The sequence below is a fragment of the Symphalangus syndactylus genome, chromosome 8, assembly GCF_028878055.3.
Source record: "Symphalangus syndactylus isolate Jambi chromosome 8, NHGRI_mSymSyn1-v2.1_pri, whole genome shotgun sequence".
Lineage (NCBI taxonomy): Eukaryota > Metazoa > Chordata > Mammalia > Primates > Hylobatidae > Symphalangus > Symphalangus syndactylus.
Genome location: NC_072430.2, coordinates 40,022,183 through 40,149,677, shown reverse-complemented (window position 1 = coordinate 40,149,677; position 127,495 = coordinate 40,022,183). Strand labels below are relative to the sequence as shown.

The following is a 127,495-nucleotide window of genomic DNA, read 5'->3' as shown; positions in this document are numbered from 1 at the left end:
GTGCAGTGGCTCATGCCTGTAATCCCAGCACTTTGGGAGGCTGAGGTGGGCGAATCACGAGGTCAGGAGTTCAAGACCAGCCTAACCAACATGGTGAAACCCCATCTCTACTAAAAATACAAAAATTAGCTGGGTGTTGTGGTGCGAGCCTGTAATCCCAGCTACTCAGGAGGCTGAGGCAAGAGAATCACTTGAATCCGGGAGTTGGAAGCTGCAGCGAGCTGAGATTGTGCCACTGTACTCCAGCCTGGGCAACAAAGCAAGACTTCGTCTCAAAAAAAAAAAAAAAAAAAAAAAAAAAAAGGTTGAGACTTGCCAAGATGGCCAAATAGGAAAAGCTCCAGTCTACAGCTCTCAGCATGAGCGACACAGCAGACAGATGATTTCTGCATTTCCAGCTGAGGTACCAGGTTCATCTCATTGGGGATTGTTGGACAGTGGGTGCAGGACAGTGGGTGCAGTGCACTGAGCGTGAACCAAAGCAGGGCGAGGCATCGCCTCACCCAGGAAGCACAAGGGGTCAGGGAATTCCCTTTCCTAGCCAAGGAAAGGGGTGACAGACAGCACCTGGAAAATCGGGTCACTCCCACCCTAATACTGTGCTTTTCCGATGGTCTTAGCAAACAGCACGCCAGGAGATTATATCCCGTGCCTGGCTCGGAGGGTCCCACGCCCACGGAGCCTTGCTCACTGCTAGCACAGCAGTCTGAGTTCAAACTACAAGCTGGCAGCGAGGCTGGGGGAGGGGCGCCCGCCACTGCTGAGGCTTGAGCAGGTAAACAAAGTGGCCGGGAAGCTCAAACTGGGTGGAGCCCACCGCAGCTCAAGGAGGCCTGCCTGCCTCTGTAGACTCCACCTCTGGGGGCAGGGCATAGCCAAACAAAAGGCAGCAGAAACCTCTGCAGATTTAAATGTCCCTGTCTGACAGCTTGGAAGACAGTAGTGGTTCTCCCAGCACACAGCTTGAGATCTGAGAATGGATAGACTGCCTCCTCAAGTGGGTCCCTGACCCCCGAGTAGCCTAACTGGGAGGCATCCCCCAGTAGGGGCAGATTTACACCTCACACAGCCAGGTACCCCTCTGAGACAAAACTTCCAGAGGAACGATCAGGCAGCAACACTTGCTGTTCACCAGTATTCGCTGTTCTGCAGCCTCCGCTGCTGATACCCAGGCAAACAGGGTCTGGAGTGGACCTCCGGCAAACTCCAACAGACCTGCAGCTGAGGGTCCTGACTGTTAGAAGGAAAACTAACAAACAGAAAGGACATCCAAACCAAAACCCCATCTGTATATTACCATCATCAAAGACCAAAGGTAGATAAAACCACAAAGATGGGGAAAAAACAGAAAAGAAAAACTGAAAATTCTAAAAATCAGAGTGCCTCTCCTCCTCCAAAGGAATGCAGCTCCTCACCAGCAACAGAACAAAGCTGGATGGAGAATGACTTTGATGAGTTGAGAGAAGAAGGCTTCAGACAATCAAACTTCTCTGAGCTAAAGGAGGAAGTTCGAACCCATGGCAAAGAAGTTAAAAACTTTGAAAAAAGATTAGACAAATGGCTAACTAGAATAACCAATGCAGAGAAGTCCTCAAAGGACCTCATGGAGCTGAAAACCATGGCACGAGAACTATGTGACGAATGCACAAGCTTCAGTAGCCGATTCAGTCAACTGGAAGAAAGGATATCAGTGATGGAAGATCAAATGAATGAAATGAAGCGAGAAGAGAAGTTTAGAGAAAAAAGAATAAAAAGAAATGAACAAAGCCTCCAAGAAATTTGGGACTATGTGAAAAGACCAAATCTACGTCTGACTGGTGTACCTGAAAGTGACGGGGAGAATGGAACCAAGTTGGAAAACACTCTGCAGGATATTATCCAGGAGAACTTCCCCAATCTAGCAAGGCAGGCCAACATTCAAATTCAGGAAATACAGAGAACGCCACAAAGATACTCCTCGAGAAGAGCAACTCCAAGACACATAATTGTCAGATTCACCAAAGTTGAAATGAAGGAAAAAATGTTAAGGGCAGCCAGAGAGAAAGGCCGGGTTACCCACAAAGGGAAGCCCATCAGACTAACAGCTGATCTCTCTGCAGAAACTCTATGAGCCAGAAGAGAGCGGGGGCCAATATTCAACACTCTTAAAGAAAAGAATTTTCAACCCAGAATTTCATATCCAGTCAAACTAAGCCTCATAAGTGAAGGAGAAATAAAATACTTTACAGACAAGCAAATGCTGAGAGATTTTGTTACCACCAGGCCTGCCCTAAAAGTTCCTGAAGGAAGCACTAAACATGGAAAGGAACAACCGGTACCAGCCACTGCAAAAACATGCCAAATTGTAAAGACTGTTGAGGCTAGGAAGAAACTGCATCAACTAATGAGCAAAATAACCAGCTAACATCATAATGACAGGATCAAATTCACACATAACAATATTAACCTTAAATGTAAATGGGCTAAATGCTCCAATTAAAAGACACAGACTGGCAAATTGGATAAAGAGTCAAGACCCATCAGTGTGCTGTATTCAGGAAACCCATCTCACGTGCAGAGCCACACATAGGCTCAAAATAAAGGGACGGAGGAAGATCTACCAAGCAACTGGAAAACAAAAAAAGGCAGGGGTTGCAATCTTAGTCTCTGATAAAACAGACTTTAAACCAACAAAGATCAAACGAGACAAAGAAGGCCATTACATAATGGTAAAGGGATCAATTCAACAAGAAGAGCTAACTATCCTAAATATATATGCACCCAGTACAGGAGCACCCAGATTCATAAAGCAAGTCCTTAGAGACCTACAAAGAGATTTAGACTCCCACACAATAATAATGGGAGATTTTCACACCCCACTGTCAACATTAGACAGATCCACGAGACAGAAAGTTAACAAGGATATCCAGGAATTGAACTCAGCTCTGCACCAAGCAGACCTAATAGACATCTACAGAACTCCCCACCCCAAATCAACAGAATATACATTCTTCTCAGCACCACACCACACTTATTCCAAAATTGACCACATAGTTGGAAGTAAAGCACTCCTCGGCAAATGTAAAAGAACAGAAATCATAACAAACTGTCTCTCAGATCACAGTGCAATCAAACTAGAACTCAGGATTAAGAAACTCACTCAAAACTGCTCAACTACATGGAAACTGAACAACCTGCTCCTGAATGACTACTGGATACATAACAAAATGAAGGCAGAAATAAAGCTGTTGTTTGAAACCAATGAGAACAAAGACACAACATACCAGAATCTCTGGGACACATTTAAAGCAGTGTGTAGAGGGAAATTTATAGCACTAAATGCCCACAAGAGAAAGCAGGAAATATCTAAAATTGACACCCTAACATCACAATTAAAAGAAGTAGAGAAGCAAGAGCAAACACATTCAAAAGCTAGCAGAAGGCAAGAAATAACTAAGATCAGAGCAGAACTGAAGGAGATAGAGACACAAAAAAACCTTCAAAAAATCAATGAATCCAGGGGCTGGTTTTTGTAGAAGATCAACAAAATTGATAGACTGCTAGCAAGACTAATAAAGAAGAAAAGAGAGAAGAATCAAATAGATGCAATAAAAAATGATAAAGGGGATATCACCACCGATCCCACAGAAATACAAACTACCATCAGACAATACTATAAACACCTCTATGCAAATAAACTAGAAAATCTAGAAGAAATGGATATATTCCTTGACACATACACCCTCCCAAGACTAAACCAGGAGAAGTTGAATCTCCGAATAGACCAATAACAGTCTCTGAAATTGAGGCAAAAATTAATAGCTTACCAACCAAAAAAAGTCCAGGACCAGATGGATTCACAGCCAAATTCTACCAGAGGTACAAGGAGGAGCTGGTACCATTCCTTCTGAAACTATTCCAATCAATAGAAAAAGAGGGAATCCTCCCTAACTCATTTTATGAGGCCAGCATCATCCTCATACCAAAGCCTGGCAGAGACACAACAAAAAAAGAGAATTTTAGCCAATATCCCTGATGAACATCGATGCAAAAATCCTCAATAAAATACTGGCAAACCGAATCCAGCAACACATCAAAAAGCTTATCCACCATGATCAAGTGGGCTTCATCCCTGGGATGCAAGGCTGGTTCAACATATGCAAATAAATAAAAATAATCCAGCATATAAACAGAACCAATGACAAAAACCACATGATTATCTCAATAGATGCAGAAAAGGCCTTTGACAAAATTCAACAGCCCTTCATGCTAAAAACTCTCAATAAATTAGGTATTGATGGGATGTATCTCAAAATAATAAGAGCTATTTATGACAAACCCACAGCCAATATCATACTGAATGGGCAAAAGCTGGAAGCATTCCCTTTGAAAACTGGCACAAGACAGGGATGCCCTCTCTCACCACTCCTATTCAACATAGTGCTGGAAGTTCTGGCCAGGGCAATCAGGCAGGAGAAGGAAATAAAGGGTATTCAATTAGGAAAAGAGGAAGTCAAATTGTCCCTGTTTGCAGATGACATGATTGTATATCTAGAAAACCCCATTGTCTCAGCCCAAAATCTCCTTAAGCTGATAAGCAACTTCAGCAAAGTCTCAGGATACAAAATCAATGTGTATCAATCACAAGCACTCTTATACACCAATAACAGACAAACAGAGAGCCAAATCATGAGTGAACTCCCATTCACAATTGCTTCAAAGAGAATAAAATACCTAAGAATCCAACTTACAAGGGATGTGAAGGACCTCTTCAAGGAGAGCTACAAACCACTGCTCAATGAAATAAAAGAGGATACAAACAAATGGAAGAACATTCCATGCTCATGGGTAGGAAGAATCAATATCGTGAAAATGGCCATACTGCCCAAGGTAATTTATAGATTCAATGCCATCCCCATCAAGCTACCAATGACTTTCTTCACAGAATTGGAAAAAACTACTTTAAAGTTCATATGGAACCAAAAAAGAGCCTGCATTGCCAAGTCAATCCTAGGCCAAAAGAACAAAGCTGGAGGCATCATGCTACCTGACTTCAAACTATACTACAAGGCCACAGTAACCAAAACAGCACGGTACTGGTACCAAAACAGAGATATAGACCAATGGAACAAAACAGAGCCCTCAGAAATAATGCCGCATATCTACAACCATCTGATCTTTGACAAACCTGACAAAAACAAGAAATGGGGAAAGGATTCCCTATTTCATAAATGGTGCTGGGAAAACTGGCTAGCCATATGTAGAAAGCTGAAACTGGATCCCTTCCTTACACCTTATACAAAAATTAATTCAAGATGGATTAAAGACTTAAACGATAGACCTAAAACCATAAAAAGCCTAGAAGAAAACCTAGGCAATACCATTTAGGGCATAGGCATGGGCAAGGACTTCATGTCTAAAACACCAAAAGCAATGGCAACAAAAGCCAAAATTGACAAATGGGATCTAATTAAACTAAGGAGCTTCTGCACAGCAAAAGAAACTACTATCAGAGTGAACAGGCAACCTACAGCATGGGAGAAAATTTTTGCAATCTACTCATCTGACAAAGGGCTAATATCCAGAATCTACAATGAACTCAAACAAATTTACAAGAAAAAAACAAACAACCCCATCAACAAGTGGGCAAAGGATATGAACAGACACTTTCAAAAGAAGACATTTATGCAGCCAAAAGACACATTAAAAAAATGCTCATCATCACTGGCCATCAGAGAAATGCAAATCAAAACCACAATGAGATACCATCTCATACCAGTTAGAACGGCAATCATTAAAAAGTCAGGAAACAACAGGTGCTGGAGAGGATGTGGAGAAATAGGAGCACTTTTACACTGCTGGTGGGACTGTAATCTAGTTCAACCATTGTGGAAGTCAGTGTGGCAATTCCTCAGGGATCTACAACTAGAAATACCATTTGACCCAGCCATCCCATTACTGGGTATATACCCAAAGGTCTATAAATCATGCTGCTATAAAGACACAAGCACACATATGTTTATTGTGGCACTATTCACAATAGCAAAGACTTGGAACCAACCCAAATGTCCAACTATAATAGACTGGATTAAGAAAATGTGGCACATATACACCATGGAATACTATGCAGCCATAAAAAATGATGAGTTCATGTCCTTTGTAGGGACATGGATGAAACTGGAAACCATCATTCTCAGCAAACTATCGCAAGGACAAAAAACCAAACACCACATGTTCTCACTCATAGGCGGGAATTGAACAATGAGAACACATGGACACAGGAAAGGGAACATCACACACTGGGGCCTGTTGTGGGGTAGGGGAAGTGGGGAGGGATGGCATTAGGAGATATACCTAATGTAAATGACAAGTTAGTGGGTGCAGCACATCAACATGGTACATGTATACATATGTAACAAACCTGCACGTTGTGCACATGTACCCTAAAACTTAAAGTATAATTAAAAAAAAAAAGAAATGCAAGTTCTCAGACCTCACCCAAATCTGCTGAGTAGGAAACTCTCAAGGCAGGGTCCAGCCATCTGTGCTGTAAGGAGCCACCCAGGTTCTTCTGAGGCACACTCAGGTTTGAGAAGACCTGCTTTATCCAACCCAGCAAACACTAACAAGATGCTACTTTAGTCCCGACTCAAGACAATTTGGAACCTGACCATCTTTATTGTCCCTAACCCAGCCTGCCTGTGATGGATGTAAACAGGCCACCCTTCTCTCTCATCTCCAAGGACTACCTCAGTGGTCCCGTCACTTGTTCCCTGACTTTCCCCACAGCAATAAGGGAGTGAACGAGAGTGTTCTGTGAGCTGGACAGAAGAGGAATGTCAAGGTTTCCTCCAGGGGGTTCGCCTAGGGCCTGTTTGCACCTTCAGGTTTGACCCTGTGGAGCTAAGCCCCCCACAAGCTTCATAACTAATGTTCCCAAAGCAGGGAGTATCTGTCCATGACCCCAGGGAGAAGGGATGAGGACAGAGGTAAAAACAATCTCAGGACCCAGCCTCGGATGTTGTTGCTTCGCTCCTCCTGCAGTAGTAGAGTGTTATTTCACTCCTGGCAGATGCAGAATCACAAGCTGATTGTGCACTGGGCTGGAGCACATATGCCACCCATTTGTCTTGCAGCTTGGCTGGGCGCTCTGCCCTGTTCATGGGAAGCCTTCCCTCATTGCTCAATGCCAAGCAGGCTGGATAATCACCCCTCAACGGGGAGAGGATCCACCAGAAACACTGTCTTCCTTTTCCCAGCACAACTGATGGGTAGGAAGGGCACTCTCGTCCCCCCTCACCCCACCCCCACCAAGCCAGCTGGAGCTGGCTGCTGCCTATGTTCTCCTGTGAGCATATCACAGGGGTACATAGAGCCCCGTGGGCAGCACGATGGGGAATGGGCATTCTTGGGAGGCAACAGAGCACAGTAGTGAAGAGAGGAGGCTCAGCAAGGTCTGGGTTCAAGTCCTGCCTCCTCCTCTACTTAGCAGGGTTGTGAACTGGGCATGTTTCTTCCCTCTCCTAACCTTCATTTCCTCCAGAATGGGGATGATAAGGACACCTTTCCTCTAGGGGTGCTATGCAAAGCCCTTAACACAGAGTTAACCCCCAAATGAGTGTCTGTAGTTGGTGGCAGCTGTTGATGATAAAATAGATACCCTAAAAAGCCCCCTGGAAGGAGAGTAGATGAAGGACAGAAAATAGGCATTAAACACAGGCTGAACACAAAGGCCACAAAGGAGCTGGGTACTGAGGAAACTTGCAATGGATGAGAAGCCCCAGCCTGCATTGCAGCCCACTAGCAACTGTATGTAGCTGTAATTTGCTTTGTAAGTTGATGCACTCAACCACAGGACAAACGTGAAGACCAAACTGGAAAATCTAAGTGGACACCCTTTGTCAAATGGAAAAACACTAGATAAATGAGTGTTTTCTTCCCTTTTTTGTTTGCCAAAATCCTTGTCTACAAAATCTTTATAAGCCTAGGTTGAAGACTCTTTCTTACCTAAAACCAGTGGTTCCCAAGTGGGAGTGAGTATCACAATGGGAAAGGTTGCCACTGGCATCTAGTGGGTACAGGGCCTGGATGCCACTAGCCGTCCTACAGTGCACAGGACAGGCCCCACAACAAAGAAGTGTGCAGCTTTAAATATCAACAGTGCTTAAAGCCAAACACAGTTGCCTAGATTAGAACAAATCACTCATTCTGTGCTCCTCAAACACCTTGTTGAAGCCTGGTTTGGAGCATTGGCCTGAGTCTGCCAGGTCTTGTGGTTAGCTGGTGGCCTCCTGGTATCGCAGAAAGGGCACAGCTTCTGAACCACTCACTGGCCATGACAGAGGAACAGTTGTTTAGCTTCTCTCAGGCCATTTCCTCATCTAAAAAATGGAAAATAGAATCCCCATTTGCAGGATTATGGTAAGGATTACATAAATGTAGAGCCCTGGCACATGGTAAGGGTTCAAAAAGTTATTGGGATGTGTCATCTTCGATGCAACCTCAGGGGGCCATAGCAATGTCTTACATATCTGCATCTCCTGCAGCAACTTAGGCTACACCATGCATATAGTGTTTCTGACAACTCAGAAACTGTTGTCGAATTAAAGTGAAGTCTCCCTTGAGAACCAAGCCTCAAGAAATAAACCCAGCCCACCTCATGGACCTATAGACTTGCCTCTTGTAAATGGTTTTGATCTAGTCTTCAGGATGTACCAGCATCTCAGAACTCCCTCTGTTTCTCCCTGTCTCCAAGTCTGGGTCCTATCCATTGAACAGGGAGGATGAGATCAGACTTTGAGTCTTTCGGGGACACCCAGAGCCTTGACCACAGTTTGAGAGCAACTACCACAGCCTGGCCATTCCTGCCTGACTCAATCGCCGATCGCTCCCCCACTATCCAAACACCTGCTGCAGTGCATGGAGAAAAACATTGGGGGAAATACCATGTTTTCTAACAATGGGAGGGATACAAGTCTGGATGAGTGTGATTTGCCTGGAAAAGAGAGTGGCCATCACCCAGTCCTTCAGGTTGAAAAGAGCTTTTCTAAATACACACCCCATCCACAGCCACCCACTGGCACACACAGCTTGGCCACACCCTGAAACAAACATGGGAAGACCTTCTCTCTCCCTTAATGTGGGAAGACCTTCTCTCTCCCTTAATGTGGGAAGACCTTCTCTCTCCCTTAATGTGGAAGACCTTCTCTCTCCCTTTTGCCACTGCATTGCTTTCAAGGGCTTATCCACTACCAGCTTCTTCCCTGCCAGTGGACACATCAGGGAAGGCAGACTGGGCCAGGAATGAGGACAGCCCTGAGTTCAAGTGTAATCCCACCACCAGCTGGCTGTGTAATCCTAAATCCTGTCACTTCTCTGAGCCTCAGTATTTTATCTGTGAAATGAAAGTTAGACAAGAAAATCTTGAAGGGTCTTTCGAGCTGTGCTACTCTGCACTCTTATTTTTTTTTTTTTTTTTTGGAGACAGAGTCTCAGTCGCCCACGCTGGAGTGCAGTCGTGCAATCTCGGCTCACTGCAAGCTCTGCCTCCCGGGTTCACCCATTCTCCTGCCTCAGCCTCCCAAGTAGCTGGGACTACAGGCGCCCGCCACCATGCCCAGCTAATTTTTTGTATTTTTAGTAGAGACGGGGTTTCACTGTGTTAGCTAGGATGGTCTCGATCTCCTGACCTCGTGATCCGCCTGCCTTGGCCTCCCAAAGTGCTGGGATTACAGGCGTGAGCCACTGCGCCCAGCCTACTCTGCACTCTTTCTACCAGCAGTCGTGGCTTTGCTCCCACATGGACCTGCTGAATGAGACGCAGACAAGCCCTGATCCATTCTAAGACCAGCCCTCACTGCTTGTCAAGGCCTGGATCTCCTACTACTGTATAAGGTGGCCCCCAGAGAATGGCAGGGGTGAGATCTCTCTGTTAGAGTTCTTTGGAATGGACACAGTGAGTCCTGGCCCTTCTGAGACCCTGGAGGCCAGGCCAGGCTGCCCAGGAAGTATCAGGCAGAGATCAGATTGCAAAGATACATGGCAACACAGCCACTCTGCCAGCCCACGGGAATCCAGGCCAAGAATAGATAATGCTTATACCAAGCATGCATCATCATCGCTAGGTGTCTTAGAACTAACTGCTTCAGGTGCCACATTGCTCTTAGCTGCTTCTTCCAAATCCCTCAGCAAAAGGAATCGAGGCATAACCATCAACAAAAAGAACTCAACTCCAAATCTGCTCATCTTTCTTATCCCCAAGTCCCGCTTTCCTCCAGGCCCCTAGTACTGTCACTGAGCTCAGGTAACAATTGTCCGGATCATATCTGGAGCTTCACCAGCACGAAGCTTTCTTTCCTATGTGAAGCCAGAACAGAATGCTGCCATCTGCCAGCTGCCCCACGCTCTCGGCTGTGAGGTAGTTGCAGAGTGGTGTAGGGGAAAGAACATGAACTCTGAAGTTATAATCTCAGCTGTGCCACCTTGAACAAATTACAGTCCTTAATGGCTTTGAATCTCAGTTTGCCCACTTGTAAACTGATGTCAGCAATACCTACCCTGCAAGATTGACCTGGGAATTAAATGAAACTCTGCAGGTAAAGCACCTGACCTACACTCGGGGATAATGAAGAGGAGCTATTTTTATAGACTTTCACTCACTTGGCTGAATAACTCAGTTCCAGAAACAAAATGGACAAACAGTTTGAGAAATAAGTGATTTAAAATGAATCCCAAGCCAGAGGTCCTTTTGGCACTTTATCTGAAGTGAATTGGATTCTGTTTGGATTAAGGAAAAACAGACTTGTTCTCTAAGAATTTAGCAGTCAGCCGGGCGCAGTGGCTCACGCTTGTAATCCCAGCACTTTGGGAGGCCGAGGCGGGCGGATCACGAGGTCAGGAGATCGAGACCACGGTGAAACCCCGTCTCTACTAAAAAAATACAAAAAATCAGCCGGGCGTGGTGGCGGGCGCCTGTGGTCCCAGCTACTCAGAGAGGCTGAGGCAGGAGAATGGCGTGAACCCAGGAGGCAGAGCTTGCAGTGAGCCGAGATTGCGCCACTGCACTTCAGACCGCCTGGGCGACAGAGCGAGACTCCGTCTCAAAAAAAAAAAAAAAAAAAAGAATTTAGCAGTCAATTCAGACAGATGCCAAATCCATGAAGAACTCTCTGATTTTGTCATGCGAACCCCAGAGCAGAAGTCAGACCCATGCAGATTCAGGTTTTCAGGTGACCTGAAGCAAATTGTTTCACTGGCCAGACTAGATTTCAGTGGTTCCAAGCCCAGCTACCATTCGCATTACCTGGAGAGCTTTTCTAAACTATGGGTACCAAGCCCCACTCCAAACCAGTTTCATCAGGATTTCTGCAGGGTGCAGACTGAGTATTAAGAATTTTAAGAGCCCCTGGAGTGATCCTAATGTAAGCTCCACTGGACCAGAAGTGCTCCAAGATCCCTCCCAGGTATCCCTGGTGCCTACAACCATGTATGATTCAGAGTTGACGCTTAGTATATGTTTATTGAGTAAATGAATGAAGATTCTCACTCAACTTTTTGCTGTTTTCATGTTCATAATTTATGAGGTAAAAGAAGAAAAGAAAAGGAGTTTAATCCCAAGAAAGAATCACAGAGCAGAACGGTCCAATAGAAATTTCTGCAATGGACCAGGCGCAGTGGCTCACGCCTGTAATCCCAGCACTTTGAGAGGCTGAGGCGGGTGAATCACGAGGTCAGGAGTTCAAGACCAGCCTGGCCAATATGGTAAAATCCTGTCTGTACTAAAAACTACAAAAAATTAGCTGGGCGCAGTGGCAAGTGCCTGTAATCCCAGCTACTGGGGGGGATGAGGCGGGAGAATTGCTTGAACTCAAGCGGCAGGGGTTGCAGTGAGCCGAGATTGCACCACTGCACTCCAGCCTAGGTGACAGAGTGAGACTCCATCTCAAAAAAAAAAAAAAAAGAAAAGAAATTTCTGCAATGATGGACATGTTCTATAATCTGTACTATTCATTACAGTATCTATGAGCCATAATGGCTACTGAGTACTTGAAATACTGCTAGAGTGATTAGAGGAACTGAACTTTTAATTCTATTTAATGTTAATTAAATTCAAATTTAAATAGACACGTATGACTTCTGGCTACCATACTGAACTTCTGGCTACCATTGCAGAAATTTCCTTTCTTTTTTTTTTTTTTTTTTTTTTTGAGATGGAGTCTCAGCCTGTCACCTAGGCTGGAGTGCAGTGGTGCAATCTTGGCTCACTGCAACCCCTGCCGCTTAAGTTCAAGCAATTCTCCCGCCTCAGCCTCCCCAGTAGCTGGGATTACAGGCGCTTGCCACTGCGCCCAGCTAATTTTTTGTAGTTTTTAGTACAGACAGGATTTTACCATATTGGCCAGGCTGGTCTTGAACTCCTGACCTCGTGATTCACCCACCTCAGCCTCCCAAAGTGCTGGGATTACAGGCGTGAGCCATTGCGCCTGGCCCATTGCAGAAATTTCTATTGGACCGCTCTGCTCTGTGATTCTTTCTTGGGATTAAACTCCTTTTCTTCTTTTACCTCATAAATTATGAACATGAAAACAGCAAAAAGTTGAGTCAGAACATCTACCTTTTATAAACACATCTATACCTGTGTGCCTCCATGCCCCTCTTTTACTAACAGCACCCCATTTACCTTTAGGGCAGTCCTTCTCCCCCAACCACCTGTAGTCTTGGCTAATGAAATTGCCCCATCCTCCTCTAGCCAAGGAGTAGGCCAAGGATCCAAGCTAAGTCAACAGACTCTTCTCTCTGGAAATTTCACTCTAGCTTCTGTGTCACAAGAATAGAAAATGTGTCAGAGCAGATTAATATGAGTGTTGATGCCCTAAGACAACATGCGTTCGTTTGCAGACCATTAGTCCAGAGTGTGACAGTAACAAAAGTGACACATGATGTGAGTTAGGCATCATTATCATCATCCTTGTCATCATCAAAGTGACTTGTACGCAGCAGCTCGGATGTGCCTGCTCTTGTACTAGGTATGTAATTTGCCTAGCCTCTCTTATGCATCCTTTTTTCATCTGTAAAATGGAAATCATACTCATCCTAACTCTTCCACGGTTTTTGTGAAGACAGCAAAAGGAATAATTGTCATGAGGGCCGGGCACAGTGGCTCACACCTGTAAGCCCAGCAATTTGGGAGGCCGAGGCAGGCGGATCACTTGAGGTCAGGAGTTGGAGACCAGCCTGGCCAACATGGTGAAACCCCATCTCTACTAAAAATACAAAAATAAGACAGGCATGGTGGCGGGCACCTGTAATTCCAGCTACTCAGGAGACTGAGACAGAGAATCACTTGAACCTGGGAGGCAGAGGCTGCAGTGAGCAGAGATCGAGCCACTGCACTCCAGCCTGGGTGATAGAGGGAGACTGTCTCAGGAAAAAAAAAAAGAAAAAGAAATAATGGTCCTGAAAGCTTTGAGCCAAATAAGGAGTTACCCAAGTGTCTGTTGGAGGAGTTGTCCCCAAGGCATAGGTGTGGGGAGTCATGGGAGGGTTTGATGAAGGACCCAGGATCTGAGACCAATTCACAAGCTGTGCCACACCAGGTAAGTCACTTGTTCTCTCTGGGTTTTTGGCTTAGATAAGACTGGGTTATACACATCTCTTTCCAGTTTCACCATTTTCTAATCTATTTGCAAGCCCCCTTGCCTAATGCATATCCTCTTCCACTTCTATGCGTACATGCCAGAAAATTCTCTAGCCTAGTCCATGCTGACCTTGTACCCAACTCATTTCTTCTTTTCCCAGCTCCCCACCTGACTGGGAAGTTGCTCTGGGTATGCACTCCCACAGGTTCCTGAATAACCTTCTGGCAGAGCACCTTATGGAAATTATGCTTAACTATCTCCTCCACTAGTAGACCATTAAGTCCAACTAGGGCAAAGGCCACGTCCCTTTTGTTCACTACTGCTTCCCCAGTGCCCAGTACAGAGCCATACACATAGAAGATGTCCTATGAGTACTTACTCTTTGAATGAATACCCTACGTCTATTTTATTTGTCATTTCAGAAAACACATGGTATTATCTAATGCTGTGTAACAAGTTAGTCCAAAACTTAGCAGCTTAAAACAGGAATAGTCACTTATCCTCTCTCAATTTCTGTGGGACAGAAAGTCAGACAGGGCACAGCAGGGCTGGTTGTTCTCTGCTCCATGTCTGGGACCTCAACTCTAAGACTCAAAGGCCGAGGGCTGGCAAGATCTGAAGTCTCGGTTCGCCATGATCTGGTGATTGACTCTGGCTGTTGGCTGAGAGCCCAGCAGCAGTTGTCAGCCAGAACACCCTCATGTGGTCTCACCATGTGGCTTGGACTTCTTCACAACATGGTGGCTGGTGTCTTCTGAGGAACCAAGAAGAAGCTGTCTCCTTTTTATGACCTGGTCTTAAGAGTCATACAGCTTCACTTCCATCACATTCTATTCATTAGAAACCAGTCACCAAGTACATCGCACATTCAGGGGGAAAGGAATTACATCCTATCTTTTAAAAAGAATGGTCAAGAGCTTGCAAGCCAATTTTAAAACCAGCACCACTTGGCTAACACCAAAGCAATGTATAGAGTGAAAAACAAGTGTCTGAAGTAAGACTTCTGTTCACATTCTAGCTCTGCCACTTACTAGCTGTGTGAGTTTGGGGAAATTACCCTCTGAGACTTGGTTTATACGATACAGGGTGACAGTTGTTGATCCCTAGTGACTTTTCTATGCTTGGAGTCTTCTTGCCTTAGTGAGTTTAAGAAGATCCAGGCTGAACTAACTTTCTTGGAGTCTTGTGATCCTTCCCATCACTGATAACCCTTGGCTTCTGACCCTGGAGGTAGTAAGAGTTTGCTACGGGAGCACAGGGTACCCAGAAAGTTCAGATACCAGGGACAGCTTTAGCGAACAGATGTGAAACCACTGAGGCCCTGGGGACTCTCTAAGGCCTTTAACCCAGCCCTTGTGTAGTAACCTCAGCTTGTCAAGAAATGCAACGACCCCACAACTAAGGAATCTGAATCTGCCGGCTAAGGCCAAGGAATCTGCATTCTCCCACAAGACTGCGATTCATGCTAACTACAGGTAGAGGAGAGGGGGAGCGTCTTAAAGCACACACTCGGCTGTCTCTTCCTAAAGTTCTTGGCTTCAGCCTAGAGATAGTGCCTTTCCCACCATTTACAACTGTATGGCATGAGGGAGGCGGAGGTTGCGTTCAGTGCCCAACGCTCAGGGGCCACGCACCACAGTCGGTTGTACTTTCACCTTCCTCTAGGCCAGCCGACCCTCCCCAAGCATTGCCTCCCACGCCCACGTCGCGGTCCCACCCTGGTCCGCGGGGTCCGGAGCGTCCAAAGCCCGGTCTAGGCAGATGGTCTAGGGGTGAGCTCTGCGCACCCCATTCCCACCAGTGCAGGCAATCGAATAAAACAGGGTGACTTTTACCCTTTTCGTTTCCAGAGGTAGTGATCCCCCATCTCAATCTCTAGATGTCCTCCTGTAAGAACTGTAAGCGCTGGGAGGGACTCTCTGCGCTCACTCACTGTGACCACCTCGGCTGAGATATGGCGAAACTGAGGCCTACAGAGAGAAGGGAACTGCTGAATGTCCCAAAGCAACACAGGCACTGAATCCGGTCTAGAATCTCAGTCTTCCAGGCCAGTGCTCTCGGTCCTACCGGCTGAGGGAATCTGCAAGGAATCCTTTTCAAGAAATTCCCGACCGCAGGAATTCCTTCTGCGCTAGGAATCTCCATGGAGTTTGCGCTCCCTTTGGCACGTTGAAAACGTCCTCCACAGATTCGCACCGGCTCCGCGGTGCCCTGACAGCTAGGTGAGGAGGGAGCGAATGCCCACCGGCGTCCTTGGGGTACCTTGGGGCAGAGGGACCGCCGCGGGGGGCGGAGGACTGGGCGCGAAGGCGCTGGCCCTTTAAGGGGGGGACGGAGCGCATGCGCGGCGCGGGCCGGAGTCGAGCCCGGTGGGCGGCTGGCGGGCAGGGGACGCGGTCGGCGGCAGCGGGGCCCAGGGGCGGCGGGGCTGCAGCAGCGGCGGCCCCAGCTTCGCCGAGCCGCGATCGGCTGGTGGGCTCCTCGTTGGCGGGCTCCGCGTTGGCTGGCTGCTCCCCAGGCACCAGCGCAGCCCGCGCTCGCCCGGCTTCATCACTCGCCTCCAGCTACATCCGCCGGCCGAGGCTGCGCGAGCCTCCGGGCTTGCGGTCCCCGCCCCGCGGTCCTTCCTCCACCCTCAGCCAGGGCAGCGGCAGCCCGAGCGAACAGCCACGGAGCATCCTCCGCCCGCCCCGGCCGCGCCACCGCCCATGCTGCAGCCAGTCCCAGGCAGCGACCCCGCGGCCGGAGCCCGCCGCTCGGTGACCTCAGCCTGGCCCCTGCGCGCCGCCCGAGCCGGTCCCGCTGAGCCGCGGGCCCCGTGCCCTGCGATGGCTCGGCTGGTGCAGCGCGGCGCCAGGTGCCAGCCGTCCTCCCGCTGAGACGCGCCCGGCTGGGGACCGGCTGGGCCTCGGCGCTCGCAGCCTTCGCCTCCCCGCCGCGCCCGCTCCCTTTCTGGGGACTCCGCTGCTGTTTCTGGGGACGAGGGAACAGGGGGCCCAGACAAAGCCCACTTTGTGCGGGGAGTTGGCCGCGGGCGTGGAATGTGCGCGTCGGCGCGCGCCCCCTCCCCGCGCCCCGCCAGCTGCGAGTCTTGGCTCCCGGACTTGTCTCGTCGCGTCGGAGAAATCGCCCCCCGCAGCGCCGCTCTCCCGCCCGGGGGTCCTGGTTCGGAGCTCGCGCGGCCGGGAGTCGCCTCGGTCTTCCCTGGGGCGCGCGCAGATGTGAGCGTGCGAGAGTTGTGTAGGGGATTTTGTTCCCTCCGAAACTGAGACCGAGGGCGCCCAGTGGGCACCCGTGCCTTGACTCTGTCCTTTCTGCAGCCGCTGGTCCGAGCTGTCTGGCCTCAGTTTCCCTCCGACTTTTCTCCGCTCTGCCAGCCCTCACTGCTGCCAGTCATTGTTCTCGCAGTTAGATGGGGGTGCTTTGTGACGGCTGCCTAGTTGGGGTGTGTTCTCTTTATTCCGTTTTTCAAACAGAGCAAGGCCTCCAAGGCTGACCCCAGACAACCCACCCCCTCGAACCCCACTTCACCTTATTGCACTGATTTTTTTTATCAAGTAGTATTTTATTGTACGGGAGCCACGCCCTGATTTCTTAAAGGCGCCTTGCACTCTGGCCATGTGTTATCTCTGCAGCTGGTGTGTGGGAGGCCTCTTGTGAGCCACTTGTTTTCCCGCCTCCACCACCCCCCTCAAGGATTTAGGGATGCCAGGGGGGAAGAAGGTGGTTGGGGGTGGCAGCAGCGGTGCCGCTCCAACGTCCGCTGCAGCCACCGCCCCCTCTGGGGTCAGGCGTTTGGAGACCAGCGAAGGAGCCTCAGCCCAGAGAGATGAGGAGCCAGAAGAGGAAGGGGAAGAGGACCTGCGAGACGGAGGGGTCCCCTTCTTTGTCAACCGGGGTGGGCTACCTGTGGATGAGGCCACCTGGGAAAGGATGTGGAAACACGTGGCCAAGATCCACCCCGATGGAGAGAAGGTGGCGCAACGGATCCGTGGGGCCACAGACTTGCCCAAGGTGAGACACACGGGTCGGGGGTGATAGCATAGTCCGGGTTTTAGTGACCTTGGGGCTAAGAGTAAAGCCACACTCTCCTCCCACGGGGCAGAGGACCACTGGCTCGGTAAGATCTTTAAAATGCAGAGATACCATACCTGTCCAGGAGAACTTTCTGTCACTGCCATTCTAGGAGGGAGGTTCACATACCTTGTCTCCAGGAGGCCGTCCCCGCTGTCTTTTAAAATGCCCACGTTTTACAGGAGGGGACAGCAGCAGATGGAACTAACAAACACACTAGGATGGCTTGACGTCTCATTTGCTTGGTGACACTTGCCAAGCCAGAGAACTGTGAGCGGACAAATGTAATGAATGACTAAGGAGATGCAGGGCTTCATATGTTGAGAAAATATTTTCGTGCATTATGTCATTGAATTCTCCCAACAGCCTTCTGACGTGAGTACAGTTTGGGTTCCCATTTTACAGATGAGAAAGCTGAAAACTCAAGTAGGAACTCAAGATCCCACAGCCATTAAGTGGCAGAACTGAGATTCAATTTCAGGTCTTCAGGAGAAGGGGTGGGGGGTGTGGTGGAGGGAAGTGTCCAGGTCCTCTTCTCTGTTGGACACTAGATTCAGGGACATTAGAAGAGGTCTTATGGAGAAGCATAAAATGAAATAATTTTTCTGTGTTGGCTGTAACTCCTCCTCCATGAGCTATCCTTCAGTTGTGTCACCAATGAAAGCAGAGGCTGTATCTCATTCATCTTTGTCTTCCCAAAGCCTCCTGTGTGCCTGGCACAGAACAAGCACTTGTGTGTGTGTTTGCTGAATGAAAGGGTATTTGAGAGTTTCTGTGCTGTACGCTGCTATATGGAAATACATGCCTGATATTTAAAGAAAAAAAAAAAACAACATGATCAAGACTAGGAGGCACTTTGCCAAATGCAGAGGCCTGAAATCTCCAAAAAAGAGCCCTTTGGACTGAATTCAGAGACCAGTGCTTAGCCCTGCCTGCCCAGGTCAGAAGGAAGGGGGCTAGGAAGAATGGAAGTTAGTATGAATTAGACATGAGGACAAGTGGCCCGTTTTGTGTTTACCAAGTTATTGGTACAGCTATCAGGAAGTGTCTTCTGGGAAAAAGAGAATCAAAGGTTGAAGGTTAAAATACTGCCTAATGTTTCCAGAGGAAACAAAATGTAGATTGATTTGGAATGGCCGCATAAATGTGCTCTGCACTGACTTACTATTTATTTAGCTAATCCCCTAGAGTTGGATGTTGTTTCCAGTTTTATTCCTAAAATGAATACTATGGTGAACATTCTAAAATGTAAATTTGGGGGTTCATCTCTGATTATTTCCTTGGGAAAAATTCTGAAAGCAAAAGTATTGCATCAAAGGATATTGACATTGGTAGGAGTCACCTGCTTATCTATATGGCCTCTTCCACCTATTCGAGATGTAGTTTTCTTATCAATAAAATGAGGTTGATTGTGGGGAAGAAATGAGAGACTGTGTGTTAAAGTATTTGACAAACTGTAAAGCCCCAAAGCAGTACCTGGTTATTGGATATCAGTTACCTTTTTTTTTTTTTTTTTTCCTTTTTTTGAGACGGAGTCTCACTCTTTCCACCAGGCTGGAGTGCAGTGGCATGATCTTGGCTCACTGCAACCTCCACCTCCCTGGTTCTAGTGATTCTCCTGCCTCAGCCTCCTGACTATCTGGGATTACAGGCACCTGCCACCACACCTGGCTAATTTTTGTATTTTTGGTAGAGATGGGGTTTCAATATTTTGGCCAGGCTGGTCTCAAACTCCAGACCTCAGGTAATCCACCCACCTCAGCCTCCCAAAGTGCTGGGATTACAGGCGTGAGCCACCACTCCTGGCCAGACATCCATCACCTTTACTCATGTGCTTTATCAAGCGGCAAGACTAGGTTTTGCTCAGATCATTTGTCCCGATGAGGCCAGAGTCACACCCTGCTCCCACATGAACAAGTTGGGCAGCTCTCCAGCCATCTTGCTTATGTCTAAATCAGGCCATGAAAGAGTGTGAATGGTTCCCTGCAGAACTGTCACCACTCCTGGGAACTAAAAAAAAAATAGTGAGCTCACTAGTAACTGGTCTGTAATGTCATTTTGTCATCTTCAGTCCTCATGTACAGGAAAGACATGGATGAAGGAAGTCTAGGGGTGGGGACTGTGTTGTGACGGACCCCTAGACTTCCACCGCTAGGGTAGAAGGAATTTTGTGAGCGATTTGGAAAAATTTGAACTTCCCCCTCTTCAAACCACAGATCTCAGATAAATCGCATGAGTCTGCATGAGGTCCCTCCTCTACCTGGGCCCTGAGTAGAAAGGTACCCTTAGAGTCTGAGAGTGCAGTGGAGTCCAGGAGGCCTTGGAGAGAAGCAGCGTGGGTTGGGTGCCAGGGTGCCAGTGGCAGAGAGGGCTGACCCCGCCCTTACCATCTCTAGGGGCCATGCCACTGGAGCTGGCACAGGGGCATTCCCTACAGCGGCCACACCGTGTGGGGCTCAAGAAGTGTTTTGTTGGGACTGTACAATGCTTTAAAAGGCCACTTGAGCCAAAATTTAAAATTGGGAGATTTCTCACATAAAGATCCAGATTTTTGGCATCTTTTCAGAAAATAAGAAGACTTGGAAACACATGGGAATCTGCAGTCCCACGTGGCAGCTGTCAGCTGGGGCTGGGAAGTGAGTCCTACTCCCCCATCTTGCCACTGTCTCCACCATTCACCTACCAGGCCTGCCTGCCCCGTGTATGTTACTTGCCCGGCCCCTGCATGTGGTTGAGTCTGGGACCCCTGCAGGCTGGTGTCATAAAAGGAGAGCACTCTAGAGTCAAAGCTACCATGTTCAAATCCTTAATCTCCCATAACTACTTATATGAGGAAGACAGGCAACCTTCTTATGCCTCAGTTTCCTCAGCTGTGAAATGGAGCTAATAGCAATGCCCATCAAGAGGATATTAGAAGAATTAATGATGCAAAGCATGTGATGCTTCATTAAGTGCCTCTAATAGATACCCAGTAATGAAGCAGGGAGTGAGTGTTCATCGACACCCCACTGGCGCTTTGGAGAAGCAGCCTTTACAGGGATGATGCCAGTATGTTATAGGGCAACAATTTCTAGAAAGATCCCAAATCCAGCAACAGCTTAGGCTCCTTGATAAGAGTCTGTCCTTGATGTTTCAGGCTTCACCCCCTCTAAAAGCTTAGTGGCCACTGACCCCAGACCCAGTTGCTGAAGGTCTTTTATGGTCTTTTATGGCTCAGGCCACAGAGCTCCTGCAGAATGGGAATTTGGACATCTCCTCTAGTTACTTATTATGACTCCAGAGTGCTTTCCTTTGATTTATTTATGAGGCAGAGTCTCGCTTGGTCACCTAGGATGGAATGCAGTGGCACAGTCATGGCTCACAGCAGCCTCTACCTTCTGGACTCAAGTGATCCTCCCACCTCAGCCTCCAGAGTAGCTGGGGCTACCGGTGTGCCCTACCATGCCTGGCTAATTTTTTTATTTTTTGGTTGAGATGGGGTCTCTCTATATTGCCCAGGCTGGTCTCAAACTCCTGGGCTCAAGCCATCCTCCCACCTCAGCCTCCCAAAGTGCTGGGATTACAGGCAGGAGCTACTACACCCAACCTGGACATCTCCTCTAAAAGGGTAACGTTGCCTGGATCAGTATGTGTGGGGCACACTGATAATGATGACAGTGAACACGAATTAAGTCTGTGCTGTGTGCCAGACCCTGCTCTAAGGCCTCGACCTACAGCATCTCATTCCCGCTATAAGGCTGATTTTGTGTTGGTGCCCGCTTTACAAATGAAGTGTCTGAGGCACAGGGGAGGTCAGGAGCTTCACTAAAGTCACGACTAGGCCGGGTGCGGTGTAATCCCAGCACTTTGGGAGGTCGAGGCAGGTGGATCACTTGAGGTCAGGAGTTCAAGACCAGTCTGGCCAACGTGGTGAAACCCCATCTCTACTAAAAATACAAAAATTAGCTGGATGTGGTGGTACATGCCTGTGATCCTAACTATTCCGGAGGCTGAGGCAGGAGAATCACTTGAACCCGGGAGATGAGGGTTTCAGTGAGCCGAAGTTGTGCCACTGCACTCCAGCCTGGGCAACAGGGTGAAACGCTGTCTCAATAAGTAAATAAAGTCACGACTGTAAATGGCAGAGCTGAATATCCATAGTGATGATCTAGTTGGAGACTCAGCCCTATTGCCCTCTAGGCCACACTTTTTGGGCACACACATCCAGCCGCAAGCTCTCCCCACCTCCCCCAGGCCTCATTGTGCTAGACTGAAATAGACCCCTCCAGTGAGAATGTCTCAGTAGAACTCAGGCCTAGGAGTTCCTGGAGCGGGGGGAATCCTTGGCCTTGGCTGTGGAGGAGGAGTGCTCCCTGGGGAGATCTGGTGGCTATACCACTCCCCCTTACCGTGCCCCACTTAAACCCACCGCTCAACAGTGAGGAAGTATTTCCCGACTCCTGTTTCGGAGGTGGGGGTGAGGGGCAAGACCTAAAATGGGCCTGGTCATTTGCATGTACAGAATATTTCTTATTTGTGTTTGAGCGTACGAGTCTATGTGGGTCATGAACATTCAGACAAAAAGGTGTAGGTGCTGTGTGCAGTGCGGTGACATGAGTCAAGGAGCTAGCCTCGGTGATGGTGGCTTTAAGGTCCTGCCTCTGAATCCCCAGGTATTTTCTTGACTCTTCCTTCTCCCAGAGCAGCCAGCTCTTGGGTCCTTTGTCTGAACAGCAGGTGCCAGTGCTTTCGTGGGTACTGCCTGGCCCCGGCCCAGGCCTGGCTCTGGGTGAATGATCCAGTCCTGGGACTGTAGCTCCCTGTTTGCAGCTTCTTGTGGGAGGGTGTACTACAATCTTTATCCCAAGCTCCTCAAGGTCACTGGATCCCCACTTGTGCGTGGGGATGATCTGCCTGCTTCCCTGCCTGGCAGGGGCTGCCACCTGCAGAGATCAGGTGACTGGGTGGATGTGCCATGCTATTTAGAGTAAATTGCTAAGTAATTCCTCTAATTCCTCTTCCACCTCCCCACCCATGTATCCTTGACATGGGGAGGCCAGGCCAGGCCCTGGGGCCCATTTGGCACAGAGTGGCCAGACAGGAAGAAGGGGGAGCCCCCCACCCCGGTTTTATCTTGCTGTTGACTGTAAGTGGTGGTGGCAATTTGGGGAGGGGGAGCAATGTGAAAGGGAAATGGCTCCCTCCAGACAGCGGTGTCAGCAGCTCAGGAGCCAGGGCAGCCAGTGCGGTTGCTAGGGACTCCCCAGACAGGAAGAAGACTGACGGGAGGGAGGGCAAGGAAGTGCAGGCGACGCTGTGGCCCTGGACCAGGGCCCCTTCCCTCCTGCGTCTCCACCCCTTAGAGTGAGGAGGTGTCTGTCAGACACTGTCCCGTGTGCCTGTGCCATCAGCAACACCCCAGACATGAGTGTGCAGTGATAACTGGAGTGTCACTTCCCTCCTTGTCAGAGCCCCAGCCCCTGCGGTCACATTATTTAAAAAGCTGGGCTGGCATCTCCACCACTCAAGAGCCTCCCAAGGAAAGGAGGAAAAGAGCTTCGTCCTTCCCTCCTTACCCAGCCCTACCCCCTTCCCTTCACACGTGCCCCTGAGCACAGACTGTGACTCTCAGCAGCCCCGTTGGGTGGGTGGGCTCAGTGTGGCCTTGGAGGGCCAGGTGGAGGCTTGAGGGCAGGGGATGGGACCTCTCTATGTGGGGAGCCTTATAGCTACTGTGCTGGTGGCCAAGGGGGAGCCCTGAGGGGTGGGCCTTGTCCCAGGAAGTCTGGTTCTTCTACCCAAGGAAGTCTGTTGTGAAACCTCGGAGGACCCTAGCTGATGTATCTCTTGGCCTCCTCTGCCTCACTGACTTGTTGCAGCCAAACTGCCAGATCCAGGTTCCCCTGGCTGGAGAGGGGCCCATACTGGCATAATGGTCTCTTTTCTGGAGACTGGAGGCTGAGAAGCCTGGGGGTCAGCTGTTCCTGACCTTACCCCCAGCAGCCTCCAGGCTCCCAGGCATCGGGAAGCACTGCCTATTCTCTCCTCCGCCATTTCTGGGCTGGGTGCTGGAAAGTGTGTTCTGGGTAGGAAGACTGTCTGGGTACCTGGAAACCTGTACTGATTAGGTGTGGAGCTGGCAGGAAAGAGAAGACTTGGAGGAGGACCTGGGCCCTCTGTGCATGCCCCAGCCACAGAGCTACAGCAAGACCTGTTCCAAAATATGTCCTTCTGGCCTGCTACCGCTGACTGACTCCTTGACAGTTCCAGTTGGCGCTCTGGAAGGCATGGCAAATATGCCCATGATACTGGGTGGGTCCCCTACCAAGGATGCTCACCCCCCTCGGGACCACTCCCAAAGCCTAGGGCACCACCTGAGAAGACAGGACCCCGGATATACCAGCTTTGATCCGGCACTTGAACCAGAGCAAACTTCAAACCTAAAATAACCCCAATATTATATTCCTAAGTCTGGAAACTAATGAATATTTAAAATTTAAAACAGTCAGTGAATTAACCTATGTTTTTCTGAAGTTATTAAAGAAGCATCAAATTGGAACATCAACATACACTCTGAATGAGGAATGCTGTTAAGTCCCAGGAGGGAAGGAATGGCTGGGCTGGGGCCCTGGCAAGAGTCTTCGAATGAGGGGGTGCCAAGAAAGGAAGCTCAAGTGGGAGGGAGGGGAGGCTGTGTCTCCCCAGGGTGGGGCGCCTCTGGGGCCAGTCCTAGGTGTTTGGTGGACTGGAAGCTCCAGGGTGAGCCTCTTCTCGTGACCAGAGCTCTTTCTCTGTCCCCAGATCCCCATACCGAGTGTGCCTACGTTCCAGCCGTCTACACCTGTCCCTGAGCGCTTGGAAGCTGTGCAGCGCTACATCAGGGAGCTGCAGTATCCTCTCTGGTCAAGGGTCATGGCCACCTTCTGGCCGGTGTGGTGGGCCTTGTTTCCGGGCAGAGCTGGAGAGGTATCAGCAGAGCCGCCTCATTCCACAACACCAGGGCAGCCATTCACGTGACATCTCTGTGCTCCCTGGTGCTGTGGGACGCGGCACGTATCCCTCCTGGGTGTCAGAGGAATTTTGTCTGATGAGTGCAGGGCCCACTCTGCACTCTGTGCCAACCCCCTCCCACTCCTGCCATGTGATGGAGTAAAGAGAGGAAAATGGGTCCTGAGTGACTTGCTGGTGGGGTGGCCAAGTCTAGATAGATCTCCTGCTTTGTTGTCCACCCAGCCCTAGCAGAGGGGGAGAGAGGGAGCTGCCTTGGTGCTTTTAAAAGTCTGGTTTTGAATAAAGGGAAAAATGGCAGAGAAAAAGGATTTTCTGCTCCAGAAGGTAACTTCGGGATGCTAGAATTTTCTCCTGGTTCTTCTCCTTTTTCTTCCCTGGCAGTAGGATGGTTGGCCAGCAGGGGAAGAGCTGGGCTCCCTGGGTCCAGATTCCTCTGTGTCCCTGCTCTGGGCCCTCTAGCCCCTGCACCCTGCCCCAGAGCTGTGTGTCCTGGGTCCTCTCTCCCAGGCTTGTGGCTGCAGAGGTCAGAGATGGGAGAGCTAGGCATGGGTCCTGGGTCAGGGGAAGCCAGGCTGATGACTGCAAATCTGGTCCAGCTCCTCACTCTGCCAGTGGGGAAACCGGTCCAGTGAGGCAGGTGGCTGGCTCAGGAGCAAAAGGCTAAGTTGGACCCCCTACCCTAGCCTCCTCTCAGTTCCTGTGGCTTCTCAGCTGGTTGGAAGATGAAGTGCTGTAGGGAGCTGTTCCCAGCCACAGCCTCTTTCTGGCCCTCGCCGAACTGGCCGCCTGCTCCGTGTCTCTTGTCCTAAGAAGAGAAGCCAGGGGAGAACAAGGGAGAAAGCCAAGGAGGGTGAGGGAGAGGGAAAGAGAAGGGGGTGTGAGGCGGGGAGAAGCATTCATGCTGTGCCCCCATCTCCCCTCCAGGAGACTTGGCTCTTGAGCTTCAGGATAGGCAGGGAGAGAGAGTCAACCTCCTTCAGGCCAAGCTAGGAAGCCCTTAACCTGTGCCCACAGGTACAATCACACAGGGACACAGTTCTTTGAAATTAAGAAGAGCAGACCTCTGACAGGGTAAGTATGGGAGGGCCAGTCCTCTGCCCCAGGGCTGGCTTGGAGCCTCTTGAAAGCCCTGTAGTGCACCTGGAGTGGAAGTTTATGGGGCAGTCAGGGACTCTTCCGAAGGAAGTCAGCCTTTGGGGGCAGGTGCCACCCTGGGGCCTTACAGATGTCATAAAGAGGAAAATCCGGCTGAGATGAACAGCCAGGGCTGCCTTGATGGAAAGGAAATCCCGGGTCCATGCTGAGCTAGAGGGTGGGAGAGCCGCCCCCAGCTCTTGCCTTGGCCAGGAGAGGGGGTGGTCCTAGGTGGATCACAGGTGAGCCTCAGATCTTTTGTTTTTTGGTGGGAGGTGGACCTTGCAGGAGAGAGCCCTCCCCCTTCTCTGTTCTGCGGCTGCTGCACTCCCCATTGCTGGTCCCCATTGCTGGTCCCCACTGCAGGGTACTTGCATGGTCACCCCATTTGTCTTACTCCGTGGACTCTTTTCTGGGCATTGAGTAGAAGGCCCAGGGTCTGAGAACAGGGAGCTCCCTGGAGAGAATGTTGCATCTCTCACTTCCCATCCTGCCACCCCGTGTGTAGCCCCCTGCCTGGATTCACTTCCCCTGGAAAGTTTCTGCCCATGAAGCCCTAAGGGCAGAGGAGAGTGAAGAGTGAATGCCACAGCTGGGTCTAGGGGCTCAGCCCAAAGATGCCCACAGGCTTAAGACCCCTGGGCTTTAAAAATTCATGTGAATTGGCCAGGCACAGTGGCTCACACCTGTAATCCCAGCACTTTGGGAGGCCGAGGCGGGCGGATCATGAGGTCAGGAGTTTGAGACCAGCCTGGCCAACATGGTGAAACCCTGTCTCTACTAAAAATACAAAAATTAGCTGGGCGTGGTGGTGGGCGCCTGTAATCCCAGCTACTTGGGAGGCTGAGGCAGGAGAATCGTTTGAACCTGAGAGGTGGAGGTTACAGTGAGCCGAGATCACGCCACTGCACTCCAACCTGGGTAACAGGGCGAGACTCTGTCTCAAAAAAAAAAAAAAAAAAAAAAAAAATTTAATATGAATTTTACATCTTGCCCCACACATAATCTATGTTTGCTTCTTTGTGAAAATGCATTTAAATGGCTTATTGGCAAAATTACTTAATTACACCCTCTCCAAGGCTCTGGGTGGAGTCCACCCTCCCTATCCCCAAAGCTTTGCTCTTGTTGGCCTGTGGCTGCTGTGTGCTGGGGAACCACTCCAGCCTTACTTGGCATAGAGGAGTCTGGGTGCCCTCCTGGGCAAAGCCAGTGACCAGGCTGAATCCCCAGGCTGGGGACACAGGGAGGAACCAGGCCTCAGGGAAAGGCTGTCTTAAAATGGCCTGAATTCCAAGTTCAGGAGCAGATCTGTAGTCAGCAGGCAACTATCTGCCTAAGATCCCACATCCAGGCTCAGGCGGCTGCGGGGAGGCAGTTGCAGTCAATTAACAAGCTCCTGGGAGAAGCCATGGTTGGGTCAGGGGTGTCCACCGTGCTTCAGAAGGGAAGAGATCGATGCTGATGTCCCTCCTCCCCCCACTGCCTCGCAGAAGGCCCCAGCCTGGTGGCTGGAGAGAAGTTGCCCCCAGCTTCTGCTGCCCTCCCCCAGAGCTCTTTGGAGCAAGAGCCAGGCGTGGGAGGTGGAAGTGAAAGGAGGGAAGAGCAGGGAGAGTGGGCCTTCTTCCTATCAGCAGTGGCTGCCTCTTTCCCACCCCCTCAGGCTCCAGACGTCCGTCGGGAGTGTGGAGGGAGGTGCTGGGCCTGAGCTGAGAGCAGCTTAGGGGGCAGCCTCTGTCCTTCTAGCATTTCTAGTCCACCCTGCCCCCTCCTTCTCACATTCCCCTGGAAGGGGCTGGAGGCGCTGTCCTTACTGACCTGCCTCCCTTTCCCACAGGCTGATGGACCTGGCCAAGGAAATGACCAAAGAGGCCCTGCCAATCAAATGCCTGGAAGCCGTGATCCTGGGAATGTATCCTTCCTCGCCTGGAGGGGAGGGGTCCGGGCTTCTCTGGGCCTCAGCTTCCTGCTCTGAAAGTGAGGGTGGGGGAGGCTGAATGGGCTCCAGGGCTCTCCCATATGCAGTCATCTGCTTGTCCCCAAGATGGAGAAGCACCTCACTAAAGTGAAAGAGCCCCCCCTAAAGTGGAAGAACCCCCCAAAATGGAGAAGCCCCAAGGTCCCAGTACCCCACCCCTCAGTTGCTACCTTCCCAGTCTTACTGGGAAGCTCTTTTTTGAGTCACGTGGACACAGGGACCCTGTTTTCTGAACCCCAAATCAGGGCACAGTGTCTCACAAAGGCAGTTGTACCATTTCCAAGAACTAGACAGTCTGGGAGGCACAGTTGGAATGCCCAGATGTTGGCATTTCTAGAACATGTTGATTTCTGGACGAGATATTAAAGCAAAACTGCCCTAAAACCAGAAACAAGGTTTTCCAGTCACACCCCCGCCTCCAACCCAAAGGGCAGAAGTGGGGCCTGTAGCTGAGTCACGAGGGTAGCCCTGGAGACAGACCAGCCACCAGGAGAGGCTGTCCTCCCCAGCCCCACAGTCAACAGCGGGAGAGGAGGAAGTGTTTATGGCTGGTTCTCCATCCTAACTGGTCAGTGCCTGAGCCCTGCCTTTTCTTCTCAGTCATTTTATTATTAAAAATGTCATAAATACACGTGAAACCTAGAACAACATCATGAACTCCCATGCACCCATTACTCAGCTTCACCAACTCAAAGCCAATTCTGTTTCATCTCTTCCACCCTGCCCATATTCTTTACCAGCTTTTAAACATTTTGCCTGCACCCCTGGGGTAGGCAGCCCACTGGGCTCAGTGCTGCAGAGGAGCACAGATTAGGTGGGAGCCAAGAGGGTGACAGGGAGGGGGTCTGATGGAACAGGAGTCCCATCTGAGGGCAGGTCCTAGGAGGACTGTGATCCAGGAGTCCATCCCCACCCCCCACACAGACATGCCTGCCTGAAGTTCACACAAAGAGGCTGCAGGTGCCCTTCTCTTCCCGCAGAGGTCTCGGAGGGAACTCCACTATGGCAGCCATTTGCTAACAGGGCAGGCCCATTTCTGGAGCCTGACATCCCTGCCCTGTTTATAGGGTTCTTTGCTAGGATAAACCTGAGGCCACCCAAGAAATTCAGGCTGCAGGCAGTGCCTCCTTCATGTCTCCATGTTCACTTCTCCCTCAGGGGCCACATACCAAAGTGGAGGCTCCCACCCTCATAGGAGAGAGACGGGTCCCCTTCCCCAGGAGGACACAGAAGTCACTCCAGGCAGGGTCCTATGGTCTCGAAGCTTTTCAGGGGTCACCTGGTGGCTTGTGGGCAGGAAGAAAATGGGAACAGCCCCCATCTGGGTGAGGGGCTCCTTCTCAGTGTCCCCACAGCTCCCTCAGGCACAGCACGCGCCGTGGTTCTCACGTCTTGTCCTCGCCGCACTCTGAACCTCTGCAGGGCCAGGCTGTGCATTTCTCATCGCTGTATCCTTGGTCACTTACAAGGAGTCAGGCTCAGTAAGCATTGGTGGAATGAGGGTAGCGCTGGAGGGACCGTGGCATAATGTCTCAACACAGACCTTGGGGTCAGGTTGACCTGGACTTGAATTGTGGCTGGGCTGCTGACTCACTGTGTGACCCCCAAGCAAGTTCCTTAACACGTCTGAGCCTGGGAGTCCTCCTCTGCAAAGGGGGATAGTGGCAGTGTGTAGAGTTGTTAGGGCAATGGGCCGAGCCGGTGCCGTGAGACACAGCACAGTGCTGGACATGGTGTCTGCTGCACGCTTCTGTCCATTCATCTCCTTCTACCCATCTGTTCAAGAACTTTCACTGAGTAACTGTTGTGTGCCCGGCTTGATGCTGGGCCCTGAAGAACATGACAGACAAGGGCCCTGTGCTTGGGAGGTTTGTATTCTAGTGGAGGAGACAAAATAAGCAAGTAAGGAAAAAGAAGCAGTAAACACTGGTCATGGTGAGAGTGCCGTGGAGGAGGTGGATGGTGGCGCAGGCTCAGCTTCAGCCCTGAGCAGGAGCCAGCTTTGGCAGGCAGGGGAAAGGCCAGTGTGAGAAACTCAGGTGGGAGGCCCCAGGGGCTGGAGAGGCGAGCAGGTGGGGCAGAGGTGTAGGAAGTGGGAGTGGGCCTGGGGCTGGCTGGGGGCACCTCCCAGGCCTCAGGAGTGCACGTGATTGTATTTGAAGGGCGACAGGCAGGGGTGTATGTGGATATGGGGAGAGGACAGGGTGAGGGTAAGAGAAGAGTGAACAGAACTGCCTGCATCTGTGAGGAAATCCATGTGTGAAGGAGAAACAAAACCCAGAAGCCGTGTCTGCGGCCTGTGTGTGCCAAGGTGTGGGATGGAGGATAAGGGAGTGAGGCAGGGGAGGCAAGGCCTCTCTTCCATCCTTGGGCCACTGGGCTCTGGAAAGCCCTGCAGTGTGGCACCAGCCCTGCTTGACTTTTGAGCGGTGGCCACAAATCCCTGGAAGCCCCGTGCCTATTCGAGGTTCCCTTTATTGAGCTCCTGCTGGATACCAGGCTCAATGCTAGATGGCAGGAATACCAGGAGGAGACGCCAGGCGTATGGAGATGAGCAGGAGTGGTGTCTGCACCCCGAGGCTGGCGGTGCGTGGACCCCGTGGCTCCCGGTCCCAGTCCCTCCCGGTGTGCTGGCCCCGTGCTTCTCCCGGCTCTTTCCTTAGCGGGGCACTGGCCAGTTACCTCACCAACAGCATGCCCACCCTGGAGCGCTTCCCCATCAGCTTCAAGACCTACTTCTCAGGGAACTACTTCCGCCACATCGTGCTGGGGGTGAACTTCGCGGGCCGCTACGGTGCGCTGGGCATGAGCCGGCGCGAGGACCTGATGTACAAGCCACCCGCCTTCCGCACGCTCAGCGAGCTTGTGCTGGACTTCGAGGCCGCCTACGGCCGCTGCTGGCACGTGCTCAAGAAGGTGAAGCTGGGCCAGAGCGTGTCACACGACCCGCACAGCGTGGAGCAGATCGAGTGGAAACACTCGGTGCTGGACGTGGAGCGCCTGGGCCGCGATGACTTCCGCAAGGAGCTGGAGCGCCACGCCCGCGACATGCGGCTCAAGGTCTGCCCGCCTTGCACACCCTCGCCCCCTCCCCCGCCCCAGCAGAGGCGATGTGAGGATTGAGAGGACTGGGGTGCTGGGGCCTTGCTTAGTGGTCGTTATCGTTCAGGTGGTCCCCTGGGGTGGGCAGACCAGGACGGCTGCGGAGGGAGGAGGTGGGTGGGCTGGGTTTGGATGGTGGTAGGTGTTGGACACGTGGAGACGGGGGCTTTGCTGTCAAGGTCATGGTGGGGAATCACGGCCTGTCTGGAGGGTGTGGTCGGGTGCTGTGATGGGCAGCCTCCCTACTCCTCCTGTAACGCATGCTGACTCTGCCCCTCAACCCTAGCAACCATTAAAGGACCAGGGGGTGGTCAGAAGAAAGGGAAGTCGACCATGTGGAAGACAATGAGGGCAGTGTTCCTTCTTCCTCTTCCCACCCACACTTGAGCAGGAGGTGATAGGGAGTTGGGCTGGGGGCTGTTGTACCCAAAACAGCTGGGCTGAGCTGTTGAGCCCTAGAGCCTTTCAGCGGGCAGAATTCTGACCTCTGCCTGGGTTCTCCTGGGGCTGCCAGGGCCCCCTGCTGGGTATCCCCATAGCTCAGTCACTGCTGCACTGTGACTGCCCCTCCAGGCAGCCTGGAGCCTCCACCTCAACCACCGACCTCTGCACTCCCAAGTGCACTGCTTCTCTTGACAGCCCTGGGAGGCCAGCAGGCGGTAGGTGGTAGCTCCATTTTCAGGGTTGGAAGCCCAGAGTCTTGCTCGCAGGCAGTGAGAGGCAGATCGGACTGGAGCTCAGCCTCCTGATGGGGTGATGGGGAACCCAGGTGTGTTGCAGGTGCCTGCAGGTGTCCTGGCAGGGGTTTGTAAGAGCTACAGCTGCCCTAGCCATTGCCAGCCCTAGGCCAAGATCTCCTGGGGTGACAGTGCCTTACCCTAGGGCAGAGGCAGGCTGCAGCCAACCCTGCGTTAGACAGGGGCTGCTCTCTTCTACCCCTGAGCTGCCGCTCCCCACTTAGCTCTGGGTCCCCCAGCACCCTGGCTCTTGCTGCTCAGTTTGCTATTGTGTCTTTAAGGCATCAGACTGGATCTAGGCTGAGAGCCAATAGTTACCTAGTGTTTAGAGCTGCAATGGATTCCCAGCCTATTCAGTGCTAAACACTCCCCTGTGTTACTTGCCCCTCTCCAGCACTCCCATGTTTTGAAAACTCAAGTCAAGCTGACAGTGCCATATAAAGGATGACTCTTTTGTTTTTCTCATTTTTTTCTTAAGCACAGCTAAAGCTACCAGACTGACTTCTCAATGGCTGGAGATAACCAGCATCACCCTTGGGGTGAGTGGGATCTCAGCCCCAAGTTCAGCATGGGCTGCTCCCACAACTGGCACGTTTACCTGGCCTTTGTTGGGGACTTTCTGCAATATTATGGTATCTCAGTGATTTCCCCCACTTCCACTCTGCCTTCAAGAGCCCGCAGGGATTGGACAGCCCCATGGAGGAACTCCTGCCCTGGCAGCTTTAGTGCCTGGGAAATAGGTTGGGAAAGATCCAGACAGGGAAGAGCCATGCTTGAGGTTCCCCGGGCCTTCCCCAGGGCAGCCTCCAGGGACCTGTGGCTCCTGGAAGGGGAGGTTGGGCTCCAGGGCAGCCCTGGAGTGATGCTGTTGCTTCCTCCTCTGCACCTAGATTGGCAAAGGGACGGGCCCTCCCTCTCCCACCAAGGACCGGAAGAAGGATGTTTCTTCCCCGCAGCGGGCCCAGTCCAGCCCCCACCGCAGGAACAGCCGCAGTGAAAGACGGTGAGAGAGGGATCATGCCTGGGTGGGTCCAAAGAGGGTTTTTTTCCTTTCCTCTCATCGTGTGGGTCCCTCTTTTTTTGTATCTCTCTCCCACCCTTCTTTTTCACTCCCACCCAAGGGAGGTGACTTGGGATGGTGGGTTTAGAGGTTTGTGTATTGACATTTCCCACAGCAAGGCAGTTCTACTTCCCCAGAGAAACCAAACTCTGCTAGCCCACTAGTCTGAGTGTGGGTTATGTGAGAGAAAAGGTGGAAAGGATGGGGTACCTGCAAGGCAGTGAGCCTCCCAGGAATGCCATGGGGGAGGGCCTGAATATTAGATGGCTTTGAACATAACTTTGCCTCCCACCCAAGAGTCTGGTTTTTGTCTGTATCTAGGTAGCAAGAACAAGCCATTGAAATACCAGCTATCCTCCTCTGATTTCAGCTCCTACACATCACTCTGACTCTTGCTTTAAATATAATTGTCATTCAGGAGCCACCTCTCTGGTATGAATTCAGGGGTGGGGTACTAAGCAGGCCTCTGGCACCAAAATATCCATCATCTGTGACTTTTATCTAAGAGGCTTTTGTAGATGACAGATTACCCTCAGAGAGATTTATACTTTAAGCTGTTACCTACCAACTGCAGCCAGATTAGCCAGCCTCCAGCAGAGAGAAAGCCGGTGAGAGCGAGCCAGGGCTACATTCAGACAGCACAGGCGGGCCAGGTGTACAAAAACACACTTCCATACGCACTGTGCTGTGCGTTGGAGGGCCACTTGGAGAATGTGGTGGGGAAGCCACCAGGCAGCCGCTGCTGGCTCCCCAACTCCATCTCCCTAACAGACCACTCATTGTCCTCCTGCTCTACTCTCTTCCTCCCACAGGCCCTCGGGTGACAAGAAGCCTTCCGAGCCCAAAGCCATGCCAGACCTCAACGGGTACCAGATCCGGGTCTGAGGCGGATGCCAGCACCCCAGGCCCCACCCACTCCTGGGGGCCAGGATCCACCTGCTGGAACCAGCCTCATGCATGGGGAAGGCGGGGCTGGTGACAAGGCAGGGCAAGAGGCTGCAGGAAGAGTGTGTTCCAGCTCAGCCCCCCAAGCTGTTCTCGCTCCCACTGAGCCAAGCCCCCTAACTTTGGGCCTATAGGCCATTAGTATTTTATTTGGAGTTTTTAACTCTACAACTGAAGTTTAAGGTATTTGGGGAAAACTTAGTCCAAATGGATCTGCTGATGGTGAGAAGGCCAGTGCTTAACAGATCCATGTGCCATGGGGCCAGGTGAGGGAAATTGCTGGTTCTGCTGGTGCCTCTGCCCCTGGCTTCTCTCTGGGAGTTGGGTGCATCCTATCAGTGGGAAATTTCCCTGCCTTACCAGGCCTGTGGTGGGGGGTGGGGGTGGGGTGGAGATGTTTCTCCAGTTCTGCCTGCCCTGGCAGAATCTTGACCCAGGGAAAGGGAAGCAGGGTAGGAGTCCTTCTGAGAAAGGTCTGTGTAGCCCATTAACCAGGAGCTTGGCACAGGCCACATCTGCCCCAAGAGCATGAGCTTGTGGCCCAGGAGAGCCTTCAGGTTCTTGAGGCCCCCATGGGCAGTGCTGTGTGGGCAGAGGAGGGGTGATAGGAGAGCCCAGGGAAGGACCTCTGGGCAAAAAGTCCCCAGGCCCTAACTGCGTCTACTTGCTCAGTCCCAGCTCTGCCTGTTGCTCTAGCCCACAGGCTCCCTGCGGAGGGTCTGGGCTTGGTGGAGGACCCAGAATGGCACTGAGGCCAGCATGGCTGCGGGAGTTGAGCAAACCCTGGGTGCCAGTCCAGGAGCTGTGGCTGGACATGGGGTGATGGGGCAGGATGCTTGGGCCTGGATCTCTCCCCTGGCAGTGCCAGGAGCCCTTGCTGGAGAAATCAAGACCAGACTAGGATGCTTGTGCCCCAGGCCTGCCTTCCATCCTTTAACAGCCCATCTTGGCTTGGGGTTGCAATGACGGCTGGGCCAGTCACTTGTGGCAGGGCATCAGGGCCCTGGCAGGGAAGAACCTAGGCACCTGGGGTTGTCCCCAGCCTGCCTGTCAGCATGAGATACCCGGTGGGAAAGTGAGAGGATGCGGAGAGGTTGGCAGAGCCGGGGGTAGGTTCTGGAGGCTCAAGCAACAAGGAGGTGCAGGGAAAGGGTGCAGTGCAGCCACTGAGGAGGGACAGCTGGGAACTGGGGGATGCAAGTGAGAAAGGGATGTGGGGGAGAGTTTAGGATCAGGCTGCTTGAGGAGTAATGGGTTGCCTACAGCAAAGATTAGATGGCTATTTGTCAGGAGGCGGTAGAAAGGATTCGGATTATGGAAGGGTAAATGGATGAGATGACCATCAAGGTTTTGTTTTACTGAGAGGCTGTAAGTCCGCCAGGGGCAGCTGTCAGTAAGGCTGCAGAAGGGCTGGGGGGCTACATAAGGAAGATCAGAACTAGGGTTGTAAACTCAAATGATGAGCAAACAGTGAGAAGGAGGGCTGAAGGGCTGTGTGGGGACTGTGGTTACCTGAAGAGGGCACACCCTGTTAAAGGGGCCGCAGTTGCTCAGCTGTTCTTAATAGTGCCGGCCCTGTGTTACCAGATTGTCTGCTTTGTCAGAGGCCAGAATTCTGACTTTTTATGTGAAATAGGATTTCTAAATGCTGGTGATCACTTCAAAAAAACTTAAAAACCCAATACTGGCAAAAGAGGATGCCAGTTTGCAATCCCTGAAGTAGAGAGAGCTCGTGCTGGGTAGAAGTCCACCAAGATGCTTTGAAGTGGGCTGTAGGAAAGTCCTGTTTCTCAGAGCTGGGCTGGGCTGGGGTAGGATCCTTGCAGCTGAGGAGGAGGAAAAGCCACTGAGTCCCCTCCCAGAGCGGGACAAACCAGAGGCCCTTTGCAGTTGCTGGGTCACCAGCGGGGGTGGCATGGAGTACAGACAGTGTAGCTCTTGGCCTGCCAGGGAGACGGATGGTGCCTTCGAAGCAAAGAAAAGAGGAAGGGAAGGCAGAGCCAGGGATGCCTTTGCTGATGAGAGTGCCTGTCAGGGAAGGCGCCATAGGCTGGCAGCTCTTCAAACCAGCAGTGCTTGACCGAGAGCCAGATCCAGCATGGCCCGGCCAGAGGCACCCTGGGAGGCCAGCTGGTCAGTCCCTTGCCTCCCCAAGTTCCTCCTGGGGTCAATGAGCCCTGGGAGGATGCCTAACCTAACTCCAGCCAGACTAATAGGGTCATGGTGACCCCTGACTCACCATCCCATCTCAGCTTTCAAGGAGTGGGGGTAGTGTGGTCTCCATGGTCCTACTATGCCTAAGAAGAGATGGCTCACCTTGGGAGGTGCCAGGCTGAAACTAGGTCCTTTCTGGGTCTGGATGCTGCCGCTCATGAGCAGGGGCGTGGCCTCAGCCGCCTCTGGGAGCTTCCCGGGAATGACAGGGTTTGAGGGGAGTAGATATGAGAGGGAGCCGCTCCTGGTTCAGGAGTCTTAGGAGGTTCTAACTTGCAGGATCCTTTCCCAGAGCCCTCCATGGAGAAAACAGCAAAATGAAGCCCTTACCTGCTTGCTGTCTGCAAGGGAGGGAGCCGAGCCCCAGCTGATAATCCCCCAGCACTCACCCTTCCTGAGCTGAGACTTCAGGGCTGTGGAGACCAGCACAGGACATAGTGGTGCTTTTTAAATTTATTTTTAACTGTTTCTCATATGTAGCAATCCCTCCTCCCCTCTGGGCGTGTTTACACAGGCTCTGCTCTGGGGGCTGGCCTGGCTGTGAGGTTTCTGGGGAGGCAGAGAGGCAGGGACTTTGGGGCCTTAGTCACACCATCCATGGTATCACCTCATCTCACTTCCTGTGAGGGACAGGGCCTGGCTGGTGTGACCCCAGCTCCCCCCAGTTCAGGACTGTCTTCCAGCTCCTTTGCCCCTGGAGGTGGGGGCTGCTGGCTGAGGAGGGGTCAAGGTGAGTTCCAAGAAAGCTACCTGTGGAAAATGGACCAGGGTTGGGGGGTGATTGCAAAGTCTCCCCAAAGCCTGGCTCCTCATGCTCAGTGCCAGAGGCAGAACACTGGGGAGCCAGGTGTAGACAGCCTTCCTGTCATAACTGCCAGTCCTCTTCCTCCAAGGCCTCTGCACATTCTCATGTTCCCCTTACCCATCATGCCAGCCACCCCTATCCCTCTTCTGGCAGGGCCAAGTTGGGGACAGCAGCAGCCCTCTGGCCTTGGGATGCGAAGATAAAGCAAGCCTAGGGCCAGGGTTTGGGGAGCAGAGAGAGCCAAGAAGTTGACCACGTGTGATTTCCAGCCCTTCCCGCTGGGACTTGACTTCCTGGGTCAAGGAGTCAGTCTCATTCTGGCTGGTGGAGTGCCCAGAGGCCTGTGAATGTGTGCGCCTGCTTTTCCTGCCTGGAATGTTTTCTGGCTCAGCCGCAGCAACATCTGCAGGCCCAGTGTCTGCCCTGTGTCCCTGGGCTCGCTCCAAGTGCAGGGACATACATGCAGGGCCCAACATGATGATGGTGTGAAGGGCAGGAAACAGTCCTCTGAAGGAGTGGGAGGTGGGCAGTCTGCCCCTGCCAGGTACCATCGCCTCCTGCCAGCTTCCCTAGACCAGGCAGGGCTGCCATGGTGCTAGCTGCAAGTCCATCAGTATTGACCGTCTCGCTCCATCTTGGTCCTCCGGAGTCCCAAGTTTCCTTTTTTCATCAAATCTGATGAGAGAAGAAATATGGGTGTGTTTGGCCCACAGGGCCTGGTGGTGATGGACCTCCCCGCTCCCTCAAGCTCTGGATGGCTGCAGTGTTGTACTAGACTTTGTTCAGGCTGTTCCCATCTCAGTATTGCCCCTTCCTTTCACTTTCACACTTCATCTCATTCCTGTTGTCACTTTCCCCTGAAATGAATAAAGTCTCCCCAGCTCCTGCTGTGTGGGCTGGACAGAAACCACAACACGTAAGCCTTGTCTCCTTTCCTTTGGGGCTGGGGCCCGAGCCCTCCCCCAGCCCAGCGGCATTATCCCATTGGCTCTGGGAAGAGCCTGACCTGAGGTGAGCCTGAAGCCAGGGAACAGGAAACCTCCCAGCCCCTGAAGTCATGATTAAACTTCTGGGGTCCCAGACTTTCTCAGCCTGCTGAAGCCACTCAGGCCTTGTTAACCCTGATCTGTAAGCAGCGCTTTCCCCTTCTCTTCACACAGTGGGCCTGGCCTCCAGAGGCTCGAGTTAGCTCCCAGGATGTATTCCAGGACCCTGCTCTTCCGGTCTCAGTCCACGGCAGTCCATCAGGAGCAAAGGAGAAATGGGGCATGTTCTCCTGGGAGATGAGTGTAGCTCAGGAAACCATAGCAACCTTCTCATCACTATTGACATCCAGAACCCATGGTGTGGAAAACACTTCCGGGTCCCATCCGTCACCCCCCATTCTTCCTCTCTCCTGTCCCTCCAGCTCTGGACCTCTTCCCACACTTTCAGACAAGCCCAAACAGTTGAAACCAGACTTGCACAGAAAATATCTTTTAGATTTCACGGCATATTTCACCTATAACCTTTCCTGCCCTTGTCTCTGCTCTCCTTTCATTCAGTTTAAGGGTAAAACCCAGACCTGTGAGAGAGGAAACAATGTATTTCTTACTTTTCATCCCAGCCAGTCCCCACAAAATCATGGCTAGAAGTGTAGCTTCGCACTGCGAAGACCCCCTCATTTTCAGTGGTGTGGTAGTGACCAGGGGGAGGAGGAGGCATGGCAGCGGGAAAAGGTGACCTGCAGGAATCCATAGACATCTGGGACTGTACACCAGTAAATAAAGGCAGTTTTGTTACAGGCTCCTTTAAATCCAGCTAAAGCATTACCCAAAAAAAGCACTTCAAAGTAACCAGAATTTGTGAATACCTTGCATTGCACACCCTTTCATAGATGCAGTGTTGTAATTTTCATTTAAGTCCAGCTAATACGATACCAAGTAAAGGGCCTCAGGCTTCAACACGACAGGTTCATACACAGTGGGGCCCCCTGGCCTGCTCTTGTACAAATGAGGGGCTGGGTAAGTAAGTGCTGGGGTGAGAATCTACATAATGAGTCACGTACGCTCTTTGTGGACACTGGCCATTTTCTTAGAAAGCAGAAGGAAATGTCATTGCAGACTCCTGGAGGATCAGAACCCAACCTGCTTGGGGGTGGAAGGGGTTACCTCATTTCCTGCTGTCCCATTCCTCAGGCTCACAGCATGCACCTGCCTAATTTACGCACGTGACTAACTGGGTTAGACCTTTGGGTCCAGGTGGCCCTTCTCAGAGGCCTGACGATGAAGGGGTTGAAGCTCTGCTGCCCCATTTACCAGGAGCTGGCATTTGGACCACTACCGTGGAGGTAGTGACAGGAAGCAGCCACACCAAGAATCAAGCAGAATGGCCCAGAAGCAGGCTGCCTGTAACCCTTAGTGTCTACCAGCAGGGTGAGGGGACCAGCTGTTGAGGCCTGGCAGAAGATGAGGAGAGGCCACATCAGGTCAGCTGGCAGGTCACCTCTCTGAGCCCAGTCCAAATGACAATGTGCACACAGATATACAAACTTTTTCCAACCCTGAGCCTGAAAGGACTTGGTTGTTGAAAGCACAAAACCTCCAAGAATTTTAAGTGTCGGCTCTGCTCTCCTCTCCACAGCGAGCTGAGGCTTCAGGCCTTAGGGTCATAGGAACTGACTGGGGATAGGACAGAAGTGCAGAGTTCCCTCCACAACCCATGAAGTCCACATTCTCTTGCTTCCAGCAGATCTGCACCCTCACCACCATGCTGCCATCTGGCTGGCCCATACCTGGAACAGTCTTGTCTAGCACATTTGCTCAGGAGTTAGAGGGGATGGACCAGTCATGGGAGCCCAGGGCTGCAGGGCAGCTCCCCCTGGTGGAACCTAGAGGTGGCCCCTCCCACTCCTGGGAGAAGAGAAGCCACACTGTGCATTATGCAGACAGTCAAAACACAACCCTCCAATAGAGGGCGGAATGGGGTTACCAGAGGCTGGGAAAGGCAGGGGAGGAGAACGAAGAGCAGGTGGGTGGTACAAAAATACGGTGAGAAGGACTAAGTTCTAGTATTTGATAGTACAGTAGGGAGACTATAGTTAACAATTTATTGTATATTTCAAAATAGCTAGAAGAATTGGAATGTTCCCAGCACAAGGAAAAGATAAATGCTTGAGGTGATAAATGTCCTTAAATATCCTGACTGGTCATTACACTTTGTATGCATGTATCAAAATATCACATGCAGCCCCAAAATATGTACAACTATCACATGTCAATTTTAAAAAGGAAAAACAAAACAACCAGAACATTCCTCTAGTTAGTAGCTACAGCAGGGCAGGAACTGGAGAGAATAACAAAACAAAAAAAGCAGCAGCCTCCTCACTGGCCATTTCCCTTCTTGGTCTCCAGCTAAAAGGTGCCTCTGAGCTCCCCCAGCCCCAGGCCCCCACCACCAGCCTCTGCCTTCCAAGATAACCTGTCTTGCCTGATCCTGGAAAGGCTTGTGAGAAACTTGGGGTGGTAAGAAATAAACCAAAGGAGATTCTCAAATTCTATCTCTGGGATTTCTGTTTCCTCAGATGTAAAGGTAGAATCTGAACACCACCTAAACTGCCACCACACAGTGCTACTGTCTTTGCTAGCTGACGTGGAAGTACTGTGTAAACTTAACAGAAGTGCTGTGCAGATGCTAACTGACTGTGGCAACTAGGAGGAACCCTCCCTGCCAGGAAGAGGTTCTTGGGGATATACCTCAAAGCTTAGGGCTTTCAAATACTTCCCAGCCAATGGGCCCAACTGTCCAGCCTGGCTGGGGTAACTATCTACTCCCAACTCCTACCAAGAATTCTCTGGAATTCTTAGCACCCTTTTCTTGCCAAAGCCCAAACAAAGCAATTTCAGATCTGAAAATTCTTCACAAGTAGAAGTGATTATTAACTTTAATTTCTATTTCACCAAGGAATGTGAACTGAAATACAGAGAGGTTAAGTAACTTACCTACAGTCACCAATCGAACAGGCCAAGAGGACAAATGATGTTTCTAATTCCTAGCTGAGTTTTTTTTTCTTTTTTCTTTTTTTTTTTTTTTTTTTTGAGATGGAGTTTCGCTCTTGTTGTCCAGGCTGGAGTGCAATGGCACAATCTCGGCTCACCACAACCTCTGCTTCCCAGGTTCAAGCGATTCTCCTGCCTCAGCCTCCAAGTAGCTGGGATTACAGGCATGCGCCATCACGCCCGGCTAACTTTGTATTTTTAGTAGAGACGGGATTTCTTCATGTTGGTCAGGCTGGTCTGGAACTCCCAACCTCAGGTGATCCATCCGTCTCAGCCTCCCAAAGTGCTGGGATTACAGGCGTGAGCCACCGCACCCGGCTGCTAAGTTTTCTTTTTACTAAATCAAGTGAGTGGATCGCAACCCAGGTAGTGCAATGGAAGCAACCAAGTGGCTTTAAATCAATCAGATTCTCAGAGACTGACTCAGAGGGCTGGTGTGGGTTCTGGGAACCTGTTCAGGTAAGACAGAAAACCAGTGGTTTCAGGGCTCCCAGTGGGCATGTGGGCTTGGTTGGTCTTACTGCATAGGGAGGCTGGAGGACAAAAGCACCAGCAGAGTTAGGCCTAGGAAGGAAGAGACATTTTTCCAGCGACAGATGGCACACTGCTCAGCCCTGGCTCCAGAATGCAAAAGAGATCAGAAATAGATGCTCAGCAAGAGGCATGTGCCACCCGCATCATGTCTCATGCAGCTGCCATAGCTTTAACCAGGAAAACACACATCTTATCCCACTTTGCACAGACCCTCCTGAAGTGCAGAAGATACTAGGAGGAGGTATGGGGGGAGCAGATGGAGGAAGAATGAAAAGCAGTCCAAAGAATCATTCTCTCACTTGGGAAGGACAGAAGAAAGCTGTACCCCAGCAGTGTCAAGGCAGGAGGCTTCACACAAGCCCTGTTCCTCCCAGGCCTCACAGCAGTGGGAATTTACCTCAGCTAATAGAGGGAGATCCTACAACACATTTCTCAATCTAGATTCATGTCTTGAGACCCCACCCCAAGATCAAAAGCTCCCTAGTCTCTTCCTCTGCGCACCTCATTCTTCAGGCCCTCTCTCAAGGACCTAATCCCTTCAGGATCCTAATAAAATGACCAACATTGGGGGAAAAAAAGGTAAACCTTTATTTGGAAAAAGAGTTTAAATAACAATTTTAAACCCCATTTCATTTTCAAAACAGAAACAAGAAAGCAAGGAAAAGATAATCTATCAAGCACCTGCCCTCTGCTGTCGTTAGCCATTTTAAAGCTACATTTCCCAGCAGAAGAGAACAGTGATAGGCCCTAGTCCTAGGAACCCACAGGGCACTGTCTTGAGACCCTTTTAGGCAGTGTCCAGGGGACGGACAGACAGAATGAATGGTGGGGTGTAGACAGACCTGGGCTCAGACAGGCACATGCCCAGTACCCAGGAAGCAAAGTTTAAAAATATATACACATAGGAAAATAAATTCCCTAGAACCTAGGCATGGAAAGATTCTAACCATGAATGCAGTAGCACAATTCAAACTGGGTCTTTGGCTTTCAAAAAAAGGAAAGAACCTTAACCCCTGGCTCACTGTCCTGAACTCAAGTCTCTTGACCACTGTCTTCAGTCCCACTTTGGAGGTCGACTGAGGCAAGAGCAAGTCAAATCTACCAGGGCCAGCAGCCACTCTAACTTAGGGAGATGTGTGGAGGGGCTGGCCTAGGATCTCCCAAGGCCACACCCCAGCAATGAAAGATTAAGGCATGCAGGTGACACAGTGCGGACTAAGGAGTCCCCTGAATAAGCCAGCGTACCCTTCTGTTAGGGGAGGGAAAGCAGAGGCAACAAGCAGCTGAGGCCTTACTGGACAGAGCCAATCCGCAAGCACTGCCACTTCAAATTCTTGGACCAGTTTTGTCCAAGGCCACCTTTCTGCTGAGGCAGTTTGGCCTGAGCTAAATACCAGGGTTTTCTAGAAAGGAAATGGAAGGGAAGCGGGAGACAGGAGATAGCAGAAAGTAAAAAGTGGTGGAAGGAGAGGAACAGAAAATTGTTTTTTAGGAGTGGAGAGGAAAGAGAATCAGCTTAGGTCTTCAGTCCCAGCTGAGGCAGCTGCAGAGTCTACCTGCTCCTTCCCCTACTGGAACTCCTACCCTTGCCCCAGTTCTGCAGGCTGCAGAGTCCAGTGAAACAAGAGTTTCCTGAAGACTCTTTCTTGTCCTAATCCTTAAATAGTTTCAAACCTCATACCACTACCCTAGCCCAATGAACCCAACATAAGGGTTCAAACTTCCGCCTCCCTCAGGGAAGCCTGGGGAAAGGGATGGCCCTTGAGAAATTACACCAGGTTTGTGGGGAGCTCTAGGTTGGAGGCACAGGGCCCGCTGGGACAGGTAGTGCATCCCCCAAAATTTGCCACTCCAGGATGTGGGCCCCATTTGTTCCCAGAGCCCAGATGCCGGGCCTGCTCTGGTTGGCAGGATGAATGCCTAATGAAACACAGAGGCTAAAAGGAGAGATGGGGCCATGACCCGCTGCCACCTGCTCATACACAGGTACTTGGGTAGATTCTGAACCTGCCCCTAGGCCTACAGCCCCAATGTGAAAAGTGGACTGGTCAGAGGCAGGCATGGCTGTGCAAAAAGTCTCACCCCAAGAGGACACATACATGATATGCATATCTCAACATGTGCATGCCTGGCAAGAGGGCTGGGCCCAGAGGTCCTGAAGGCAGGGAAAAGGTCAGGTCAGAAGGTACACCAAGAAACGGCCTGAAAGCAAATAACCAATGAAATCAAGAACTCCCACAACCCTGGTAATTAAAAATCAAGGGGGAGCGCTGGATACATGGAAGGAAGGGGGAGCCCCCCTTCTGCCTCTCCCAGGGCCACTGAGTGTGTGGCACAGGATTAGGAAGAGGTTGGGGTGGGGCAAGGACCACAGGCAGAGAATGCGGCCAGGCCTGGAGAAAATCTAACCATGGGAAAAAGGGAACAAGGAGGGGGAAGGGAGGGGATGTAAGTTTCTTGGATCTAAGTTTCTAGAAGCATGGGATTTTTCCACAGTCTCTGATCCAGTGAGCTCTTCCAGAAGAGAAGCTCTCTTCCCCTGGGAGCCCTGTCATGGGGCGGTGACTTCCATCCCGAAGCTGGCCAGCAGGCAGAGGTGGTCTGAAGAGCAGAAGGGGTTGGGTAAGCCATTGGCAGCCCAGAGAATCTCTTCAGAGAGAAGGGAGAGACGACCCAGGAGCTTGAGAGTTCCATCTCGATACAGCCTGTGATCTGGGGCACAAAGCAGAAGCCAATGGGTAAAAGCAGCCACAGCCACACTGCATGGGCAGGCAGTGGCAGAGCCCTTTGGGAACACCTTCTGCAGGCTGCATCCCCTTGGCTGCCCACTGCCCCTCACCTCCTCTTGCAGCATCTGGCTGAGGAGGCCTCGTTTTCTCAGAGATACTCCATAATATCATCAACGAATAAAGACAGGTGAGTTCCGGGGGGACTGGGGCAAGCTGGAGAGCCCACCATTACAAGATCTTTTGATTTTCCAAGAGAAGCTAGAGATCCAGCTTTTCTATATAAAATCTGATTTTTTTTTTTTTTTTAGATGGAGTCTTACTCCGTTGCCCAGGCTGGAGTGCAGTGGCGCAATCTCAGCTCACTGCAACCTCCGACCCCCAGGTTCAAGCGATTCTCCTGCCTCAGCCTCCTGAGTAGCTGGGATTATAGGTACCCACCACCATGACTAGCTAATTTTTTTTTTTTTTTTTGAGACGGAGTTTTACACTTGTTGCCCAGGCTGGAGTGCAGTGGCACGATCTTAGCTCACTGTAACCTCTGCCTCCCGAGTTCAAACGATTCTCCTGCCTCAGCGTCCCAAGTAGCTGGGATTACAGGCACCGTCACCACACCCAGCTAATTTTTTGTATTTTTAGTAGAGACGGGGTTTCATCATGTGACCAGGCTGGTCTCACTCCTGACCTCAAGTGATCCACCCACCTCGGCCTCCCAGAGTGCTGGGATTACCGGTGTGAAGCAGTAATACACGTGCCTGGCCATAACAGTAATACACATGCCTGGCCAAAAAGAAACATTCTTTACACAATACAGGCATGGGGCTGGGAGACTGCTATACTGTGCCCATTGGTATGGGGAGAGGAGACAGAAAATAAGGTCTCTAACCTAACCAAGTCCCCCATTCAGTGGCTGTCATTAAACAAACTCAACCACTTCCTAGATCTCTATTTTTACCTCTAAAATGGGGATTGGGAGTGACTGTCCTACCCTCCTCTCTTTAATGCTGCAAGGGTGAAAAGAGACAAGGCAGGCAAGTGGCCTATGGGGAGAATGATAAGGATGACCAGTGCATGGGAGGTATGAAATCTGCTCCTTTGCTGGTTAAATCCCAGCAGCCCAAGACATGCTACCAAATGCCTGACCTACCATTAGCTGTTCCCAGGGACCTGGGGGTGGAGGAACCCAGGATCCATCAGGCTTACCAGTTCTGTTCCCATTCTCACAGGACTCAGCTGAGAAGAAGATGTAATCTACTGTCATTCCAAGACCCAGTGGCATTGTAGTGACCTCTGGGCGGCCACGCTGGGGCAGGAAGTGGGTATATACTGACGTCAGGTGGAGGCAGTGCTGGATGGTACCTACAGTCCTACAGGGATGAAGGGGGAAATATTAGTCAACAAAAATTACTAAATTTTCCCTAGATCACTTTTTCTGTGAGTTTTATGAAGATTTTTTAAAAGGATGATCTCAAATGACTCAATCTCAGCCAATTCCTTCTCATGCTAAGAAGGGGCTGGCAGTCTTAGCTAAAATTAGCCTAGAAACACACATTTGTATTAAGACTCTCTGACACGCCTTATCCCCCACTTTCTGCTTGTTACCTGGTAAAGTATCCCCAGTGTACCCCTGTCAGGGGCCCAGGCCTCTTCTGTGAGGCTTTACCCTCTGAGGAAAGAGTACATAGCCTTTTCACCTGCAGGAACATGGGTGGGTCACCTCTGGCTTCTGCATACCTACATAACCCTCTATAAGCTTAGCAGATATTAGGGGAAAAAGAGCTTATCAAAAAGTGCTCCCCCAAGTCAACCTCAGGACAACCAATGGGAATCTCTTACACCTAGGCAAGGGCTGGATTGAAAACAGAAGAGAACTGGAGAAGGTTACCTGGAGAAGGCAGGCTCAAGCTCTGATGTGTCTTTCTCAAGGACAGACTCAGCCCAACCCGCAGGTCGCTCTGCAGAGGACCAGAGAGAAAAACGTTTTCTCATCCATAGACAGTGAAGCAGGGTCAGAACCTTTCACCCTAAAATCCCTCTCAGATCCTTGACTGGATTGCTTCAGAAGGATCCAGAAGGAGAAAGGGAGAGAGAAACAGTGAGGAGGAGAAGATGACTATAAACCAAAGTCAAGAACCTCAGAAAGCAGATGTAGGGCATCTAACACAGACATTGTCTTCTGTGGCTCCTCACCTTTGTTTTTCTTTAATTTGCTTTAAAAAAATAATAAATCATATAGTCACATGGTACAAAATCAAAATGTAGCAAAAAATATCAGTGAAGTTTCCCTCTCACTTGCCCTCCTCTGCCACTCAATTCCCCTCTCCAGAAGCCACCAATGTTACCAAATTCCTGGTATATTCCTTCAAAGACTTTCTATTACATACCATCCATTGTGTGTGTCTATGTATGTATGCATACATGTATATATACATACATATTACATATATGTATACATCTATAAGCACACACACACATACATATCATACACACGAATGTTAAAAAAGGAAGATACAAATTACCAATATCAGGAAAGAAAGAAGGGACATTAGTACAGAGCCTGCTAACATTAACAGGATAATAAGGATCAGCAACAACACTGACAAGCCCTTAGCTAGACCAAGAAAACAGAATACTCAAATTACTAAAATCAGAAATGAAAGAGGGGCCATCACCACCAACCATTTAGAAATAAAAAATAACTATAAGTGAATGCTATAAATAACTGTATACCAACAAATTGGATAACTTATATAAAATTGAAAAATTCCTAGAAAGACACAAACTATGCAAAATAACTCAAGAAAAAACTGAAAATCTGAATAGGCCTATAATAAATAAAGAGATTGAGTCTGTAATTTTAAAACATCCCACAAAGAAAACACCAGGCTCAATGGCTTCACTGGTGAATTCCAGCAAACATTTCAAGAGGAATTCATATAAATCCTTCACAAACACCTCCAAAAAAAAGAGGAGACACTTCTCAACTCATTCTATGAGGCATTACTCTGACATCAAAACTGGATAAAATGTCACAACAAAAACTATAGACCAATACCCCTTATGAATACAGATGCAAAATTCCTCAATAAAATATCAGCAAACCAAATCCAGCAAAATATAAAATGATTATACACTATGACCAAATAAGATTTATCCTAGGAATGTAAGCATGGTTTAACATCTGAAAATCACATAATGTGATATGTCACAATAGAATACTTAAGTTTAAAAAAAAGCCACATGATTATCTAAACAGACAGAGGAAAAACATTTGACAAACTCCAACACCCTTTCATGAATTAAAAACACTCAAAAAGCTAGGAATAGAAGAAAACTTTCTCAATCTGATAAAGAGAATCTAAGAGAAACTCACAGCTAATATCATACTTAATGGTGAAAGACTGAAAGCTTTACCCCTAAGATCAGGAACAAGGAAAGGGTGTCTGTTCTCACTACTTCTATTTGACATTGTACCAAAAGTTTTAGTCAGAGAAATTATGAAAGAAAAAGAAATAAAAGGTATCCAGATTGGAGTAGAAGGAATACTATTTCTATTTGCAAGATGACACGATCTTATATAGAGAAAATCCTAAGAAAACCACTAAGAAACTATTAGAACTAATAAATGAGTTCAGCAAGATTGCAGGTACACGATCAATACACAAAAATACTCCTATGCACTAGCAATGAACAATCCAAATATGAAATAAAGAAAATTCCATCTACGATAGCATTAAAAATGAAATAATTAGGAAAAATTTAATAAAAATAGTGTAGGCACACTAAAAATTACAAAACTTGGAAAGAAATTAAAGATCTAAATAAGGAAAACCAGCCCATGTTCATTGGCCATAAGACAATATTGTTAAAATGGCAGTACTTCCCTAGGCAACAGACTGAGTCCCTGTCACAGAAAGGAAAGAAGGAAAGGAAAGGGGAGACAGGAAAGAGGAGAGGGGAAAGAGGAGAGGGGAGAGGAGGGGAGAAGGGAGAGAAAGGCAGGGGAGGGGAGGGGAGGGGAAGGAAGAAGAGGGAGGAAAGGGGAGAGGAGGAGAAAAAGGAGGAGAAAAAAGGAAAGGAAAGGAAAGATTTGCAGATGCCTATCAAAATCCCAACTGGTTGATTTTTTGGGTTTTTTTTTTTTTTGCAGACATGGATATGATGATCCTAAATTTCATATGGGAATGCAAGAGACCCAGAAGACACAAAAATCATCTTAAAAACAACAAAGTCAGAGGACTTACTCGTCCTTATTTCAAAAGTACAGTAATCTATCTTATCTATGGGGGATACATACCAAGACCCCCAGCGGATGCCTGAAACAATGGATACTACCAAACCCTAAATATACTGTTTTTTCCTAAACATACCTATGATAGAGCTGACCTTATAAACTACAGTAAAAGATTAACAATAATAATAAAATGAGACAATTATAACAATATACTGTAATAAAGTATGTGAATGTGGTCTCTCTCTCCCTCAAAGTATGTTAATGTTTTTGAACCTCAGTTGACTAGGGGGTAACTGAAACCAAGGAAGGCAAAATCACTGAGAGGGCGGACTACTATATACAAAACTATAGTAACCAAGACAGTGTGGCTCTGGCATAAGGACAGATACAGACAGGAAGGCAACAGAACTGAGAGTCCAGAAATCCATACATCTATGGTCAATTGATTTTTGACAAGGGGAGAAGTAAATGGAAGGTGACTCGTGGGTGTAAGGTTTCTTTTGTGGGTGATGAAAATGTTCTAAAATTAGATCATGGTGATGGTCACACAACCCTGAATATACTAAAAGCCAATTAATTACACACTTAAAATGGGTGGATTTTATGACATGTGAATTTCATCTCAATAAAGCTGTTCAAAAAAAGGATATGGGAATGTTACGAACAACTTCATGCCAATATATCTGATAATTTAGATGAAATGAAATACCCCTTTAGGCCAGGCGCAGTGGCTCATGCCTGTAATCCCAGCACTTTGGGAGGCTGGGGCGGGCGCATGACAAGGTTAGGAGATCGAGACCATCCTGGCTAATATGGTGAAACCCCGTCTCTACTAAAAATACAAAAAATCAGCCAGGCGTGGTGGTGGGTGCCTGTAATCCCAGCTACTTGGGAGGCTGAGGCAGGAGAATCGCTTGAACATGGGAGGCAGAGGTTGCAGTGAGCCGAGATCGTGCCACTGCACTCCAGCGTGGGCAACAGAGCGAGACTCCACCTCAAAAAAAAAAAAAAAAGAAATGCCCTTTTATTTGCCTTATATTCTTCCTGTTAGATTTATTTCTATATTTTTTCTTTTTGCTGCTCTTACACGGTGTATTTTTTTCATTATATCTTTTAATAAACATGTATTTTTATACAGGAACACTACTAAGTTCTGCACGTTAATTTTGTACCTATCTCCCTTCCAGAATTATCTTAATGCTTAATGCTGCTTATTCTCTTGGATTACCAGTTATAAAACAATATCATCAGCAAGTAATAATTTACTCCCTCCTTTCCATTTTTATACTTCTATTTTGCTATATTTCTATTTTCTACTTCTAATTCTGTTGGCTGGTATCTCCAAACACAGTTAAATTATGATAGTCTTGTCCTTGTCTTGTTCCTAACTTTAACAGGAATGCTATTAGAGTTTTTTTCTTTAATCAAGATGCTGTTTGGAGTTGAAATAAATATATTTCAATGGTGTACGAAATTATCCATTTTTTTCTTAATTTAAGAGGGTTCGTTTTAAAAGAATCTAGAATAGATGTTGAATGTTAACAGATGTCTCTTCAACATCTATGCAGAGGATGGCACAGGTTTCATATATTTTAGATTTCACATATATATAAAATTATATTAATAGATATCTCAATATTGAACTATCCCTATATTTCTAATACACTTCAGTTGGTCTATGGTATATTACCCTTTCAATGTGCTGCTAGATTTTGTTTCCTGATCTTCTATTTAAAATTTTTTGCATCAATATTCATAGGTGGAGAACATTAGAGTCTGTAGTTTTCTCTTTCTGTGTATTTATTGTCAGGTGTCAGTGTCAATATTATACTTGTTTCATAAAAATAACCTGGCCACTTTCTCTCTCTGTGCTTTGTAGCAATTTAAATAATAATGGAAATATATGTTTTTTAAAGGTTTGAGGACATTCCCTATCAATCTGAGCCTGGTGTTTCTGAGGGACTGTATCTCTGAGAACTTTTCCTATTATTTGTCACCCCATGGTCATCAGTCTATTTAGACAATCTCCATGGGAATCAGTTTTAGTAAATTACATTAATATGCCATCCAAATTTTCCATTTCTTTTGCACTTAGTTGAGCAAAAACAACAACAAAAAAACCCTTGTGATTCTTGATTCCGCTGCATCTGGATGCTTGTTCCTGCTCCTCTTTTCCCACTTACATAGGTTAGCTAATGAGCTTCTTTAATCAACAGCTATTTCTCATCCAAGCAACCAACTCTTAAGAGTTTGAGTTCTTCCATTTTTCTGTTTTTAAAATTATTTCCATTTGAATCTTCTTTCCTTTTGCTTTCTTTCAGTTTCTTTCTTTTTTCTAATTTCTTGAATTGGGTGCTTAACTCACTTTCATCCCTTCATATCTATTAATATAATTCTATGATTCTAAATATTCTATGTAATTCTATGAATTTTTCCTTGAATACCATTTTAGCTATAACCAACAAATATAATATTTTCATTATTGTTATTTTCTAGGTATTCTGCAATTTCAGTTTAAATTTTCCTCTTTGATCAAAAAGTTTTTTAAATGTCCAGTTCATAGTATTTTTTTTTCTTTTTTTTTTTTTTTGAGATAGGGTCTCACTCTGTCACTCAGGCAGGGGTGTGATCACAGCTCACTGTATCCTTGACCTTCTGGGCTCAAGCCATCCTTTCACCTTAGCCTCTTGGTAGCTGGGAGTATAGGCATATGCCACTACGCCAGGCTAATTTTTCTATTTTTCCATTTTGTGTAGAGACAGGGTTTTGCCACATTGCACAGGCTTATTTTGAACTCCAAGACTCAGAGAATCACTTGCCTCAGTCTCCCAAAGTTCTGGATTACAGGCATGAGCCACTGTGCCCAACTTTTCACTTTTAACTTATATGTTTATTGCATGTGCTTTATGATCTAACATATGATCAATTCCTAAGAATTTCCTATGAATGCTTAAAATGTCCTCTCTGCTGTCAATGTTCGGTGTTTGATATATATGAATCAGATTTATCATCTGACATGTTACTTAGTTATTCTATATTCTTAGTCATCTTTTATCTACTTGATCTGTTGCAGACTCAGAAAGATCAATTAAGGCCTTCTACCTTTAGTTATTGTCTATTACTCCATGTTACAGCCTACGCTTTCACTTTGTGATTGTTGATGCAATGTTATTTGGAGCATAAACATTTTTAACACTAGTATCTTTGAGTTACATCCTTTATCATTACAATATGCCACACACAACACACAAAATCACAGTGACCTGCAGGATCTTAAACATGATTTCCCTAGACACCATTCTTACCATGCAGCACTGTGAACAAACAGCACTGCTCTGGCAGTTATACAGGACTCAAGGCTTCCACCTACTCTGCTCCAGGTCACATGAGCTGCTCCCTCTACATGAGCTACAGCCTCTTCCTGGGCCCATTCAGCAATAGTAGCAGCCACGCATGCAAGTTCCCCTGCAAGTACTTGGGAAGAGGATCCTCAGTTGTATCACACAACAGCCAGTAGAGAAGCTGGATTTAGGACTTTCCTGCTCTTTTATGATGTTAGCTGTAGGCTTGTTAAAAAACAAACAAGCTAAAAAGAACTTTTCTGCTTAGAAAACTGACCAGATAGGCCAGACACAGTGGCTAACACCTGTAATCCTAGCACTTTGGGAGGCCGAAGCCGGGGGATCACTTGAGGCCAGGATTCAAGACCAGCCTGGCCAACATGGTGAAACCCTATCTTTACTAAGACTACAAAAAATTAGCTGGGTGTGGTGGCACGCACCTGTAATCCCAGCTATTCAGGAGGCTGAGGCAGGAGAATCACTTGAACCCAGGAGACAGAGATTGCAGTGAGCTGAGATCGCGCCAATACACTCCAGCCTGGGTGACAGAGTGAGACTCCATCTCGAAAAAAAAAGAAAACTGACCAGATAGGCTTAGCCTTTGCTGTGTGACTGTGTGACCTTCTGGTCAGTTTGTTAACTAGGAGTTTACAAAAATCGCCCATTAGCAATTGCCTTTTCTGTAATGTGCTAAATTGTGCACATGGTTTGCTCTTACTTGTTAAAAGACTTAAAGCTCCAAGATTCAGTGTAATGTGCCAGTGTCTATGAGAACGAAAACACAGTAATTCCTCTTAATGTCTGCTATGGTCTAAATGTTTGTGTCCCCACAACCAAATTCATATGTTGAAATCCTAACCCCCACGGTGATGAGGTGGCACCTTGGGGGGTGGTTAGGTCATGAGTGTGGAGTCCTCATAGATAGGATTAGTGCCCTTATAAAAGATGCCCCAAAGAGACCCCTTTCCTCTTCCTCTTCTACCATTGAGATGATGCTCATGAACCAGCAAGCAGGCCCTCACCGGACACTAAATTTGCCCGTGCCTTTGTTTTTTTTTTTTTTTAAAGACAGGGTCTCTGCTGCCCAGGCGGGGAGTGCAGTAGGGCAATCATAGCTCACTGTAACTTCAAACTTCTGGGCTCAAGTGATCCTCCCACCTCAGCCTCCTGAATAGCTAAGGCTACAGTCGCATGCCACCATGCCCAGCTAATCTTTTTGAATTTTCTGTAGAGATGGGGTTTTGCTATGTTGCCCAGGCTGGTCTCAAACTCCTGGCCTCAAGTAATCCTTTCACCTCAGCCTTCCAAAGTGCTGGGATTACAGGTGTGAACCACTGTACCCAGCCTCTGCCAGTGCCTTGATCTTCAACTTCCTGGCCTCCAGAACCATGAGAAATAAATGTCTATTGTTTAAAAGCTATCCAGTTTATGGTATCTTGTTACAGCAGCCCAAATGGACTAAGACAATATCTTTAAGAACCATACTGGAAAAAAGAAATCATTCATAATAGAAATGTTGACAATGAGGGAGACTTAAAAATTAAATACCCTTTTTACAAATTATTCCATTACAAAGGGGGTTAGGGGCCGGGCCTGGTGGTTCACACCTGTAATCCCAGCACTTTGGGAGGCCGAGGTAGGCAGAATATTTGAGGCCAGGAGTTCAAGACCAGCCTGGCCAACATGGTGAAACCCCATTTCTACTAAAAATACAAAAACTAGCTGGGCGTGGTGTCACATGCCTGTAATCCCAGCTACTCGGGAGGCTGAGGCATGAGAATTGCCTGAACCCAGGGGCAAAGGTTGCAGTGAGCCAAGACTGTGTCACAGTACTCTAGCCTGAGCGACAGAGCGAGACTCCATCTCAAAAAAAAAAAAAAAAAAAAAACAAAACAAACAAAAAAAATAAAGGGAGTTGGAAATAGTAAGAATCACAATGTATTTTATTATACACATTAGATGGCACAGAATGCTCTAGTACAATGCAATGTCAGCTTATGGGAAAATCAAACCATCACTACCTAGCACTTAATCTTCCTTTGTACTCAGAGGCTCCCCATTCAAGCTAGTGTCACAGTTAAGTTGTCATGTTTTGAAATGCACAGTTGGGTTGGATGATTCTGGTACTGAACTGGAAATATTGTTAGCATATGTAAACAGAGCCTCTAGAAAAATAAACTCACACACTAAGATCTCCTTGTACTCCATTCATAACCTTTTTTTTTTTTTTGAGACACAGTCTTGCTCTGTCACCCAGGCTGGAGTACAGTGGTGCAATCTTGCAATCTCGGCTCACTGCAAGCTCTGCCTCCCTGGTTCACGCCATTCTCCTGCCTCAGCCTCCCGAGTAGCTGGGACTACAGGCGCCCGCCACCACACCTGGCTAATCTTTCCTATTTTTAGTAGAGACGGGGTTTCACCGTGTTAGCCAAGATGGTCTCTATCTCCTGACCTCATGATCCGCCCGCCTCAGCCTCCCAAAGTGCTGGGATTACAGGCGTGAGCCACCGCGCCTGGCCCATTCATGGCCCTTTTAAAATATAGTTGGCTGGGCATGGTGGCTCACTCCTGTAATCCTAGCACTTTTAGAGGTCGAGCCCAGAGGATGGCTTGAGCTCAAGAGTTCGGGACCAGCCTGGGCAAGATTGTGAAACCCAGTCTCTACAAAATACAAAAATTAGCTGGGCATGGTATCATGTGCCTATAGTCCCAGCTACTCGGAAGGTTGAGGTGGGAGGATTACTCGAGCCTAGGAGATCAAGGCTACACAGTGAGCCGTGACTGTACCACTGCACTCCAGCCTGGGTGAAACAGTGAGACTCTGTCATGAAAAACAAACAAACAAAAATTTAGATTTGAGATTCATCAAGAGCCCGTTCAGCCCTGGGTAGGAGCATTGAACAAATAGAAGGGTACATTCAAAGTATGTGGAGAATAAGTATGTTTACCCAAATCTAACCTCAATTTTGAAAACACTGTTATTTTGCACCACTGGTGAACTGGCTATTTTGCCCCTATAGAATGAGTCTTTTCTACCTACAAAGTGATTGTCAGTATATATTTTAAAGGTTCTTGGTTTAATTTTGTTACTATTTATTTTATGTTTCATTCAAGTACATCACTGATTTAAATAACCTATTCTTACTATGAAATTATCTAAGTGAGATCCTGTTACTGTTTTTATAATCCTAAATCACTGAGCTACGGCTCCCCTGGCTGAACCTGACTGACACAGAATTTACTTATCCCAGTTCCTGCTACCTGCTGGTTCACTCAATACAGGGTGGCCATCATTGTTATCACTATTGCTATTGCCATAGCTGTAATAATACTTTCACTTTGCAATTAAAATAAACTGGGCCACTGACACGTTTGTTGCTCTGTGCAAAATGCCAATTCAAGTTAAATTCTTACAAGAAGAAAATAAATTCAGTGTTCATCAGCAGTCCTTTTACTATAGTTTTCCCAGGCATTGCTTGGTTGCCTTCAGTTACTCCTCTAGTAGTTTCTTGAAGAAAGGTTGTTAGTTGAGTATAATATTCTTGAACTATATCTCCTTTCCTAGAAACCTTAATCCACTGTTGTCTAGAGTTGGATGTCAATATTAAGAAGTCTGAAGTCTTCCGGATGCACTGGCTCACACCTGTAATCCCAGCACTTTGGGAGGATGAGGTGGGCAGATCTCCTGAGGTCAGGAGTTTGAGACCAGCCCGGCCAACATGGTGAAACCCCCCATGTCTACTAAAAATACAAAAAAATTAGCTGTGCATGGTGGCGCATGCCCAGAGCCCCAGCTATTGGGGAGGCTGAGGTAGGAGAATTACTCGAACCCAGGAGGCAGACGTTGCAGTGAGGCATGATCACACCACTGCACTCCAGTCTGGATGACAAAGCAAGACTCTGTCTCAAAACAAACAAACAAAAAAAATCTGAGGTCAACCTCATTACCGTCAGGCTTCAAAGTACCTCAATCTTTTAACTGCCCAAAAGATTCTTTCATCTTTGACTTCTAGGAACCTCACTAGAATGTCTTAGTATTAATTTTCCTACATCTTTTTTTTTTTTTTTTTGAGACACAGTCTCACTCTGTCACCCAAGCTGGAGTGCAGTGGTATGAACATGGCTCACTGCAGCCTTGACCTTCTGGGCTCAAGCAATCCTCTTGCCTCAGCCTCCTGTGTAGCTAGGACCACAGGCATGCATCACCATGCCTGGCTAATTTTTTATTTTTTTGTAGAGACAGTGTCTCACTTTGTTGTCCAGGCTGGTCTCAAACTCCTGGGCTCAAGCAATCCTTCTGCCTTGGTCTCCCAAAATGCTGGGACTATAGGTGTGAGCCAGGGTGCTTGGCTCCTGTATCATTTTTTACTGAGACACGTCTTCTCGATCTGAAAATTCACATCTTTTCATTTTGGGAAAATCTTTCTTGGATAATTATCTTTAAATATTTCTGCTGTGTTATATTATAGGCTTTCTTCTTTGGGAACTCCAATTATGTATATGTTAAATCTCCTTTATCTTTCACTACTGTCATTTTCTCTCTAATCCTTTCTAACCTTTAACTTCTCTTTTTTTTTTTATTTGTTTTGTTTGGATTTCCTGGCCTGTCTCTTATCTTGTTTTCGACAGTTATCTATTCCTACTTGTGCTGCATACAGTTTTGTCTTTATTTTTTGTAATGTTTTTATTTTTTATTCCACTTCTTTTCTGAGCTCTGCAGCTTACATTTCATCTTCTGATGTCTTGCCACATGCCTGAACTTATTTTATAAAGGCAGCTATTTTATTTTTGTGCTCTTTGTTTCATAAAGACAATTTCTTGGCCCAGCGCGGTGGCTCATGCCTGTAATCCTAGCACTTTGGGAGGCCAAGGCAGGCAGACTGCCTGAGGTCAGGAGTTCGAGACCAGCCTAGGCAACATAGTGAAACCCCTGTCTCTACTAAAATACAAAAAAAGAAAAAAAAAATTAGCCAGGTGTGGTGGCATGTGCCTGCAGTCCCAGCTACTCGGGAGGCTGAGGCAAGAGAATTGCTTGAACACAGGAGGCAGAGGTTGTAGTGAGCCGAGATGGTGCCACTGCACTCCAGCCTGGTGACAGAGTGAGACTCTGTCTCAAAAAAATAAAAATAAAAATAAAAATAAAAAATAAAGACAATTTCTTTATTCATGAGAAAGTAATCGTAATTTCTATGAGCTCCATGGCAATTATTTTTATCTTTGAAGTTAAACATTCTTTATCTGTCTTTTATGTTTCTGTTCCTTTTTTCTTGCAGTATTTTAGTACAGATTCCATGCTTTTCCTTTTTTGACAACCAGCTTTGAATTAGTTGAGGTTTTTCTGCACCAGCTATTTGTACAAAGTTTATATAAGGGAAGGACTGGTTATTTCAAGTAACGGGAATTTTCTTTTTGACACAGGGTTATGTAGGCATCCTTTTAAATCTTTCTCTCTCCCAAGCCAAAAGAGATAGGCAGCTCTACAAGTATCTCATCTACCCTCTCTACCACTTGAACAGATTGCTTAATGGAAATATGGCTTGATCCTTGATCAGTCCCTTCTGCACCACCTCTTAGGATCAAAACGGGTCCAGAGACTCTCCTCTCATGACCTGTGCTTTCTATTCTTGTTGAAAAAAAAAAAAGGGATTTGGGTTTTATGCTCCACGTGGAAAAAAGTACTCAGCTAGTTCTTTCTGAGATCCACATATCCCCACAGATAAGTCTCTCTATACTTCCTCTAGCACCCCTGCCCGATCTCCAGTGCTTCTTGCAGGCATTCCTTCTGTGTTGTGGTTCTTGGTGTCAGATATCTTCAAATCTCCCAGTTTTGTCTACAATGGAGTTTACATTTCTTTTTTCCATTCTCCTTGTTGCTTTGAAGTGGTTTCAGAGACAAGAAGGGGAGAATGTCAAGTATACTCTGCTACATTCAATCTGAAATTTCTCAGTAGGAACAACTTTTATTACAACCCGAACCACTGTCATCTTATGATTTTCAAAGCCCCATCATATGTAACTTCTCCCCTATATATGCTGTACACATGCTAGTCATTAGCAACTTAAGCCTAAAAACGTTAAATGGCCTACCCAAGCTCTCAAAGCTAGTTACAACCCAGGTGTCTTGATTCCTGTTCCAGTGCTCTTATCACACTGCACATCCATGCAATGGCCACTGAACTCAACTGACCTTCCTTCTAAATATACGTATTACCAGAAGCTAATCTCTAAGAATTATACTTACAAAAGAGCAGGAAACCACATAACTGACAAACATCAGGAATGAGGAAGAAAGAAGACCAAGAAACTGGGATTAGTTCCCGTTACCTGGCTTAGTATCTGTCACTCCTTCCATGAGGACCAGTCCTACTGGTCGCTGACAAGCGATGCTGCAGAAGCGGAAATGTAGCAGGAAGTCTCGGCCATATTTGCGTCTCTCTGTAAACCAGGAAAAGACATATAGTGAAAGAAAGACGATGAAGCCACATGCTGAGACCTCCTTAGTACCAAGCAACTTCCAGCATAGGTACACAGAGGAAGGATTCAGAAGACAAGGAGATTTTCCAATGGCTATGATTTAGAGTTGTCCATTTTATTGGACAGCCATTGGGAGGATAGTGAGAAAGCAGGAATCTGCTAAGAGAAATGAGGGATTACACTTTTTCTTGTCATTGAGACACCAGCTTTCTCCCAAAATGGGCATGAAGACACAGCCAACCAAGAATGTGACATGTGCTCACCTGATGTCTTGGGGTGACAGGTGACATACTGACAGCAATCAGTGATGCCCAGGGAGCTGGGCCACAGTGGGGCCTGCAGCTTCCTCTGGTAAAGCTGATGAGAGAAGTCTTCCTGTCCAGATACCTGGGAGGAAAAAGAAGGGTGGGAATAAGGAAACCAAGACAGAAAAAGGAAATAACAGCCCATGTTTTGGGACATGTGGACAAATACAAACACATACAATCACACACTATGTACATGGTATAAGCAAGCATATAAGTCTCAGGGGCAGATTAAAAATAAGGACCAAATTAAAATCATTACTTTTTCACTGGCAACACTGAAATGTCCATGAAACAGGAGGAGGGGTAAGAGACTGAATCAAGGGGAATCAAATAGTATGAACATGTGGTTCCCTAAATTTTACCTCCGAAAAATCAATACAATTCTCCTCCACAGGGAATATCAACTCTCAGGGGCTTTAAGTTGCAATGGTTAAAGGTTTATCCTCATCTTTGGATCTTCTGGATCAAGGTCTAATATCCTGAACCTATTACTGGGTAACCACAGGGTCAAACCAAATGGGAAAGCACCAAAGCACTTTACCGTATCTACGTCACCATCCTCGGTCAAAGCCAATGAGCAGCCTGGGAACGGACAAAACGTAGTAGGGGAAACATTCGGCAACATCAGTCATCTGCACATCTCCAACGTGTGTAGCAAAAGTCCCTTTATGCCATTTAACAACAACAAGTACTTGAAAGCCAAAAGACACTAGCTAGGTGCTGGGGATAGAGCAGCGATAGACAGAATCCCCTTGCCCTATAAGGGCATAAGTTTTCAATATGTCATCAGAAGTAAAACAGATCTGCAATTCAATGGCCACTTAATAGCTGTGTGACTTACGGCAAGTTAGTTAACTCTCTTGGGTTCAGTATCTCCTACTATAAAATGGGATAGGCCAGGCGCAGTGGCTCACACCTGTAATCCTATCACTTTGGGAGGCTGAGGTAGGTGGATCACCTGAGTTCAGGAGTTCGAGACCAGCCTGGCCAACGTGGCGAAACCCCATCTCTACTAAAAATACAAAAATTAGCCGAGCATGGTGGCACACTCCCAGCTACTTGGGAGGCTGAGGCAGGAGAATCACATGAACCCAGGAGGCAGAGGTTGCAGTGAGCCGAGATCGTGCCATTGCACTCCAGCCTGGGCAACACAGCAAGACTCTGTCTCAAAAAATAAATAAATAAATAAATAAAATGGGATAATAATACCATGTACAATTAAGAATCTTAATAATCACTACCAGTTACTGACTTTGAGCCAGATACTGGAAAACACTTTACACGCATTATTTTATTCAATCCACCCAAAACAACACCTCTGAGGCAGGTCCCATTATATCCCTCATCGTATAGATGAGGCAAATGGGGTTCAAGAAAGTTAAGTAATTTGCTCAAGGTGGCAGAGCATGGATCTGAACTCAGGACTGTCTGGCTTCAAAGCAAGTGCTCTCATTCACTATGCCTAACAGTGCCTGTCATGTGGCAGGCAGTCAGTAAATTCTTTTCCTCGTTCCCTGAGTTCCTTGATTACAGCTCCTTTAGGACAAGATCATGGCTTTCTCTGCACACATCTGGCTCATTTACATAAAATCCCATGTGCGCAACAGTAATTCAATCGTTTTGTGTCCTTCCACCATTGTGCCTTGCCAAAAGTTAGTCAATAAATTGAAACAGTAGGGGCAAAATAGAGGAACAAGGAGATTAAGTGACATAAAGAAATCAGCACAAGCTGATAAAATTATGAGGTGTTTGTCATCAACACTCAACAGTTAGAAGGAATGAGATCCATATGCAAATTGCTGAGTGAAAAAAAACAAGCTACAAATGAAACATACAATAGTGTATCATGTTTATAAAACACACATGGTAGATTACATATGGGCTGTTATAAGCAATGACAGCACAGTATTTGAGGGTAACAGCTCTGCAGCCAGACCACCTGGTTACAAATCCTGGCTCCACCACTAACTACTAGCATAACCTAGGGCAAATTACTTCACTTTTCTGAGCTTTAGTTTCCTTATTTATAAAATGGAAGCCATGATGGAAATTGTGAAAACTAATTAGCTAATGAGTATGAAGTGCTTAAAATAGCACATGGCACACAGTTAAGTGCTTAACAAATGTAAACACTGATTACAATATCATAGGAACATAGATATCACTGTAAATGCAAAGAAAACAAGCTAAAAGACTACCACCAAACTTAGAACAGTCATTATGTGACTCTAAGAGAATAGAATAGGGAATGTGGGTAATAAAACAGGCCTGTGCCTTACTGCATAATGTTTAAGTTCCTCCAAGTATGTACTTATGTATTACTTGTGAATTAAAAATATTAATGATAAAAACTGAAAAAAATTTCAATATGCCAAAGTACTCAAGAATTCTTAACTTCCAGGCTTGGGTACAAGCTATTCGACATAACAAGAAAAAGGAGGAGCAGGCCAGAGCAGGTGTACTGAGGTCCCTGCCACAGAAGAAGCACTGATGCTAACACCTGAATCTCTCTTAGACCATGTTCCCACCCACACCGTGGCCTCTCCCATTTCACCTTCCAGGCTGGCATCCCATGGTACTGGAGCTCTCCATCCCTGATGAAGTTGTAGAGAGGTGAATCAGGGACAGAATTTAGGTCCCCGCACAAGATGATGGGGCAGTGGCTGCCATCTGACAGTCTGGCCACCTTGTCCACTTCCGCCAGGAGAATGGCCATCTGGGCCAGCTTGACATCACCCCGGCGTGGGTTGTAAAGGATATGGGTATTTGCCACACACAGCGGGGCCACCGAGACTTGCCCCAGGCCTTCTGGGACGAGTGGTTGCAGTAGCAACACTAAGCCCACATTATCCCGATTAAGTAGCTCCAAGCCAGGCCGGAAGTACTCCACAGGGCTGGCACAGAGCAGGCGGAATCTGGTAGGCTTGTAGCAGACAGCACAGCCATCGGTTTTACACCCAGTCCTCCTCTTGTAGAAACAGGTAAAGCCTGCAAGGAAAATCCCACCAAAGAGATGGGTCAGAGTCCTTAAAGCCTGAATCCCTTCCAACCAGCACCAACAGTCCCAGTGTATGTCCCTGAGGCATTGTTCCTGCTGCTCAATAAAAGCCTTTGCCACTTCCTTGGTTCAGCAGGTTCCCCCTTACATTGTAACCAGGTGACTGACGGGCTGGAAAAGCAAGGAGGGAAGGGTATGAAGCAATGTAACATGATAGAAAAGAGCACAGAATCTAGTCAGATAAGCTGGATTCCTAGCTCCACATCTACTAGCTTTGTAGCTTTGTGATTCTGAGGAAGTCACACGAATTTTCAGAACTTCAGTTTCCTCATCTGTAAAATGGGAATAATAACAGTCTCACCACATTGGTTACTTCAAGGATCAAATAGCAATGTATGTCACAATTGCTTTAAAACTGCAGAATTCTACCTTCTCAGGCACACATGGAAGGAGCTAGCTCACAGGTGAAACTGAAGGTTTACTAAGACAAAAGGAAAGGATGGGGTCTTCAGGAGAGAGTAGACAAGGCTGTAGAAAGAAAAGCTGGCAAGCATCCCAGGGAGCTGCATTACCCATCATTCGCAGAGAGGGTTCCAGCTGCTCCCAGTAATGATCTTCCTGGACTTCCTGGAGACACAGGATCTGGGAAATTGACAAGAAACCCAATCACTCCAGACTGCTGGAATGTGACCCCCACCCTCTAGGAGCAGGTCCTGAGGCCAGGTGGGAAGCTGCTGGGTCACACTGAAACTTCCCAGAGTCACCAGCAGCAAGAACAGGCCCAGACTTAGGCTGAAGAGATTAGACATGTGCACTGGATTTTCCTGCTCCTTGAATCCCTCAAGCCTCCCTTCCTGCATGAAGGTGCTGGAAAGTGCACACCTAGGGAGATTCTTCTCAGCATCTGCCAACAACTCACTGACACTAGGCAGGCAAGCTCCAGCCCTAGATAGGACTCCAATCATTTGAACAACTATGGGTTGAACTCATCTTCTAAGAGCACTGGGAAACAGCCCAAGTCCAGCAATAATGCAAGATGGCAATTCCCCCTCTTCACTCACATCGGGGTCCCAGTGCTGGAATTCCTGCATGAGGTTCACGAAGCGATAGTTCCAATTGAGGATGTCCGGATGGCAATGTAGATAGAGCTCTGAGCTCTGCTGCATCAGGTCCTGAGCCAGGATGTTATAAGACATCAGAGTGAACTGGAACTGAGGGCCATCTCCTGCCTTCAGGCCCTGAGCATCCGGCTGGGTGGAGAAATCCTCCCATTCTCGCCACAAAATTTCTGCAAAGGGATTGAGAGCATTCCATGGCAAGTACGAGTAATGCAGAGGTGCCGCCATCTCCACTCCTGACTCAGTAATATTATGCCTGAAGTTCCTTTTTCCATCTTCCCTGTCACCCATCCCTCTCTGTGGGGAATTCAGCAGCATTCTATGGACATTCTTCAGATGACATGGTTAGCTCCACAAGGCCAGAGACAATCTTGGCCTGCTCACCACTACATCCCCAGTACCTAGCATCTAATAGATGCTCCATATATGCAAGCTGACACTCTCTCATTTTTGATAAATCCATGAATCTCCGGAGAATCACTCAGATGAGTGTGCTTAACAGTCACCTGAGGTTAAAGACATTTCTAGAGTAACTGCAGCCCTGGGTGTTTTCTGACCCCTAAACCTGGAAGAATCTGTGGGACTAGAAACTATGGTGTTTCCCCATCTCCCCTATGGCATGTGGCAGCATAGTGGATTTCAAATCTATTGACACCAGTCTTCAAATTTTAATGGACTCTCAATATACAACACAAATAAAACTGAGGTGATTGTGACTGAGACAGAGAGTAGAGGCCCTGAGACCTCTCCATCCCTACCCCCAGAAAGCCCTAGGGTTACCACCAGAGAAATGACATTGTGGAGAATCAGAACTAGAGTATGCTTTCAGTTCTTCCCCTACCTGGCTTTATGACTTTAGTCATGTTCTGCTACCTCTCTGCACTGTGATTATTTCACCTTTAAAACCATAGGGCTGGATGAGATGATCTGTAAGGACCCTCTAGATCTGACACGCCAAGATTCTTAGAAAAATAGAATGCAGTGGCAGAGCTCCCTACCATAGAATCTTCTCTTTAGCAATGGCTCTGCCCACACCTGAGACACCGTGCTCCCTTGGCTCACTCAACCAGTTGTCAGACTCACCATGATATGGTATTTCCATTGGGGGAGGCTGCAACTGCCCCAGGCCCTCAAAGGGCCAGATGGGAGCCTCTTCCTGAGGCAAAGGCTCAGGTGCTATGCTCCAGGCCAACACCGCCGGGTCCTCTTCCCACTGCTCTGTGGCCAGGGCACCCACTGGAAGGACAGCACAGTCTGCATACTGGGGGTCTGACTGCATGGGGATAGCTGCCCACATGGGGCCCTCCACCTCCGGCAGTGGCTCCTCTCCTAGCATCTCAGGGAAAGGCTCATCCAGGTTCTCTGCTGCCCGAAGGTCACTCAGCTGCCTGCTGGACCACTTGTCCTCTGAAGCAGCATTCTCTTCTCCAGGATTATCCATCAGAAGTGCCAGGCTGCTCTGGGCTAGTCCTTTATCTATAAGGGGCCCCTCACTTGCAGTTGAGAGCACCTGGTTCGACCCTTCTTCTCGCCACTGCTGCAGCAGGCCCTCACATTCCTCCTGGTCAGGGCCCCGAGGGGCCATGGCAAAGTCGCCCTCTACCTGGGGAGATGAGCTCTTTGCCAGAAGGACATTTTTTCGACATGTGAAGAAAGCATCTAGGAGGAAAGCCAATATACCAGGTTATAAGACTGTCGTCCAACCCACACTCTTCTCCCAGCTAAAACATAAGCCCAATAAAAGCAAGACCCGTATCCACCTTGCTCATCATTATACCATCACTGAGCCTGCCCACCTTAATGCCTGAACATCATCATCACCATCAGGGCAAAGTATTCACTATGTGCCAGGCACTGTTCTTTACAAGTGTTGACTAATTCATATGGCAGGGATCTGATAAATATTCAGTGCATGAAAGAACAGCTGTCTCACATAATCTAGAACACAGATGGGCACATATAACCACACTCCTTTTACATGACTTAGCTAAGACTACTATTAACAAACTCTTTGGTTCTAAGAATCACATTACATTGGAATCAGCAACTGACTGTTAATCAGAACTGTGGGTTATGATCTAGCACCAAAATTAATAAAACTGACCTTGAACAATGCCCCTAGTCAGATGGAGTTACTCTTGACTGTAAAATGGGGACAAGAGGCCAGGCGTGGCGGCTCCCAGCACTTTGGGAGGCAGAGGCGGAGGCAGCAGGATCGCTTGAGGCCTGGAGTTAGAGACTAGCCTAGGCAACATAACGAAACTTCATCTCTACAAAAAATTAAAAATTAGCCAAGTACGGTGGCATATGCCCATGGTCCTAGCTACTTGGGAGGCTGAAATGAGAGGATTGCTTGAGCCCAGGTCGAGGCTGCAGTGAGCTATGACTGCCCTTCTGCACTCCAGCCTGGGAGACAAAGTGAGACCTCACCTCAAAAAAAAAAAAAATTTGAAAAAAAAATTTTTAATTTAAAAAAATAGACAAGAGAAGTTTGAACTAGATAATCTCTAAGAGCTTTTCTAGCTGTATAAATTTCCTAATCTATGAATGTATTCCAAAAGAAAAAGTCCTAAAGTAGACAGTCTCAAAAATCTATACAATTTACATCTTAGCAAGGGCCCTTAAGCCTCTTCTCAAAGCTACTTATTGTAATAAAATCTTCACAAACTTCATTATCTGCTTTCCCATTCCACAACACATCAGAGGCTATAAATTACAAGGTGCCAACAATTGACAGTAAGAGATAGCTGACATCTCTCTGCTACTGCAGCCACAAATGACAGCCAACAGGCAAGAAAGAACGTGAGAAAAACTCTAAAATTAGAGCCCCCAAACTCTGAGCACAGTATTTTGGTGAGAGCAAACAGCTCCCACACTCACACACTCAACCATTTATTCACAGCACAGGACGAGTGACATGCACGATGCTGGCCCTCAATCACTAGACTCATTTTATTGGCAATTTTTTTTAAAAGGGAAGAAAACTTAAAAGTGGCTCAAATATTGAAAGACGGTTCAAATATCTTGTTTGGGGTCTATGTATATTTATGTCCTTCTAAACAATGGTTTTTAGCCACGGTGATTTTGCCCGTGGTTGTCACAACTGCAGCAGTGCTACTGGCATCTAGTGGTTAGAGGACAGAGACGCTGCTGAACTTCCAACAATTCACAGGACAGACCCACAACAAATGATCCGGCCCAAAACGTCAACAGTGCTGAGACTGAGAAACCCTGCTCTAAACCTATGGGCTGGGTCGTTGAGCTTTAGTCTCAAGGACTTGCTAATTATCTGCCCCTTGAAACATCCTCTGTGTATACCAGATGGCAGAGGTTCTTTGGTTCATATGCACGAAGTTACTGGCTTTCAATTTTGGTAGATGTCTTTTGGTGGTGGTGGTGGTGGATTTTCAGCAGCAGAATGCTTTTGTTTTTTAAGTCTTATCTGGAAACCAAATAGGCCAAGTAAATATAAGCGGGACTACTGTAATGTGTAGGTGGGGAGGGGCCCTCCTCTGAGATCCCTAGAACTCTACCGGTCTGGAAACCTCTGGACTAGTATATCACCAAGGCATTAGAAGAGCTCCAGGAATAACAGCAACATAGTTAAAAGAATATGTTTAGTTCTCTGAAAACAATTACTTCTGTGGAGTTTCCCATTCCTCAGAAATACGGACACACAAGACATTCCTGAATTCACTGAGTGCCTACTATATACCAAGCAATGTGTTAACACCAGAGATACAGTGAACAAAATGGACGTGGCCCTGCCCTCCTGAAGTTTGCATTCTAATGGCAGATACACAGTAAAATTTAAAATATTTCTATATGAAATATACATTATCAATGACACACACATTGCGTATCAATTGTGTAAAGTTCCACAAAGGAAAACCACAGAATATACAATTGGAGCCCTCATTCCTAAGTACTTCTTGGTCCTGTCCCATAAATTAAAGGCAAAAAGTCTGCCAGTTCCATGGGATCTCAGAAACTGATGGTCGCATAAAACCCTCTGTAATTTCAAAGCCCAGGAACAGACAATGCAGACAAATTATGAAAAAGTAACGAAATAACCACCCCCTCTTTGAGGTATCGACTGGGCCTTGCCCCCACCCCAGCACATCTCCCTCTAAACCGCCGGGGTGGGGGCAGGAATGCTCAAAAGCTGAGATCTAAATGTGTCTCTGATTGAACGTCCGTTTTTCAACCAAAGACACCTGTGAGAGAAGAGCGAGAGCTGCCAGGTGGCAGCGAAAGGCGAGTGTGAAGTTAAACCTGGGGAAGATCGGTGCGTCCAGTGCTTCGGCCATAAACCTCCCAGAGCCGACCCGCCTCGCCCACCGAGAATTCGGGCACTCGCCTAGGTCCGAGCTGCTACCCCTTCCCGAACCCCGGGGTGCTGACTTGGCCGACCCCACAATCTCTCTGCACCCCCAGGGCCAGGAAAGGGCCCTGCCCATCCACAGCTCCTCTCCACCTTAACCGCGACCGGACGCCATCTGACAACAGGAGGGAGGAGGGGCCGCCCACGAGGGAGGTCCGCCAGGTCCAGGGATCGTGGGATCAGGAGGGGCCTATGGGGTAGGGGCTCGGGACCGCCTCCCTACACCTCGGCACTGCCCGGGGCACGGTAGTCGTGAGGCCCGGCCAACCGCACGCCGCCCCAGGCCCGCGGAGCCCCGCAGAGGCGGGCCCCGGCCGGGCTCCTGTCTGTCGGTACGCCTGGCCGGTACCTGAGAGGGCGCGGAAGAGGCGCGTGGCCGGCAGCAGCAGGTAACACAAGCACGACGCGATCATGGCCGGCCGCCCACGCCCGCCTCCGCTCCTCACTGCCGCCAGCAGCGCCTCCCTCAGATCGGCCCCGCCCCCGGCCCTGTCCAGCCCACGTGGTGCCGCCGCCGCTACCGCCGCCGCGCTTCAACAACAACTTTATTGGGAGCGCAGGTCTACGGGTGCGCACGCCGGAAGTGGGAGGAGCCGGTTCCCATGGCAACTAGCCTCGCCTAGCTCCCAGCTGCCACCCTGGCGTCCCGGATTAAAATTGAGCGCCTCACTGGAGGCTCCATAGTGTTATTCAAAGGCCACAGTTTATTCCCACTTCTGCAGCTGACTAGGTGTCCACCTTGTGACCACACTATAGCCTCTCCGCCCCTCAGTTTCCTCACCTGTAAAATGAGGAGCTGGACTTATCTCTAAGGCTCCACTTAACCTTGACTTCTAGCCCTTCTCAACCCAAAAAGGAAGCGAGTTATTCCCCCATTTTCCCGTTTTCCTGCCTCTACTTCCCTGTCTCAGATTCTAGGTCACAAATTGACTCCCACTTTGCTTCAGGAAGTAAGATTTTGTCTCCTTCCCTACTTTCTAAATGGGCCTTCTTTTCCCTAATTTAGAAAAACAGGGTTTCCCATTGGTAAGGGAGTCAAGAAAGAAAGAGAGGACAAAGAGAGGAGAGAGAGAAGGGAGAGAGGAGAGAGAGAGAAGAGAGAAACTTCCACAAGGCCAGGGACCAGTTCTGGCTGGTTGTTTGCTCACCTTGAGGTATCTCTAATACAATCCAAGCACCTACTGTAACCAAGTACCCAGCTTGAAAGTTATATTCTTGTTATATTCTTTTATTTCTTTGTTTATTTTTGTTCAGTTAACCACTAGGCACCCCCCGACACCCCAGCCCCCCCCACACACACACACTGTTAGCATATCTAATTGTATGTTTGCTTAAAAGTTCCAGAGACTAAATCTTGAAACAATATAGGCATCTGTGGAAATCTCCACCAGGAGATTGCTTCAAGGCTACAGTTAATTTATAACTCAGCCCAGCCCGAGATGATGCCAGCCCATTCACCAGATGGGCAGTAACTCAAGACAAGTCATCAGAACTCGTCATGAAGACCTGCACTGCCTCACCCCTTGCATACCCTCCATGCCAAAACTTCTTAAAGCCTCGCATTTCGCTTGGAAATGTGAAGCAGTTCCATTAAAGCAAAAGCCTGGATCGTTTTTCCCCACTGCTAGCTTTGGTTTATAATAAAGTCAGTCTCCTTCTACCGTACCACGACCTTGCTCATTGGTTTTGCAAGCGGCCGAATCTGCATTCGCTAGCACTACTAGCCACCACATAAGCCTTTGTTGACTGGTTGAACAAAGCATATGTCACTAAATGAAGGCCAGTTCTGCCATCACTTCTGTGCCACCCAGTGACCTCTTTGAGTCTCTCTTCCCCAGTCCCCCTCCCCCAATCTTCTAACCCAAACAGGCTCTGAAGGAGGGACTGGACAATGCACCCAGTTTCAGTACCCAGTGTCTGAGTTGCGCGATTTCCAATTTGTGGCTGGAGCCTTGGTTGTTCAGAGAAGCCTTCTGGGGAGTCACCAGATCCTGGACCAGCTGGGTACATCATAACACTGAAAGGCTAAAAGGAGGAAGAAGGAGAGAGTTAGTATTGTGGCCTTCCCACTACTTACCCTTAGTTCTAGAGGTGGCAATGTCTGCCTGCCTTCAGGCAACAGCACTCATCGCTTTGTTTGAGATGAAACAGAAGCCCAGCAGTCTGAAGGTTGGGAAGCTGCTTAGAAATTAGTGCACAAATGGTGGATCTACCAAAGGCGCTCCCGAGGTCAGGCCCCCTCCTTTGATGTGGCTTAAGTAAAACCCTCCTTGTACCCTCCTTCCATTTTGTACCATGAGTTATCCAGAAGTCCAACTTCCAAATCAGATCCTAATCAAGGGTAATGGTTCCCTTATCTCCACTGGGAAAATGCTTTCAAAATACAAATTTCTAAGCCCTACTCCCAGAGTTCTGATTTAGCAGCCCTGGAATGAGGCCCTTAAACACTTACTTATTCCAGTGCACGGTTTGGGAACCTCTGCTAAAGGATCCAGTCTCAACTGGGCTGTTCAATGCACATGTGTGGGCACAGTGTGTCAGCCCAACTGATCCATGTTCTTTCAGAGGCTTTTTCTGCGGCCAGTTAAGTGAGGCTTCCGTCTTTTTGTTTCCTGGTCCATAATCAGCTGTGTTGGAAGGTGTAGGGTGATATGAGGATCACAAGCTTTGGAGTTAGACCACCTCAGTTGAGATCCTGGCTCTGCCACTTTTTACCCATGGAACCTCTCAGGTTGCCTAAGCTCTTGGGGCCTCAGTTTCCTCACTGTGCCTGACCCAGCGTAAACTCTCAATGTTTACTATTACATTTTTGGATTTGGGCAAAAAAACAGCTCCGGACGCTGCCAACGTAGGATCTTCTTCCACAATTTCTGGCTAAAATAGGGCTCCTGCCCTCCAAATTGTAATGGGTATTACTAAGCAAGCCAATAACTACAGGTTCCAAGGAGACTTGGCCTGAAGGAGTGGAGCCTTAGGCTTCCCCAGTCAGAGGAAAATTACAAGTGCAATCTGCACAGTCTCCAGCCTCATTGTTTCAGAAATATCCCAAGAAGAGAGACGATTCCCTCAATTCATTCCAGCTGTGCTAACAATGAAGACCTCCATCCATCACTACCATGGTTTCCAGGGTGCAGAACCTATCTAATGGAGCAAGTGGGAGGTTTTGCAATACTTTCAGAGACTTAAGATGCTCTCTTAAAGGGACATTTCCAGTGTATAAGAAATTTAAGCCCTTGAGGGCTCAAATTTTACTTATGACAACAAGTATATGTGGAATTCCAACAGAGTGGCTGCATTTATTAACTTATTGGTTGAACATGTGCAAATATTGTGGCAGCATAGTGCTTTCTTCAGGATTACAGAGGCTGCTGACCAATGCCTGGAACAGTGCTGCTCAAAATAAATATATTGTGAACCACATATGTAGTTTAAAATTTTCTAGTAGCCTCATGTAAAAAGTAAAAATAAATCAATTTATAAAGCAAGTGAAATTAATAATATTTTATTTTACCACATAGATCCAACAATTTTGTATTTTAACTTGTAATCAGTAATTCTAGATGAGATATTTTATGTTCTTTTTTTGTACTAAGTCTTCAAAATCCAGTGGGTGTTTTACTTGGACATCACATCTGAATTTGGACTAGCCTTATTTCAGGTTCTGAATACTGCAAGAAGCTAATGGCTACTGTATTGAACATGGGCTGGTCTAGAGAGGGCAAACAGCTTCTCAGATAGGATAGGCTGAAAAGATCTGCTCATCTTCAACTCTTATGATAACCTGAGGCCTCTACACTCCTAGTAATCTGCCTTCTCTGAGCCTAGTGTTTTCTTTGGGAATCTCAAGATTTATGGCTAGGTATTTCCAGAATGTGCCAGATTAGTCTGAATTAATGCATTCATTTGCTCACTTATTCACTGATTCATGCATCCATGTGTTCATTAGAGATTTATCAGGCACTCATCAATGTTTATCCCAACCTCACCCTTGACTTTCCTTGACCTCCTGCCCACTCCCCGATTCCTTGAAACTTCAGCCCTGGACTCACAGTCTTCTTCCCTACCTCTAGTCCTCCTGTCACCAGTGTGGATGAGCCATCCTAACCCCTGGAAGCTCATTGCCATGACCTCCTCAATGACCTTCATTTCCATGTACTTCAGACACTCCCTTCCCTGGCTTCACCTTGGATATGTCATTACTGGGCACTGATTCCCCTCTGAAATCATAAATTCACACACCCATTCTGATGGCATGGCTTTCTCATGGCTTTCTGCCTCTCCCACTTCTACTTCATCTTTTCTTTTAACTCCATCAAAGCTTGTCCTTCTCAAGCTTTCCCTCAGTAATCATTTCTTTCTCTATCCAACATGGAATTCCCATGAACCCTCTTTTAAATCACTCTTCCCAATATCATCAACTCTCCTGCCCACTGTTCTTGGATTATATCTGCGTAGGTCAGTAAAACTATTCTTGGCTCCTACATCTGGGCTGCTGAGCAACAATGAATAAAATTACCAACCCCAAAGATTGAGGCCATTAGTGTGCTAGTCTCCAACCTCTCTTCTGCTTGCAACCCTCCCCAGCAATTCTATGCTCTTTAATTAGCTTTCTCTCCCATTCTCACAATGATCATTCTTCTCAAACTTTCTGCCATATTGCCTCCCTTCTTGCTCTCAGGAGATTATCTCCCCATCAACTTTAGAGAAAAAAATAGAGCCACCAAGTGTAAATTCTCTACTCCCTGTTGCCACAACAATGCATTGACCAGCATCTCTAACCACCTTTTCCTCTTCTCCCAACACAGCAGTTGGCACTTCCACCATGCTCTGGACCCCCTCCCGCCTGCCTCATCTGAGATGATGCTCCTTCTACTACCCCTTTCCTTTCCTTCACTGACCCCTTCTCATCAACATTTAAGCATGCTCAAATCACTCCTGTCAAGAAGCCCTCCTTCAGTGCCAGGTCCCCTCCAGCTAGCCCCTGCGTTCCCACCTATCACAACCAATCTTCTTGCAAGAATTGTCTGCAGCTGCCATCTACAATTCCTCACTCTTATTCATGCTCATTCCACTGAGATATAGCTTCCACCACCACTGCACCACCAAAACTCCCTCCTTACTGTTCCTGATGCTTTCTTTGTTGAGGATAGTAGGGTCCTGCAGAAAGAACACGCCCTAGGCATTATTATTTCTTGAATATTCTGTAATTTTGCATAACTTCCCCCTTCTTGTAAGATTCTCTTCCCTTGGTTTCTGTGACATTCTTGTTTTCTGCTTGTCTTGGTGGATGTCCTATCCTTGTGTCCTTCACTTCTGTTCCTCTCACCACCATCCTTTTCCTGATGATGTTCCTAGGATTTTTCCTTTGGCCTCTCCACTCCTCTTACTCCACTGTCCCTTCTTGAGAAAGTCTCACCACTCCAGTGGCTTCAAATACTGTCCATATGCTGACAACTCACACATGTACATTTTTAACCCAAATCCTTTTCCTGGGCCATAGACCCATAAATCTTTTTGCCTGTGGACCTCTCCCAGTGGGCACCCCAGCGGCAACTCAAAGACTCAACCCAGCCAAAGCTGTACTCATCACCTCCCCACCACCATCCTCCAAAAGACCCCTGCCCCAGCTCCTTTGTTCTCTCTTTTAGGAGTGGCACAACCATTTACTGAGCTATCCTGGCCCCTGCTTTTTTCTTCTCTGCTTTCTCTTATATATCTGATTGATTCCCAAATCCATGTGGTTTGGCGTTCTTTGTATTTATTCAATGGATCCACTTCCTCCAGCCACTCCTAACTAGCGTTGATTCTCCCCTACCTCGATCCATTTTCCACACTGCAACCAAAGCAATCTTTCCACTGTGTGAATCGTATCAGGTCACTGCTGCCTAAGACCTTTTACTGCAAACTCCCACTGTCCTCAAAATGTAAGCCAAGCTCCTTGGATTAACTGTACAGTCAATGCACCTCCCACCCCTAACTGCTTTCAGACCCACCTCTCAGTACCATGATGGCTTACCTCACAAACCAGTAGTTCAAAAGCACAACAGTTTAATCAGAGGGTACAGCACATGCTGGTTATGTGGTTTCTGAAATACTAGCCCCACAACAAAATTGAAAAGATACAAATTCAGCTGATTTTCAACAATGGTCAAAAGACAATTAAATGGCAAAAGAATAGTCTTTTCAATAAATGGCGATGGAACAATTGAATGTCCACATGTGAAACAAATGAATCTCAACTTATAACTTCACACCTTATACAAAAACTAGCTCCAAATGGGTCACAGGAAAAGTTCTGGTAATAGGTGGTGGTGATGGTTGCACAACATTGTGCATATACTTAAACTCACTGAATTGTACACTTTAAAATGTTAAATTTAATGGTTAAAATGACAAATTTTATCATACATATTTCACCACAATAAAAAAATTAAATTGATCATAAACCTAAATGCAAAAGCCAAAACTATAAAACTTCTAGAACAAAGCAGGAGAAAATCCGCATGACCTTGGGGTAGGCAAATAATTTTTAGATATGACACCAAAAATGTGATCCATAATAGGAAAAAAAAGATAGTATTTGTATAATTTTGACAAAATTTGGCTTTATTAAAACTTTTACTCTGTGGAAGACATTGTTAAGCAAATGAGAAGACAAGCCACAGACTGAGAGAAAATATTTGCAAATCACATTTCTGACAAAAGACTTATTTCCAGAATATATCAAGAATTTGCCAAACTCAGCAATAAAAAAATAAACAACCCAACTTAAAATGAGCAAAAGGGCCAGGCGTGGTGGCTCACACCTGTAATCCCAGCGCTTTAGGAGGCTGAGGCGGGCACATCACCTGAGGTCAGGAGTTTGAGACCAGCCTGACCAACATGGAGAAACCCCATCTCTACTGAAAATACAAAATTAGCCAGGCGTGGTGGTGCATGCCTGTAATCCGAGCTGCTCAGGAGGCTGAGACAGGAGAATTGCTTGAACCCAGGAGGTGGAGGTTGTGGTGAGCCAAGATCGCACATTGCACTCTAGCCTGGGCAACAAGAGTGAAATTCCGTCTCAAAAAAAATAGTAAATAAAATGAAATGAGCAAAAGATCTGAACAAAGAACAAAGGGAATATATAAATGGCAAATAAGCATACGAAAGGATGCTCAACATCATTAATCATTGGGGAAATGCAAATTAAAACCACCATGAAATACCACTACACACTTACTGGAATGGAAGAACAAAACCAAAAACTGGAAATGGTAAATACTGGCAAGGGTGTGGAGCAACTGATGCTGTCATACATTTCTGGTGGGAATTCAAAATGGGCATACACGTTTGGGCGTGGTGGTTCACTCCTGTAATCCCAGCACTTTGGGAGGCTGAGGTGGGCAGATCACCTGAGGTCAGGAGTTCAAGGCCAGCCTGGCCAACATGGTGAAACCCTGTCTCTACTAAAAATACAAAAATTAGCCAGGCGTCGTGGCACACGCCTGTAATCCCAGCTATTCAGGAGGCTGAGGCAGGAGAATCGCCTGAATCCAGGAGGTGCAGGTTGCAGTGAACCAAGATTGCACTACTGCACTCTAGCCTAGGCGACAGAGCAAGACTCTGTCTCAAAAAAAAAAAAAAAAAAAAAAGAAAGAAAAAGAAATGAGCCCACAGCAATCCCACTCCTAAGTATTTACTCAAGAGAGAAGAAAGCTCATGTTCACACAAAAACCTGCACATGAATGTTGATAGCATTTTATTCATAATCACCAAAAAAGAGGAAAATGTGAAGATGTCTTTCAGCAGGTGAATGCATAAGCAAAGTGTGGTACATCTCTGTAACAGACTATTAATCTGCCATAAAAAAGGAATTCTGCAGCAACATGGATGACTCTTAAATGCATTTTGTTAAATGAAAGAAGCTAGTTCAAAAAACTACACATTGTATGGCCTCATTAATATAATTTAGAAAAGGCAAAACTATTAGGATAGAAAAGAGAAGACTGGTTTCCAGGAGACATGGAGGGATGAAGGGTAAAGGAGGAAGCATGAGGGGCTGTTGAGGGTGATGGAACTCTTTTGAATGGGACTGTGGTGGTGGATATATGACTTCATGGATTTGTCAAAACATATAGAACTGTACACCACAAAGAAGGAATTCTGCCATATATCAGCCACAATAAAATCAACCGGGATATGTGGGGAACGATGAAATGCAGACTCTGACAAATGAATCTAACTGTATTACAAGTGAATTAAATAACCCACTGAAGGGGGTGGGAAGAAAGAGTTGACCTAAATAACTGGGGAAAAAAGTATTTTGACTGGATACCATAAGGATAAACAACCACAACCTTATATACTAACAGACACCATGCTTTAGTTAGTAAATTTGTTTCTAGGACTATGGCTTTGCAATTCTGAAACGAATTATGTATATATATTAGAGATGAACAAATAAGCAGATATATGATAGAAAACAAGAGCCAGGTTTCTGGCCAGGAGAAAGAAATGACAAATATGAAAAAGGAGAAGGCATGAATGAGTCATGTAGTGCTATGCTGGGGATCAGGGCATCAGTATAGATGGTTTTTGTTCAATGTACATATATAGATAGACTGGTATGGAAATAAATATGTATGTGTGTTATGGGTGGGTTAGTTTACATGCACACACACACATTTCCTAGCTCTGTTCACCAAAAAGTCTAGAAGTAGTGATACTCACATGGTAATGAATGCACAAGCTCCCAGATCTAGGTTTCCAAATATAATTCTCCTTGGAAAAATAACTTCCTTTTTTTTTTTTTTTTTTTTTTTTGAGACGAAGTCTCACTCTCGCCCAGGCTGGAGTGCAGTGGAGAGATCTCTGCTCATTGCAACCTCCTTCTCCCGGGTTCAAGTGATTCTTATGCTTCAGCCTCTTGAGTAGCTGGGACTACAGGCACGTGCCACCACACCTAGCTAAGATAGGGTTTTGCCATGTTGGCCAGGCTGGTCTCAAACTCCTGACCTCAGGTGATCCTCCCGCCTCAGCCTCCCAAAGTGCTGGGATTACAGGCATGCGCCACCGCGCCCGCCCACAAAAGTAATTTCTGTGACTCCAGAGAGTGAGGAAGGGCTCAAAAAAAGGGGGAGGAGTATGTCAAAAGGGCACAGGAGCCCACCTGAAGGAACTCTCAATGGCCAAAGTTGGAACTTGAACAGTAAAATAAATCATAGTATTGTATTGTAACCCAAGGAATAAAATAAACCTGAGTCCCTATAGATACAAACAACCGAATAAACAAGGGGCAGAGAGGGGCAACTCCTATAGAAAAATTCCAGTTGATAAATGCAAAAGGATTGCAAATACAGAAAATAACCATGAGAACACCATAGTAATTGTTGAGGCACAATCCATTAATAGATGCTAACATTAGTGGGCAAAAATTTAAGCAGAAAGAGGATATTTGCAGAGTCTTAAAGTATCCAAGTCTGTATTCTGTAAAAAAGGAAAAATAGCAACTTTACTGTAGCAAAAGCTGGCAGATACCACCTTGACCAAGTGATCAATATAATACATCTTGGCATCATGTACTGCTGACACACACCAAGAAGGGTACATCAACTATGTGGCACCGTTCCCAATAATCATGACAAAAACATCAGCCAAACCAAAATTGGGGACATTCTAAATATCTGACCAGTACTCTTTGAAAGTGTAAGGTCATGAAAGACAAAAGAAATACTAAGGGGCTGGACGCGGTGGCTCACGCCTGTAATCCCAGCACTTTGGGAGGCCGAGGTGGGAGGATCACGAGGTCAGGAGATCAAGACCATCCTGGCTAACACGGTGAAACCCCGTCTCTACCAAAAATACAAAAAATTAGCCAGCGTGGTGGCGGGTGCCTGTAGTCCCAGCTACTCAGGAGGCTGAGGCAGGAGTATGGCGTGAACCCTGAAGGCGGAGCTTGCAGTGAGCCGAGATCGCGCCACTGCACTCCAGCCTGGGCAACAGAGTGAGACTCTGTCTCAAAAAAAAAAAAAAAAAAAAAAAAAGAAAGACTAAGGAAATGTCACAGGTTGGAGGAGATCAGCAGAGCCACAATAACGAATGTAATATGGCATCCTGGCACCAAAAAAGGACATTAATGGGAAAACTAGTAAAATACAAATATAGTCTGTAGTTTAATTAGTAGCATTGTACTGATACTTAGTTTTGATCATTTTTCCACGGTTATAGACGTTAACATAAGGTGAAGCTGAGTGAAGAGTAAATGGGAACTCTGTTATATTTGTAATTCTGTTATCTAAAATTGTTTCAAAATAAAAAGATTAATTTTAAAAAATGTGGCTGTGGTCGGGCATGGTGGCTCACACCTGTAACCCCAGCATTTTGGGAGGCCGAGGCAGGCATATCACCTGAGGTTGGGAGTTTGAGACCAGCCTGACCAACATGGAGAAACCCTATCTCTACTAAAAATACAAAATTAGCCAGACGTGGTGGTGCATGCCGGTAATCCCAGCTACGCAGGAGGCTGAGGCAGGAGAATCGCTTGAACCCGGGAGGCAGAGGTTGCGGTGAGCCAAGATCATGCCATTGCACTCCAGCATGGGCAATAAAACGAAAGTCTGTCTCAAAAAAAATAAAAAGTGACTGGGCACGGTGGCTCACGCCTGTAATCCTAGCACTTTGGAAGGTTGAGGCTGGCAGATCACTTGAGGTCAAGAGTTCAAGACCAGCCTGGCCAATATGGTGAAACCCTGTCTCTACTAAAAATATGAAAAATTAGCCAGGCGTGGTGGTGCGCGCCTGTAATCCCAGCTACTTGGGAGGCTGAGGCAGGACAATTGCTTGAACTCAGGAGGCGGAGGTTGCAGTGAGCCAAGATCATGCCATTGCACTCCAGCCTGGGCAACAGACAGAGCAAGACTCCATCTCAAAAAAAAAAAAAAAAAAAGGATACCCTTTAATAACACAGAAATTTTCAAAAATAACAACTTATAAAAAGAGGTTACAGGTATTACATTTCAGGGTTTTTAAAAAATACACATTTTTGGCCGGGCGTGGTGGCTCACGCCTGTAATCCCAGCACTTTGGGAGGCCGAGGCAGGCGGATTACAAGGTCCAGAGATCGACACCATCCTGGCTAACACAGTGAAACTCCGTCTCTACTAAAAATACAAAAAATTAGCTGGGCGTGGTAGCGCATGCCTGTAGTCCCAGCTACTTAGGAGGCTGAGGCAGGATAATGGCGTGAACCTGGGAGGCGGAGCTTGCAATGAGCCGAGATCGCGCCACTGCACTCCAGCCTGGGCGACAGAGCAAGACTCCGTCTCAAAAAATAAAAAAATAAAAAATAAAAAATTATGGTCCTTAAACATTTTTATTTTTTCCAGAATTGACTATTATGCAAAACACATTGCTGTCCACCATTCTAAAGAAAATATCTGATGATGTCACTCTCCTGTTCAAAAATCTTCATTGTCTCCCATTGCCTTTTAATTGCATTCAGATCCATCCCTGAAGCTGCCCTGGCCCTGGTGGCCTCCCCTTCAACTACTTGTCTTCACAGCCTGCACAGCTACGTGGGGATCTGCTGCCTTCCTTCATCCTGACCTCCTGGAAATGCCTTTTCCCCAGACTCTACTTGTCCAGAGCCCACGCAAGTTCCCCAATGTGAAGAAACCTCACCCTCCCCTGAACTCCCAGTGCATTTCCCCAAAGACCCTTCTCAGTTTCCCTGCTGCTGTTGGACCCAGGCTGGTGGTGCCTCTATCCAGTGGCTTAGTTGGAGCACCTACCTCTATATTTTCTCACTCACACTTCAGTACCTGAGATCAGATGGTGCCATCCGAGTAGAGCACCCAGAGCCCTAGACCAGGACACGCATGCTCTCTGATCCCTCTTTTTCCCCCTTTTTTTTTTTTTTTTTTTTTTTTTTGAGATGGAATCTTGCTCTGTCACCCAGGTTGGAGTGCAGTGGCGCAATCTCGGCTCACTGCAAGCTCCGCCTCCCGGGTTCACGCCATTCTCCTGCCTCAGCCTCTCCGAGTAGCTGGGACTACAGGCGCCCGCCACCACGCCCGGCTAATTTTTTGTATTTTTAGTAGAGACGGGGTTTCACCGTGGTCTCGATCTCCTGACCTCATGATCCGCCCGCCTCGGCCTCCCAAAGTGCTGGGATTACAAGCGTGAGCCACCGCGCCCGGCCTTCCCCCTTAATGCTTCCTTATCCTCTGCAATAGTGTGGGCCAGCCAGATGCCCTGAGGATCACCAGGACTCATGTCTACCTGATCATTCTAGGAGCTTATCACTCTCCCTGGCCTGTTTGGTATTTCTTTAGAAGGACCACATGAGATTGGGCCACCAGAATGGTGCTGCCATGCCGATTTAGGGTGACCCAAATTGTTTATATGAGCAAGAACTCTGCCAAAAATATTTGCCCAGGACCCTCACCCTAGGGTGGCCTTGTCAATTTCTATCATGCATTGCACACGCCTTAAAAGGGTCCTGTCTTAATCATGTCTGCATCCCTTCGCCACAGTGGTGCCTATTTTAGTGCCCGTACGTAATAGAGACTCAGTAAGTATTTCTCAGCATGAATGCTTGAAGGAATAAGTAACGTCTCAGGCATACATATTTCTTTCGATCCACGTTCTAATCACGTTTTCCTTGCACACATTTCTAGATCTTCCTCATTCTGACTGGCAAAAAAAAAAAAAAAAAAGGAATTTTCACAGCCTCAAACCCTCCAGTCACTGACCTGACCGTTGATGTCCTGAAAACTTATCAAGAAAGAACAAATTCTCCCGAAACCGAACTGCAACTGGACTTCAACTCCAACACATGTGAGAATGGCCGAGTGTGGGAATGTTAGTTGAACGGTCTCAAGGTAGGCAGCCCCGTAGTTTGGATTGAACAATGCTTTGGCTGCAACAAACTGTAGTAATAGGACATATGTTCATTGCACTTTGCTTTTGATCTTCAGCTCCAAGGTTAAGATGCTCTCCCACGGGGAAAAGAAAAAAGGAAGAAGAGCTGAGCAGAAGAAAACTGACTTCACCCATCACTGATATACTTCATACCTGAAGCACAGCTCTCTTGCAAGAAGAACATGATGGCAGCTCTTCACAGTCACCTAATTAAGGGGCTGGGGTTGGGTCCTGACTCAGAGGGAAATACAACACCACTGAGAGGCCCCCCCCACAGCACCTGAGCACTCATAGCCAAGCCCGGGCTTGGCCCCAGTAGACATATGAGAACAGGTGCCTGCCAGAACCACCCAGAGGGCGGGAAGCCTGCTGTTGCCAGGTCCACCATGTGAATCACAATGACTGCATGAGGTCATGGAATGTTGAAGATGAAATGAAAGTGGCTCCTGAGTCACAAAGTCACAGGCGGATGGGGATCCTTTCAACAGGGTTCCCAGTAACAGAGCAGTCCCACTCTCCCGGATGAGCTGGAGAAGTAGCTACCTCTCGCAGACAGAGTTGGGGTCAAATTCATGCACATCCAATTCCCATCAAATCCCACTCTTCCCAGGGCTTGCTGGGAGGGAAGGATAACTGCAGGCTCCCCTGGGATGCCCCCAAGTGAGGGAAGTTCACAGAGTTTGAGACAGAGGTGAATGGACAGGTGTGCTTCTTAGGGAAGCAGTCGAGAGGTGGCAAGAAGTTGGCAACTGCCCTCAAGACGATCCTGGCACCATGGACAATGACAAGCCTCTTCAGCCTGAGACAGAAGGTGAAAGGGCATCCCATCTCTCACCACTCAGGCCCATCCCCGCTGCCTCAGTACAACACCTGGTGATCACAGGACCCTGAAGCCCACTTCTTTCCTCACCTGGGACCCTCTAGAAGTGGGATGATGTGTTATACTGACAGGTTCAGTGCTATCCCACAACTACCTCATACTGGCTCTAGCCAGCTTTAATTTTTATTGTGTGGGCTGGTAGATACCATATTTATAGTTTGAAATCAGCCACATTGGGAATATTTACACCATATGAATTGGTTAACACTAGAAATCAGGATGTTTTTGGTGTTGTTTGTTTGTTTTTTTCCTGGAGAATCAATTGTTAAATATTTACCAGCATTCTACTGGTTGAATGGAATTCCAAATTGTTTGACAAGGAAATTAAGACTCAGAAATTCATCACTTTTCTAAGGGCACTCAGCAGTCTGGCAGCCAAGCTGCTGTCTGTCTTCTAACTACCAGGCCACTGCTACCTGCACTGTGTATCCCAGACAAAGTTTCTGATCTTCTAAATGTTGGAACCTGGGTCTATGGACGAGGATTAAGAAAGACCTGCATGGACTCATTAGGAACCCCACCATCCTAGAATCTGGGTGGTCAAAACTTGGGACCCCTGCCACAAATGCTCAGCCCACCCAATGAGTAGTTTGGCTAAATTCTGACAGGTCATTCAGAGGCATGGCATGGCTTCTTGAAACTACTGAGTCCTGCTGATGGCCCGAGGATTGAGCTCTGGATTTTATGTGTGGCTTCCAGAAGCCCATGGCTTTCAGGAGCCTATGGCTGATCCCAGGTCAATGGCCCAGAGGTGGTAAAACCACATCTAGCAAGCGCAGAGCACTGGCGTTAGGGAAGCTCTGTTCCCAGCAATGAATATGATTAATTCATTCCTGTGAATTAATCATAGTAATTCATTCCGACCCAAGGGAGATTTTCAAGCCCCTCCTTCTTCCTGATCACAAATCGATGTTAGATTGGAAGGAAGAGAAGCTAAGTCAAATTCTTAGGAATCAAGTTCTCTCTCTTGCTCTCTGGAACTGCTCCTGGTCCATTTTATTTTCTATTTGACCTAAGTTGCCACCTGCCCTGCCCTACCCTGCCCTGCCCCTTATACTCCCTGGCACCATTTGTGCCTGACAGTAAGGAAGCCTGTGTATCGGGACCCACCCTTTCACCTGAAAGAGTAACAGCACACCCCAAAACCCACCCAAACACATAAGAAGGGGAAAGTGTGAGCAAGGGGCCGATCTCCAAGGCAGGCCTCAGGCAGGGAAGGGGGCAGGAGCAGCTGGTCTCCAGGGAGCAGAAGGGAGCTGGTTTCACAAGCTCCCGTGGACTCTGCAGCCGGAGGCAGCACTATTGGGGAAGGGAGGTTTGTAGAGCGGACTTGCCCTGGCAGGGCTTGGCACCTTGAGGACCCGGGACTCAGAGGAAGGGAGCAGAGACGGAGGGGTGGCAGCGGCAGGCTTTATTGGAGAGGCCGGCAGGTTTTATTCCTGGCATCAAGGAGATGAGTTTTTTTCTTCCAGATGAGACTGAAACTGAGCCAGTACCACAGAGCAGTGATAAAATGCTCTACTGTGAGGCCGAACCCCCGCCAACTGTCGAAAAAGTGAAACCAGCCCGGGAGAATTCGGAAACAGACCTGGAGATTGAAGGTGAGCATGGGCATTTGGGGGCAGTCAGGGCAGCTTCTCCTCAGAAGCTGGAGAAACCTGGTTTCCAGGAGCTGTCCTCTCACTCCTTTCCAGAGTCTGCCCTGCAGATGGCCTGTGGAGGAAATGTGGCAGAAAGGCCTGCTCGGTTTTGCCTGGAGTCCTCCTCCAGGCTGGCAGGGGAGAGCAGCTGCAGCTTCCCACGCTTGTCACCTGCCTCAGGAGCAGTGCCCTCACGTCGGCTTGTTAAAAGCGGAATCAATACACAAACAGGGTTTTCTGATCTTCTAAATGTTTCCACATGGGGCATCCTATGCAATCTTTGCAATAGTCCTAGGAGGTAGGCATCATTGCCCATTTTCAACAGAAGAGGAACTGGGCCTTAAAGAGATTATAGGCATTGGCCAGGGACAGCGGGAGTTTGCCCACCACATTGGCTGATCCCGTGTTTGACTCACTCTGATGGTCCTGCCTTCCGTATTCCACATTCCAGGCCCCTGGACTGTTTCTGTGGCCTATCTTGCATCCCAGTGACTTTCCACACTCACCTTAGAGCTCTAGTTTCCCCTACTATTCTTGATAAATCTAAGCATGCCTGGGTATCCGGACTGGCTGAGCTGAAACAAAGACTCTGTTAATGCAAACAACATCTCCACTCTCTCTCTCCTCCCAGTTTCCCCAAGAAGGGAAGCATCAAAAGAGAACACTTGTGAAGCAAGGGGAGAGTGACACTGGTTCCATCTTACAGGGCCAGCCTCAAACTTCCCAGGCCAAGGCTAGCCCAGTTGCCCTTCCTCCCCTGTGGCCTTGCAGCTGGCTGGTGGGCCGTGATTCACAGGCAGCAGAGATGGAGGAAGGCCAGTTCTGCCAAATTAAACTGTGAAGTTCATCTGCATAGGGTCAGTTTATAAACCTCCCCACCATGGTCAACATACAACATACATCTTCACCCTTCTACACAGATCTCCTCCCCACTGTCCCCCAGGCAGTTTGTTGCTCTTTTTCTGACTTCTTGTCTACTTCAAGTCTGTTGCCAACGTTGCTTCCAACACCCGACTTCATTCACCCGGTTGGAGAAGGTAGCAAAGGACAACACTGGATGTTTGGCCAAAGGGTCCTGTTTCTATCTCATTCCCCCTACCTCTTCCCCTGACCACAGCAAGTGCTAACATTGTCACAGGCTGCCCATAAAATATAACAATAGGAAACACAGCTAGAAAGGGTCAGCATCAAACCCAGCAGAATTAGTGCCAGGGACAAAACTGGGGGTTACCTTCCCTGCTTTGGTCAACAGGAACCTCTAATGGCTGAATCTGGCACCAAAAACTCTGTCCTGAATGGAAACTTGGGGCTCAGCAGCCCTGGCTCCTGGTTTCCCTGCTGTGGGTGCTGAGACACTGGGAATGGGCAGGGAGGGCATGGGAAATAGGCCAGCTGGGAGCAGTGCCGGCTGTGAGTCTAGAGAAGAGGGGGAGACGAGCCTGGTTTGCTCACTTGCCATGAGCTGTTTTTCTCCACAACAGTGGTTCTCACCTGGAAGCAATTTTGCAACAAGGGGACATTGGGTAAACTAGGGGTGGGGGGTTGCTACTGGCATCTTGTGGGTCCATGCCAGGGATCCTACTAAACACCCTACTATGTACAGGACAGCCCTCAGAACAGAATTATCCAGCCCAAAATACCTGCAGTGCGGAGGCTGAGAAGCGCTGCTGTACAAGCGTCCCAAAGAGAAGTCTAATTTATAGTTGTGCTTGCAAAATCAGCTTCCCTGTAAAGCACTTGTCCTTTCACCAACAAAGCTCCCATTGTCAGCCTTAGATTGTTTGGAGGGGGAGGGCGTTGGCCAAAGGCCCTGGGATCTGAAGGAAAAACAGATGCAGACATAGACGCCAGCTGGCCTCAAGAAGCCCTGCCATAGGCTGGACTTGCCTAATGAGGACACAGCTGTGGGGCACCCAGAATCCAGGGAGGCCCGATGCCCAGTGACCATGGGCCAGGCTGGCCTAAAGCCTAAGGAATAAAGGCCCCCAGGGGTTAGAATGGAAAGGTGCTGTCCCTACTTCTGTTAGCTGGTTTTAGCACTGACCAACTGTGTGTTATTTGAGGCTAGGTGTATTGTCCATAAAGCAAGGATGACAGTCCTTTTTATAAGGAAAATGACATGCAAGCTTTTGAAAGAAAAAAGACCATTCACATGCAAGCATGCTTGTTTCTCGCTGATGTGGAGGTCTTTCCATATTCACTGGTTTGCCATTTTGAGAAGTCCACTCTGTCCTAGTTGCGCTTTTTAAATGTTGGTGCCTCTCTAAGTCTTTGGTGAAGCTTTTTTCATGACTCACAACCTTGTGATAGTGGCGGTGAAACTAAAAGTGAAGTGGAGACTCCATCAGCCATCAAAAGTCATCTGTGTTTGGCCTTTCAGAATTGTCCAAAGGTGGGCAAGAGGGCTTGGGCCTTCTATGTCCTTGATGACCAGTCACTGGATGTGGCCAACGTGGGCAGGTGGGGTGAAGCACACTGCTCACTTCTAGGAAAGCTTCTGGCCTAAAACCATGGGCCTCATCTCCTACCCAAAGGGAAACATTCATCTGCGACTTTCTGGAGTTAGAGTCTCCCTCTCCCATCATGGACTGCCTTCCCAGACAGGAGCAGGCTTCTTAGCACATACCCACAGGGAGAGATCCTCTGGCAGAGGACAGTCTAGACATGAGTGAATGTCACTCGGGCTAGAGGGGAGAGAAGGCAAAGGTGGAAGAGAAATCCTACTTCAGCCCATCTCTCTCATCTGCAGATGATGAGAAATCTTTCACCACTGGACAAAAGGAGCTGTACCTAGAGGCCTGCAAGCTGGTGGGTGTAGTGCCTGTCTCCTACTTCATTCGGAACATGGAGGAGTCCTACGTGAACCTCAACCACCACGGCCTGGGCCCCAGGGGTACCAAGGCTATTGCTATAGCCCTGGTGGTGAGCATGCTAGCGGGGGCTCATGAAATCTGGTGGAGGTGGAGGGTTGGCAGAGTGGTAGGCCCAAGATTCAGAGGGCCCCTCCTATGGAGCCTAAATAGTGACCTTTATGCCCACACTGCCCTGGCCTCTGCTTGGCTGCCAGATGATTTATTTAGCTCCTGGTAGGAGGCTGCTAGCAACCTGGGCCTTAGAAGTCTATGCTCCTTGCAGAGACTTTGGGGAGAAAAAAATAGAAGTCTATATACCCTTTACTGTTCAGGAAGCAAAGGCACCAGCCTCTGGGCCCAGGAAAAGTGACCAGGCCCAATTATCAATGCAAGAGCACCAACAAAATGCCAGCCTGGGTCTCCATTCCAAAGCTCACCTTTGCCATAAATGGGTTTATTACTGACCCATTCCATTCAATGCCTGCCTTGTGCAACATTATAATTCATAAACACCATGGTGTAGAGTAGATCGTTTTCCGACAAAAGTAGTGTTATCTCTCAGCTTGGTATGACCAAACAAGGACTTGACCTTGAGTTCATCATGACTTTATATAATTATAACTGATTTACACACAAAACTGACTCCCATCACAGAAAAACAGAAAACCTAACAACTGCCTGTCAGCACAACACTGTTTGTCCACTTAGAAAAGTAAACAGAAAATTCCATTATAAAAAAGCTCAGTAAGGTAGAGAGGTAGATGTGTCTTTAGAGGTGACGTTTAAAATTGGTAATAGTTAAATTATCCATGGAAAGAATGAACAGAGAAAAATAAAGAGGATTTACAGGACCACCAGGTTCATATGCTCACTGTGCGGTAAGGACCAATACACTGAAACAGAGTTTGCGGCAAAGAAAGAGTTTAATAATCACAGGGTGGCCAAGCAAGGAAATGAAAGGAACCCTTCCATCCATTTCCCTAAGGAGTTCTGGTCTAGAGTTGTTTGTTTGAAACAGGTTTTCTCTGTTGTCCAGTCTGGAATGCAGTAGCATGATCATTGCTCACTGCAGCTTTGACCTCCTGAGCTTAAGTGATCCTTCTGCCTCAGCCTCTTGATTATTTAGGACCACAGGTGTTCACTACTGCACCCAGCTAATTTTTGCATTTTTAGTAGAGAAGGAGTCTTGCTATGTTGCCCTGGCTGGTCTCAAACTCCTGGGCTCAGGTGATCCACCCACCTCAGCATCCTAAACTGCTGGGATTACAGGCTTGAACCACTGGACCTGGCCTGGCCAACAGTTTTTAAGGGGATCTTGGAGAACAAGGGGCTGAAAATTAGGGTCGTTGATTGGTCGGGACAAGGGGGATGAAATCATCAGGAGGTAGCAGCTGCATGCTTTGGTGAGTCAGCTCCTCTTGGGGTCCTTCAGACCAGCTGATGTCAGTAGTAGTTTCACCAGCATCTCGGATGGAAAACTTAACATTTCACAATGCTTGCACTGTTATCTGCAGAGCAGTGAAAAGGAACTATGATCCTGTGACAGAGTCTATGTGATTCTGGGGCAACAGGCAGCAAACAGCTCTGAGGAAGGGGTCAGAGAGTAGCTGACCTCATGACCAATGCTGTGTGTGCTGCAAGCTGGGCTGATTCCCATTTCTCCCCTCCCTTCTTCCCTGATCAATTTTATAAAGTTGATAGGGACAGTTTCAGGACTGAGAAAGAATTCTTTAAAAATATTATTTATAAAGGATCTGAAAGAAGAAAAGGAGTCAGTGAATTCAATAGGGAATGAGTGACTGAAAGACAGGAGAAGCTACGGAATGGTAGAGACAGCCAAAGACAAGCTGCAGGAAGACTGAGTTGGCCCAGTTCAATGATGCAGACATCTGAGAGAGTGATGAGTGAGGAAGGCAATTCCGTGGGTCCATATCTATTCAGTTATGAAATACATGGCAAGCTCCAAAAAGTCTTGAAATACACAGTCATTGTTTGTTGCTAGAAGGTATAGTAGTCTACCCTTACCCAGAGTTTCACTGTCTACTGTTTCAGTTGTTCTTACAGTTCAATAAGGTATTCTGAGAGCGAACAAGAGAGATGCCACATTCACATCACTTTTTTTTTTTTTTTTTTTTTTGAGACAGAGTCTCACTCTGTCTCCCAGGCTGGAGTGCAGGGTCATGATCCAAACTCACTGCAACTTCTACCTCCCAGGTTCAAGTGATTCTCCTGCCTCAGCCTCCCGAGTAGCTGGGATTACAGGTGCGCGCCACCACGCCCTGCTAATTTTTCGTATTTTTAGTAGAGACGGGGTTTCACTATGTTGGCCAGGCTGGTCTTGAACTTCTGGCCGCAAGTGATCCTCCCGCCTTGGCCTCTAAAGTGCTGGGATTACAGGCATGAGCCACTGTGCCCTGGCAACATGTATTATAATAATTGTTCTATTTTATTATTATTGTTAACCTCTTATTGTGCTTAATTTGTTAATTAAACTTTATCATGGGTAAGTATGTATAGGAAAAAAACATAGTATATTTAGGGTTTGGTACTATCTTTGGTATCAGGCATTTACCAGCGTTCTCGATATTTTCCCCCAAGGATAGGGGTGAACTACTGTAATCACTGTTAGAATGTAAGTTCCTTATATGATAAGAGGGATAGGCTTGTGTGCTATTCATTTTAAGTGCCTAGCCCCCAGTTGGCATTGAACAGTGTATTCATAGAATACGTGGTCTCATTTTTCCTCACTTTCCCCAACACACTCATTCTTTCTTAAAAATATAACAGCATTTGCGTTTAGCATATGCCCTTTAAGAAGTGACACAAAATGTGAGATTGCACTGTTTTCCGGGGATGGGAAGAAAGGAGCCGAGAAAGAACAGAGCCGTCTTGAGATTTATCGAGGGTGGAAAGGCTGATTAATGAAGTGTTAGGAACGCACCATTACCTCATGAGCTTCGTGGGAAAAACATGGATGATAATGAAATCCTCTCAGGACTTGGACCACTTGTTTCTTAGTAACAGCAGTTTCTGTTTAGGGGGAGTTTCTTCTTCCCCCATTCTCTGTATCATTCATTTGACAATTAATCATCGTGACATTCTGGTAGACTGAACTTCTATTTGCTCTTTGTACTGATTAACTTTTCACATGTTTGTGTTTCCCCGGCCTAGATTAGGAGCACCCTAATAGCAGGCATCGTATTTCATCCTTGCGTGTATCCCTCGACGGCCTAGCACCGTGCCCTTGCATGTGGGGGCAGCAGGTGGGGTGAGAATGGGAATGTTCTCTGTTAATCCTTGTTTCCCCAGCAGTGAACACAGATAGTGACAAATAGACACTGGCCTGTGTGGAATAAATGTGGATGGATTTGGGGACTGGGCCTCCTGCTTCCCCCTAGAATGTGCTTGTCCCCAGTATGAATCTGGCAGTGGTGATTCAACTGATGTTTCTAGACACTGCTAAATAGCACCTAGACCGGGAGGCCCCCTGAGCCATCTCCCTCACCTTTGAGCACAACTCAAGGCAATTGAATTTTGCCCAGCCCAGAGAGCTGAGACCAGAAGACAATTCAGGAAGCCCTAGAGTGAACCATCCTGCATTGCAATAATTTGGACTATCACATTTTCCTTTTTCAGGGGAGAGGGTGGGGGAAGACCAGCATTAACACTCCTTCCACCTGCTACTTCTCTTGCTCCTTCGTGGGCCTTGAAAATGCTCAAATCTAGACCTGTGTCTGTTCTCTGTACCTGTGTGTACTGGGAACAAGGTGGGGAAGGGAAGATCAAAGTTCTGATTAGAGCTAACCCAAGTCCTTCATGCTGCAATGCGAATCCTTTCCTCTCTCTCCTCTTGCCCCTCATAGAAATGCAGACTAGTGGCTCACGCCTGTAATCCCAGCACTTTGGGAGGCCAAGGCGGGTGGATCACCTGAGGTCAGGAGTTCAAGATGAGCCTGGTGAACATGGTGAAACCTCATCTCTACTCAAAAAAATACAAAAATTAGCCGGGTGTGGTGGTGGCACCTGTAATCCCAGCTACTCAGGAGGCTGAGGCAGGGAGGATTGCTTGAATCCAGGAAGCAGAGGTCGCAGTGAGCCGAGATCACGCCACTGCATTCCATCCTGGGTGACAGAGCAAGACTCCATCTCAAAAAAAAAAAGAAATGCAGACTATCTTGGATCTAGATATTCACCAAAGATTTATATGTCCAATTCCTTCCAAACAGACTTGAGGTCACCTCCTAGTAAAGACAGTACCAGAGCAAGGTGTGGTGGCTCACGCCTATAATTCCAGCTACTTGGGAGGCTAAGGCAGGAGGATCACTTGAGCCCAGGAGTTTGAGATAAGCCTGGGCAACATAGAGCCCGTCTCAAAAAATAATAATTAATAAATAAATACAAATTAAAAAGAGTGTCCCAGATAAGACTTAAGTGTAAATTAGAAGAAAGGCCTCTGAAGAAAGCAAAATCAATGCTTTAAAGGACCTCCTTGCAAGAATCTTTATGTTTAAATATCCTTATTCAATATATCAAGTTTTCCTTAATCTTGGAGTAGGTCACAGTTCTCTCTCCTTAGGGCTAAACAGTTAAAATCTGTTTAGCTCATCCTCGTGCCTCCGACTTGTCAGGGTTTTAATTGCTTTCAGGATCCTTTTCTAAATTCTCCTAGAATCAGCGTATTGTCCTAGCAAAACTCCATGGGTTGGTTCGGCCCCTGTTCTGGTCTCCTCGCCCTTGCCAGGCCTTCAGAATTCCTAGCCTGCATCTCCACGCCCACTCACATGGCTGGCCCAGGGCGAGCAGGGAACTGACTGGGTCATCAACCACTTCTGTGTTTCTTTCCCTCCCCTTGTCCTGGCTGAAGTCCAACACGGCTGTTACCAAACTGGAGCTGGAAGACAATTGCATCACGGAGGAGGGTGTCTTGAGCCTAGTGGAGATGCTACAAGAGAACTACTACCTCCAGGAGATGGTACTGTGCCCCCCTGTGCTGGCTGTTACCATCATCCCTGGGGATTCACAACCCATTGGAGACAAGCCAGAGGCCCTGCCATGACCCAGGCTGCCTCCAGGCCCCTGCTGGCCCCTGCCCTTCCCACGTGACTTCTTGGAGGAGGGCCACATGTGAGAGGCTGTGTTTCCTATGGCTGTAGGACAATTTATGGCCAGGCACGGTGGCTCACACCTGCAATCCCAGCACTTTGGGAGGCTGAGGCGGGCGGATCGCCTGAGGTCAGGAGTTCGAACCCAGCCTGGCCAACATGGTGAAACCCCGTCTCTACTAAAAGTACAAAAATTAGCCAGGCATGGTGGGTGTAATCCCAGCTACTTAGGAGGCTGAGGCAGGAGAATGGCTTGAACCCAGCAGGTGGAGATTGCAGTGAGCTCAGATCGCACCACTGCACTCCAGCCTGGGTGACAAGAATGAGACTCCATCTCAAAAAAAAAAAAAAACATTTCTGTCTGGACCTTAGAAGCCCTTAAAAATGATAAATGTGGCCAGGCATGATGGCTCACGCCTGTAATCCTGACACTTTGGGAAGGCAAAGTAGGCAGATCACCTGAGGTCAGAAGTTCGAGACCAGCCTGGCCAACATCGTGGAACCCCGCCTCTACTAAAAATATAAAAACTTAGCTGTGCGTGGTGGTGTGCACCTGTAATCCCAGCTACTCGGGAGGCTGAGGCAGGAGAATCACTTGAATCCTGGAGGCAGAGGTTGCAGTTAGCCGAGATGACGCCACTGCACTCCAGCCTGGGTGACAGAGTGAGACTCTGTTTCAAAAAATATTAATAAATGTAGCTCTGTATAGTTGCCTTAAAGTGAACTTTCTTAAAGAAAGTAAAGATATGAAATAATGTCATAAAAGACAATGTGCCTAGAGATGGCTGGCAGTGATGGTTACACAATGTGAATATGCTTAATACCACGCCACTGGACACTGAAAAACGGCAAAGATGGTAAATCATATGTTATGCTTATTTTACCATCATAAAAAGAAATTCAAAGAAAAGGGGGAAACAACCAATTAAGACAATAATGGCCACTTTATATAAAGTCTCTCCCACTAGCTTAAAAGGACAATTCATACTTCCCGAATCAATGAGTGGAATTTACAATGATTATGCACTCTAAACTCATTTTCACTGTTTCACTGCCAAGCTCTCCAAATGAAGCTGTTTTGGGTTTTAATACAAAGAAACAAAATAGTGTGCTTATCTGAAGCACCAAGGCTAAATTGGGAAAATAGGGAGTCCTTGAAGCCAACTTCAAAAAACTGAGACCAGCCAGCCCACGGGTCCCACCGGGAGGCCCTGGAAAAGCCGGCTCTAGAGGGCTAGAAGGGCTCTATTGCCCTTCTCTTCGTCCTTGGCACCTCCCTAATCCTCCTAATCCTTTCCCACCCCAACCCTACTCCCTCAGCACAGGACTCAAGAAAACCACAAAAGACATCATTTGTTCATGAGAGCCCTTTGGTGAGCTTTTTTACATACCGAAGTGTTTTCTTGCCTTTTAGAATATTTCCAACAATCACCTTGGTTTGGAGGGGGCCAGGATCATCTCAGATTTCTTCGAGAGAAATAGTTCTTCTATCTGGAGCCTTGAGCTTTCAGGTGAGCACATGGAAAGGGAGGGAGAAGACACTGGGAATGCAGAGGGAGGGAAGAGGGGAAAAACAGAGAATTCAACGTCTCGTTGAACCAGACCATGTCCTTCTAGTCTTGGAGACCAGAATACTGCATCTATGCCTGCTAAACCCTCCCAGTCACACTCCCCTAGCCCCCGCCATTTATCATCCATATCTGACATTATAGATGATATATAAACAATAATTTATCATATACTTTACCACCCAAACTGAATAGGGCACTATTAATTAACTGGAACCACAAGCAAACTGAGATATCTTGCACCCAGTCATAAACTATGTTTAATATGATTAAGAACATAAAATAAAATCATAAAAGAACAAATCACTTAAAAAAAGACCTCTCCTCCTCTCCACACCAAGAGTTTCTTACAGTGAAAAATTTATAGTCACTGATATTAAAGGCTCAACAAATAAATTCAATGGCACATTAGTTACAGGTGAATAGAATTAGTGGAAAACATTTTATCTATCTATGCAGCATAGAAAGATAAGACATAGAGAATATAAAAGATAAAAGAATTAAAAGAATGAGTAGTTTCCAGAAGGAGAAGAAATGAATGAGCAGCAATATTTGAATAACAGCTAACATGTTCCCTGAATTGATAAATTTGCAGATACAGGAATCCCAGTAACTCCTAAGAAAGGTGTATAAAAAGGAATCTACACTTTAGTATATCTCTGAAAAACCCTTAACATACAGAGAAGATCTGAAGAGTGTCTAGGAAAAAATACAGAAATAAAGTTTGTGTATTTTTCTTTATAAAGATGAGGTCTTGCTATGTTGTCCAGGCTGGTCTCGAACTCCTGACCTCAAGTGATCCACCTGCCTCAGCCTCCCAAAGTGCTGGGATTACAGGCATGAGCCACTGTGCCCAGCCAATAAATATATTTTGTATGTGAGTGAGCAAAAACTACCCCTTTTTTTCAAAGTAATCTTGGATCTTTTTTTCAAAGTAATCTTGAATCTTTTTTTCAAAATAATTCTGCAATCTTGGCTATTAGTATTGTAAGTAATAGTAATCTTGGCTATTCTTGTACAGTTTCTCCTCCAGGTGAATTTTAGAATCATTTTGTCAAGTTCTATTTAAGAAAAAAAGAAAAAAAGAAAAAAAACACCTGTTGGGGTTTTGGTTGGGGTTCTATTTAATATTCTAGATTAATTTATGAAAGAACTGACATATTCGCAATATTGAGTCTCCTCATTTATGAACATGGTTTATCTCTACTCCTTCAGGTCTTTTATATTCTTTTTTTTTTCTTTTCTTTTTTTTTTTTTTTTTTTGAGAAGGAGTTTCACTCTTGTTTCCCAGGCTGGAGTGCAATGGCGCGATCTTGGCTCACCACAATCTCTGCTTCCTGGGTTCAAGCGATTCTCCTCCTCAGCCTCCCAAGTAGCTGGGATTACAGGTGTGAGCCACTGTGCCCAGCCCCAGGTCTTTTTATATTACTGAGTAAAGTTTTAGTTTCTTCTATTATAAGCCTTGCATTATTTATATTAGGTTTATTTCTAGGTCTTATTTTATTTTATTTTATTTTATTTTATTTTATTTTATTTTTTGAGATGGAGTTTCTCTCTTGTCGCCCAGGCTGGAGTGTGATGGCACGATCTCAGCTCACTGCAATATCTGCCTCCCAGATTCAAGCAATTCTCCTGCCTCAGCCTCCCAAGTAGCTGAGATTACAGGCATGCGCCACCACGCCCAGCTAATTTTTTCTATTTTTAGTAGAGACAGGGTTTCTCCATGTTGGTCAGGCTGGTCTCAAACTCCCAACCTCAGGTGATCCACCAGCCTCAGCCTCCCAAAGTGCTGGGATTACAGGCGTGAGCTACCGTGCCCGGCTATGTCTTATTTTATGTGAACAGAATGTTTTTTTCTATCACATTTTCTTTTTTTTTTTTTTTTGAGACGGAGTCTCGCTCTGTCGCCCAGGCTGGAGTGCAGTGGCGCGATCTCGGCTCACTGCAAGCTCCGCCTCCCGGGTTCACGCCATTCTCCTGCCTCAGCCTATCCGAGTAGCTGGGACTACAGGCGCCCGCCACCACGCCCGGCTCATTTTTTTGTATTTTTAGTAGAGACGGGGTTTCACCGTGGTCTCGATCTCCTGACCTCGTGATCCGCCCGCCTCGGCCTCCCAAAGTGCTGGGATTACAGGCGTGAGCCACCGCGCCCGGCTTCTATCACATTTTCTGATTGGTCATTACTGGTGTGTCTGAAAGCTATTAATTTTTGTACATTGATTCTATATCTAGTCACTTTATTAAATTATCTTATGAGTTCTAACATTTTGTTAGTTAATTTTATAGAATTATTTAGAGAGGTGATTATATCTGCAAATAATGAACGTTTTTTCTTTTCCAATATTTATATCTCCTAATTATTTTTCTGGTTGCACTGGCTAAGACCCCTAACATAATGTGTTAACACAGTACAGAAAGCTCTTTGTAAAAATACAAATCACCCAATCCTATCCCAGACTGGTGAAATCAGAATCTTTAGCAGGAGAAATCTTGGAATCTGTGTTTTATCAAATTTCACAAATAATTCTCTTACAACCAGTTCTGTACTATCTGTAACCACTGATTTAAACACAAGAATTTGAATAACTAATCACCTAGTTTTATGCGTTGACTAGCTTATTATCTCACTTTATTGCACTGCTAACAGACACAGCCAAACAAGTATTTGTGTTCCTGTGAATGCATTCATTCATTCATTCATTCACTCACTCATTTTATTAAGGACCTGTTATGTGCCAAGCACTATTTAGTTGGTAGAGATACAAAGCTTATTGAGGGTTCAAAGGAGGAAATTTGGGAATAAGGCTCCATGTCATGTACTTCCCAGAAATCACCAGTGTCTTACATTGCTTAGCAGGGCCACAACTCAGGTAAGGTGAGTGAGCCACTTGCGCTGGTCACAAAATGTAAGGAGTGCCAAAATATCATGACGAGCAAAATATCAAGACATTAAATAAAAACAGCATCCAACAGGGATTGAATGGACTGAGGTGAATAAGTTCTAGTCATGTGTGTGCAGGGTCAGATCCTGTCTTTATTTAAAATTATAAAGACACCAGGCGCGAATCCCAGCACTTTAGGAGGCTGAGGTGGGCAGATCACGAGGTCAGGAGTTTGAGACCAGTGTGACCAACATGATGAAACTGTGTCTGTACTAAAAATACAAAAATTAGCTGGGTGTGGTGGTGTACACCTGTAATCCCAGTTACTCAGGAGGCTGAGGCAGGAGAATTGCTTGAACCCAGGAGATGGAGGTTGCAGTAAGCCGAGATCACACCACTGCACTGCACTCCAGTCTGGGTGACAGAGCGAGACTCCATCAAAAAAAAAAAAACTTTTCAATATAGATGATTTTGCACTAATTTTGATTTTTTAAAATGTTGTATTAGGATATTCTTCTTCTTGATTACTGAATTTTTAGGCATCTCTTAAATTCTGCACGCATGGCAAGTGTCTCACTCACAAGTGTCCCAGTCCTGCTGCTTGAACTTGGATGAGCATTTTTAGGATGTTATAGACTCTAGGCACTAGGCTGGGAGCTGATGCTGCTAATGAATGCACAGGGTATGCTACCAACTCCTGGAATTTCATGGCAGAGAGAAAAGGCAATGTTAAAAGAGAGGGTAAACAGTTGCCTTGTTCTCTTTTGTCCGCGTAATACTTGCTTTAAGTCCCTTCCTGTCCTGCCCTTTCCTTTCCTTTTTTATTTGATTTTATTATTTTATTTTATTTTTGAGGTGAAGTCTTTCTGTCACCCAGGCTGGAGTGCAGTGGCATCGTGATCTCAGCTCACTGCAATCTCCACCTCCCAGGTTCAAGCATTTCTCGTGCCTCAGCCTCCTGAGTAGCTGGGACCACAGGTGTGCACCATCATGCCTAATTTTTGTATTCTTAGTAGAGACAGGATTTTGCCATGTTGGCCAGACTGGTCTCAAACTCCTGACCTCAGGTGATCCACTTGCCTGGGCCTGTAAAAGTTCTGGGATTATAGGCATGAGCCACAGTGCCCAGGCTCCTTTTCTTTTTTTTAAAACAGGATCTTGGTCTGTCACCCAGGCTGGAGTGCAGTGGCACCAACATGGCACACTGCAGCCTTGACCTCCTGAGTTCAAGTGATCCTCCCACCTCAGCCTCCAAAGTAGCTGGGACCACAGGTTCATGCCACCATGCCTGGCTAATTTTTAAAAAAATTCTTTGTAGAGACAAGGGCTCACTATGTTGCCCAGGCTGGTCTCAAACTCCTGGGCTCAAGTGATCCTCCCACCTCTGCCTCCCAAAGTGCTGGGATTACAGGCGTAAGCCAATGTGTCTGGCACCTGCCACCTTTTTTCTGTTTGATTGTTCTAAAGAGAAGTGGACTGGGAGGGGCAGGGGGTGGGACAGGAAGGGAGCCATGGTTAGCAGTGCATCACTGACACACCACCCTCACTACAGGAAATGACTTCAAGGAAGAATCTGCAGCACTGCTCTGCCAAGCCCTGTCGGTAAGAGGCAGGGAGTGCAGCCAAACCAGTGGGTGATGTCCCTGGGAGATCTGGGCAACCTGGGGCTGCTATGGGCACAGTAACGTGAGGCTACTTTCACATGTTAGGGACTGGGGAGTGTTTAGACCCTGCCAACCCCAACAAAAGCCACAGCAAATGGTAGAGCTGTTTATATGGCACTAAGTTCTCCCAGCAGCCATCCACAGTCCAACAAAAAATGCCTAAGACATTGTCTTCACCTAATTTTTGGTACATCAGAGCCCCACCATCATACTGCCCTGAGATAAGTAAGATATTTGCAATCAGAAGACAAAAAATCCTTCTCTTTCCCATTTGTTTCTGTAGACCAATTACCGAATTAAGAAGCTGGATCTCAGTCACAACCAATTCTCTGATGTAGCAGGGGAGCACCTGGGCCAGATGCTGGGTGAGTCTCCCTGGAGGAAGGGACAGCAAAGGGTAGGGATAGGGGAGGATCGCTTGACAGAGCTGAATCTCCCTTTTTAACATTTTTAAGTGTTGTGATTATAAAAGTGATGTAAACCATGCCCAAAATACATTCAGAATTTGGGTGCAGTGGCTTATCCCTGTAATCCCAGAACTTTAGGAGCCTGAGGCAGAAGGATTGCTTGAGCCCAGGAGTCAAGACCAGCCTGGGCAACACAGGAAGACCCTGTCTCTATAAAATGCCAAAAAATTAGCCAGGTGTGGTGGTGCACACCTGTAGTCCCAGCTACTCGGGAGGCTGAGGTGGGAGGATCCCTTGAGCCCAGGAAGTCGAGCCTGCAGTGAGCCATGATCGTGCCACTCCACTGCAGCCTGGGCAACAGAGAGAGACCCTGTCTCAAAAGGAGAAGAAGAAGAAGGAAAAGAAGAAGGGGAAGGGAAGGGGAAGGGGGAGGGGGAGGGGCAGCAGCAAACACCTGGACATGGGAAGTAAAACTTTACGATGATTAGAAGAACATAGAGAGAAACAACTAACAACTCAGGAAGGCTAAGGACTGTTAAGTATGGTCCAGTAAGCATGAATGGTTCAAAAGCAATTGAAAAAGTACCTTTTGGGTACTATGCTTATTACCTGGGTGATGAAATAATCAGTACACCAAACCCCTGAGACATGCAGTTTACCTATATAACAAACCAGCACATGTAGGCCTGAACCTAAAAGTTTTAAAAATTCCCGTATTTGACAACAATACATTTGAAACATGCATATGATAAAAAGACACACTACCATGAACAACCTTAAAAGACAAGCAACAGGCTGGGCGTGGTGGCTCACGCCTGTAGTCCCAGCACTTTGGGAGGCCGAGGTGGGCAGATCATGAGGTCAAGAGATCAAGACCATCCTGGCCAACATGGTGAAACCCCATCTCTACTAAAAATACAAAATTAGCTGGATGCAGTGGTGCGTGCCTGTAATCCTAGCTACTTGGGAGGCTGAGGCAGGAGAATCACCTGAACCCACAAGGCGGAGGTTGCAGTGAGCCGAGATGGCGCCACTTCACTCCAGCCTGGGCAACAGAAGGAGACTCCGTCTCAAAAACAAAAGACAAGCAACAGACAGGGAGTAGATATTTGCAGCATTTGTAGAATACAAAAATTAGTATTCAGAATGTTGATAAAAGATCCTTAGCTCAATTAGACAATGATAAATAGCCTCAATAGAGCAATGGTCAAGGCATTACTCTATTGAGGCATAGCAAAAGAAGTCGAGTGCTCACATCTCTTTACTAGTTAGAAAATGAAAGGTTCTCCTTGTCATCTATTAAAGCTGTGAAAGTTTAAAGCCAGTGAATGTCAAAGGCTGCGGACAACTGAGCGAAATAAGAATACTTCAAGCTGCCGGGCACTTTTGAGAACAACTTGACAGTCCTTGGTAAACTTGAAAATGTGTCTATTCCATGATGCAGAAATTCCCTCCCATCAAGGGGAATTGTCTCAGAGAAGCTCTCACACATACACAGAGAAATGTGTGAGGAGGTTATTACAGCATCGTCATAAAAGAGAAAAAAAATAGTAACAACCTAAATAGTCATCCCCAGGCAAATGACTACAAAACAGGAAGTTGTCACAGGAGTCCAGGCAAGACAGGAAAATAGCTTGAGCTCAGGGAGGAGGTGGGGAGAGAGAAGAGTGAATGGATTCAGAATATACTTTGGGGGTAAAGCCAAAAGGACTTGCTGATATGAAGAATGGGGGAAAGAGAGAGAGAGATAGACTCATGGTCATTTTGCTTCAGCTATTGGTTGGATGACGGTGTTGTTTAGGTGGATGGAGACAACTCAGGGAGCAACAGGGACAGGAGGGACAGGAGATAGGAGCCCCGTTTTCCATTTTGGCCACGTGATGTTTGCAATGGCCATTTGACACCTACATAGAGAAGTCAGGTAGATGGTTTGCTGTGTGAGTTTAGGGCTTGGTGAAGAGATCAGGGCTGAAGATACACATTTGGGGTCGCAGGTATATAGATGTATTTAAAACCATGAGGCAAGCTGAGGTCATCTAGGCAGGGAGTGTAGACAGAGTTGAGTAGGTGGCCGTCGAACTGACCTTTGGGTCACTCCAACATTTTTAGGTTTCACAGAGGAGGAAAAGGAGTCTGAGGAGTGGTCAGTCAAATAGGAGGGAAACCAGAAAAGCGAGCTGGCAGGAGCCGAGGAAGGGAGCAGTTCAGGAAGAAGATCGACAGTTGCATCAAACGCTGTTGAGAGATCAAATAAGACGAGGATAAAATAGTAACCATGGCACTTGGCAGCATGGAGAGTTAGTGGCTTTGAAAGTGCTATTTTAACTATTCACAGTAACAAAGACATGGAATCAACCTAAATGCCCATCAGTGGTAGACTGGATTAAAAAAATGTGGTGCATATACACCACCGAATACTATGCAGTCATAAAAAAAAAAACAGTGAAATCATGTTCTTTGCAGGAGCAGGGATGGAGCTAGAGGCCATTATCCTTAGCAAACTAATGTAGGAAGAGAAAACCAAATACCACCTGTTCTCATAAGTGGGAGCTAAATTATGAGAATACATGAATACAGAGAGGGGAACAGACACTGGGGACTAACTGAGGGTGGAGGGAGGGAGGAGGGAGAGGAACGGGAAAAATAACTGAATACTAGGCTTAATACTTGGGTGATGAAATAATCTGTACAACAAACCCTGTGACACAAGTTTACCTATATAACAAACCTGCACATGTACCCCTGAACTTAAAATTAAAAAAAAAAAAAAAGAAAGTGCTGTTTTAGTGGAGTGGGTGAGTATGGAAACCCAACTGGAGGAGGTTGAGTTGAAAATGGAGGCCTGGCACAGTGGCTCATGCCTGTAATCCCAGTGCTTTGGGAGGCCAAGATGGGAAGCCAGGAGCTCAAGACCAGCTTGGGCAACATAGTGAGACCCACTCTCTACAAAAAATTCAAAAATTGGGCTGGGTACAGTGTCTCACACCTGTAATCCCAGCACTTTGGGAGGCTGAGGTGGGTGGATCACTTGAGGTCAGGAGTTCAAGACCAGCCTGGCCAACATGGTGAATCCCTGTCTCTACTAAAAATACAAACATTAGCCGGTGTAGTGGTGTGTGCCTGTAATCCCAGCTACTAGAGAGACTGAGGCACAAGAACCGCTTGAACCTAGGAGGCAGAGGTTGCAGTAAGATGAGATCCTGGGGTGGGGGGAGAGGGGAGGGATAGCACTAGGAGATATACCTAATGTTAAATGACGAGTTAATGGGTGCAGCACACCAACATGGCACATGTATACATATGTAACAAACCTGCACGTTGTGCACATGTACCCTAAAACTTAAAGTATAATAAAAAATAAATAAAATAAAATAAAATATTACTTTCAATAAATAAATAAATAAAGTCGAGATCCTGCTATTGCACTCCAGCCTGGGTGACAGAGTGAGACTCCATCTCAAAAAAAAATAAAAGTAAAAAATTAGCTGGGCATGGTGGCACATGCCTATAGTTCCAGCTACTTGGGAGGCTGAGGCGGGAGAACTGCTTGAGCCCAGGAGTTAGAGGTTATAGTAAGCTGTGATCATGCCGCTGCACTCCAGCCTGAGATACAAAGTGAGACCCTGTCCTCCAAAAATAAAAAGAAAATAGGATGCAAAGCAAAAAGAACACTATACGCACCCACAGAAGTTCTGCTGGGAAGGTTGGAACAGAAAGAGGGGGCAGGAGCCAAGGGAGGCAGAGTCCAAGGAGAGTTCTTAAGGATGGAAAATGCTGACAGGAAGAAAGAAGAATAAACTGATGCTACAGAAGAAGGAGGAGGTAATGACAGGAGCAAAGTCCATGAGAAGGCTGCAGGCAATAGAGTCCAGAACAAAAGTGCGTAGCTCACTGGCCTGAGAGAGCAGGAGGGGACAGTTCATTCATTGAAAAACGGATGAGGAAAGGGTGGGTGCCGGTGCAGGTAAATGGGTAGATTTCATGGTGGCATTTGAAGCCTGTCATTGCTGCTATTTTCTCAGTGAAGTAGGAGGCAAGATCTTCAGCTGAAAGTTCAGTTCAGACCACTAGGGTTGATGGGAGGGCAGAAGGTATAAAATACCATGTAGGAGGGAGGAACAACATGTAATGGAAGCACCTTTCCATGTGGGGCAGTTTGAGTCTGTCTGAAAACTGAGGTTATAAATTTAACATGAGACAGACTGTGCTCTCTCTTTTGTTTTGTTTTGGAGGCGGAGTCTGGCTCTGTTGCCCAGGCTGGGTGGAGTGCAGTGGCACAATCTTGGCTCACTGCAGCCTCTGCCTCCCGGGTTCAAGCAATTCTCGTGCCTCAACCTCCTGAGTAGCTGGGATTATACTCCCAAGCCATCACACCCAGCTAATTTTTTGTATTTTTGGTAGAGATGGGTTTTCACCATGTTGTCCAGGCTGGTCTCCAACACCTGACCTCAAGTGATCCACCCCCCTCGGCCTCCCAAAGAGCTGGGATTACAGATGTGAGCCACTGCGCCGGGCCTGTGCTCTCTTTTAAAATTGTTATAATCGTACTGCAAATGCAGCTTTTAAAAACACTTACTATTGCTGGGCGGGGTAGCTCATGCCTGTAATCCCAACACTTTCGGAGGCCGGGGCAGGTGGATCACCTGAGGTCAGGAGTTCAAGACCAGCCTGGCCAATATGGTGAAACCCTGTCTCTACTAAAAATACAAAAAATTAGCTGGACGTGGTAACTTGGGTGTATAATCCCAGCTACTCGGGAGGGTGAGGCAGGAGAATCACTTGAACCTGGGAGGCGGAGGTTGCAGTGAGCAGAGATCGTGCCACTGCACTCCAGCCTGGGCAACAAGAGCGAAATTCTGCCTCAAAAAGAAAAAACCCCAAAAAACAAAAAAACAACACATTATTTGAAGTGATTGCTATGTGACAGGCATCATATTGGGCATTTTACATCAATCCTCATTAAAAAAAACTCTATATAGGGCCAGGCGCGGTGGCTCACGCCTGTAATCCCAGCACTTTGGGAGGCCGAGGCGGGTGGATCACGAGGTTGGGAGATCGAGACCATCCTGGCTAACATGATGAAACCCCGTCTCTACTAAGAATACATAAAATTAGCCAGGCATGGTGGCGGGTGCCTGTAGTCCCAGCTACTCAGGAGGCTGAGGCAGGAGAATGGCGTGAACCCGGAAGGTAGAGCTTGCAGTGAGTGGAGATTGCGCCACTGCACTCCAGCCTGGGTGACAGACAGAGACTCCATCTCAAAAAACAAACAAACAAACAAACAAAACCAAAAAACTCTATACAGGTTGATATCTCCATCGTACAGATAAGAAAACAGATGTAAAGGAAGGTTAAGTAACCTGCCTGGGATCACATGGGTAGTAAGTGGTGAGATCAGAATTATAATCTAACTTGTGTGGCCATTTGAGTGATGCAGGTGTGCAAGGTGTAGCTTAAATGAGGGAACTGGCAGAGAAGAGGAAATAAGGGTAAGAAGAGAGTGAGGGAGACAGGGGAGGGGGTAATGAAGGCAGGAGAAAGTTTGTTCCCAAAATTATACAAGGTGTTGTGCACTTTACTAAAAACTCACACCCAGGGTTGACACAAAGAGAAGCATGATCAGAATGTAGTGTACTGTCCATAAAAAATAAGAAATAGGCCCATGTGGTGACTCATGCCTATAATCCCAGCACTTTGGGAGGCCGAGGTGGTGGATCACCTGAGGTCAGGAGTTCGAGACCAGCCTGATCAACATGATGAAACCCCGTCTCTACTAAAAATACAAAAAATTAGCTGGGCATGGTGGCGGGCACCTATAATCCCAGCTACCTGTGAAGCTGAAGCAGGAGAATCGCTTGAACCCAGGAGACGGAGGTTGCAGTGAGCCGAGATTGTCAAGAGCAAAACTCCGTCTCAAAAAAAAAAAAGAAAGAAAAGAAATAAGACATTATTCTTGGGCCAGAGGCCTAAAGGCAATTCCTCCCATTCAGTAATGGTTCAAGAGGACTTTAGCCTTTCCATCAATGGCCTCCTTGGCATAACTGCCCTCCCCAAATAAAAACAACAATAATAATGTGTTTAAATAGGATGTTCCAACCCTGTGGAACATGTAAGCAAAATCATCTTCAGGTCAAAACAAAAGTATGATTTCTGTGCAAACCCAGCTTCTCACCAAGCCTGGTGCCTCCCCACTTCCAACTGATTGTGCCCCTGAGCCTCTCCTGGAGAGAAATTCTGGAGTCACCACTGCAGCCGTGGCCTGCCATGATAAAGACATCATGTGATGTAACATGCCAGGTCCATCACAGCCTTCCTGTGTAAATACAGCCCCTGAAGATGTTTTCCAGCTACTTCTGTCTATTTTAATTCATAATATTCCACCAGATAAATAATTCTTGCTTTTATTTATTTATTTATTTTTGAGATGCAGTCTTGCTCTGTCACCCAGGCTGGAGTGCAATGGTGCCATCTTGGCTCATTGCAACCTCCACCTCCCAGGTTCAATCAGTTCTCCTGCCTCAGCTTCCTGAGTAGCTGGGACTACAGGTGTGTGCCACCATGCCCAGTGAATTTTTGTATTTTTAGTAGAGACACGGTTTCATCATGTTGGCCAGGCTGGTCTCAAACTCCTGACCTCTGGTGATCCACCTGCCTCGGCCTCCCAAAGTGCTGGGATTATAGGTGTGAGCCACTGTGCCCGGCTAATTCTTACTTTTATAAATGATGCCATGGTAAACATCTACAAGCACCTTGCTCTTCCCATATTCTGTGCTGTCATCTTAGGTAGAGTCTCAGAGGTGACTGATAGGGTATGCACATTTTAATGGGAAAATATCTGTGATCAGATAATATCTGCCAAATAGACTATACCAATTTCCTTCCCACCTAAACTATGTAAGGAGGATTATTTCACCGCATCTTTGCCAGCTTTGGGGATCATCTTACAATTTTGTGTTTAAATGAATAACTAAAAAAATTATTATCTGAGAATTTTACTTTGCATGACCACTGAGTGGTCTTTATCCCCAGTGTCATGGACGTCTGTTAACTCTGAGAATGGGTTTTCTGGGCTGTGGGAGATGCTAAGCCGATTCCCTCCCTGTTTCAGCCATCAACGTGGGGCTCACGTCACTGGATCTGAGCTGGAATAACTTCCACACAAGGGGAGCTGTGGCCTTGTGCAACGGTCTCCGGGTAAGGCACTCTCCAGCAGTGGTGTGTGGAGCCCAGTTGAGGGCAGCCAGGGCCTCCCATCCTGCCATCCTAAGCCTCTTCCTCATGGTCACCATCAATGAGGACATACTGAGCTCTCATCAAATACTTTTCAAGTTATTGTTCTCCCTCCCACAATTCCTGGATGCACGTTATTATTTTTTTTTGTTTGAGATGGAGTCTTGCTCTGTGGCCCAGGCTAGAGTGCAGTGGCGTAATCTCGGCTCACTGCAACCACCACCTCCCTGGTTCAAGCGATTCTCCTGCCTCAGCCTCCTGAGTAGCTGAGACTCATGGTGCCTGCCACCATGCCCGGCTAATTTTTGTATTTTTAGTAGAAACAGGGTTTTACCATGTTGGCCAGGCTGGTCTCAAACTCCTGACCTTGTGATCCACCCACCTCAGCCTCCTAAAGTGCTGGGATTACAGGCGTGAGCCACCGCGCCTGGCCTGCACATTATTCTTTAGTATAAATTGTAGCTGCTGAGGCCAGGGTGGCATCTTTGGATACACTTCAAGAGGACAGTTTAATTAGTGGGTAGGGAATGACCAGAAGCCAAAGGGAGGGAGTCTCATGAGTACTTGAGACTGAGACCAGCTGGGAGCTCTGAATGATCTGGCAGACCCATCGGTCCTGGGGACCACTGAGCACCCGGTCTGGATGCCAACAGGGGGTAGAAATCAGGGCCCTTTTGGTTGGATGAGTCACGCATAACCTTGATGCTGGTGCTGTTCTCCCCTCTTCCTGGAGGGTAATGTGACCCTGACAAAGCTGGATCTCTCCATGAATGGCCTTGGGAATGAGGTGGCTCTGGCCCTAGGGGAGGTCCTCCGACTCAACAGCTGTCTAGTCTACCTGGATATCGGCGGCAATGACATCGGCAATGAAGGGGCCTCCAAAATCAGCAAAGGACTGGAATCCAATGAAAGCCTCAGAGTTCTGAAGGTAGTCTTTAGCTAGAAAGGGGCTATTTTGTGTGTGTGTGTGTGTGTGTCTCCGTGTGTCTCCGTGTGTGTCCGTGTGTGTGTGTGTGTGTTTGTGTATGTGTTGGGGTGAGTCGGGGGCTGCATAGTACTGGAGAGAATAATTGGGAATATCTGTACTTCATATATGTATGTATTTTCTACCATCTCTTGGCTGTAAATGCAGTGACCATTCTCTACTATAAAGCCAGTGTCACCCTCAGTGCTCCCTGGTGCACTGCAGATCTTCCTAACAGGTCTTCCTTCCTCCCATCTGGGTCTCCTTCAGGATCTTCTCCACATTGCCACCAGAGTGTGCTTTTTCTTTTTTGTTTTGTTTTGTTTTGTTTTGAGACAGGGTCTGGCTCTGTCCCCCAGGTTGGAGTGCAGTGGTGCAATCTCGGCTCACTGCAACCTCCGCCTCCCAGGTTCAAACCATCCTCCCACCTCAACCTCCTAAAGTGCTGGGATTACAGGCATGAGCCACTGTGCCTAGCCCTCAGAATGTGCTTTTTGAACACAAATCTGACATCCATTCCCCTTCCCCCAGCCCTTCAGTCTCCTGTCTTTCGGCTTAGACCCCTGCATGGCTTCCTGTTGCTCAGATCCCGTTCGCTGAGCCCCAAGTGCCCCTCCAGCCTCAGTCCACCCCGTGCTCTCCCTTGCTCTGCACCCAAGACCCCGTGGTCCTCTCTCCACTCCTTTCCTCCTACCACAGAGGCTTGGCCACTCCGCCTCCACTTGCTTGCTGCTGGGATCCTCCGTCTAGGGGACCTGCTCCCAGAGCCCTGCTCCCTACTTCCCATGGAACTTGCTGCCCTTTCTAATTCCATGTATGTGAGGGCTCTTTGCTCGCCTGTCATTCCCTCAAATGTGAAAGCTTCATCAGAATGAAGACTGTGTTTGGGCCAGGTGTGGTGGCTTATGCCTGTAATCCCAGCCCTTTGGGAGGCCAAGGTGGGTGGATCGCTTGAGGTCACCAGTTTAAGACCAGCCTGGCCAAGATGGTGAAACCTTGTCTCTACTAAAAATACAAAATTAGCCAGGCATGGTTGTGCATGCCTGTAATCCCAGCTACTTGGGAGGCTGAGGCAGAAGAATCACTGAACCCAGGAGGTGGAAGTTGCAGTGAGCCGAAACCATGCCACTGCACTCCAGCTGGGTGACAGAGCAAGACTCCATCTCAAAAAAAAGAATGAAGACTGTTTGGTTTTGCCCATCATTAAACTCCTCATACCTAGTCCCTCATACCTAGCATAGTGTTGGGCACACGATAGAAGCCCAGTGAATATTCATTAAATGAATGAATTAATGAATACATATTTCATTTTAAATTAATTTACTTGTAGATGCTAATTTATAATATAGATGCTATTGAGCAGTTGGAAAATAAATGAAAGGTGAGGACTTCTATTAATCATCCCCTCTCTGGGGCTCCTGCCAAGAGCCAGCTCTCATTATTCATAGCCTCACCTGGTAATGTGGGCTCTGTTAGCCCCACTTGTCAGATGAGAAAACTGAGGCTGTGTGACTTGCTTATGCCACACAAGTAGCAGGAGGCAGAGGGAAGCCTGCTCTACGTGGTTTTCCATGGCAACTGCAACTCCCTCAAGATGTGAGGGTGGTTGGAGAGACCACAGATGTGAGCGTCCTGAAGAAGAAAAGCAGTGAGGAGACAGTGAGGAAGGGGCTGCCATCTGAGAGGACAACCATGAGGAGCTGCTAAGAGGACAGGAGGAAGCCAGATTCTGAGAGGCAGAAGGAGCACAGTGACTACAGACCAAACAGACTGGCCATCTAGTGACCAGGAAATCTGGGAGTCCCAGCTGGGGTGGAGCGGGGCCAGGCACAACTCAGACAGAGACTGACCCAGCCTGTGGGTGGCTCAGCCCCAGTGGCTGAGGACGCCAGCGACAGTCTGAGAAACTGAATTTTAAAAGATTAAGCAGTTGCCTCAGCAAAATGGCAATAGGGGTCTTTGCTGTTTTGTGGGTATACATGGTTTAAACCATGTTTTACTGCTTTTCTCATTTTTCCACAATGACCTTATGTAATGAATATATTTCAATTTTCTAAAATGTTTTAGAAGTAAAAGAGAAAAGTTTAAGACAAAACTCTTAGTTTGGCCACCATGGAGACCACATCAACTTTGCCACAGGAATTATCTATGGGTCTCCACATCCAGCCCTGGTGCCCCTGGCCCTAAGCTTGGAAAAATAAGGAATTCCCATTAGGAAGTGAGTCCAGCAAAGGATTCAAAATGCTGAGCTCCATGAGGTCCAGGCCCTAGTGTGCATTTTCTCACTGGAGTACATCAGAGCCTGGGACACAGCTGACACATACTAGGGGCTCAGCAAGAGTTTTGGCTGCCTCATCATGAAGCCACTTAGCTGAAAGCCTTCAATAATAAGAACTATTATTCATTGACAGGCACTCGTTTTAATGCTTTGCCTGAATTGAGATGGTAAGTTCTCAGAGCAGCCATAGGCGATAAGTACAAAGTGATCAGGGAATTAATGCAAGGCCAGGCAGCTGGTAAGCAGAGCCACCGGGCTCCACAGTCCCTTCCATTAACTTCCATCCATGCTTCAGCAGCTCCTAGCACCACTGGGATAATGTCCTTGTTCCTTCTCCAAGCCTATAAGGTTCTCCATGATGTGGCCCATCCCAGCTCTGTGGCCTCATTCTCTCTGCTTCTGCTCACAAACATCTCTTGCTGTTTCACATCCCTATGCCTTTGCACTTGCCTACTCTTTTCTTCTTTGGTGAATCTTGTTTCCTCCTCTGGTTTTGCCCCCCTTCCTCAGACCTCACTAATCCTCATTAGTCCTGCAAGGCTTAGCTCCATGGTCCCCTCCCCTATGCTGCATGCTCCCTTCCTTGCTCCTGCAGTACCCACGTGTACCTCTGTCACTGCTGTCATAACACTTCTGATGCTATTGGCTTGTTTTCCTGTCTCCCCCAATTACAGTGTTAAGCTACCCGAGGGCAGAAACCTTGCCATGTCTGCCTGTGTGTCCCTCAGTGCTTAGTCCAGTAGCTGGCACATGGCAAGCCTCTAATTAATATGTGCTGGGTGGATGGATGGATGGATGGATGGATGAGCAGTGAGATGAACAGATTGCTGGCTGGCTGGCTGGCTGGATGGATGGATGACAGGTGGATGGATGAGTAGATGCACAGGTAGATGAATGGATGGATGGATAGATAGCTGGTTGGATAAATGAGCAGTTGGATGGACAGATGCATGGGTGGATGGATGGATGAGCAGTGAGATGGATAAGTGAGTGGATGGATGGATGGATGGATGGATGGATGGATGGATGAGAGATGGATGGATGAGGAGATGGACAGGTGGATGAATAGATAGATAGATGGTTGGGTGGATGAGCAGTGAGATGGATAAATGGGTGGGTAGGTGGATGGATGAATGGATGGATGGATGGATGGATGGATGGATGAGCAGTGAGATAGGCAGACAGATGGATAAACAAACAGATGGACAAGGAGATAATTACTTATAGAGAAGTCTGCGTGTGAGACAGAGGTTGTGATTTGATGAGATGTAGAAACTGTGCTCTGGGCCAGCCTCTCCTCCCATCTCAGCCTCCTCTTGTCTTGATTCTCCCTCTATAGCTTTTCCTGAATCCCATAAATATGGATGGGGCTATTTTACTTATCCTGGCTATCAAGAGGAACCCCAAATCCAGGATGGAAGAGCTTGATATTTCCGTAAGTGATCAAATGGTAGTTTCTTGGGTCTGGGCGCAAGCCAGTGACCCTGTCCACTCTATACTCTGTGTTGGCCGGAGCCCTAGAAACTAGGGCTATGAAAACCTGAGAGTAGAGACAAGAAAATGCTAAAAAGAAAGGCAGGAGGACTCCAAAACAGAATTCTTTAACATCAGCTTTGCTGATGAGTGGCCCTGGGTCCCAGAATGGTTCCAGAATCACAAAATTTGTAGAATCTGGGTATTAAAACACATACTTTATTTTCATTTCATGAGTTGGCCTGTTAGACTCAGAGCAGTATTTCTGTGTGAAAATCTCTTCATAAAGGAGGAAAGCCCCAGGAGGTGACTTCAAATCCTGCTGGGAACTCTTGCCTGAATCAGCACACAGGTGGCATCTGATGATAGCCTATACTTGTCTACCATTTTATACTCTTTTTTTCCCAAAGTGATTTTATATACGCCAGCTCATTTTTATCCTACTCTAGAAGGTAGGTAGAATACTGTATTAATTTCCTAAGGCTGCTGTGAGGTACCACACACTGGGTGGCCTAAACAACAGACATGTATTGTCTCACAGTTCTGGAGGCTGGAAGTCCAAGAGTAAGGTGTCAGCAGGCCTGATTCCTTCTTACGGCTGTGAGAGAGAATTTGTTCCTGACCCCTCTCCTGGCTTCTGATGGTTCCTGTCATGCTTTGGTTTACCTTAGCTTGTAGAAGCATCACTCCCATCTCTACCTTCTGCTTCACATGGCATTCTCCCTGTCTCTGTATCCAAATGTCCCCTTTATATAAGGACACAGTCTTATTAGATTAGTACCCACCCTAATTACCTTATTTTAACTTGACCATCTGCAAAGACCCTGTTTCCAAACAAATTCACATTCATGGGTCCTAGGGGTTAGAACTCCAACATCTTTTTTTGGAAGGGGGCAAAATTCAACCCATAACAAGTACTTTTCCTCATCTTCCCATTTTACATATAGGGAAACTGAAACAGGGAGTCTCACTCTGTTGCCCAGGCTGGAGTGCAGTGATGCGATCTCAGCTCACCTCCGCCTCCTGGGTTCAGGCAGTTCTGTGCCGCAGCTTCCAGAGTATCTGGGACTACAGGTGTGTGCCAACACGCCAGGCTAATTTTTTGTATTTTTAGTAGAGATGGCGTTTCACCATTTTGGCCAGGCTGGTCTCAAACTCCCGACCTCAAGTGATCCACCCACTTCAGCCTCCCAAAGTGCTGGGATTCGAGGTGTGAGCCACTGCACTTGGCCTCCAGTGATGGCATTTTGAATATTTAAACCCAAGCTCCTTAGAACTGAATAGTTAATAATGTGGGTTTTTACTTGCTGCTTTTCTTTCCCTTTGTTCTCTCACCTGTCCTCCCTGCCCCAGGGCCTTCTTGTGCTTCCTGGGTCTTCCTCTCTTTCCCCATCCTCATGCTCCGGTTTTGAATCTGCAGGCCAGGATGCTGGCTTCACCCCTGAGTCTCCACTGCAGATTCAGATTTTGTTGGCATCTGTATTTTCCTCTCCCAGGCAGTACAGGTTGGAAGGCATGGACCCAGACACTGCCTTGGTGTATTTGAGAGAACATTAGAAATGTTCTCTCAGGCACAGTGGCTCACGCCTGTAATCCCAGCACTTTGGGAGGCCAAGGTGGGAGGATCACCTGAGGTCAAGAGTTCGAGACCAGCCTGACCAACATGGAGAAACCCTGTCTCTACTAAAAATACAAAATTAGCTGGTCATGGTGGCACATGCCTGTAATCATAGCTACTTGGGAGGCTGAAGCAGGAGAATCACTTGAACCCGGGAGGCAGATGTTGTGATAAGCCAAGATTGCGCCATTGCACTCCAGCCTGGGCAACAAGAATGAAACTCTGTCTCAAAAAAAAAAGAAACGTAAAAGAAATGGTGCTGTTTAGGCCCTAGATGGCCCATAAACCCATAAGCTGTGACCACATTGGCACTTAACAAGCCTACCAAGGCCGGGCGCAGTGGCTCACGCTTGTAATCCCAGCACTTTGGGAGGCCGAGGCGGGCGGATCACGAGGTCAGGAGATCGAGACCATGGTGAAACCCCGTCTCTACTAAAAATACAAAAAATTAGCCGGGCGTGGTGGCGGGCGCCTGTAGTCCCAGCTACTCGGAGAGGCTGAGGCAGGAGAATGGCGTGAACCCAGGAGGCGGAGCTTGCAGTGAGCCGAGATCGCGCCACTGCACTCCAGCCTGGGTGACAGAGCGAGACTCTGTCTCAAAAAAAAAAAAAAAAAAAAAACAAGCCTACCAGAACAAATAGGTCTGAATTAGCCTTCTTTGGGGGGGGGTGGGGGAGAGGGGTGGCGGAGGGGGGGATGGAGTCTCACTCTGTCACCCAGGCTGGAGCGCAGTGGCACAATCTCGGCTCACTGCAACCTCTACCTCCCAGGTTCAAGCGATTCTCCTACCTCAGCTTCCTGAGTAGCTGGGATTACAGGCACCCACCACCACACCTGGCTAATTTTTTTGTATTTTTAGTAGAGACAAGAGTTTCACCATGTTGGCCAGGCTGGTCTTGAATTCCTGACCTCAAGTGATACACCCACCTTGGCCTCCCAAAGTGCTGGGATTACAGGCTTGAGACATCACGCCCGGCCTGAATTAGCCTTCTCCTTCCCTTTTGTCAACAATGCTGCCATAACTCTGAATGGTATAGAAATTCCTCTTCAGTAGATGCTCCTAGAACTTTCTCTAGAATCTCTACAAAGCCTTCTGCCCTTAAACAGGGGTTTAATTCTTTGAAAGGGCAAAATGTACTCTGAGCCACATCTGAGGAATGAAGCAGGCTAACCAAATTGTTGGAGCCCAGGTTTGATCAAACACTATTTCACAGGACACATTTTCTCCCATGTCCTACAAACCAGCTCTGAGGGCACTTCCAGAAGGGGAAGTTTCCAGTTCGTCCCTGGTCACTTATTGGAATCAGGGATCCTCTTCCAGGGCACTTTCTCTGACGAACAACACTCAGGTAGACATGGACATTTCAGGGCTTTGTTTAAGGACCGTCTTGCCACTCCAAAGCTTTATCTCATCTGTCAGATGCAGATGCTATCTGAGAGCAGAGCTGAGCTGGCAGCAGATGACAAGCCACCAGCACTCAACAAAAACATCCCATCAAAATTACACAGGAAACTTACAAGTCAATTTACAAGCTCTAAAATACCCGAACTATCCCAGTCCAGGAGCAGTACTGAGAGCAAACTGGAAGAGACAAAACTTCCTGACTTTGGCTTGGGTGGAAGGGGTAGGGTGCACTGGTTGGGCAGGCACGATGGCAGTTCCCTCGTCATCATGGGTCCCCTCTCTCCCTGCCACAGAACGTGCTGGTGTCCGAGCAGTTCATGAAAACGTTGGACGGAGTGTATGCCGTTCACCCGCAGCTAGACGTGGTATTCAAGGCAGTACAAGGCCTCTCTGCCAAGAAAACCATCTTCTTGTTGACAAACCCCATGAAACTGATCCAGGTGAGCCCCTACCTTCCTCTCGGGGCCTCCAGGGAGCCCTGGGGAAAGCTGGCTAATGGCTCCAAATCAGTTTCCAGACTTTTCCCTCCCCACAGTGTCTGTACAGCCCTCTCTGATAAGGAATGTCTCAGTCCCTTGGACTGCAGACATGGAATGAATATTCTCTGTGGCTACTGGATCCCTCAGCAGTGCTTCCTGATCCCCAGAGAAAGCTGGGATCTAGCTGAAGGGGGCGGGTGAACAGAATGGATTCTCCCACCTGGGCTCCTCCACCTGCTAGCGTATGACCAAGGGCAAGTTACTAAAGCTCTCTGGGTCACAGTCTCTTCACCTGCAGAATGGACACAACAGTAGCCACCCAGTAGGATTGCTTGGAAAATCAAATTAGGTAAAATGCATGAAGTGCTTAGAAGGATGCCTGGTACAGAACGAGCACCTGCTTATTATAGTTTCTTTCCAACTGCTGGTAAGGATGTCAAGACAGCCCTGTGGTCAGGATGGCTATTTGGCAGCTTCAGCCAAAGAGAGACACTTCAGTCCTTTGTTTCTAATGGTAACTTGCCCCCGACTCATCTTTTCTTAGGTTATCTCTGGCAACCACAGGAGGCAGAGGTAAAGCTGTTCTTTCCAACAGCTGGTAAGGATGTCAAGACATCCCTGTGGTCAGACAGCTATCTGGCGGCTTCAGCCAAAGAGAGACACTTGAGTCCTTTGTTTCTAATGATAACTTGCCCCCAACTCGTCTTTTCTTAGATTAGCTCTGCCAATCACAGGAGGCAGATGTAACAGTGGAAATACAAAATCAGAGAATATTAGCACCGAAAGGGATGTTATTGCTCCTCTAGTCCCATTGTCTTGCAGAACAGTGCTCAGACCCTGCTTCGGTGTTTCCACGCGGGCCTCTCACCCTGCAGTGGGGGCGAGGAGCCTGCTGCTTGCCGCAGAGCGGTTACTATCTGGGGAGCAGGTGTGGGGATGCTGCTGTGCCAATGCACGTGCTGCAGGGTGTGTCCCTGGGCTGCTTCCTGCCCCCGATGGGTCTGCTCTGTGCCTCGGTTTCCAGAACTAAATAAAAGAGCTCCCACATGAAAATTGTTATGTGAAAAATTCTAGAAGGCAAAGCGGTGTCAAGTATTTGTACAAGTAAGGTGACTTCAGATGGAACCAAGGCAAACCTGTTTTGCAAGGGGAGCAGGGTGCTCCAGTGAACAGGAATGGAGCTGTCTGATGCAAAGTGGGGACCCCACCTCCTGTTTTAAAGATGCACAGAAAAAGAATCTTGGAGACCAAACAAGACATGCAGAGTCAAACACAGCCCTTCCCCTCAGGGGACCAACAATCTCGTTGGAAAGATGGGATGGCTAGAGTGATGACCCACAGACCATAGAAAGTTTCATATGGCCAGGCACGGTGGCTCATGCCTGTAATCCCAGCGCTTTGGGAGGCCAAAGCAGGCGGATTACTTGAGGTCAGGAGTTTGAGACCAGCCTGGCCAACATGGCGAAACCCCATCTCTACTAAAAATACAAAAATTAGCCGGGCGTGGAGGCAGGTGCCTATAATCCCAGGTACTTGGGGAGCTGAGACACAAGAATCGCTTGAACCCAGGAGGCGGAGGCTGCAGTGAGCTGAGATTATGCCACTGCACTCCAGCCTGGGCAACAGAGCAAGACTCTGTCTCAAAAAAAAAAAAAAAAAGTGTCATGTGATAAATAATAAATAAGTGACAGAGACAGAAAATGTAGTCGGAATCCAAATAAGAGATCAATGTAGGATTCGGCAACCAGAAAAGGATGACTTCTTGGAAGAGATGGGAGTGGGTAAGGGCCTTGAAGAATGTCAAAGATTGCGGTGAGCCACAGAGAGTGGGAGGGTGTTCCAGCGAGAGGCTCCCGCCAGCAAAGGTGCCGAGGTGGAACCACACGCAGCATGTTCAGGGGACACTAACACATGACTCCAGGTTCATAGAGGAGCCCAAGAGGCAAAGCTGGCAAGGGAGGCTGGGCTGCAAGTGGCAGCCCTCAGATTTTAGGCTCTGAGTTCGAGTTTGATTCCATCGGGAACAGGGGGCCGGTGAGAGCTGATGGGCAGTGGATGTGATGCGAATCCATCAGGATTGAGGGGTTCTGGCAACGGGGAGTGAATTGAAGAGGGTACGAAAAAAGAGTGGGAAACCAAACAAGCACACTATTATAGCACTCTAGATGTGGAATGACGGCTTGGCTGAGAATAACAATGGAATCGAAGGGCAGATGTAAAAGCTATCATTATGGAAACATCTCCAGGACTTGGCGAATGGTTGGGTATGTGGGGGTGTGTATTGCTTGCATGTGAGTCTGTGTGTGTGTGTGTGTGTGCTGGGCTAGGAAGGCCTGTGATGATAAGAGAAACCCAAAGATAACCCAAGATTTCAAGGCCAAGGGACTGAAGGAAAGATTGCCAGAGGCAAAGAAGTACAGATGGGGAAAGTGCCTGCCACCTGGCCCTTCCTGTCTCTCCACGTTCCAGCCCCACTGGATTGCTCCCAGATCCTCTTTGCATCAGCTCTCCCTTCACTGCAGGCCTGTGTACAGTCAGGGCAGGTCCTTCCACCTGGAACACTTTTCTTCTTGCCCTCTGTGTCTCGCTCATTCCTACCCGTTCTCAGGTCTCTACACAATGTCACTTCCTGGGGAAACCCTTCTTGGATTCCCTGGTCAAGAGCGAACACCTTTCGTGTTCCCAAAGCCCTCGGCTTCACCCTTGCATTGCAACCCTACGAACTCCTCCAGGGCAGGGCTGTGTGGGGTCTTAGCAGGAGCACCTACCAAAGTAGCTGGGCAAGGTTCTTAGTTGCTGGCCACAGAATTTACTCCAACCAGGTTAAGCACACGGGGGTTTATTACAGGACAGAGATCAAAGAAATGTCAGGAGGGCTGAACAAACAGACTCCTGTTAGATTCCAGAAATGGCTCTCAGAGCACCCCAACTGAGTTGCCAAAAGGGTTGCTGCTTCTGCTATAATCAAGAAGCTGCATGATTGCGGAATGCCCCGCTCAGTCAAGAAGCAACCACAGCCGCTGCCCACCACCTGCCTCTCTCAAATCAGACACAAGCCTCACACTTACATCTCAGGCAGGTGCTTGGCAAAGGCCATCCATTCTGACCCCCAGCTGCAAGGGGACTTGGGGAATGTCGCTTTCAGCTTTCTAGCCTCTGCATGGATGAGAAGCCTGCTGTGAAGAAACAGCAGTGGGTGCCGAGGGCTCACCCATGTCATCTGCCATAGCGCTCAGCAGCAGTGTGCTGCTTCAGGGCACAAGGTGCACTTTGGATGTGTTGATTGAAGTGCCGGTGGGGTGTCCAGCAGCTGTGGAGGATGGAGAACTGGAAATGTAGCTTTAGGAGGCACTCCGGAAGGGTGGGAGGCCGTGCACTCCAGAAGGGGAAGTGTGGGGAACAAAGAGCAAGGGCCCCAGGGCTGAGCCCTGAGGAAATGCTTCGGGAGCAGGACGTTGCCACAAATAGCTATCGATACAGCAGGACGCTGTCTGGGAGTTTCTGAGAGTGAGAGGAAGGGGGGGTGGTGGGGGGAAGGGGGGTGGCGGGGTGGAAGAGAAAAAAAAATACTTAAAAAGGACCCAAAAGAATATTGTAATATCGTAAGGCCGGATGCAGTAGCTCATGCCTGTAATCTGAGCACTTTGGGAGGCCGGGGTGGGAGGATCACTTGAGGTCAGAAGTTCAAGACCAGCCTGATCAACATGGTGAAACCCTGTCTCTACTAAAAATACAAAAATAGGCTGTGCATGGTGGCACATGCCTGTAATCCCAGTTACCTGGGAGGCTGAGGCAGAAGAATTGCTTGAACCTGGGAGGCTGAGGTTGCAGTGAGCCGAGATTGTGCCACTGCACTTCAGCCTGGGTGACAGAGCGACACTCTGTTTCAAAAAAAAAGAAAGGAAAAGAATATTATAATGACATTGAAAAGGTGTTCACATGTGAACAGTGGGTTCTGTAAAACAGTAAGTTTAGTAGCAAGATGAGAGATTAGATAGATAATGTTATACAGATAGATAGAAGTTAGACAGACTGATGTCAGATAGATAGTTAAAAAGATAAAAGGGTCCACACCAAGATGTTACCTCTGTGTGGTGGTATTGGATTTATGGGTGATTTTTTAAATTTTCTTCTGCTAATCTAAAATTGCCTTGCAACGTGAGTAATAATACACTTGATCCTTGAACGACATGGGTTTGAACTGTGCCATTTCATCCACTTTTATGTATTTGGATTTTTTTCAAAAAATACAGTCAGCCCTTCGTACCTGTGGGTTCTGCATATGCAAATGTGGATCCAAAATACAGTATTTGAGGAATGAGAAACCCACAGATATGGAGGGCCTGCCTTTTCATATTGGTGGATTTTGGTATCTGAGGGGGTCCTGGAACCAGTCCCTTGCAGATATCAAGGGATGACTATATTTTTTAAACGAATAAAATGAAATATCCTTTAAAAAATATTCTAAGAAAGTATGTTTCCATATAAGCATTGACGTGAAACTGTGAGAATCCCAGGAATTCACAGAGCCAAACCATCACATTATACAGCTGTGATTTAATCTTTTGATCTCTGAACATCCGCCCGCCATCCACAGCACACTGTCTATACCAGTGTTAACAGATCGCGTATGTAGATAATGACCACTGTCCCATCCCCTTGGCACTGCGGCGCCTGAAAAGCCTTGACTTCAGTCTTTCCACCTTTGGAATGGAGGGAGCGTCTGTGCGGAGCCAAGGGGCTCCTAGAAACATGGTGAGCACACAGGAACCATCCCGGCATGCATCTTTGCCAGGCCTGGTGGGTCTGCACTCGGCTCTTGGTCTTAGGGGACGCCCAACGCCCAGGAGACGCAGGCTCCTCACCTTGGCCTTCTGCCCTTCTCAGCCTTGCTAGGCCTGGAAGCGTGGGCCACCCTTTTGTAGGAGGGAAGGGGGACCTGCGATCGTTGTTAGAAGACCAAGTGTTTGCTCCTGGTCTCTCCTGCTTCTCTCAGAGCTATGCAGACCAGCACAAAATCACGGTCGTGGACTTCTTCAAGAGCTTGAACCCTACTGGGACAATGAAGATGTCTGTGGACAAGTTCCAGAAAGTGATGATAGAGGTGTGCTGGGTCCTAGTGGCAACAGGCTGTGTGTGAGTGTTGAGTGTGAGTTTGTGTGTCAGAGAGAGGGGAAAGGAGGAGAAGGAGCAAAAGAGCTTGTGAGCACTTCCTAGAGCTTCCTGGGACAGGCTATGGGACACTCCCCTCATTTATCTAGACCCAGAGGGGAACCTAAGACCTCCCTCAACCCCTGCTGAAGTCATTCCTGTGTTGTGGCTTGACGCCACCGGTGACCCGAGATGCCACCCAGAGACACATGTTCTATCTTGAGGTTTTTCTCCCCATTGCATTTTACTACTGGGCAGATAACAAAGGGAGTGAGAGAGGAGACCACATCCCAAAGTCCCAACATTTCCACCTTGGGCCATATCATTTTCCTGAAATCTCACATTCCTCTCACTCCCCATGTAATAAAGGTACTGAAAGCCCCCTGTAATGCATACTTGAAGGGGTCTATCATCGGAGCATCCCAGGAGAGACCTGGGCCCTGCAGGAATAGGACTCCAGAGGAGAAGCTCCTGGGGCCCAGGCAGGGACGGATAAGGCAGTTGGTGCCCGGTGCCCGGTGCCCAGGCCAGGGGTGAAGAGGCTGGCCAGGACTCAGCAGCAGGAAGTGAGAATGAACTTCACAGGATGCAAAGGAGAGTCCTGTTCCCTCCCCCGGCCACTCGCTCCACCTGACTCTGATCTCCTCCCTTATTGCCCCCAGAAAGGGGAGGCCCTTTGGAGTCTGGACAATGACCCATGGACAGGGAGCTTTTTCCAACCCTTCCATGCTGTGGAATCAGTTTCCCCTGGGCTCTCAATCAGTTGCCCTCCACGATCCCAGGAGGAGTAAGGCATTGTGTGGGGTGTGTGTGTGTTGGGGGGGAGTGGTAGTGTGTGTGGGGTGTGTGTGTGTGTGTTGGGGGGTGGGGTGTGTGTGTGTGTTGGGGGGTGGGGTGTGTGTGTGTGTTGGGGGTGGGGTGTGTGTGTGTGTGTGTGTGTGTGTGGTAGTGTGTGTGGGGGTGCCTAGGGAGGGGTGAACAGAGTTCTATTAACTGCACATGTTCCATCCACCTCCTCAGCAAAACAAGGTCCCTCTGAACCAGTACCAGGTCAGGGAGGTGATAAAGAAGCTCGATGAGAAGACCGGCATGGTGAACTTCAGGTTAGCCCAGGCCCCGCGACGCTCCCCGTTCTCCACAAGGGGCCCTGGCTGGGCTGATGCGAACTCCTCCGGCTTCCCTGTCTACACTTTATTACTTGGGGCTTCACCTACCCGCCTGTTCCCTGCATGCCAAGGCTGGGCCCCACTGTCTACCCTCCTTCTCATCCCCAATTCACTTGTTTAGCGAAACTTGAGCCCAGTCAGGCACTGCTGGCTGCTGGGCCAGATGCTGGGGACGCCAGCAGGAGGAGCCAGAGCCCACACTCACAGCCCAGGAGGAGGGCAGGCAAGGGAGCAGATCTTTAAGCCCTGGTGAGGTGAGAGGAGCCATAGGGGTGTGTAACTGGCGCCCCTGCAGCCCAAAGAGGAAGTGTCGCTCAGGCGGGAGGCGGCAATGTTTCAGCCACGTCTGGCGAGACAGAGACCTAGACAGAGGGCGGAGGCACACAAGCACCAAATGCTAACGGTGTGTTAGGGACTACAGGTCCCGCCACTCTGCCATGGCTTAGTGAGTGAGGGATGCTGTATCTTAGACTGAACTCCTTGAAGAGAGAGGACCGGTCCATGATGATGGTGTTGCCAGTAAGCAACCCATAATGAGTCCCCGCCACATGCCTGTCCTCTCCACTTGCCCAATAGGCATGCTCTGCAGCCTCACGGTGCCCCATGGCAATGCTGCCATCACCCCACTTAGCAAGTGATGAAACAAGTTCACCGGGCGCAGTAGCCCATGCCTATAATCCCAGCACTTTGGGAGGCTGAAACAGGAGGATCACTTGAGCCCAGGAGGTCGAGACAAGCCTGGGCAAGATAGCAAGACCCCCGTCTCTACTAAAAACCAAAAAACACATTAGCTGAACACGGCAGTGCATGCCTGAAGTCCCAGCTACTCGGGAGGCTGAAGTGAGGGGATTACTTGAGCTCAGGAGGTAGAGGCTACAGCCAGCCAAGATTGCATCACTGCACTCCAGCCTGGATGACAAAGTGAGACCCTGTCTCAAAAAAAAAAAAAAAAGAAAGAAAGAAAAAGAAAAGAAAAGCAGCCAAGTTCTCGCAGCTGGGAAGGGCAACTCTGGCTGAGACTCTAGGCCTGAGGGGTCCACACCTGTTCTGTCTCTCACTGCGCTAGACCTCCCAGCCCAGGCGCAGGACACAGTTGCCCCTGCCAAGCCTGGGTCTGCAGCTGGGCTCCCATCTGTCTCGGTGGCCCTGTGGCTGGCCTGTGTTCTTAAGAGCTTCTGTGGAACAAGTCCTCCCATCCAGCCCTGCCCCACGAGCCTTCTCCCAGTACCTCTTTCCTTTGCTCCACTCAGCGTCGTCCATGTGGAGAAACCGCGATGCAGACAAGAAAGGCAGCCAGACCCAGCTGCAAGCCCTGCTCTGCGGAACAAGGCTGCAGCTGTGCGTGGATCGCCTCTCCCTTTAAAATGGGGAGATAACCATGGCACCTGGGAGGAGGCTGTAAGGAGTGAGTGGGGGAAATGCACACAGCAGCTGGCACAGGGGGCGTCACTCAGTAGTGACACTGGCATCCAGCAAAAGGGCCCCAAAGATGGCTCAGGCCCGCCCTGCTACCACCAGGCCTCCCACTCCTGTGCTGCTCAGCGGCCTGTCCCATGCCTCCTCGCCTGCCCCCTACCTAAAGTGGCACCTCTTGTTCCTGGGGAAGCTAATGGCAAGTGCCCATCTCAGAGGCTCCAGACCAGGTTCCATGTCCAGCAAAGTCCCCAGGTTTGCAGGCAAGGTCACATGGCTATCGAGAGACAGAACTGGGTCTGGGTCCCTGAGTCTCAGCACCTGAGCAGGGAGCTCTTGGGGCAACTTCAAATTGCCCTTCAGATCACACACTGCCACTTTATCAGCTGTGATTGAAGAGCAGAGGTTTAATTTTTATTGTTGCATGATCCTTTTCATTTTTGTTTTATGTTACAAATAATATCTCATTGTAAAAATTCTAAACCCGGCTGGGCACGGTGGCTCACGCCTGTAATCCCAGCACTTTGGGAGGCCGAGGCTGGTGGAGCCCAAGTCAGGAGTTCGAGACCAGCCTGGCCAAGATGGTGAAACCCCACCTCTACTAAAAATACAAAAATTAGCCGGGTGCGGTGGCAGGCGCCTGTAATCCCAGCTACTTGGGAGGCTGAGGCAGGAAAATTGCTTGAACCTGGAAGGCGGAGGTTGCAGTGAGCTGAGATCATGCCATTGCACTACAGCCTGGGTGACAGAGTGAGACTCCATCTCAAAAAAAAAAAAAAAAAATCTAAACCCACAGAAGTATAGCAAGGAAAAAAAATGAAGGTCCATTTTTATCTCCCTCCATAGTTCACTCTGCCTCCCCAAAGGGCTCTTGCAAATGATCTTAGGTGCACATTTGCATGCCATATCATAAGTGTGTGTGTGTGTGTGTGCGCACACACATGCACATATGTGTAGTAGGGGAGATACAATGGTTAACAGCATGACCTCTAAGGCCAGAGATGGGTTTACAAATGGTCTCCTTTGGATTTGAGCCTGTCTTAACATTCTCACCCAACAGCCGTGAGGCTGTACGGGTGCTCAGCATCTTTCCCTTACCTTTTGTACCAGTTTCTTGAACACAATGAAGCCATAGCAACAAGTCTGGTCTAGAAAGAAGTCTCGGCGAGAGGAGTCCTGGCAAGTCGGATGGTGGCAGGGAGGGAGCAAGAGGTGGCTGAAATCTTGATGGACAGATGCCGTGGCAGGGGCTGGGCACAAGCAAATAAAGTCTGGCTTGGTTCTGGGTGTCTTGGGCTGCTGGTGGTGTGCCTGTCACCGGGGGGGCCACCTTCTGCTTTTAGTGACCACCAGGGGACATGTCAATGCAGACTCCTTAACAGCTGCACAGACAAATTGGGAACGTGATGGGGTTGCTAGGCAGCAGGGAAAGAGCCTCAGAGAGCAGGTCAGAACAGGAGGGCAGTCCTCATAGTGATTAGAACCTGACTCCAGGGGAGACTTCCTTGGTGGGAGGCAGCGGCAGGGGGACAGATGCTGAGGGAATGAGGGCAGGGGCCTTTAAGAAGCAAACAAATGCTGTGGAGTCACAAGGAGGGAGTCAGGACAGGAGACCAAGAGAGCGGGCATCTCATCCTGGCCACATGACCTTGGAGCCCCAGTGGCTCCCCTTGAAAATGGAGCAGCTGAAATAAAGCCTTCCCAGTCCGTTCTAGGAGTCTATCATTCTACATTGCACCTTTAAATTCCTTGAGAAACTGGGGAGACAGGAAGAGCTTAGCAAAGGAAGAAAAGGAATAGCCAAGAACAGCATTCACTGATTAAGTGGGTGGAACAGGCACCTTTGGGAGTTTTGATTGATCTTACCAGACACCATTGTAGATTAGCAAGGCAGGAACTTTCTTGTGCCCCTCTGCAGTCCCATGTAGTGCTTGGCACATAGTAGATGCTTAATAAACACCTGTGAAATGTATGAGCACATTCACCTGGTGATTGTTTGGGGTAAGCGGTGGAAAGTTGGGAAAGTTTAGGGGGCAAGGGAAGGCTGATATTCGGTAACCCACGCTTTGGAGCACCAGCGAAGGGTCTGGGAACCAAGCCACTATCCCTTGTGTTTCACTTGGCTTCACCAAGGGTAGAGGTGAACACCAAGACCCCTCTGCACATGCAGCGGAATCATTATTGGAAATAATTTATGTCCCCACTCATGTGCCATATTCCCCCCCTTTCTCTTCCTTATTAAAATCTTAGCCTTTGTGAGGTTTAGGGCCAGGATAGAAGTTTCTAGCAAGACTCATCCCTCCCTAGTGCACATTTCCCCCCGCCTAAGCTCACTGGGGAAAACAGAACTGAGGAGAAGAGTGAGAAGGGTGGGTCACAGCAGCCCTCAGAGGAGCTTCCCCAGCACTGCCGGGAGGAGAGGGAGGCCTTCAAGTCCGGCAGGACCTCAGAACAAGTAGCTGAGCTGTGCCCTGGAGGCTGACTCTTGGTCTGGGCTCCCAGCCTGGCAGAGCTCCCCTGCCCCAAACATAGCATGAGGGCATCAGAGCAGCAGCTCTGCAGGGACCCCCTGGGCTGGGACCAAAGACCCCCAGCAATAATCAGTGTGGACTGGTGACCAATAAGTAGAGGGCCTCTCTGGACAAGTGGGCACCACAGAGGCTCAGTGGCACCACCCTGAGCATGTTCCTGAAATGGAATTTCCATCAACTGGGTGGATTAGGGGCTCAGAGTCAAAATGACGATGATAAAAGGAATATAAACAAACGCAAAGGCCAGGCGCAGTGGCTCATGCCTGTAATCCAGCACTTTGGGAGGCCGAGGCAGGCCGATCACCTGAGGTCAGGAGTTCGAGACCAGCCTAGCCAACATGGTGAAACCCCGTCTCTACTAAAAATACAAAAATTAGCCGGGCGTGGTGGCGGGTGCCTGTAATCTCATCTACTCAAGAGGCTGAGGCAGGAGAATCGCTTGAAGCTGGGAGGCAGAGGTTGCAGTGAGCTGAGATCACGCCATTGCACTCCAGCCTGGGTGACAAGAGCAAAACTCCATCTCAAAAAAAATAAATAAATAAAAGAAAACGAAATGCAATAAGGAGTCTATGGGCTGAAACATATACCATAACATCGGGTGCTCTGTAGACGTCTGCTCTATCTCCCCAAATAAAGTGAAGCCCTTGTCGTCTGGGATCATGTCTTTTTTTTTTTTTTTTGAGAAAGAGTCTCACTCTGTCACCCAGGCTGGAGTGCAGTGGCGTGAACACAGCTAACTGCAATCTCTGCCTTCCAGATTCAAGCAATTCTCATGCCTCATCCTCCTGAGTAGCTGGGATTACAGGCTTGCACCACCATGAGCAGCTGATTTTTTGTATTTTTAGTGGAGACAGCGTTTCCCCATGTTGGTCAGGTTGGTCTTGAACTCCTGGCCTCAAGTGATCTGCCTGCCTCGGCCTCCCAAAGTGCTGGGATTACAGGCGTGAGCCACCGTACCCGGATGGGATCGTGTCTTTTAAATCTGTTACAATCCATAAAATTCTCCAAGTTCCCTGCCTGTAACTGAGTGCCCAGGTGGAACCCTGAGGGTTATGTGTGGGCAAGAAGGAGAGGCTATGAAGTAGCAAAATGTGTGATGGACAAGTTATAAATTTGTAATGCTTATGGATCAATAAAAACACATTTTTTCAAGATAATTTTGTTCTCATCTTTTGCATAAAATGGAAAAGGCAGCAGTTGTTCTTATCAAATCTTATTTTTGTTTGGGTGGCTTTGGTGAAATGATGGAGATTACAGGGAAGTTAAAATCTCCCCCACCCCCGACCCCAACGCTCCAGGCCACCCCTTGACACTCAAGTAAGAGATGGGTGGCCAAGCCCAGCTGCCTCAGCGGCCCTGGGAGCCTCCAAAGGTGGAGTAATTCCCACTTGTGGCCGCTAGGTGTCAGGTCAGCTCCAAAAGTCATCGAGAGAATTGTGCTTTGCCTTCTCCTAAACTTGGGGTCTTAGCAAGTTTCTCTGATCTCTCAAACTTCTGCGCCTGAGGATCGCCAACTTGAAATCTGAGCCTCGAAAGGCCCAGCAACCCAACCCCTGGGCAGACCTCTCCAAGGCTCCGTGTCCTCATTGTGACCACCTTGCACCCTTGTTGTGAGGAAGAAAATCAGGCACCCAGAAAGAGCTCCATGAATATTTATTCCTCTTCTCCAGTGAGCCCGCCCTGGAGCTGGGCAGACCGCAGTGAGGAGTCCTGCTCCATGAGGGCAGGACTGCACAAGTGCTTCGTCAGTTTGGCAGGTCAGGAGGCTGGCAGGTAGGAGGACCCCAGCAGCAGCTGCAGCGTTCCCATGGAGGACGAGGCAGAGGTAGAGGGGACTTGCAGGAGCAGGAGGGGCATCGAGGTCAAAGATGGCTCAGAGGCGCTGGCCCAGCCTCCGAAGGCAGTCAGGTTGCAACCCAGGGAGACGGCACCCTGTGCTTGCTGTCCTTCCATGCCCAACTCAATGCGGCTTCATGCACTCACTCCTAGCATCCTCACAGTGATTCTGCATAGTGAGTACTGTAGAATCCCCATTTTGCAGCCAGGGAAATGGGGGGGCGTGGAGAAGTTAAGCATCTTGCCCAAGGTCCCCCAGCCAGTAAGTAGCAATGCCAAGATCCAGGCCCTGGCAATACACCTGTGGCTCCCTGAGGGCTTAGCCACGATGCCTCCCTGCCCCTCTGCCAGGCTGGACTGGCTAATGGGAGGGGGCAAGGCTGAGATGGTGCTCTGTGTGGCCAAATTCTCAAGGGCAAGTTGAGGCACTCTCCCCACCAGCTGCATGGCTCAGAAATTGTGCTGGGAGCAGGTGGGAGAAGAGGAGTGTGGATATCTGTGTACTAGAACTATGAAGGGATTAAGCCTGTGAATTCTGGCATTTGACACTCTTGGGGTTGAATTCTGTTTGGCTTCACCAATTACCATCTCTGACTCTGAGCAATTCATTTATCCTCTCGGAATCTCAGTTTGCTCATCTGTAAACAGGACTGTTAGTGCTACCACCTCCTCTATAGGGTGTGTCCTCTGTGGCTGGAGCAGATGGAAAGAAGGAGAGCATGGTGGGAGTGAGTTCAGAGGGAACGTGGCCAGGTCAGGTGGGGCCTTGAAGGCCATCGGAGAACGTGGCTGTGAAGATTTAATGAAATCACACACATGAATCACCAAGCCCAAGGCCTGGCATAGAGTAAGTGCCTAATATGAACATGCCCTCCTTACAGTGGTGTTCCACTCCTAAGAGGGAGAGGTATGGGGAGCTGGCGGAGCAGCAGAGCACAGGAGGGACCAAACTGGACAGCTATCTTTGAAACACCCAACTAATAGGTGTTGGAAATACCATGGGGGGGGGGTGTTCCAATCTCAGGCCATGGCTCCAGGCTGGCATAAAAACAGAAGAATCTGTCCATGGTCTTGGAGGATGGGGTGGGAAGACCAGGGGCCAGCAGCACCGGGGGGGTGTGGTGTGGGCAGCGCAGGATCATAGGCCTGAAAGAACAGGAGACACAGAGACATCCGGCATTTTTTTTTTTTTTTTTTGGCTGCCCGCCTGGGCTGAAAAATGCCCCACCTTACAAGTCTTGGGGAAGGCAGCTGGGACATAGGATCATGCCTACCCAGATGGCCACTCCAGATACAGGAGCTGGCACCAAAGAACCAAGGGCCACAGAGAATTCCCTATGGTAGCTGCAGCGTTGAAGCTCAGTGGAGTTCCCGGGGCAGCAGTGGTAACGGTGCAGGGTGTCATTCATGGTCCCAGGCTTGCAGGTTCACAATACAAACTGCAGCCTCTGGTGTCTGACTATGGTGGCAGCTGGGGACCAGGCCTGCCTTGTCAAGTGGCGGCTTGGGATTTGTTTTGTTTTGTTTTGTTTTAAACAACAGAACACAATGACTGGCAAGGCCAGCCTGTGCCCTAAACACGAGCTCCTGCCCAGTGGCCTTGAACCGTTCTTCAGGAAGCAGGTGTCCTGGAGGGGAGGGAACCCAAGGGCAGCTGGGGTGAGGCTGCCCCAGGCCCGGGAGCTCCTTTTATGGAAGGTCATCTAGGGAACCCTCAGAGGGCTTTGGCTTGTTTTGCCACCACTCTAGGCAGTCTGTGGATGAAACGGAGGGACTGACTCCAGCCTGTGACAGGCTACCTGAGACATGACTTTTGTGCTTGTGTGGATGTGTTATTTGATGATAAAGAATATAATTGGTCTTCTTCCCAGTTCTTGGCACAGAGCTTCAAAAACCCTTGGAATTTCCTGAGAGACGAAAATCTTTGTTATGCTAAATAGGTGGCTCAGGGTGGACCCCTAGATCACTTTAGGCCAGGGGCTGGTTACCAGAAAGACCACCCACAGGATTAGAGGTTGGTACTTTTGGCCAACAGACTTCCAGGAAGGAGAGAGGGGACTGGAGATTGAGTTTAGTCGTGTGGCCAGTGTTCACTCAATCAAGCCTAGGCAATGAAACCCCAATAAACACTCTGCACACTGAGGTTCTGCAGAACTCCCTGGTTGGTGAACACATTGAGATGCCAGAGGCTGGCAATCCCTGATTCCATGGGAAGAAAACATGGAAGCTCTCTGCTCCCTCCCAGACCTTGCCCTCTGTCACTCTGCGTGTGTCTGTTCCCGAGCTGTATCTTTATAATAAAGCTGTGATTTTGTAAGCACAGTATCGTGCTTTCAGTGAGCTTTGAGTCATTCCAGCAAATTATCAAAACTGGGGAAGCAGTGGGGATGCTCAGATTTGTAGCTGGCTGGTCGGAAGTGCAGGTGGTCTAGGTACCCAACTTGCAGCTGGTACTGAAACAGAGGCAGTTTTGTGGAGGACTGAGTCCGAAAACAAATCTGCTGCCACCTCTAGGGGGATTAGCGTCAGAACTGAATTGCAGTTACTCCTGTTGGTGTTCCTCCAGGTGGGATGGAAATGGAGCACATGTACACAGCAGCATACTCGCATTTGAATTTCAGAGATGGGGTGTGTGTGCTCCAACGTGCCCATGCCCCAAAAGAGGGGCTTGTCTGTGAGCTAAGTCCAAGCCCCTCCTGCTTCCTGACCTGAGTCTAACAACCCTGGTTCAATGCAGCCACTCCCGGCTGTACCTCTGCTTTCCCAGCAGAGGGTGCTCCAACCTCACAAGTACCCCATCTCTGTAGCCTTTCCCAGCTCCCTAAGGCTCAGTGTGAGATGCACAGAAGAAAATAGGACCCCACACTGGCTCAGGGAAATCAAATTCTCATTAGGTGCCCTCAGAAAAGCAGCAATGCGGCCGGCTTCAGTGACACAGATTGCACCGGGGGAGCCTGGGCCATAGCCTTCAACCTCCCTGCAACATCCAGGTTCTGTGGAAGCTGAGCTTATACAACTTAGGGGCCCTCTTAAAAAAAAAAAAATACAGCCAGGTGCAGTGGCTCATGCCTGTAATCCCAGCACTTTGAGAGGCAGAGGCGGGTGGATCACCTGAGGTCAGGAGTTCTAGACCAGCCTGGCCAACATGGTGAAACCCTGTCTCTACTAAAAATACAAAACCTAGCCGGGCGTGGTGGCAGGCACCTGTAATCCCAGCTATTCGGGGTGGCGGGGCTGAAGCAGGAGA

General features: G+C 47.9%; 3 protein-coding genes, 1 long non-coding RNA gene and 1 pseudogene across 14 annotated transcripts; 3 read left to right on the top strand and 2 right to left on the bottom strand.

The window, feature by feature from the left end:
* The first annotated feature begins 15,964 nt into the window (after positions 1-15,964).
* On the top strand, positions 15,965-37,565 carry VASH1 (vasohibin 1). The gene is made up of 7 exons (XM_055288698.2): positions 15,965-17,630; positions 24,471-24,559; positions 25,695-25,751; positions 27,649-27,723; positions 30,468-30,849; positions 32,519-32,631; positions 33,501-37,565. Exons 1-7 carry the CDS (start codon positions 17,322-17,324, stop codon positions 33,571-33,573), a joined length of 1,098 nt encoding a protein of 365 aa, XP_055144673.1. The 5' UTR covers positions 15,965-17,321; the 3' UTR covers positions 33,574-37,565.
* A 4,222-nt stretch (positions 37,566-41,787) lies between these two features.
* Positions 41,788-42,891, bottom strand: LOC129487628 (uncharacterized; annotated as a pseudogene).
* ANGEL1 (angel homolog 1) lies at positions 41,788-67,347 on the bottom strand. 4 transcript variants are annotated; one of them, XM_055288684.2, is made up of 12 exons: positions 67,156-67,300; positions 63,506-64,081; positions 62,366-62,592; positions 61,877-61,946; positions 60,861-61,294; positions 59,356-59,467; positions 58,848-58,894; positions 58,262-58,385; positions 57,849-57,959; positions 45,835-45,904; positions 45,153-45,316; positions 41,788-43,935 (listed from the first exon to the last, which is right to left on the bottom strand). In XM_055288684.2, the coding sequence occupies exons 1-12, from the start codon at positions 67,217-67,219 to the stop codon at positions 43,775-43,777; spliced, it is 2,160 nt and encodes a 719-aa protein (XP_055144659.1). In that variant the 5' UTR covers positions 67,220-67,300; the 3' UTR covers positions 41,788-43,774. The 4 variants fall into 4 exon arrangements, with proteins under 4 accessions (XP_055144659.1, XP_055144660.1, XP_063500263.1 ...); XM_055288685.2 differs by lacking the exons at positions 58,848-58,894; positions 59,356-59,467 and having other exon boundaries at positions 67,156-67,347; XM_063644193.1 differs by lacking the exons at positions 58,848-58,894; positions 59,356-59,467; positions 67,156-67,300 and adding an exon at positions 66,783-67,062.
* On the top strand, positions 67,262-68,471 carry LOC129487629 (uncharacterized). The gene is made up of 3 exons (XR_008659395.2): positions 67,262-67,374; positions 67,813-67,960; positions 68,145-68,471. It is a non-coding gene; the product is annotated as an uncharacterized lncRNA (long non-coding RNA).
* An 11,715-nt stretch (positions 68,472-80,186) lies between these two features.
* Positions 80,187-121,168, top strand: LRRC74A (leucine rich repeat containing 74A). 8 transcript variants are annotated; one of them, XM_055288692.2, is made up of 14 exons: positions 80,187-80,369; positions 82,062-82,190; positions 84,979-85,151; positions 89,946-90,053; positions 91,598-91,694; positions 96,186-96,235; positions 96,581-96,662; positions 103,813-103,898; positions 104,668-104,862; positions 108,516-108,611; positions 111,966-112,112; positions 117,148-117,255; positions 118,323-118,405; positions 120,992-121,168. In XM_055288692.2, the coding sequence occupies exons 1-14, from the start codon at positions 80,282-80,284 to the stop codon at positions 121,014-121,016; spliced, it is 1,467 nt and encodes a 488-aa protein (XP_055144667.1). In that variant the 5' UTR covers positions 80,187-80,281; the 3' UTR covers positions 121,017-121,168. The 8 variants fall into 8 exon arrangements, with proteins under 8 accessions (XP_055144667.1, XP_055144669.1, XP_055144668.1 ...); XM_055288694.1 differs by having other exon boundaries at positions 80,194-80,520; positions 104,689-104,862; XM_055288693.1 differs by having other exon boundaries at positions 80,194-80,520.
* The last annotated feature ends 6,327 nt before the right edge of the window (positions 121,169-127,495 follow it).

Bases quoted from the DNA above. Each gene is read 5' to 3' on its own strand.
- VASH1 (XM_055288698.2), top strand. From the start codon at position 17,322: ATGCCAGGGGGGAAGAAGGTGGTTGGGGGTGGCAGCAGCGGTGCCGCT. The intron at 24,560-25,694 runs GTATCCTCTCTG...CTGTGCCCACAG, and splicing joins CGCTACATCAGGGAGCTGCA to GTACAATCACACAGGGACAC. The intron at 32,632-33,500 runs GTGAGAGAGGGA...TTCCTCCCACAG, and splicing joins AACAGCCGCAGTGAAAGACG to GCCCTCGGGTGACAAGAAGC.
- ANGEL1 (XM_055288684.2), bottom strand. From the start codon at position 67,219: ATGATCGCGTCGTGCTTGTGTTACCTGCTGCTGCCGGCCACGCGCCTC. The intron at 62,593-63,505 runs GTGAGTCTGACA...ATCCCTTTGCAG, and splicing joins AATGGAAATACCATATCATG to AAATTTTGTGGCGAGAATGG. The intron at 57,960-58,261 runs GTGAGCACATGT...CCTGGTTTACAG, and splicing joins CTGTCACCCCAAGACATCAG to AGAGACGCAAATATGGCCGA.
- LRRC74A (XM_055288692.2), top strand. From the start codon at position 80,282: ATGCACATCCAATTCCCATCAAATCCCACTCTTCCCAGGGCTTGCTGG. The intron at 85,152-89,945 runs GTGAGCATGCTA...TCCTGGCTGAAG, and splicing joins CTATTGCTATAGCCCTGGTG to TCCAACACGGCTGTTACCAA. The intron at 117,256-118,322 runs GTGTGCTGGGTC...CCACCTCCTCAG, and splicing joins TCCAGAAAGTGATGATAGAG to CAAAACAAGGTCCCTCTGAA.